This window comes from Acipenser ruthenus, chromosome 1 (genome assembly GCF_902713425.1).
Source record: "Acipenser ruthenus chromosome 1, fAciRut3.2 maternal haplotype, whole genome shotgun sequence".
NCBI lineage: Eukaryota > Metazoa > Chordata > Actinopteri > Acipenseriformes > Acipenseridae > Acipenser > Acipenser ruthenus.
This window is the reverse complement of record NC_081189.1, coordinates 89,569,573-89,683,953: the sequence shown is the minus strand read 5'-3', so window position 1 is coordinate 89,683,953 and position 114,381 is coordinate 89,569,573. Positions and strand designations below refer to the sequence as shown.

Genomic DNA, 114,381 nt, shown 5'->3' with positions numbered 1-114,381 from the left:
AAACGGTGGATGAACAGACAAACAAACACGGTGAGTCTAAACAACTTATATTTACTTAAATTTACTTTTTATTTTCTCTTTCCCCACACCCGTTCTCCACTCACCGAACACACAACCCCGAGTGAGTGCTTTGTGCATCTATATATACTGTTGTGCTGGGATTCAATTACTAATTAATTATTCACTTGAATCCCAGCACGTGAACTAATTCTGTGCAACCCCGTGCTCACATATTAAAAACTTTAAATGCACGTGAAGTGCAATCCCCGTGCCTAAATACAATTATACATTTTAAACACTCGTGCTCATTACCCACATTATATCCCTGTCACAAAGACGGCCGGAGTGGGTGGCGTCAGACCAGAAGCAGGAAATAAACAGACAGAGATTTGTGGTTTGGTGAAGCTGAGCGAATGCTTTCGCTCAGCATTTAATAAACAGAACAGAAAATAAAAGGTTGGAACACAAAACAGGACACGGCACTTGTAGCCAAAATAAACAGACAAACAAAACGAACTAACACTTAACAAACGGTGCACGGAGAGACAAACAAACAAACACGGTGAGTGAAAACAACTACTAATTCTTACTCTTTTCATTAACATTTACCTCCGCTCCAATCCCGTTCTCCACTCACCGAACACCTAACCCCGACTGCAAGAAACGTGCATCTATATATACTGTTGTGCTGGGATTCAATTACTAATTAATTATTCACTTGAATCCCAGCACGTGAATTAATTCTGTGCAACCCTGTGCTCACATATTACATTTAACCAGCACGTGAAGTGATTTGTGCCCTCCTCGTGCCTAAATACAAATCTACATTTTTAAATACACGTGAAACACAGACCCGTTTATATCCCGTGTACCAATGACTATACACCAACATTAACACACGCACACAACATACAACACATAATATGCACACAGGGGCGGGGCACATTGCCACAATCCCGTGTACCAACTACAATACACCAACATTAACACACGCAACATACAACATAAAACACAAAAATACACACAGGGGCGGGGTAAAATTGCCACAGTCAGGCATGGTGTAATCCAGCGTTCCCTCTAAGGCTAAAATGCGCACATTTTACGCAGTAACTGGCAACAACCTTCGCACTCAGTTTACTAACTTTCGCAAGTTATTATCATAAATATCAACCTCAATCGAGACTCCAGCCTCTCGATGTAAACCGAGAGGTAAATTATTTTGAGACCATTCTTACAAAGCACTAACATAAGCATATTTGTGTCTGTCTTGCAGCTGATTCTCTGATTTCCCTCTGTAAAGATACACGTCATATTAGTCAGAGCTCGCTCGGGCACCAGCAAATCTATTGGTACAGTGTGTGTGAAGCAGGTGTCTGGTGATTCTGCCTATATATAGAGTGCTGCTCGGTGCTGCTCATGAACTTTACAGTTTTTAACTCATTGTATAATTGAATGCTAAAATCAGTGAAGCACAATCTTCCTGCATTATTTAGAAGTAAAAATACTCTGGTATTTATACTTCTAAATAATGCCTTTGACAATAAAAGACTCGATAAGAAAATCTGCTTTCTTTTGGGTTAGATTTGTTGCAGTGAATAACTTTGTCTGTGGTAAATTAGCCTCGTTTTGTCTTGCTGTACCTTTTCTCTTTAAAACCATCCTGCTGGCTCCACTAGGCTTCACCCAGGCAGCCTGATACATTTCAAATTCTTTCAGGGTCTCAGGTTGAATGCGTTTTAAGTGAGTCTTGAAATTTGAAGTTGCTGAGAAAGATCCAGAAATGATGGGTTTCTTAATGCATAACTGTGACAGAGAACAAATTAATCCTTGTCAACAATCTCCCATAATGGATGTTTTGGCAGTTCATTCCAGGGTCAGTCGGAGGTTGGACATCCAGGAAGGGGGTGGTGGCCACGATACCAGAAGTCAGCACCTTAATGCGGTAGGCAATGTGTCAGTCACGGATTGGAGGAGACATGATTGGCTGTGCCACCGACAGAGGGCATGACATAGGGTATTTAGGGGAAGTGGCCCCAGTGATCTGTTCCTTGATTTTATGGTTAAACTACAAGGACCGTAAGCACAGAGAGAAATAAAAGTACCGTGAGTGTTTCGTATTTTGTTTGTTTGTCAGCTAATTCTCATTGTTTGTTTCGCTAGACAGCTATCACGAACCGGGAGCTGTCACTGCACACCAGCACCAAACCCTGGATTACACTGCACCACTTTTACATCTGTGTTTGTCTTGCACCACTCACCTGCACTAGAGCACCCACTGTCAGGAGACGTGTCTGTGTCGGTGTATTGTGTGATTAAAGTGTCTTATTCTTTCGGGACTGTAACCCTCTGTTGCGTGGAACCAGTATTGTGGGTGTTGTTTTTATAATTTTTTTGGACATTTTTTGTGAAGAAAAGAGAGAAAAAAGAAGTGTGTTGTGAAGAAAAAGAAAGAAAAAGTGGTTTTGTTGGATAAAATAAATTTAAAAAAAGAGAGAGAAAAGAGCAGCCTTCCCAGCAGCCAGAGCAAGTACTCTGGTTAGTATGACTGCGTCCCAGGGAATTCGGAACGAAGACCTGTATGCATTTATAGAAGTCTGGGAGAGTCAAGGGGGATGGTGTTTGCTGTACAGGGAGTATGGGCACGACGTGGCCAGCTGCCCACTCCCAGAAGAGAGGGAGCCTGTGAGTCCAGCGCCAGAGGGAGAAGCCCCGCTGCCAACTCCAGTGCAAGAAGGAGAGCTGCACCAGTTCCCCGCGACCAAGGGAGAACCACATCAGTCCCCGATGATGGAGGGAGACTACTTGCTGCTCTCGCCTCCACCACCAGCGGGAGACCACCTGCTGCTCCCATCTTCGTCGCCAGGAGACTACCTGCTGCTCCCACCTTCGCTGGAAGGGGGAGACTGCTTGCCACTCCCACTTCCACCGCCAGAAGGAAAGTGGCAGGAGCTGCCTGTCTCCACCACCCAGAGGAGAGGAGATGGAACTGTCTCTACCTCCACCACCCGAGGGAGACAGGCTACTGTTCCCGCCTCCACCACCATGGGAGGACTGCCTGTCGCTCCCTCCTCCACCGCTACAGGGAGACTGCATGCTGCTCCCACCTCCACCGCCCGAAGATGCCAGTCTTGCTCTGCCCAAGGATGCCTGCCTTGCTCCGCTCAGGGATGCCACGCCCACTCCACTCAAGGATGCCACACCTGCTCCACTCAGGAGGGGCTGCTCTGCATCGCCTGGGGTTGCCTGCTGCTCTACATCGCCTGGAGTTGCCTGCTGCTCTGCATCGCCTGGGGTTGCCTGCTGCTCTGCATCGCCTGGGGAGGCCAGCTCGCCATCACCTGGGGTCGCCTGCTCTGCCTCGCCTGGGGTCGCCAGCTCTGCCTCGCCTGGGGTCGCCAGCTCTGCCTCGCCTGGGATCTTCTGTTTGCCGTCACCTGGAGTTGCCTGTTTGTTGTCACCTGGGGTTGCCTGTTCACCGCTACCTGAGGAAGCAGCCTTTCTGCTGCGGGAGTGTACCAACATGCTGTCAGCTGTGCCACTGCCAGCAGAGACGCTGACAACATTGCCAGCCATGGGCCCAGTGAAGCCTCCCTTCCTGGCCCAAGACTTTGATCTGGACTGCTGGGTTTTTAAGGGGGAGGTGGTCTTTGAGGCCATGTGTGCTGCGCACAAGGGGGGGCATGTGTAGCAGCGAGCCCCGTCACTATGGATATTTGTGTGCTGTTTTGTTTGTTTTATTTTGTATTATCATTTATGTAAATATGACAGCGAAAAGACAATATTATTTGTATTGTATTATTATTATTATTATTATTATTATTATTATTATTATTATTATTATTATTATTATTATTATTATTAGTAGTAGTAGTAGTAGTAGTATAGATTGTGTTTGTGCGGACGGACGAATGCCATCCGTCATTGTTATTTACTATTTGAGAACGGCGAAAAAGCAGGTCTCATAAAGTGTAGCTGGTGTGGATGGGGTTGAATCCCGGTAAAGCTCATGGGAATGTGGCTGGAGCCTTAATAAGGTAATTGTTTAATCGGTCATTAAGTCTCCAGCCACAGATATAAAAGACCAACTCCAAGCTCATTATTCAGAGAGTGGTGAACTGAAGTAGAGAGGAGGTAACTTAAATCATAAAATATAAAACAATTACTACATATATAATTTAACAGCCTGTTGTGTCTGTTGCTCGCTTTGAGTTTCCTTGCATTCTCGAGGTCACCCGATCACATTACTGGATTTGCGCAGGGTCTGTGCCCCAAAATTCTACTGTGCAGTTCAAAGTATCGCATCTGTTAGTAGCTGCCACTATTCTAAAGTTAACAATTCCTTAACTTCTTCCGGTCTCAAATTACTATCTCGTTCTTGATCAGCCATTGCATTTGAAAAAAATGATGCGTGTAACACCGACGTCAAAAATAGCCAACACGTCCGGTATACAGTCACATGGGATGTTGACTTTCAATCCACGGCCACTATAGCGCTTCAGTGCCGACATAGCCTTTCACACAGAAGTCAAGACGCTTCAGTTCCGTCTTTGAACACCTCGCAAGGTGGTTAGGAGACGGCATAAAATATGACAGCTCTGTGACGGTATAGGCAATTCACCAAAATGCCACATCACTGCTAGTTCTGAGCCGTCATAACTCGTCTCAGTGTCATCCTGATTTAATCACATCAAACAACGTCTTTTTAGCGGTTTGCAAACTACAGCAAATCACAAAAAGACACTTCTCAACATGATCCACCCCTCCGACACAGACGTGCAGTACTACTATCTAGGGCGTCAAAAATCCAGTGCCGTTTTAACACCGCTGCCTGGTGGATCTTTTAAGCATTTCTTTCAACACTGTTCATTCAATGACAACATACAGTTCAACACATATCAACAGTAAATGGAACTGTTTTAAATTAAATATTTATTCGCTTTTACATGTTTCAATGAAATTCATGTACTTAGCTATACTTAGTTTGCAGTTTCTAAATGGGACTACTTTTTAGTTCCTTTATTGGTGTAAAGATATTTAATGAAAAATACTTATTTTTTGCTTAAAAAAATAATTTCTACCTGTTTTTGCAACAGAACTTCTTATTCACTGTGAGCTGTGATAACACTGAATCCCTGACTGAACATGTCAGCTTATTGTTGAACAATACTACAACTCAGTTTCTATTTTTTTTTTTTTTTACTAACTCTTCTACAAAGAACAAAGTGTTTTTTTTATTATTATTATTTATTAGCAGATGCCCTTATCCAGGGCGACTTAGAATTATTACAAGATATCACATTATTTTTACATACAATTACCCATTTATACAGTTGGGTTTTTACTGGAGCAATCTGGGTAAAGTGCCTTGCTCAAGGGTACAGCAGCAGTGTTCCCCACTTGGGACTGAACCCACGACCCTTTGGTCAAGAGTCCAGAGCCCTAACCACTACTCCACACTGCTCTTTCTCTCCACCTGAACTTGCTTCCGATGTGAACACAGCCTTGTGTCTGTGTAGACCCAGAGTACAGCATCTATTGCAGTCCTTCACCTCTTTTGATTACCTCATGACATTCTACACAGTAATTCATGTTTAACAAGCTAAATTTGACTGGATCTAATCGATGTTTTACAGTAACATGAGGACTGGTTCTGTAAACATATATCTGCACTTTAGTAACATAATACTAGTAACTTTATCCAGATTTATACAAAGAGAAATGTGTACTTTGCACTAGGCCCTAAGGTTGTAGCTAATCAGAAATAACCTGCTTGTGTAATACAATATATATATATATATATATATATATATATATATATATATATATATATATATATATATATATATTTGTACGTGCCAAAATAAAGGCCTGTGTTAAACTATAAAATGAAATTTCAAACATTTGTTAGCTCAGGGAACCGCAATGCCCGTCAATTAACTTGGAGAATGACGTCTGAGGTAACTCACTTCTTTTATGGGGCTTTTATGGGGGAGTTTTCAGTGTAAACGCAAGGTAAGAAGTAGAAGCAGCAGTGCAAACGCAAAATAAAGAGAGCAGCGATTAAGACCGATAACTCATTGCAGGATAAAAAAATATTGTTTCCATAATTCTGAACTGTAGGATAAATTGAGGTTAGTATGTCTAATTTTAAAAGTCACTTTTAATTAATATGTGTACTAGGTTTTAATTTAAATAGCACTGTAATTATACATTTCTTCCTTACGAGTTCAAGATGGTCCAGATTAACAACTGAGCAGTAAATCACACAACACCGTCATATCTTTTATGAATTTGTCTAAGAAAAAAATAAAATAGATATGGTACAAAAGTAGAAAAGAAGATTAATTTCAAAATAGCATAGTTTCAGCAATCAATAATATTCCGATAATATCATCAATTGTCTATAACTTGTCATTCCTTCTAGGAAATAATGATCTTACATCAGTAACCAAATAATGTAAACAGGCAAGCAGGTTAACTGTTTACATGTGTCAGTAAATATTATAATACAATGGTCACTAGGGTGTAACAGTGGTCTGCCATACACAAATGAGCAGTCTTGAAATAGAGGTGACATTTATTATACCAAACTGCGACACAAACAAACAAACACATCCGTATGTGGTAGCTTGGCCTTGTGCATCATGTCGGTCCTGAACCCTTGTATAACCCTAATGCACCTGAGAGTTAGTAAAGGGTGTCACCTTTACAGTGCCTCATTTACATCGGTACAGAAACGACTGTTAAACAATCACAAAAGCAGACGCAGTGGCTGAAACAGGTACATATTGAACAAAGAAATATAACTCATATAACAGAATAGTAAACAGGCAAGAAAGAATATATCACAAAAATGGAGAAACAAAATGAGAAACTAGTGAGTCATATTTTAGAAACATGAGCAGTTCTCAACCAATATTGATTTTCTCAAAAATCTAAAATGTTACCTGTTTTTTGAAATTGTGGGTGCATTTTTCACACATAATATATATATATATATATATATATATATATATATATATATATAAAGATAATTATATCCATAAAATCAACTGCATACTTCAGTTTTTCATCTTGAAGAGCTTGATTGTGGAATTTTCAGTCTCTCTCCTTGACACTTTTGTGTTTGTTTCACATGTGTTGATCAATTTATTTTGTAAATATGTGTCATTTTAAATATTATTTGTTTATCTAGGAGAAATGAGAAGAAAACATAATTCTCGAGTATTTCTCTGAGATGTGAAAGAGATTGATGAGCATTACATTTTCCCTAAGGGGAGTTTAATGATGTAGTTTAAATGTTTACACTACAATCTAAGGCATATACAGGAACATTCTTGTAGTCTGGTGTTTGTCAGACCAAGAACCTGTTAACTCCTCATACAATCACAGCCCATCAGAAAATCTGGACTTGTTTATCCGGCTTTCAAAAAAGTGGTTCGTTTCAAGAACTTGCACAAATAGCTTCAAATGTAAGCTGTTTTCGGGGCCTGATGTTGACCCAACTAAACAGTCAGATAAAGGTAGTTTGCAGACCAACTTATTTTTGCACAAGCTCTAACCACATTGCTTTGCAAAGGGTGGAGAGGATTAGTCTCTCATGGCACTGTACTGCACTGTATTTACAGCTGTATTTCCTTGTTTGTTCAGGGTTAGTGATTTCTTAAAGAGACTGCAGTATAAGCTGCTACCCAGCTGGCTGTAACTGAGCACACTCACATTACAATACTGTTGACATTGATGATGCAATGCTATAATAGTGAAGAAAACATTGAATGGTTCATGAAAAAGTGTGGCGGAGTGTCCCGCCCCTATGTATTATTATTTGTATTTTTGTTTACGGCGCGGGTAAAAGCGCCGCGTCTTTTATTATTTTATATTTAAAAACCCTGTGAGGATGCATGGCTGATCAGCTACTGATTACTTAACTAGCTGACAGTCATGCATCCTTACCAAACGCGAGTATATAAACCTGCAGCTCTCTGCACTTGAGGTTGGGTGTACAGAGGAGAGTACGGGGAGCGGAGAGAGCGAGCAACATTCGAAAAACAATTGCTAAAACGTGCTGGATTGTCCAGCACGACACTTACTTGTTTGTTTATTCTTTTGGCCCTCGTGCCCTTTTGTTTTGTGTTTTGTTGTTTTGTTTAAATCTTTTGTTTGGTTTGTTAATAAATACGCTGAGTGCCATTGCACTCAGCTTCACCCGCCCATCCACTGTTTTGGTTTCTACTTCCTGGTCCGTGACGTCACCACTGCGAACCAGACTGCCACAAAAAGGTATATATATATATATATATATATATATATATATATATATATATATATATATATAGATATATATATACATATATATATATATACAGTACTGTGCAAAAGTTTTAGGCAGGTGTGAAATCAATTAACTAAATACAAAGTGAGTGAACAGAAGAAAAATCTAAATCAAATCCATATTTGGTGTGACCACCCTTTGCCTTCAAAACAGCATCAATTCTTCTAGGTACACTTGCACAAAGTCAGGGATTTTGTAGGCATATAGTCAGGTGTATGATTAAACAATTATACCAAACAGGTGCTAATGATCATCAATTCAATATGTAGGTTGAAACACAATTATTAACTGAAACAGAAACAGCTGTGTAGGAAGAATAAAACTGGGTGAGGAACAGCCAAACTCAGCTAACAAGGTGAGGTTGCTGAAGACAGTTTACTGTCAAGAGTCATACAACATGGCAAGACTGAGCACAGCAACAAGACACAAGGTAGTTATACTGCATCCGCAAGGTCTCTCCCAGGCAGAAATTTCAAGGCAGACAGGGGTTTCCAGATGTGCTGTCCAAGCTCTTTTGAAGAAGCACAAAGAAACAGGCAACGTTGAGGACCGTAGACGCAGTGGTCAGCCAAGGAAACTTACTGCAGCAGATGAAAGACACATCATGCTTACTTCCCTTCGCAATCGGAAGATGTCCAGCAGTGCCATCAGCTCAGAATTGGCAGAAAACAGTGGGACCCTGGTACACCCATCTACTGTCCGGAGAAGTCTGGTCAGAAGTGGCCTTCATGGAAGACTTGCGGCCAAAAAGCCATACCTCCGACGTGGAAACAAGGCCAAGCGACTCAACTATGCACGAAAACACAGGAACTGGGGTGCAGAAAAATGGCAGCAGGTGCTCTGGACTGATGAGTCAAAATTTGAAATATTTGGCTGTAGCAGAAGGCAGTTTGTTCGCCAAAGGGCTGGAGAGCGGTACACGAATGAGTGTCTGCAGGCAACAGTGAAGCATGGTGGAGGTTCCTTGCAAATTTGGGGCTGCATTTCTGCAAATGGAGTTGGGGATTTGGTCAGAATTAATGGTCTCCTCAATGCTGAGAAGTACAGGCAGATACTTATCCATCATGCAATACCATCAGGGAGGCATCTGATTGGCCCCAAATTTATTCTGCAGCATGACAACGACCCCAAACATACAGCGAAAGTCATTAAGAACTATCTTCAGCGTAAAGAAGAACAAGGAGTCCTGGAAGTGATGGTATGGCCCCCACAGAGCCCTGATCTCAACATCATCGAGTCTGTCTGGGATTACATGAAGAGAGAGAAGCAACTGAGGCTGCCTAAATCCACAGAAGAACTGTGGTTAGTTCTCCAAGATGTTTGGGCCAACCTACCTGCCGAGTTCCTTCAAAAACTGTGTGCAAGTGTACCTAGAAGAATTGATGCTGTTTTGAAGGCAAAGGGTGGTCACACCAAATATTGATTTGATGTAGATTTTTCTTCTGTTCACTCACTTTGCATTTTGTTAATTGATAAATATAAACTAGTAACATGTCCATTTTTGAAAGCATTCTTACTTTACAGCATTTTCTCACACCTGCCTGAAACAGTACTGTATATATATATATATATATATATATATATATATATATATATATATATATATATATAATTTTGGAAAATGACACTCTTTCTGTAGGTCAGTGTCTAATAAAAGCCTAGAAGCTCAATCGTGTCCTGGTATGTCATTTTTGTGAGAAATAATACTGCTTCAGCTTACAAATAAAACACTTTCGGAAACTGTTTTGAATACACATTGATTGTGAGAACAGCAGCAATTTATCTGGCAAGCAAGAAAGGGTGGAGACTAGTACACAGTCTGGCCACTAGAAGAAGCCATGATGCCTGATGCTGGCATGCAACCATTCAGGAAAGCAAAGCACACTGACACCCTTACGTACTTGTGTGTATTTCAACGTACAATGATGGGAAATAAATAATATACTAAGGAAACTGAAGTCACATAGACAAACGTTCCAACTAACTAATTTCGATTTACCTCATAATTTGAGTCTTCTGGGGGAATAAAACATGCTCACAACTGTAAACAACAGGTATTAAACTTTTAGATTGAAACTTGCATCCCAATTGGCAAATGCAGGGTCACATGACCAAAACTAGTTTGTGCTATTGCACCAAAAAAAAAAAAAAAACGTCTATATCGAGTTCGCAATAGTGCCCTTTGACTCCCCACAATAGACAAAATCGTGGACCAGCCCCAACATCACAGATTTCTCTGGATTAATAACGAGTTTATTAAAACAGATGTTGACTGCTGTTTTCACTTTACAGTGGAAACCTGTTCTCCTTGCGTTGAAAATGTAAACTCCAGTAAGTACTACTGTCTTATCCATTTTTCAATCCCTGGAGTAACAGTTTTCCACTATAAGCCTACTCACAGCCTTGTTGATGGGATCCTAACAACATCACATAAACCTAGCTAATATGAGCTACTAAGGGTTAACAGAACCAAGGTTTGTACAAACACAATCTCGAGATAGAAGCACACAGGGTAAACACAATACTCTTCTTGCAAGCACAACTCAGATTTTCTTATTGTTTTTTATATGTTTCTTTTTGTTCTACAATTGTCCCAATTGTGCTTTATTTGACTTTGACTCTCACGTTTACTTCCTGTGCTACAGGTAATAGGACCCCTACACTAGCATTCCATACCGGACACAACACAGTGGAAACCAAATACTTCAATCAAATGTACTGTATTGTGCTGGCAGGATAAATGGGCTTCCCTTGAGCCAAAACAAAACAAAAAAATAATTGAAGAACAAATCTTGATCACTTTTGGGAAAAAATATCATAAATATGTTAAATATTGTAGGTTGTGTTTGTCTTAGATAAGGAAGCCCCTGCCAACCAAGAGTTTACTAACTGCTGATTTGCCTATCCTGACTGAAACTGGAGGTGTATCTTCACACTACAGGGTATTAAGCTACAGTATTTCTGTAACTAATTATACAGTGATGTGAGGGACAGCAAATTTGCACAAATTAGAAAGCTAAATATAGCAATTAGTTGTCCTGTATTTATGAACCCCCCCAAACCCCCTGCCAGTATGAACTGAGAGGAGACAGGAAACTATACATGCAGTGATGACAGCTTCTTCACCAATTTGCAGTAATAACTGATAGCACCAGAACAACCAATTTATTAATTCAATGTTATTATTCACTCAGCAACCCAAACAGAGAACACGTGGGAACGCCTCAAACGCGTGATAATTATACAGTAGCACTGACTTAGCAATGCTGTAGCTGTCTCACACACATAGGCCCTGAATATCAAAACTTTTCCGATCGTCGGGGAGGGCTTTTGTGGCGGGGTTTTAATTTTCCGACTGTTTTTCATGTTCCGAGCAAAAATCAAAAATGGCCAGTAAAGTTGAGAACTGTCGCAAAACCCCAATTCTGACAGTGAGTAATGTTACGCAAATTAAGTTAATATAACCCCCACCCCCGTGCAAAAATCTAAAGGGTTGATGTGGTCGGTATGAATATTTTCTGTCTAAAATGTTTCCACCTAAGTACTAATGGAGATGGGAACCTATTTCAAACAGGTTGCATCTAAAATAAATTACCTGTTTGGACCTAAAAGAAGAGTAAGTGCTACAAAGATATCGAATGCATAAGGCTACGATATTGTATTTATGTGATGAAGAAGAGGTTTTAGTCAAGCACCCTGAGGAGTCCTGCATTGTCAGTATCACGCACAGCAGTGTCATTCACGGTTGTTTGTAATATGACATCCTATTAAACTCACGTGCTATTAATGTTCATATGTACAACCGGGTATGGAGGATATTTTATGCCAACATGATAAATAAATTAATTAACTGTCAATATATTTATGTATTTGTTTATTTGTTCATTTATTTTTCATTTTCATATCTGCCAAAACCGGGTTAATGAAACTAGAATTTAATGAGGCTACAGTATACATTCAAAATTAGGCTACATTAAAATTCCCTCTCTTTACTTTTTTTTCCCTCTGTCCTGATGCACTTGCTTTATTGTTAGGTTCTATTGCATGTACCTTCTCTTGTCTTTCCATATCTCATGAAACACATGTCTGTTTTGTTTCTCTGCCTTTACTACCTTTCAATCCCACCTGTCTATTTGATCAAGTCCTGAAATTACGTAAAAACTGTCATTTGCGTCATTAACATATAGGTTTCCAATTTAAATACTGAATAGTTGTTCCGCCACCTTTATGTACATTGCACCCATTTCACCTGTCGGAAAACAGCAGAAAAGAGTTTCATTTTATGATAAACTACCCTCAGGATAACTCGGGTTAAAACAGACGGAGACAGATAGTTTCGAACTGTCAGAAGCCACCTTTGATATTCAGGGCCAGCCGCAGTGTCGGTTGTGACGCGTGCGCAGTGATATTATCTTGTGGGGCTTGAGAAGGCTGGTCGGTTCAGACAAGAGAGTTTGCTGTTGGAGACACAGACGCACAGAGTAGGGCGAGGGTGTGTGAAAGATATTATAGTGCTGCAAATAAGTATTAAGCACCGTTGTCCCGTCCACAGAAGGTAAGCTCTAGATATAAAATGGGAGTGTTTAAAAAATAACAGCAACTTATTTAGCATATATCTTCAGAATTAGGACGAAGGTTTTTTTTTTTTTTTTTTTTGGATAGGAACTGTTTATGTCATCACTATTACTATCCCTTTCAAATAACCACAATGTATGTGTATTAAATGCCTTTGACAGTTAATAAAACCGACGGTATCTTAAATGTAAAGCGTCTGGTGTGAATCAAATGTAAACTAGATCAGCAGCTTAGTTGTATAAACTTCGCAAATTAACCGGCAATTGGGTCGCTTTGTCACATACCAGCAACACACTGATATATTGATGTAGTCAATTTAGATAATTTAATTAGCAGTTATTTAATTGTGTAATTTTTTTTTTTTTTTTTTTTTTTTTTAATTAACGACTTGCTGCATTGCATCCGACACATTTTATAATTTCTAGGTGCAGAGAAAAGCTTGGGCCAGCGTTTGGACAAATGAAGTGCACACTGCTGCCTGATTAACATAGCTGGGTGGGTCACGGTGCCGTGTTATTATATACACAAATACAAATATCCAAACAGCTGTATATTTCGAATGCAAATGTAATTTGCAGTGCAACAGATTGTGTGTTATGGTAGTTGGTAGGTTAGCTTCTCCTGTTTTTATGATGATGCTGTAATTTTAAACTGGTCAGAAGAAACAAGTGCGCTAGCTAACTAATGAATTACACCCAAATGTTGTGTTTGTGATTTCAAGGTGGAGGTAATTTGAGATTGTAGGGATCTAACTTGAAGTACCGATAGTCATATTTGTTTTGGGCATTCATTTTATGCTACATTTCTGTGTGAAAGTATCATTGCGAATTTAAAAGTACAGGTTTACGGAATAGCAAACATTCGTTTTAAATGGCGGTTAATTTTGGCGCACAACAAAACGGTACTAACCACGGGTTTGCTAAATCCATGCAGTTAATGTTAGGCTTCATTTTACATAACGTAAAACATTAATTTTTTGTTCTGTGGGTATTGCAAACACATTTTAAAACAATAAAATAGTTGTCAGTTTAAATGGTATGCCTTTGAAGAATTAGCGGTATCACTAAACCACACGTTTGAAGTAGGTCGAGTGGGAGGCAGCCCGCTGGGTCAATTTTAGTGTACCACGTGAGGAGAAACGATCAAAATATTGTAGGAAACACACATCCAAGTGCATTAAGTAGTACATAACTGATATACGCTTTTGTGTCCATCTACTGTAGACTCGTGTGTAGTTGTGGTAATTGACTAAACAAGTTAACATCTGAATACTGTCATGTTAATTGCACAAGCAAATATGGTTTCCTACATTTTACTTGGCAAATATACTGTTAAAAAAAAGCAAGTGGGATTTAATTTTGCTGGATTACACAGGTATCATAAATGATCCGCTGTTGTGAAAATGGGTTTGTGCCATGTCACACAGCAAAGCCTTAAGTTTGAGAGCACCCGAAGGGAAATGTGCTTAAGCTACAGGATTCACAAAACACTTTGAATTTAGACTGATGTAGAATTGTTTTTTAAACAAAACTATTCACAAGATGTGTACATGTAGTAAACCTAAATATGACATAACAATAATGTCAGTAAACTTTACTGTTTTTAAAACCAGGGATCCAATATTTGCATAATATTAATACAGCATGATTATCATAAATTGTAAATACAGTACTTTGTTTTTGTCAAAACGTTCCCAAAGCTTTATGCTTCTTGTTTATATCTTTTGTATGCATCACATAGTTGAGGCTGCCGTAGTAATGGGTGGGGTCGGTTTCTACAGGATTAATGTGGCTACTGTTACAAATTCTGAAAGTATAAACTGATTGCTGGACACGTTTTTATGGAAATTGGTCGGAACAGTTGATTTGATGTTTTTGTAATGATCATTTGTCAGGTTGTGTTATTAAAAAAATATCTGCTCTTTTTTTCATATTAAATGGCTTGTCAAGCGTTTGCTTTGTGTACCACTTATTCTTTTGCTAATCTTGTGCAAATTGTAAACCATCCAGTGGTTGTGTGTGTCCCCCCCCCCCCCCCGTCCCCCCCCACCTGTCCCGATAGCAACTGATGGATGAAGGGAGCTGAGAATAATCACATTCTCAGCTTGTATTAAGTCAGTGTTTGAGGATTTTAGTGGAGTACTGTTGAGTTTGCAGGTTTTTTGCAGAGTATGGTAGTTCTCTCCTTTTGCTTATTTCCAGTCAGGCTTGTGTTTTTTTTTTTTTTTTCTTCTGCAACTCTTTTGATAATTGCAATGAAATAAATAAAAAAAATGTCAGTGGTAACATTACTCCCTTTTCCTAAATGGGGAGTTTCCCGCTGGGCGAGTCTCATCCTTTCACAAGTAGGGGTAACCATTTACCAAATATTTGGACTGGATGTCCGCTGCCAGCCAAAACTTGATCCTGAATTTGTCTGGTTTATTCGCCATCCGAGTCTAGCGAGACCTTACATTTGTTTGGAAAAGCTGCTCGTCCACTGAAATATTTTGTCCTGGTTTGTAGCAGAAAATGCTATTGTCAATGAAGTGGGTCCAAATTTATCATTTTGAAGTCAGGCACATCTGGTTTGCTTCAGCTCTAAATGCAGAAATCACAAAATTTCACAAAAGTGATTCCGTGGCATTGTCTCTGGGTGGGAGGGTGGAAGCAACTCCCCACTTACTGGAACACAAACTGTACAGTGATAGGCTTCTGGCACCAAATGCTCCATGGGCATATACTAGTGCAGTGAAAGCTTCTAATTCCTCCAAGGGCATTGACCAGGAATCATCTTGTAGTTATCGGTGGGCTTCTGCTTCAGTGCAACGTTGTATGTGGTGAAGCGTATGCATGTCAATCAATAGGCGAAAAGCACTCAATGCGCTCTCATTAATGTTGCGTTTTGCATATGCCATGAGCCCTGGAACTTCCCTCAAAATATTATGTTCACCCCTTCTACCGGCAGCTTCAACACCAGGATTTATAGTGTTCCAAACAGTGCCATGTGGTACTGGCGCTACCACTGGAGAAGTGTCTGCCTCAGGCGAAGTGGCTGGCATCCTTGCAGGGGCTGCCACATGATTGTTTCTTCTCCTGCGCCCTCTTTGCGCACTTGGTCCTGGCACTTCGCTGGCATCCTCCTCACTGTCACTGCTGCTGGAAGATTCATCTTGCAAACCCAGTCTGTTTCAGAGCCAGATTCATCATTGCCCGTCTCTGCTGTATCAGAATCGTTGTTTGGTAAAGTTTGCAGTAATTTCAAACACTGCTTTGCTATCATGCGTCTTCCGCTATCCATTTTCAATTGGGGTAAGAATGAATTTCTTAGAAAAACTAGATCAGAGGAGAATAGTGGCTCATACAGATGATAGACTATCACACAGACAGACAGCTGGGCTCTGTGAGCTGTCAAGGCTGATTGATGGGCTATCAGGAGGCTCATTGAAACAATTGAAATGTCAGAAGACCGCTCACTTGAGGAATGCAGACTGATATAATCAAACTTCAGTACATGGCGGCAAGTCCCAACTGATAAATACAAATAATACCACAACATTTCATTTTTATAATATGTTTTATATATAGCGGTCAGTTTGACCGCTCCTGGTTGGAATAGGTATGACGGTATTTAATTTTTGCAGCTATGCGATTCCTTCTTGGTCAGGTTAATTTGTACATGTATTTAGGAAAATGTCAGGAAAGCACAGCTCCGTATCTTACATGTACTGTAAAACAGGATTTTTTTGCGGCAACTTAATTTTGCAAATGGCCTTCAAGGTTAGTTTTTGCTGCAATAAATGTTTGTGCTTTTTCTTTTTAATGTATAGCACATGTATGAATAATATATTTCACGGCACATTAATTTTGCAGATTATGCGAAATTTTCTTGTTTTTACAATACCTCAATTTTAATTTTGAATTCCAAAAACTGTCAAAATGACCGCCTTAGTCGTTCTAGTGTTAAGCCATATTAGTTGCCTTTTAAACCAGCTTAAAAGTGCTAAATACGGTCAGCGTCTACACTACGGAGCGTTTAATACCGGACACGAGACCACCTTGGGGTAGTCGAGCCCAGTTCTAAATTAGATCGCATCAGGTAGCGCGGTTTGTCAGAAGTGTGCACGCTGTAATCCAAACTATATTTGTGTATCCTCCAATATTTTTTCTGATATGGTTTAGAACGTGAACATTACAAATACAGTACTCAGAACTGGCGCTTGAAGGAGTTGAGAATGACTATCAATACTGCTGTACCGTATACAATTTCTGAGGCTTGTTGTAAAATGGTGGATTATGGTGCGGCGTGATCAGGTGCTGAAATCAACTCTCATTGATATCTGGAGCGCTGAAATTGGTCAAGGAGAACTTACGAGTTAAAAACGAAATGCACACATTATGATAAAATGTATGTTGTGTTTTTAAGAAAAAGCCATAACGTTCAGGTGAAGAAGCACTATCTTCCGTGGGCACAGGCTCCATATTTGCTGGGTTGTAAACCATTAAAATACAGTGCATGGTGGGATAATGTCATATTAAGTCCCACAGTCCATTGCGCTGCTAGGAACTAACCAAACTATTTTAATAAGCCTGACTAAACATGAAACGTTACTTAGTGTGGACGTTTTGAGCTGGATTAATTAAAACGTTTGAGTACGGTTCTCGAGATCGGTGTACTGTGTTAATACATTTGCAAGTTTGTTGTATTTAACCCTTTGCGGTCCATTTATTCAGCGCCTGTCAGGCGCATCAGGTCAAATTTATTTTCACACAAGCTGTTTATTTTACACACGCTGTTTAAAAGTAATTTTATTCACAGTAAAACAGGTTTAAAAGGCACTGCATATCAACGTGACAACGTGCATCTCCAGCCCTGCCCCACCCCTTGTTCGCTGTATTTCACGTTTCTTCATAGTCATTCATACTGATAAATCATCTATTGTATTTAGGCACGAGGAGGGCACAAATCACTTCACGTGCTGGTTAAATGTAATATGTGAGCACGGGGTTGCACAGAATTAATTCACGTGCTGGGATTCAAGTGAATAATTAATTAGTAATTGAATCCCAGCACAACAGTATATATAGAGGCACATTTTCATTCAGTCGGGGTTGGGTGTTCGGTGAGTGGAGAACGAGTGTGGAGAAGGAGAAACTAAATAGTAAAGAAAGTAAAGTAATTAGAAGTGTTTTCACTCACCGTGTTTGTTCGTCTGTCTGTTTAAGTGTAGTACGTTTTGTTTGTCTTTTTATTTTGGCGTATAGTGCCGTGTCCCGTGTTTTGTGTTAAAACCTTTTATTTTCTGTGCTGTTTATTAAATGCTGAGCGAAACCATTCGCTCAGCTCCACCAAACCACACCTCTCTGTCTGTTTATTTCCTGCTTCTGGTCTGACGCCACCCACTCCGGCCGTCTTTGTGACACCAAGTCATTATTTTATTACTATAACATCTCAAAAAGCTTGGCAAATGTCCGCGATTTTCTTGAGTGTTGGATGTGGAAGCAGCTATCTTGTTTGTTTATGTCTGTGGTGAAGGGGCTATGATTAGGGACCTGTGATTGACGCATTTTTGATGATGATGGTTGGGGTGATGCCTAATTTTTCACTAATTTAAAACAATTATGCATATTAAATTGATTACATCAGTTTATGCATATGCATTCGTAATTAAATATATAAAATTATTTTTTTTTACCTTTTTATTTGTGTTGATTTGTACTAGTTGGGGGTCAAAGCAAACTGCAAAAAAAAAAAAAAAGTTGTTTAGATCCATAACCAGTCAGAGTAACAACCAATCAAGAGAAACAAAAAAAAACTAATTAAAAAAAAAAAAAAAAAAAAGTTTTTGCTGTCAACAGCAGTTTAGTAACAAGAGTGTTGTCCATTGCTTATATTTGAATTGTGTTAAGGAACATGATAGTGTCCACATTTTGTTTTAATTAAGCAATGAGTGGCACTTGCTTACAGTCTGCCCAACATTACTGAATATCTGGGGACTGACATTGGAGGGATGCATCTGACCAAAGATACAACTTTTGGAACGATCTTGGTTGTTTTTCTTAATATTTACTTGGGGTAGTTCAGATGAGTAAATGCAGATTTTGTTTGAAGTTTTGTAGGGTGCCATCTCCCGAGATCGGTTTTACGCAGAATTCTGTGTTGTATATGCAGGTTATTTTAATAAAACACAAAACAATAACAGCAGTGAATATCTAAAACGCAGATGTGAAAGACAACATTTCCCCTTTTCGTCCCTGTCGAATAATTTTGTTTATATTACTAAGTAGTTTTATGCAATGCAACGTGTGAAAATTGGTTCCACTGCTCCCTGCATCCTTGTTTATTAAAAAAAAACAAAAAAAACACCCTGTGGAGGTCTCAATATCCCATGTAGCACTGTGCACGCTCCTGGTATTCGAGCGACTCAGTAATCTGTATCTGTGCATCTTGCATGCTGACACTGTCAGGCAAGAATTTGGACAAGAAAAGCACATTCTCAGAAATCATGGATTAAAGACCATGGATGAGGCCTGCAGGGTTTTTATTGAGAACTATTCTGACATCTTTGCTGCTTTCGCAAAACTTGCAGCAATTACGATACCTGTATCTTGTGTACCAGCAGAACTGGATTTTAGGTGTCAGAACAGAGTGCAGAGCAGCAAACACGCTTGTTTACTTGAGGGTCATCTAAAACAGGGGCACTCGATAGGCGGACCGCGTTCCAAATGCGGACCGCAAGTACATTTTGACCGGATCGCCAGGTCACATGCCAATTTATGCTGTGTGGCTTCAACATATCCCTTATCTATGGCTAAGGATACGATTTTGCCACGGAGGTCACGGAAATCGTAAATCATGAATTTGAACAAAAGTCAGTGAAATCTTGGAAATGGATGTAAAAACACATTTGGTTAGGCACTTCCTTTGTTTCCTTTTAAAAATGCAGTATGTCATCCACTGAAAATGTAAATCTGCAAGTATCTGTAAATTTTGGTTGTGTATGCATGCAGCATTTACGTGTAGCTATGTAGGTCAGCGAATGAGATTTGTATTTTGTAGCAGAGTGAGCATGTAAAAATGAACACAGATCGTATGTTCCTGTAAACTCTTGGTTGTGGTCTTCACATTCATACAGCGCTTTTTAGTTTTATTTTAAAAAAAAATATGAATTGATCCATTTTTATAAACTCACTTTCTGTAAAACTAAACATTGCTAAACAAAATACATAAAACTGCCATTGAACATCCTTTTTTATTTTTTTATTTCCTGTTTTGTAGCCACTTTTTTTGTTTTCTCTTCTGATCTGTGATGCCCTGCTTCTTGGACACGGTGCCTATCTGTAATTAGACTTTTCAACTGTTTTTATTTTTAAAGGGACAGTGCTCTGTAGGCTACTCGTTTGTGGCCGGTGTGAAAGCCTGCATCATACAGTACTGTATTTAAAAAAAAAAAAAGTAAAAAAAGTTACGTTGGTGTGGAAGGACCTTTAACTAAGTTTTGTACTCAAGTAACATTTAAACTTGCCAGCAGTCAAAAGCAATAGTCTTTTTTTGTTAAGTAGCTTTTCCAAGCTGATTTAAAAAAATATTACTGGTGAAACATACAATATAATGCTCCTTTTAAACGCATACGAGTCGATGCGTATTTATGTTACTTTTGGCACTCCTGACTCAGGGAAAGCACACAATATGGTACCATACTGTACTACTCGTGTGTACGAAACTTTGCAAGCTTCTTAGCTACTTAGCGCACCGGACTGAACCCGGCCACGACAGAGATCTCATCATTCTACCATTGATCAAAATATGCTATATGTGCAAAACTTACCAATGAGTATGCTGATTGTATTGGCGATTGGATTGTCAAATTCTGCGATCCAAGTCAGGCTAGTAACAACACATGCAGAAGTGTTTCCTGTCTTAAGTATCTGCAGATCACACTGTGTGTGGATATTCGTTCTCCAAGACGAACATTATTAATATTACTATCAATGTTCTGTTTTGACTGATGCAAATATTTGCGTCTCTATATTGCTCTTTGAGTTCACCTGCAACTCAAGGCCCTTGAGTACCTGTGCTGGGAATAAGAGAGGCAGGGGTCCAGGGTGACTCCAAGGTTCTTAGCTGAGGAGGAGGGAGAGTGTGTGGTAGATTCCAGCGGAATGGAGATAGAGAGATCAGAGGAGGGGGAGGAGGGAAAGAACAGGAGGTCAGATTTAGAGAGTTTGAGGTGATGCGAGTGCATCCAGGAGGAGATAGCAGACAGACAGGTAGAGATATGGGAGGGGATGGTGGAGTCAGAGGTGGGGAAGGAGAGGAAAATCTCAGCATTATCAGCATAGAAATGGTATGAGAAACCATAGGATGCGATGAGAGGGCCCAGGGAGCGGGTGTAGAGATGTGATTTCATTATTTTTCATTTCATGTAGAAATAAAAAAAAAAACTATTAATTTTGTTTAGGAATAAAAACAAAACAATAATCGACTTGTATTTTAAATTATCTATAACATGTAATCATGATATGATTAAATTATTTCTTTACATTTAGAAACAAAGTGACTAAGCTTGTCTCAAATGCCTCTCGTTTAATTGGGACAGCCGCTTATTTGGGATATTTTTACTTCTCCAGAGGCATAAAGCAGTGCCGACTATTTCAAAACTCTAGATAGAATTCTTTACAATTTATTACCTACATTATTTTATTATGAGTTGCTGTGTGTGATTTGCTCTTTTTAAAAAAAAAAGAATTGATATATTTCTTTGGTTGTTAGTTACAAAATTAACTGATATTCTTCCGTAGCTTCCCAAATGAAGCCAATTTTTGCAGCAATTGCAACTGAAGAGGATCTAGGGCAAATTAATCCAGCTTCACAATGCAATGGCCAAAGTAATGTTTTTGTGTACCCAAAATAAAGTTGGAACCCCCCCGCCACCCAACTAAACCCAAATGTCAGATAAACTAGAGTGCTAATTTACAAAAATGTAATATATTTTAAATGTATTTGTCTGTTTAGCAGACTAGTACCTTTTGAAGCTTGCTAGTCCTGATGTGAAGTGCCTAAGTTAGAATCAACAACAACAGTTGGGGTCTCTAAAAATAGGATTAATTTTATTTACCTAAAAAATAAACACTTGTAAATGTAGTTTTTAAGGCACCTTGGCAAACGCTCCTACAGATCGATCAATCAGCTGTTTGCACCTTGTTACGGAGTGACTACTGTACTGTGTGCTGATAAACTGACACTGACCGCACCAGATGAGATGACAGAGGAAAAATTCTCTCCGCCGTGTCACCTTGCCGACCACGAAGCTCCGCCTGAAATTGACACTGACTTACACTCGCCCGAAAGACGGAGCACAAGGAGGTTAAGTGACGTGCTCAGGGTCACGCAGTGAGTCATTGAGTGAACCGGAATTTGAACCGGGGACCTCCTGGTTAGAAGCCCCTTTCTTTAACCACTGGACCACAATGGGAAATGATTGACCTTTGCATTGGCCTACATATTACCTTTTTATTAGCAATGCATTTGTGCAAGTATGTTTGTTTTTCACAGGTTGAGGATGCCGGAAACAGAGGTTGCGAACAAGATGCTGCGTGCGGTGCTGCAGTCCAACAAAAACGGGGTGTCCCTGTTGCGGCTGCAGTCAGAGTACAAGTCCCTCACTGGGGAGTTCATCCCGCACAAGCAGCTGGGATACCCAACGCTGGAGGCTTATCTCCGCAGTATCCCTGCCGTGGTCAAGCTGGAGATCACCAGAGCTGGTGAAGTAAGTAAATTACAAGATATGGTCTTATGCAGGGAGGCCTGACAAAGTCAAGGGCAAGTGTGTGTGTGTGTGTTTATATATCTATAGAGAGAGAGAGAGAGATAATAATAAAAAAAAAATTCTTGACATCGTATTCACCCATTGCATCAAGGTCTGCTGTATCCATTCTTCAAGTTTAAAAGTGGAGAGCGTTTAATTATTTTAAATTTGCTTATTTTGTGACGATTTTTATTTATTTTTTTAAATATTTCTGACGCTGTCCAACAAGTTTATGTGCTAGAAGCACATCTTGTGGTTTTTTCACACCGGCTCATTTTGGCAAGAGTAGCCTGATTCTCACTGTACCTGTATTGTGTTCAGTTGCATCATTCTGCTACATCAACTCAAGTTGACAAATGCTTCTTCTCCGTTATATAACTCAGTGGCATGACAAGGAGAAGATGACAAAGGTGGGAATTGCTGGTTTTCAAGTCTAAATGAAACACTTTGAGAACATCAATGGGTCCACAGATGGCCGCAGTAGGACGCTTTTATGAAGTTCCTACTACAGATAGAATTAGAACCTGTCATGTTTTTGCTTTTCAGGTGGTGTGCTTCGCAACGGTTTGTCATGAAACGGTCCACATTGCACAACTAGTGGCTCGTCAAAGAACCTCAAAGAAGAAAAGTGGTAGATCCTTGTTGGTTAATTGCCAGATGAGGGTGAAGCGGGCCACTCCTTTTATGCCAAATGGTAAGTGTACTGGTAGGTTTACTTGCCATTAGGGGCTGCACTAATAAGGCTGACAACTCTAATGGTGTAAACTCCTCCCTTAGTTTACTACTAAACTTTTAGAAAATCTGTAACCTATAAACTAACATTGAGCCACTGACAAGTCTGTATCATTTTATCTCGGGTAAATCTTTTATATTGTTTTGCAAACTCAATTACACAGGGCTTGAATTTCAGTGCAGGATTGCGGGGATCGCGCATTTTTCCAAGTTGCTCCCGCATATCTGCAACTTTCAGTACGGGAAAATCCCACAGAGATATTTTAAGACACCAAGCTACTGTATTTAGAATGCCTGAAATGCTACGACAATCTCTAAAGAAGTGGGTGTCCATGACAAAAGCAATATGAGCCGCATTCTGTGTAGTTCTGGTTAAAATAAATAAATAATAAAAAAATAAGTGCTGGATAGTTTAAGTGCCGCGATACTTTATTCTCTCGTACGTGATTTTCGGCCGCTATCTTTAAGCATTATAGAAACTCAGTACACTGCAGTATAAGTAAACAGTTTTGAAAAAAAAACAAAAAAAACGATACTACGTTTATCTATATCCACACCATACTTCATTGCGTTTGTAAAATGCAAGAGTCAGGCTTTCGTTTAGCATCAGTCCCGATGGTCACTGATTTGAGTTTAGAATAAGCACATTTTAATTTTTTTACACCTATACACAGTCAGGGTGGCACAGTCGTTTTGCCTGAGTAGTGTAGTGGAGTGCAGGGGTGCTCGCACGGCTTGAGCTGTTGGTGGTAACTCTTGTCTTGCTTTGTTCACAGTCCCTACCAAGGTGTGTTTTTTTTTCTTTCTTCAACTCACTGGCCAAATGGAGAGAAGTAAAAAAAATGTCAGTGGTGACATTTAGTCCTTTGCCCAAGTACGGCTCCATCAGCCTCAGCACAACACTGTCTCTCACCAGCAGGGCTAGTTTCGTCCTTTCCTAGGTAGGGGAAACCATTTACAAGGTATTTGGAATCCACGTCGGCTGCAAAACAGAATTTGATTCCAAACTTGTCTGGTTTGTTGGCCATGTACTGTGTCCAGCGACAGCTTGCCTTTGTTGGAAACAGCTGCTCATCCACGGTGATGTTAGATCCAGGCTTATAGGAGGCAATGCTATTTGTGATGAAGCTGTCCCAAACCTCTGATGCCATGGCAAATTTGTTTGTTATAAGTCGGGCTGCTCTTGTTCTCAAATCAAAACGTATGAATCTCAGGATTTTCCGAAAGCAATTCTGTGACATTGTTTCCTTGAAGGGAAGACCCCACTCTTGTGAACAGTAGCTCTCCACATAAATGCTTTTGCCTGCATATGCGCCAAGCACATACAGGATTGCAATGAAAGCTTGTAATTACTCCAAAGACAGTTCTCAGGGGTAAACATTCAGTACCTGTGCCTCTGCCACGGTGCAGCGCTGAATGTGAAGCAGCAGTTGAATAGAGATCAACAGAAATGCACTGAGTGGGCTATCTATGTTTCGTTTTGCGTGCGGCGTTGGGCCTGAAGCTTCAGACAACATTTTCTGATGTACGTTTTCTCAAAGCCTCATCACCAGAATTTATAATTTTCCAAACTGCCCTGTCTTTGCCCGTGTCCTGAATTACGCTTGGAGAAGCTGATGCAGCAGGTGTAGTTGTCCTTGGTGCTGGTGGTGCTGAAGCGGCAGATTCAGGAGGAGCCACAAGGACAGCAGCTGTTTCTCCAGTACTGGATCTGCCACGGCCACAGCCACGACCTCTCCCTCTCCCCCTTTGGTCAGCACTTGTTGTGTTTGACCTGCAGGTAAATCCGGCTCGGTGTCCTCACTTTTACTGTCCAGGATGCGTCGCTCTCGTTCACTCACCCCGTCGTCAGAATCTCATTCAGCCAAATCTTGTAACAGTTCAAGCACGTCTTCCGTATTCAGTACTCGTCTTTTTCAGCCATCTTTTCAGTCAGTATACGATAATGAATTGGAGTGCCCACAGCAGAGTCTAGTAAACGCTAACTCCAGCCAGCCTGTCGCCAGCCCTACACCTTAAAAAATAATTAGCATACATGATCAAGACATTGATCACAAGACCTGGGTTTGCAACGTTCTGAAGATTTAATTACAAAGGACAGTTACAAACTTTCTGAGCTGATTCAGAGGACAGGCAGACGAGAAAAAAGTAGCGTAGCTATTCACATATGCAGATATTTAAATTTGAATTGCAAAAGCCGTTCAAAAAGCGACTATGGGGGGCTCCCGAGTGGCGCATCCAGTAAAGGCGCTCCGCGCGGAGTGCAGGATGTGCCCTACAGCCTGGAGATTGCAGGTTCGAGTCCTAGGGAGCGCTGCCCGGATAGGGAGGGCTTAGGTCGGCAGGGGAATCCACGGCTCACCGCGCATCAGCGACCCCTGTGGCTGATAGGGCGCCTGTGGTTCTGCAGTGGAGCCACCAGATCTGTGTTGTCCTCCGGCACTATAGGTCTGGTGGCATTGCTGTGGATCTGCAGTGTGAAAAATGACGGCTTGGCAGGAGCACGTTTCGGAGGACGCGTGTTCCAGCCGCCGTTTCCCGAGTCGGCGGGGGGGTTGCGAGCAGTGAGCCGAGGATACAGATAATAATTGGGCATACTAAATTGGGGAGAAAATCGGGGTAAAAAATTGGCGACGACTAAATTAAAAAAAAAAAAAAAAAAAAAAAAAGCAGCGACTATGGCAGTGCTAGTGTTAAGAATGATTTCAAATAAGAGCAATTACAAAGAATGTGAATGGTTACCTTTAGGAGTAAAATCAAGTACAAGATACAGAAAATATAATTTGAATTGAGAGCAGTAGTAGAGTGCAGCAAGGTGTGGAGCAGTTAAGTGCAAGTACAAGATGATGAAAGTACTGATATAACTGGGTGCCATATAGTCGAGTTGTGAGGTTTATAGATGCTGTCTGAATAGGTGTGTCCATGTCCATTTGATCCTCATACTTGCAGTACAGCAAGTAAGATAAAAACCTGGCCTATTTCTGACAGCATCAAGGGTATGTAGTGTACAGGGAACAATGTATAAGACAGTTTGTTTTATTTATTTAAATTTGGAAGATGGTACTGCATTTAATTATTGGTCACACTACAGTCTTTGCAGGTTCTGAACAGAAGTGGAAAGTGCATTGCAATATCAATTCATGAAAATAACTAGGGCATGGAACAACTTACAAGTATCCAATGTCTGTCTTATACGATCAGTACCTCAAATAACATGCTCCCAAATAAATAAAACAAATTGCCTTACCTCTGGTGGGAACTACTTTTAGCATCTGGGACATTTTTCAGGTCAGTACTTTAGAAATATTTACAGTAAGTGGTTTTATTTCAGGTTTTAAAATTTTATATATATAATATATATATATATATATATATATATATATATATATATATATATATATATATATATATATATATAATATAAAATTACACAAACTAACGAATGTTTCAATTGCCGTTATCTTTTTTTTTTTATCAAAACGGTATGAAATAGTATTCTATATTGTATTAATGTTTATTATCATTATTTGTCCATCTTATAAGACACGTTTTTGTTTTTTTCTGTTCAGCATTTTGTATGTTACACGCGGGAACAAGATTTCTAAGTTTAGTTTGTTAAACTGATATGAGGACAGCTATTAAATTGTCCCTTGTGATCGTGGAAAAAAATGCGGAATTAGCCCCTACTTGCAGAATTTAAATGCATAGCAAACAACTGAAAAGTTGTGCATTTTTCTTAAGTGGTACCTGCTATTGCTGTTAAGTGTCACTAGAGTAGCGAATAAACAATATCTGTAGCATAGTGAGAAGTGTGACAGGATTCAGTGAAGCAATTTATATATGCAAATAAGTACAATTTATAAAATGGCTTGGATACATTAAACGCAGTGATTGGCTTCACATGACAGTGCAGTAATAACTGTGTGAAAAAAGCTAGGGGCGTATCACCTTCTGAAGATCAATCAATTTTGTGGATTTATCTACCCCGATTTTAGAATCTAAAATCTGGGTAGAGATCAGTTGCGTTGGATCTTACCAACGAAGCAACAAAGTATGACAAAAAAAAAAAAAAAGTGAAATATATTCTAGTAATTGAAGACACCCAAAGCTATTATAATGCAGTGAACAGCTTTGTTTAGGTTGGTTTAATGTGATGTTCTACATGACTGCCTCACTGTCTGGGAAGTTGTGGAGAAGACAGGGTTAGACTAGTATTGAGAAGACGTGTCAGTGCGTTTGGAGGAATTATAAATAAAGCTGCAGAGCATGATTTATTGTGACACAGTAACACACAGTGATTTTTTTTTTAAATGTCAACTTTACTTACCAGTGTATAAATCATGTAAATAAGCAGACATTTTTAGTTTTTCAAACGGCAAAAAAAAAAAAAAAAAATTCTTAACAGTAATACTTTTTTCCAGCAAATTTGTAGCTTCTAAAGACTATGTGTATGACCTGTTTTGCACTGGCTGAAATGATGCATTACATAAAGCTTAATTTAAAGTTCAAATGTTGTTTTTTATAAAAATGAAAATATAGTAATTAATATTTTACATGCGCAATAACCCACTCCAGGGTGTGCATTATGACTTATCTGATCGCACTTGTGGGTGGTTGAAGGCACGCGGCCCATGGCCTTGTGCCTCACAACATACCCAGGCATGCATAAGATAGACTGCTGGGAGCGAAGGATTAATCATACAGCTTGGACGTTGCTAGTTCGCGTCCAGGCTGTGCAAAGAGGCCGAACTTTGATGGGGACTCCGAAGGGGGCATCGCATTGGCTCTGATGCTCCCGGGGTGGGGGGTGGTAAATCGGCAGGGATTCTTTCTCCTCATCACACAACAGTGAACCCTACTGGCCAGACACCGAACACATTCATAGTGGATAAACGCAGGGCTGATCTCTGTTTTCTGGGATCAGTAGCCTGCCCACCTCTGCTCCTGGATTGCTTGGCGTAAAAGCGATTCTGGCTTTAGGCTTGTGAGATCGGAGGATGTCTGTGCTATGTGGGGAATCGCTGCGGTGAGAAGAAAAAAAATAATTGGACATTACAAATTGGGGGGGGAATATATAAAAATAATTGGTCACTGTAAATTTAAGTTTAGTGGCCTTCCATAAATGTATTGAACGGAAGGCCATTTGGCCTTGACCCTTTTGTTGCTAATTTGAAGCCCTGCAGTTGTCAGCCTGCATGGAGTGGCAATTTAGATAACAAATGCTTACAAATGACTATTGGTAAACGATGCCTGTCCCTGGATGGGGGCACTCTTGAGGATGTAATATTGAATTCCTGTTTGATTGAAAATCGGGTGTCGGTAACTGATTTTGTGCTTTAGAAGAATTATTCATTTAGACCCCAATGATTTATTGGGCTAAGCCATGCTTGTCTCTAGTGCTGGGACGAACATGGAATTTGTATGTTCAGATAATCATTAAAGATGTAGATATTTGTTTGGATATTCGTTTTCAAAATGTTATCAAAGCCATTATATGTAACACTGTATTAAAGTTGAAAAATATCCCAGAAGAAAGACCTTACTTTACCCTTGTGAATTAACTATAAAAAGAAAGCAATACAGTAGTTTAATCTTGTTTGTATTTGAAGTAAAAACAAAGTAGACAATAATTTTTTTTTAAATAATCCCTGCCGTTGTAAGGTATATAAATGATGGACATTGACAATATTTTTGGTTTCTTTTTAATCACTCGATCATTCATCCTTGACCATGACACGCTTGAATGACTATGACTGAAGCATATGTACTTAATTACCTAATTAGTGAGACAGTTGATTGGACACTGGATATGGTGTGAAAAAAATATGCCAAGAGAGCAGCGCCATGATGCAATCAGCATGTTGGAGGCTGGACTAGCAGTGTACTGTGGCTTGCCGTCTTGGGTGCTCAGCCAGTAATTTCAAACCTGGCGAGACGGTATAACCAGACACACTCTGTCAATGACAGGCCATGAACTGGGAGACCAAGAGTCACAACACCTGCCCAAGATCGACAGATCATTTTGCAGCATCTTCGTGATGTCAGTTGTTAATCAGCACAATAAAAAGTGACTGCACCTGCTGTCATTTTTCGATCACATCTAGTGAATTTATCTTTTGATGCTCAGTGTGTGTGTTTATAATTATATATACAGTACTGTGCAAAAGTTTTAGGCAGGTGTGAAAAAATGCTGTAAAGTAAGAATGCTTTCAAAAATAGATATGTTAACAGATTATATTTATCAATTAACTAAATGCAAAGTGAGTGAACAGAAGAAAAATCTAAATCAAATCCATATTTGGTGTGACCACCCTTTGCCTTCAAAACAGCATCATTTCTTCTAGGTACACTTGCACAAAGTCAGGGATTTTGTAGGCATATAGTCAGGTGTATGATTAAACAATTATACCAAACAGGTGCTAATGATCATCAATTCAATATGTAGGTTGAAACACAATCATTAACTGAAACAGAAACAGCTGTGTAGGAGGAATAAAACTGGATGAGGAACAGCCAAACTCAGCTAACAAGGTGAGGTTGCTGAAGAGAGTTTACTGTCAAAAGTCATACACCATGGCAAGACTGAGCACAGCAACAAGACACAAGGAAGTTATACTGCATCAGCAAGGTCTCTCCCAGGCAGAAATTTCAAGGCAGACAGGGGTTTCCAGATGTGCTGTCCAAGCTCTTTTGAAGAAGCACAAAGAAACGGGCAACGTTGAGGACCGTAGACGCAGTGGTCGGCCAAGGAAACTTACTGCAGCAGATGAAAGACACATCATGCTTACTTCCCTTCGCAATCGGAAGATGTCCAGCAGTGCCATCAGCTCAGAATTGGCAGAAAACAGTGGGACCCTGGTACACCCATCTACTGTCCGGAGAAGTCTGGTCAGAAGTGGCCTTCATGGAAGACTTGCAGCCAAAAAGCCATACCTCCGACGTGGAAACAAGGCCAAGCGACTCAACTATGCACGAAAACACAGGAACTGGGGTGCAGAAAAATGGCAGCAGGTGCTCTGGACTGATGAGTCAAAATTTGAAATATTTGGCTGTAGCAGAAGGCAGTTTGTTCGCCAAAGGGCTGGAGAGCGGTACACGAATGAGTGTCTGCAGGCAACAGTGAAGCATGGTGGAGGTTCCTTGCAAGTTTGGGGCTGCATTTCTGCAAATGGAGTTGGGGATTTGGTCAGAATTAATGGTCTTCTCAATGCTGAGAAGTACAGGCAGATACTTATCCATCATGCAATACCATCAGGGAGGCATCTGATTGGCCCCAAATTTATTCTGCAGCATGACAACGACCCCAAACATACAGCGAAAGTCATTAAGAACTATCTTCAGCGTAAAGAAGAACAAGGAGTCCTGGAAGTGATGGTATGGCCCCCACAGAGCCCTGATCTCAACATCATCGAGTCTGTCTGGGATTACATGAAGAGAGAGAAGCAACTGAGGCTGCCTAAATCCACAGAAGAACTGTGGTTAGTTCTCCAAGATGTTTGGGCCAACCTACCTGCCGAGTTCCTTCAAAGACTGTGTGCAAGTGTACCTAGAAGAATTGATGCTGTTTTGAAGGCAAAGGGTGGTCACACCAAAAATTGATTGGATGTAGATTTTTCTTCTGTTCACTCACTTTGCATTTTGTAAATTGATAAATATAAACTATTAACATGTCTATTTTTGAAAGCATTCTTACTTTACAGCATTTTTTCACACCAGCCTAAAACATTTGCACAGTACTGTGTGTGTGTGTGTGTGTGTGTGTGTAGGGTAGGGTAGGGTGGTAGGTAGGTAGGTAGGTAGGGTAGGTAGGTTTGTTTTAGAACACCCCCATTTTTCCAGTTTTTATTGAAATTTAAGCAGTTCAAGTCCAGTGAATAACTTGAAATGGTACAAAGGTAAGCGGTAAACTGCCAGAGGTTAAAAAAAAATGTTTAGGTTACCAAAAACTGACAAATAATGTACATTTCAGAGTTATACAAAAAGGCCTTTTTCAGGGAACAAGTAATGGGTTAACAACTTACAGCTGTTCTGCAGTAATGGAAGTAAATTAAGCCTTGAAAGTTGATGCTAACAATTTCTACAGGTGTCCCAACTTTTGTTGATTACTTACAAACCCTCTGTCTGTATAAAAGCAGTGTTGGAACAGACTGTGTTACTACACCCTCTTAAGCATTATTTGGACAGTATTGTACTGCAGGAAGTAGTATATTGCTCTCATAATGGCGAGAAAAAGGCAATTAACAAAGGAAGACAGACAGACCATTATAACCCTTAAAAGTGTAGGTCTTTCCTTTAGAGAAATTGCAAAGAAAGCCAAGGTGTCAGTGAGTACAGTTTCCTACACCATCAAAAGGCACTTGGAAACTGGAGGAAACTCTGACAGGAAGAGGTCTGGCAGACCCAAAGCCAAAACAGAATCAGAAGACAAGTTTCTGAGAGTCAACAGCTTGCGTGATAGGCGGCTCACAGGACAACAGCTTCAAGCACAGCTTAACACTGGTCGAAGTAAGCAAGTCTCAGTTTCAACTGTGAAGAGAAGACTTCGAGCTGCAGGTTTGACAGGTCGAGTGGCAGTAAGAAAGCCATTGCTAAGATGGCAAAATAAGAAAAAGAGGCTTGCCTGGGCCAGGAAGCACCGCCAGTGGACTACTGAAGACTGGAAGAAGGTCTTATGGACCGATGAATCAAAATTTGAAATCTTCGGTTCATCACGCAGGGTTTTTGTACGCCGTCGAGTAGGCGAAAGGATGGTTCCTCGGTGTGTGACACCAACTGTCAAACATGGAGGAGGAAGCGTGATGGTCTGGGGCTCTTTTGCTGGATCCAGAGTCGGCGACTTGCACAGAGTGAGTGGCACCCTGAACTAAAACTGCTACCACAGCATTTTGCAGCGCCATGCAATACCCTCTAGTATACGCCTAGTTGGTCAGGAGTTCATCCTACAGCAAGATAATGACCCAAAACATACCTCCAGGCTATGTCAGAACTATCTTAGAAGAAAAGAACAAGACGGTAGGCTTCAAATCATGGAATGGCCAGCACAGTCTCCAGACTTAAACCCCATCGAGCTGGTTTGGGATGAACTGGACAGAAGGGTGAAAGCAAAGCAACCTACAAGTGCAACACATTTGTGGGAACTTCTGCAACAGTGTTGGGAGAACGTTCCGAACAACATTTGATTTCCATTGTAGAAAGAATGCCACGAGTGTGTTCGGCTGTTAGATCTGCAAAAGGTGGCTACTTTGAGTCAAAAATTTAGATTAAATTTTATTAAACAAAACGATTCCATGATTTCTTTTTTATCTCCAATTGTTTATTTGTTCTATGCTTTAATTTCAGAGTACATTGAGACATTAAACTGTAAATTTCAATAAAAACTGGAAAAATGGAGGTGTTCTAAAACTTTTGACCGGTAGTGTGTGTGTGTGTGTGTGTGTGTGTGTATATGTGTATATATATATGTATATATATATATATATATATGTATGTACAGTGCCGTGAAAAAGTATTTGCTCCCTGTCTGATTTTCTGCATATTTTTGACACTGAATGTTATTAGATCTTCAACCAAAACCTAATATTCGATAAAAGGGACATTGAGTGAACAAATAGCACAAAAAATTTATACATATTTAATTTATTTATTAAAGAAAGTTATGCAACACCCAATGCCCCCGTTTGAAAAAGTAATCGCTCCCTTAGACTCAATAACTGGTTTCGCCACCTTTAAGCAGCAATAACTGCACCCAAACGCTTCCTGTAGTTATTGATTAGTCTCTCACAGTGCCGTGGAGGAATTTTGGCCCACTCCTCCATGCAGAACTGCTTCAACTCAGTGACATTTGAGGGTTTTCGAGCATGAACTGCTCGTTTTCAAGTCCTGCCACAACATCTCAATGGGGTTTAGGTCTGGACTTTGACTAGGCCATTCCAAAACTTTAAATTTCTTGTTCTTCAACCATTCTGATGTAGACTTGCTTGTGTGTTTCGGATCATTGTCTTGCTGCATGACCCAGCTGCGCTTCAGCTCACGGATGGATGGCCTGACATTCTCTGATACAGAGCAGAATTCATGGTTCCTTCAGTGATGGCAAGGTGTCCAGGTCCTGATGCAGCAAAGCATCCCCAAACCATGACACTACCACCACCATGCTTTACCGTTGGTATGAGGTTCTTACTGTGGAATGCAGTGTTTTGGTTTTGACCAGACATAACGGGTCCCATGCCGGCCAAAAAGTTCCATTTGACTCATCTGTCTATAGAACATTGTTCCAGAACTCTTGAGGATCATCCAGGTGCTTTTTGGCAAACTTGAGACGAGCATTCATGTTGTTCTTAGTGAGCAATGGTTTCTGCCTTGCTACTCTGCCATGAATCCCATTTTTGCCCAGTGTCTTTCTGATGGTGGAGTCATGAACACTGACCTTAGCCGAGGTGAGAGAGGCCTGCAGATCCCTGGATGTTGTTCTAGGGTTCTTTGTGACTTCCTGGACTATTTTACGCCTTGCTCTTGGAGAGATTTTGGCAGGACGGCAACTCCTGGGAAGATTCACTACTGCCCAAGCTTTCTCCATTTGGACAATATGACTCTGACTGTGGTTCGGTGGGGCCCCAGAGACTTAGAAATGGCTTTGTAACCCTTTCCAAACTGATAGGCACCAACAACTTTCTTCTGGAGGTCTTCAGGAATTTGTTTTGTTCATGGCATGATGTGCCTCTAGAACCTGTGTGCAGACAACTTCACTCTGATGGTAAGGGCCAAAGTTAGTCCGATTTATATTGGGCAGGGCTGGCCCAAATCAGGCCTGGTTGTTAACCAAAGTACTCAAACAGCTGACCCTAATTATCCGTTTAATTGGGTTGAGTTAACTAGGGGGGGCAGTAACTTTTTCACACCTGAAGATTGCATGTTGGATTACCTTGAACACCAAACAAATGAAAGAAGCACCAAAGTCATTTTTTCTGACTCCCTCTATATACTACTACAACCCACAAAAAAACTCTAACCAAATACAATGTGAAATGTGAAAAATGCAGGAAATCAGACGGTACAATACTTTTTCACTGGGGTGTGTGTGTGATAAAAAATTACTAGCGGCGGTAAGAATCCAAGCGTACAACTTTTATCTTCCAAAATAAATAGCGTAGTGCGTAGGGTTCATCTTGGCAGACAGTTGGAGTGCACCAGGAGTACGCCTCCTACTGCTCACGCCCCCGACTTGCAGCAGTGACAAGCAAGGGAAAGCCTGGGACAGACATGGGCGGCGTGGGGGAACAGTGAGGGGCCATACAGCAAAATTGGTGGACACACAACAGTATGCGGTGGTGTTTTCCAAAGTAAATCATGCCCCTACCAATACAGCCAGACTGGTCATGAATGATGGTCTGGAGTTCGTGGAGATTAGACGAAGGAGGAAGAATTTCAAACTAAATTGTATATGCCATGTTAACAGTAGAAGTTGAGTATAGGCAATTAATTTATTAAAGAAAATATTGTTATTTATGGACCAGGAAAGAAATGGGAGGAATTTTTCCCATTATCTCAACGCTATCTTGTCATTCATAAATAGTGAGCTTATTTAAATGATACAAAATTGAAATGTACATGTCTTGCTTCACTTTGTGTGTTGACATTTCTTAGTTACATTTTTAAATAAAAGGCAATGAAAGAGGTGTTAATTTAGTAGGGCAACCCTTCATTATGCTTTTTTAAAAAAATTGCCTTTTGTTTCTGAAAGCTTCTTTTTTCCCCCTTAACTTTCTGTTCTTACAGAATTAAATATCAAGAATTGTATTACCCCTAACAGGCACCAAATAGAACCAGGCCAACATGTTTGGAATGTAAATTGGGACTAACATGTCTTGTTACTTGTGTGTGAAGTATAAAATAAATAAAATGTCACATCATGTTGATGGATGTTCATCCAGATATGATGCATTATGCAAACCATACTAAACCATCCATCTGATTGGTTAGAGCTAGAGTTGCGGGAAAATGTCTCTGATGCAAAATATTGCTCGCCTGGCTTTTTTTAAATTTTATTTTGCCATTCTAAAATTCTGCAGCTGCGATTAATTTCACTGGTATTTTTTCGTCAATGTGAGTTCAGTCTCATAGAAATAGTGAGTGATATGCGCGTCAAAATGCTGCTTTTTCTGTGCTTCTCGTATGTGAATCCCACCAGTGGCCTCCGCGATAATATATAAAGTCTCGCACAGATAAAATAGTTTGATGGACACAGACATTTTTTTTGTGCCTTTGCGTACATGTTAAAATGTTTTGTTCGGATATTTGGCCCAGCACTATCTCAAGTTAAGTGATAGTAGTAGTTAAAAACAATAAATCTGCATTTTTTTCCAGTGTGAAGTTTTCTGGTATGTACTGCCTTACCCTGTGCCCAGAGAACATTGTCTTGTGAGAATAACCTACTTCCTTTTTAACAGATGTCCTCATTGTGTTGAAGCTATATACATAAGTGTGTGTTTGCACACATTTGTATCCAAATCATTGTTTTGACTCCATTGAGACCTGAGCAATTCACTAATTTTAAAGCTATTGGAACCTAGTTTGTACCTCAAACTGTGCAAAAGTTTGTACATATTGGCTCATATGTAAAACTTCCATTATAAGAATGTCTTAAGCAGAAGAATGTGCTGTCATTCCGTAAGCTTGATCTAGAGGTTCTATGGCATTTGGTTTATGGATGTGAGAATGACCTCCATGACATGGATGTGCAGAAAGCATAATTTTGGTGTATTGTACCTTGCCTGGCTGCACATAGTTGACAACAAACTTAAATGATCAGTCTTTTAAAAAAAAAATATATATATATTAGCTCAAAGAGCCAGCTGCCCATATATAATAATATATATATATAATATATATAATATAATTGTACATATAATTTAGGTGTGTTGGACATGAGTATATCTCCTTCCTTACATAGGGGTTGAACCAATGATTTGGATAATAAACAAATACAGGTACAGTTAAATTGGATAGTTAATCTATGCTGGAATTCCAGCTTTATTGTTCAGCACCAAGTTGGTAAGTTTAAGGAGGTTGGGGGCTGGGGTGACTTTTTCCCTGGGTTTCATAACAGAAATCTGATGCGATGCTGTTTTGTTTGCACATCAAAAATGTAGTAAAACCCAAGACGTCATTAAGACAGCCCGAAAACCTGGACCATGATATGAGGCGGCAAACTCCAATGACCACAGGAAACAGAGGAAGGTATGGAGCGTTTGGGCCAGCTCTAGGGAGAGAACAGACTGATACAAAAATAACCCCCTCGTCTCAAGGCAGAACCCCTAATGTGCTATTTCATAAACCCCTTGCCATGGGAGACAGGTGAGTGGGTTAATTGACTCGTCTAACTTGGGTCACATACATACATAAATTGACTTGACTTAGAAGTATGGTAATGGGTGTGGATGACAAGCTTAAATAACAGGTTAGAGTTCTTTGTTTGTTTGTTTTTTTAAGATGTACATGTACAAGGCGCAAAATAACCGACGGCAATTGCCCCAGTGCCCGAGCTGCTTGCCGTAATGCCTCCCAAATTTAAAAAAAACGGTAGAAGTGGTCTGTTCTGTCACAATTTTAATTGTCTAATCTTGTCCTGCGAGAGAGTCATGATCATAATGTATTATTGTATTTTACTGTGCGCCTCCTAGCACTAAAGCCATGAGAGACGTACTGTATCGTTGGTTAATGACGGGCAAACAGAGGGAGGGACGCTGTTAGATTGAGCTTAATATAATCGTGCTTCCAGAACTTTCAATCACACGTGTTCACTGGCAGTGTCGCTGTGATTTTTGCATCTGTGAGCCCTGTACCAATATTCAGGTAAGCAATGGGTCGGGGGACAACAATTTGTCCCCAACAACTGTAATAATAATGTGAACTTAGTTGTCAAGTACAGTGCTGCAGAAAGGACGAGATTAGACAATGAAATTGCATTGTGACAGAACAGACTTAATTGCAATACTTGAAAATGCAATGGTGCAATACACATTCTAACTCCTTTCCTAATTTTGTAATTCAAGCTGCTACATGAACATGGTTCAAGTAACAGCTCCCTGCGTTATGAAACGAGTAGGAGTGAACGTAATAGTGAACAAAACACAATCTTGAAGTGCATAGATTTCTGTTTTCATTTATTTTTGTGTAATACATTCTCACTACCTTACGTAGTTCTGCTTTTTAACTAGTAAAACGTGTGCTTTCACGAAAGGGGTTAGAATGTGTAGTATGCTTAAAAACCGCATACCGTTTTATTTATCCTCGAGTGTCCAGCAATGCACCATAACAAAACTGCAAATCCTTTGCAACTGTAAATTTTCAAGAACTGTGAAACCTATATAAAGTCTCAATTGTAAACATCTAACATTATGTACATCCAGCTGTTCATCACTGTGATCAGAGCACTCTCCATTGCCTGACAAAGTTTCTATCTCTTTTTTTTTTTTTTTTCAAAGCCACGTTGTTTATAACAGTGGTTAGCAAACTACAGTTCTGTAGCTGTGTTTTAAAATCAGTTTTTTAAGATTTAATCCCTATTTTAGGCGACTGCATCTTTTTGTATCCTCGGATTTACAGGTTTTGCCATTCATTTTCAAACCACAAAGATTTATTGATTTTTTTTTTTTTTTTTTAAACAAAGGGAAATGTGAAGAGTATTAGGAGTAGACATTTCATGAAGTGTTAAGTGTCTGTGTTGCAGAATATTTTACTGTTTGCCACTGGCTGTAACTAATACTCAAGATGACACAAGTCTTTTCACTGGTAATTAAAACCTGAACTAGATATGTGGAATTAATGTAACTAGATGTGTTCAAATACAATCTATATTACATAAAGGAGAACTACTTTACTCAAGGGGCTAATATTTAGTCAAACACTAAATCTGTGTTGTTTAATGCACTGTTTCCATGCAGCCAAACCAATGTAAATGTATTGTTTTCTTTATTAGACTATGCCCAGAAAGCAAATTGACAACGTAAATCAGAATTTATCAACTGTTTTGTTCTGAATAGGCATTGAGCATGTGGTTCAACTGTTCATTTGACAATTCAGCATGCTGTGCAAGCACACATTTCAAAAGTGTGCCTGAAAATCTGCCCTGGCCAGCAAAACAACTTGCATCATCTTGCTGTTTTGCGTAGTATTTGGGTACTGGGGAAGGTCACTCACAGACAATAGAGGAAATGTCCTTTACAGTTTCATAATTGAGAGACAGGCTCAATAGTATCTAAATAGCGTGATAATCCTCCCTTTTATTGGATGGATTATCTATTATGTGAGGGTATGAGTATAGAATGACTCAGCAGAGCTGCAGCAGAATGTGAACTATGCAGAGTTCTCCCGGATTAAATAGTTCAAAATGTGTCACAGTTAATCCATTCATTTAGCAGGGCTTGAAATGTACTTTTCCATCCATGAGTGCTCAGGGCTAATGGATGGAAAAATCCATCGGCCCCACACACGTTGCACTGACCAAGTATGTTTTATTGATAGATCACGAAAAATGCTGCAGTGTATGTTTAATGTATTCAATACGGGAACAAGCTGCAAAACAACCACTTTCTGGAACATGTAAAATTACATAAATTGTGACCATTGTACAGGTCATAAGTTAGTACTAATTGGTTGAACATCTACCATGCTCTTGTGTAAACTAAAGTTAACAAAGAAAACTTGTGATTGCGGCCGCATCTCCACTACCCCCACTTTCTGCGTCCTTGGGCACCATAAAAAGATAACTGCAATAAAAACTGATGCGCCACTGGGGCATGTTGGTATATGAAATTAACCTGCTTAGGACCAAATCAGTCCGTATTTGGCGGGTGCTCCAGTGAGCCTCCAGTAAATATAGCAGGTGGTGAAAGAAGTACTTGACCTGAAAGTGTGTGGTGGTGTTTTAAACAGTGCACTTATTGCAGTTACCTTGGTTCACATGGTTTTAAACACACTTCTTGGGTTTCATCATGGTGGAGATGATGCACTTTGCGATTCCTACAAGTATGGTTCTATTATGGGTGTTGTCCAATAAAAGTGAATAGTTTCACCTGACATTTTATTGGAGACCACACGCTCTGATTTAGTATGTTCACGTGATGTTATCTATCTTTATTTCCAAAAGATACATTTCACAGTCTGACATTTAGAACTGTGCAGGTTAATTGCAACTATCGCAAGCCCAGAAATTCAGACTTTATCCACCTAAGAATTAATCTCCTTGTATTGATGCACCCTGTAACTAAAGCGTATTTATAAAGCTTGTAACTGCAAAAAAACATGCATTGAAAAAATATTAATTTCAATATACTGAGATTAAATGTAAATGTAAACTCAGTCTTTCAGTGTCTCTTGGTAGTCCTGTTCTTCTGATGCAACTTTAACAAAGAATGTATTTTTGTTAAAGTTGCATCAGAAGAATAGTGTTTTGTTTGTATTTGTAGTTTACTGTAATGAGGCAAAGAACATAAGCAGAAACAACTTTGCTTGTATATGAAGTTGTTTTTATCATCTTTGAGTGTTCTGTCAGTTTTTTTTGTTGTTGTAGATCAGACAAGAGACTGATTCTCCATCCTAGATTTCAAAGGGAGGTCCAGGTTCACCTTTCCAGAAACCCCCAGCAGTCAAATGGTATGTGATTAGTGCTTCCATCATTATGTCATTGTATAGCATTCATCTGTTGGTTTGTCTTACATTAGGTGTCCTCCACATGGTGGGAGGAAATGTCTGTTAATTCTATGCTCCCTGGCAGTATTGACAATTATACAGAATTGTGTTATAAAATGCAGGGCTGTACAAATCCACTTGCCTAACACCAACCATTTATTTATTTATTTATTTATTTATTTATTTATTTATTTATTTATGGGTGTGTTTTTGTTTTGTTTTCTGCCACCATTGAAATATGTTGAAATATTTTTCATGGCTGTTAAGCAGATAAAGATGATTTTTAGACCATACCTGTACATGCTGAGTTTGTTACAAATACTACTGTAATGTTTCTTATTATACAATTTATTTTTATTGGTGTTGTTTTTAATAAACTAGTAACCTTATCGAAGGACACATTTCAATCTGGTTATTTTAAACATCTGTAACAATGCTGTGTATAGAGCAAGCCAAGATGGAATGAAGATGTTTCAGAAACAGTTGACCTGTTAATTTTGGGGTTGCTTTATATTAATACTGGTACAGATTTCCCATATTGATTATTTCATGTATCGACTCACTGTGAAGTTTGTGAGAAACTGAGAAACATTGGGGGGGGGGGGAATATATAAACATATATAAACCATGCTTTTTTTATTTTTATTTATTTTTTATTTTGAGGAGGTGTTTGTCTGCAGGGGTGATTTTTTTGTTTACACAACCTGGCTACTGTAAATGTTATCAGTGTAACTGATTTTAAACACAAACTGAATTTTTTAAAAATCTTTTCAAATAAACAAATCTTCCATAGTTGATAGATGAAATGGTAGCCGTATTAGCCCAGAGATGATAGGGATTGGACGAACTAAACAATAATTAATCTCAAGCTTTCTCTTTCCTACTTTCACCTGAAGAAGAGACCTTTGAGGTCTTGAAAGCTTGTGATTAAAGTTAGTCCAATAAAAGGTATTACATCTCCTTCTCTTTGTCTATCAGAATAAACAAACAGGCATGACAAAATCCTTGAATCCCTATCCACTACTCGTTGCTGTACTCATGCAAACTAGTGAGCCCATTCTAAAATTAATTGCTTCTGTGCACATATTAAACTGATTCATTTATTTCAGTCTACACTTCAGTTAACTTGACTGAAAGACGTAGTCCTGTGAGCCCCAGCACTCCTCCACCCAGCATCTATGATGTTCAGTTGGTACAGACTCATCTGAAAGAGATTCTGAGAAAATTCAGCAATGGGATTTGGGTTTCCAAGCTTCCACAACTTTACAGGAAGTTGTACAGTCAGGAGCTGCCTACTGATGCAATGAAAGAACTGGAACACTGGACCCAGATTTGTACAGTAAGTTAAAAAATTGCCTTCATGTATGCATACCCTGTGTAGTATGAACTGCCAGCGATACATTGCAGTATATACATTTACTTTTACACCTGTCTTACAAATTCATGGTTGAAAGTGTACCATCAAAATTGCCTCTCCCAGGTCCATTCCTATGATTTGTGTAGACATGCCAGAAAATGTGGCAGGGGGGTGTAATATTTATCGTGGAAAACTAAAATGTTTTGGCACGTACTTGATTTTTGTGACCTCTCTCTGTTCTCTCCCCCCACCTCCCCGTTGAACTGTAACTTCAGTTTAAGACCATAGGCACTTAACCCATAGTGCACAGGGGAGGCAAACTATACATTTTTTCCCGCTATTTTATTTATTTATTGTTTGCTCCGTGTATACACACTATTCTATATATATTTTTTAAAATGGTTTTGCCTTTTACACGGTTTAAAATGTGCCCCAACATTTTAAAGTAAATATAAATATTTCTAAAATAGCAAGAAATTACTTGGTTGCAGTAGCAGCAGTTTCGTTATTGTTTTAAGTAATTTTATTATGGGAAAACCTTTTCTAACTCATTGGACCATATTTAGAAGGAAGCACAAAGGCAAAGACATAATGTCTTAGAGGAATAAGACCATTTTAATGGTATAAAATAAGAAAAAAAGTGACTGGTTCTTTCTGCAACTGACTTTATACTGTTAAATATATACTGTTGAATTTGTTTTATACAGCAAAAAAGTCTTTTGAATTTGCTTCAGAAATTAAGTCTTTATATAGTAAACCAGTGCTTCTGACATGGCAAGTATTTTGAACTGCCTTACTTAGGGAATACTTACTTCCAAAGAACAATACTTGCTTTTCTTTGTTTAACACTCCTTTAATCAAGGTGTAGCACTGTGCAGAGATGCCAGTGGTACTGGTAGTGCCGTTTGGTCTACTTGCATGTATTTGTAATGAATGCGTGCACAGTAAGTACATATTTGACATTTTATGCTGAAACTCCTGCCCAACTTCAACAGCAAGGTTTGCTTGATTTCTTGGAGATTCTTAATTGTAAAAATAAATACATAAATGTGCCTCTCTAGCTTGGCAGTTTAGTCTTTCAGTTTGCCCCCCACTTTTTAACAAAGTTAAGCGCCTATGATGGAGACAAAATTCTTGGACTATTGCTTCTGGCATTAATTAAAACACCGAATTGTTGTCAGGATTGGCTGATTTAAATCACGGATTTGAATCACTTGATTTTTTTTTTTTTTTTTTAAATCATTGATTTTAAATTAATTTACCCATTTTATATAGTTTCTCAAGGAAGACCTGAAAAGTATGTTTTAAAAACATTTTATTAACACAAACATCTTAAACTCTTACAGTCTATAAACTAAAACTCTTAGGTCTGTATTCTGATCACAGCACAAATGCGCCAGATTCTGTGGCGCATAAATGGAGCGAAGACGTAAAAATACTGCACTGGAATGGTATTCTGAAGACATGTCTTGCCCCGTTTTATAAAGCGCCTGCCCCATCATTAACATATTCGCTGAAGCAATTCTGATGCAATGGGGTCTCAAATAGACAATTGAGCACAGTGTTGACCCGCTGAAACCAGGTTCTATTTTAGTGGTGCAATCGGGAATTAACAATTGAACACACTATAAAAAGCAAAGTAGTCCTAAGTAAAAACTGCGAGTGTTTGGACTGACAGAGAAAGGAAATCAAAGAAAGAAAAGTAAAAGAATGACTCGGATGAGAGAGGTATTTTTCTCTGGTGTACTCCATTGCTAAATTCTTGTAGTTCACATATTGTAGTCCACATTCAGAGGATGCCACAATGATAAAATAATTTGCTTTATTTATGTATTCATTTAAGATTGAGTAATTTGAGTCTGGTATTAAACTATTCACAAACCACCATTTCCAACATCCTTATATTAACTACAGTACTACAAAAAAATTACATAATTAAAAAAATCGATTTAAATCAAATTAGATTTAAAATAAATAAATAAATAAATAAAATACAAAATCATCAAACCTGATTGTTGTACTGCTTTTAGAATGAAGCACTCATCTATAGGTACCAAAACTGACTCTGTGATACTGAATAAGAAAGTTTACTGGTCCAGAGCTTATCTGTACTCAAACTGTTAATGCAAAAGCTTTATTTTTACAGTTGGTTATTAGTTATCAACATTGAAAATTGTCGAACTCCTTAAATTAGGTCTTGAAAATTGGTCAAAATGGTCCTTAATTTGTATTGTGGGGGGACGGGGATGACTGTATGAACCCTGTATTTACAACATTTGATTGAGTTAAGCAGAGATTGTATAGTTTTTTGCAACCTGAAGTTTTATAAAATTAATGTTAATTGGGCATATATGTAAAAGGTTTGAGTAACATTTCAAAAACTTGTTTAACTAACCTTTTGGTTGATCCATCTGGTACAAAGTCAAGTTCAAATTTGGTCCACAGTAGCTCAGAATGCATCCGAGAGCATGTACATCCCCATAAGTGGCCACCAGACCCAGGAGTTTGTCAAAATGATCATTGACCGTTTTCACCCATGCAAATTTATGGAAACAGAAATGCCTTTACATTCATCAAGTGGAAGTATAGACAATTCCTCCAGGAAATTAAATTAAACCGCACCAGAGTATGGGTTAGAACCCTGACAGTTTTCACTGATTTTGGACAGCTGGACAGAATAAGAAAGATTATGGCTAATCGGGGTTACCAGTGGACATCAGGGAAGCTAGCTGGAATAGGGGTATGATTTACTAGCCTACTTAAGTGCTGTAAATTAAACACTTTTTTTTACCTTCTAGGTGGAAAAGCTCTGTAGTAGTGGTTTTTCGGAGCTGCTTCTATACCCAGCCAAGACCAGCGCACAAACCAAAGCAGCGTTGAGCCAAGACAGAACATCGCCTGTTTTTGAGAAGCCTGCTTCTCCCACACATATGCTGCCTCCAGTAGCCAGCAAACCAAGAGTGCCTCCTGAAGTTAAACTAAAGGTGGCTGAGCTACTTGTAAAATACAGCAGTGGCCTTTGGGCCAGTGCACTACCTAAACTGTTTCAGGATGCTTACAAACTGAAGTTCCCAGAGTTTATTCTAGATGACCTGTCTCTGCTGAGTGATGTTTGCACAGCAGATTACCCTATGCCGGACAACACCAAAAAGGCCATCCTTTATGCCAAGGTGACTGAGGATGAGAACCACAATAAGGTGGAACTCAAGGTCACTAAAGCTGCAGTTCAGAGACTCTGCAATTTGACTGTGCCACCACTGGTCATCCCAAAGGAAGAATATCCATCTGTGCTGGTAATGGAATCCAGCAATACCAATGAAGTCATACTCAGGCAAGCAACTTTTTAATTGGTGTTTTTTTTTTTTTTCTTAGACTGAGAGGTGATTGGTGTTATTGATGCATATCTCGAAAGAGCTGCAAAAAGGGTACATTTCAGTGTTGCATTTCTGGCCAGACTTTGACGTCATATCGGGAACTGTTGGTTTTAATATAAAATGAACCACATACAGTATAGGGGGTTCTGTATGTTCACCCAGTCAAGTGTGCGTGGCGATTCATACTAAATTGACCTACACATCACATCAGTGATAAGATTGGCAATTTATCTAATTTACAGGATTCACCTGGCTGTAAAACCCAAGTGTAACTTTAAATTCAAAAGCTATTACACTGCTAGCTATTCAAATTTTATTTTACCTGCATTCTACTTTGAATCTGGTTGCGATACAAAATATATTCCCTGTATGTCATGCCCTTTTGGTCAAGATGAATTGCATTTAACTTTTTGTTCCAAAAAAGTTTGATTTGTTTAATTGAGAAATTTGCTCTACAACTGGGGGATATTTGGTAAGCAGCATTCACTTTTATTTTTTTTATTGCAGGTACATTGGGGAGGGTTACTCACAATCTCAAGAATCACTTGAGGATGTGATGAGAGAATTTTACAGCCAGCATAATGAAAAAATGGTCCTGCACACTCTGGCTCTTGGGCAGCTGGTAGCAGCTCAAGCAGAAGAGGAGGATGAATTTTTACGAGCCAAGATTTGTGAAGTAACGGGAGACAGGGTGAAGGTAAAGGCATGGTTTCTTAAACAATATCCCTTTATCTGAGAGTAAAGGAAGAATCTTTGAAAAGGGGAGTTATTATTATTATTATTATTATTATTATTATTATTATTATTATTATTATTTATTTCATAGCTGACGCCCTTATCCAGGGCGACTTACAATTGTTACAAGATATCACATTATTTTTACATACAATTCCCCATTTATACAGTTGGGTTTTTACTGGAGCAATCTAGGTAAAATACCTTGCTCAAGGGTACAGCAGCAGTGTCCCCACTGGGGATTGAACCCACAACCCTTCCGGTCAAGAGTCCAGAGCCCTAACCACTACTCCAAACTGCTGCCCCAGAGTTAAGAAGCTAATTGTATTTTTATAGGAAGCTTTCTTACTGAACGATTGAAACTACTTTGTTTGTCGATATTGGCAATCCCAATACATATATATATATATTTTTTTTTTTATCCATTTAAAAATCAAATAGTGTAATCATAAGCACACACTGCAGTGACAGTCTAATGTATAGTGCCTTAAACACCTTGCTGAGCTTAACCTACCAATTAACTGATATTTCCTAGATGGAAAACTGTACAATTTAGATAATCCTGTTATTTCTAAATGGGGACATAGTTGGGTGGTGTTCTTCTACAGTTCATTACAAATAAAAGAACACACGTGTTTGCTGGCTTGCTTGTAAAATTGTGAATGGAATGTTGCATGCAACTATTTTGTTGTGCTTCCATGTACCTTTTTCAAGTGCCTTATGACATACCTAGTGAGAATCTAGAGAATATTTATAGTGGATTACATTGCCTTTTTAAAAAAAAAAATGTTACTGAAATTAAGTGCATTTCTTTTATTTTAAGGTCTACTACGTGGATCACGGGTTTTTTGAGGTTATTGGCAAAAGCAAACTCCGTGCACTAGATAACCAGTTTTATATGCTGCCCTTTCAAGCTTCAAAATGCAAATTGGCAGGTAAGTTCGTTCGCATTGAGTCATCCAAATTGAAATGTACCACAAGCTATTGCGTTCTACACTTAAAAGTATTTTTTTTTGCATTGCATGCCATACCAAAAATATCCTGTTCTGATTTAAGTGGTGGTTTCACAGACCCCTTTCAACACTAATCTTGGACTAAGGTAACTATTGATGTGAATCTGGGACTGTAAAAACTTCAGTAGGTGTAATTCAGAACAAGGTGTTTGTTATAGCATCCTCTATGCAAAGTCATCAGAGTGGAAACCATTTGCAGTAGCAGCTCTGGGGCTGGAAAACATTAACTAGGCAGGTGTTTCTGTGTGGGGTGGGGTGGGGTGGGGTGGGGGGGGGGGGGGGGGGGTTGGTACGAAGAGGTGCCAAGACCACTGGATTTTACTTATTTATTTTTGTCTAACCCTTTTCAGTCCTGAATTCTTTGTCGAAACAACCAAGTTATGTAATTAAAGGAACTCATTTATTGAGTATACATAAGAACAGGACAAATTATTTTACATGTATTTTTGCATCACCTCAGACTGATCTAGGAGTCACATCAGATTCCAACGTGATCGACTACATATGTTCACATACGGCACTAAAATAAGGTCTCGCCAGAACTGAAAGGGTTAACAGAAATTCTTGTAAAAATGCCATTTATAGTCATAAAGAGTCATCACAATGCTTTTCTGTGATTGATTTCAAGGTTGTAACTTTGAATTTTGAACAATATTTTAGGGCTTGAACCATTCAGTGAGGAGCCTGCAGTAATGAAAGTCTTTGAGTCCCTAGCCTGTGGAAAGATATTATTGGCTGAAATTTTAGAGAGACATGAGGTGCCTCTTGTTGTCCTGTATGACACGTCCCAAGATGATGATGTCAACATTAATGCGGCCTGCATGAAGGCTTTGCAGGACAAAACTCTGGAAAACAGTCTGAAGGTATTTTGATGACCATTAATGTGATTGTGGCACATCAGTCAATTTAAACATCCTGTACCCAGGGTTTATGGAGTAGAGTAAGTTATGAATCTGATGCTATTTTCGCTCCACATTGTAAACTATTGGATAGCTACAGACAATATGGCATACACAGGGACACCCTTTCATAACCACCTCTACTCTATATAAGCATTGACTATACCCAAAATTATTCTGATTAGGCCTTCAGAATGAGAGATTAACCTGGTTTAATGTTACAAATGCCATTGATCCTGCAATAGAGTAATTTACTATTTAACCATTGTTATTCTTTGGCTATATCATGTTAAGCTGAGAGCAGTATTTTGTTATGATGACCACCCCCCAACCCTAGATTATGCTGATCATGCATATAATACTCTGTTTCCACTGCCACAAGCCCCAGGCCCCCTCTGGCTAGAGCATTTCCACTTTTTTCCAAGCCGTGAAACTTTGGCCACACAAGACATCTGAATCTGGCCCTGGGCCGAACAAGGCCATTGCAATCAACATTTGCAGTGATATGTAGTTCTTGATCTTGTTAAACCACAGTTAATTTTAAAAGCATTGTTTATCGCAGGAATTTATTTAAAGACAATACTAGTATATAAGTAGTGAGCGGTACAAAGAAGCAGTGAGCTAACTTTTTTTTTTTTTTTTGGGGGGTGGGTTTTGAAATAGAAATCCCTATCTATCTATCACCAATGCAATTACTATATTCTTTCAAACTCTAAGACACACTTTTTAAACCAGTTTCTTTTAAAAAATGGCCTGCATCTATAGGGATGCATGTATTAAGGTCGCCAACAAAAGACGCGACGCCTGAGTACACAAACAGGAATGTGACTGATTGCCCAAGAGAAGACTAACAAAAAAAACCTTATGCCCGATCTCGAATCATCCATGACATACAGGCAGCCATTTTCAAAGAAGCGGAAGTCATTATTTGGGAGATGTCAAATAATAGAGGACTCCAACTCCGAGGATGATGACTTGGAAAGATTTGTTGTTACAGGCATGTGAATTTACCAATATGCAATATGCCTATTTAGACACGTTTGTAGCATTTTATTGCAAAAAAAATAGTATTTCTTTGTATAAATGGCTCTTGTAGCATAATTAAGTTTCTATCCTTGTAGATGCATCTTTTTTATTTCTTTTTTTCCTCATGTTGAGGATGGGTAAATTCAACAGTTTCTTAAATTTTAAAGGATTACGGTAGTTAGTGTGCATTAAATAAACCCTATTCATACATGTTATTTCATTGTTAGTTTGTCATGTTTGCTTTCCAATAGTTATATACAGTACAACCCCATTTATCTGAACCCCAGAAAAGCAAAACCTTTAGTTAACTGAAAGTTTGTTTCCCCCCAAGCTGTCTGGTTAAGTAGCTTTTTGCCACGTGCGCTAGTGGCTTGTGTACATTGTAGTGCTGTGTCTTGTTGTGGACAATAAAACAGCATGACTACGCGAACTGTGCTAGATATATCGCAGAAACTTTGTGTTTTGGAGTCTCTGGATTCTGGAGAAAAAGTTGTGGATGTAGCCTGATGTTTTGGAATTGGCAGTGCCACAGTTTGTGATTATACGCCAGGCAAAAGAAAAAACAAGAGATTTTGCTGCATCAATGGAAAGCGGTGTGAAGGCATAGTCTCACAAAATAACGCATACATGCAGGGATATTATATATTTAATTTTACAGTCCTCTGTGATGGAATAAACACCCAGTAGGTCAGCCAGATTTCCAGGTTGACTGGAAAAAAAACCCTGCTTTAATACTGTATCTAGTCAGTGCATATATTAAGCTGTGGAAAGGAAAAGCATTCCACTGTTTGTTCGGGCCGGGTCTAATAAGAATTCTACATCGGATTGGGTCGGGTAAATAATTGTCGGTTCGTGGTTGGGTCGGGTTGATTAATTTGGAGCCATGCAGACCTCTACTCTGAGGACCCAGGAAACGAAGCAGAAGGGCATTAAAGATTACTTCAAAATAATGGACAAAAAATGAAAGCTAAGTAACATTTTTTTTTTCTTTTGTTCACAATTGTAATATAATATAGTACCTTTTTTTCCTAAAGTTTTTTTATTTCTTTGACAGTACAGTGTAGTTTACTGTTCAGTTTACAGCAGTGTATTGTTTGGAATGTTACAGTAATAGATTTACAACTATAATACTGTACTTTACATTACGTAACGTAAAAACTTCTTTGTACTGTACCTATTCTATTTACAGGATTGTTTGGAATTGTTAAAGATTCATACATTGCCTAGCTTTGCTTAACATTGTTCTGATGTACAATTGGTAGCTCATGCTAGATTCACTGACTTGTTTCCTCACGTAACCGAAAACCTGTTTTACACTGAAAGTTTTTCGTGTCCCCCTAGACTTTTGGATAAACGAGGTTGTACTGTAATAGTTTTAAAAAGTACCCTCTACACAAATATACAGGCAGCGTTTTATTTCCATTCCACAAATATGTTGGAATATAACACTTACTGGTGAGTTGAATTATTAGCTAAATAAACCTACAACTTTCCACCTCAAGCAATTCTCACTTAAATGTTTTCATTTAATTGAAAGAAAATGACAGCCACAAGAAAAGAATCACTAGTAAAAAAAAAAAAAAAAAAAAAAATTTAAAAGGAATGCTGCTTTGTTGGTCATTAGAAAGCAGAATTTATCAACGCCGATGTTTAAAGTGCTGCTTTATATATAGAATTGTTGTTGTTTTTTTTTTTGTCTATTTACTATATACACGGCGCTTTTTTTTTTTTTTTTAAATGGTTGTACTCCGCCCCTGCTCGGGCAGTGGAAACTCTACCAGGCCAGACCCGCTTGGCTCAGATGTGCATTTAGACACTAGCTAAAAAGTAATGCAGAAACAGTCATATTTGTGCTTATGAGAATCAAGTATACTAGCCTAAACTCGTAGAGGGATTGGGATCAATTAGTCCTGCAGCTGACACTAAAATTGTATCCAAGGCTTTAGCTCCTAAATAGACATTTGAAATCTGCAGAGCTTTACTGAGCACTTGCAGTACACACGTTTGGGGCATGGTGGATTTGCTTGTGCTTGTATGACCTTTTATTATTTATTTTTGCAGATCAATAGTGTATATACAAACGTCAGTGTGACAAATGTTTGTTCGGATGGAACCATATACTGCCAGTTGCTTTCAAGTGGTCAGGCAAGACTGAATGAAATCTTGGACAAAACAGAAAGCTACTTCCATTCCCGGGTAAGTGTGTGCTGTAGGGATTAAACTAGTCTGCTGGCTTGTGAATGATGATGAAGTAGATGGTACATAACAAGGTTACAGGAGATAATGTGGCATTATCCTGCAAGTGAAATTGAGCTTTAGACCCAATGACCGAGTAGCTAATAATAGTGTACAGTACTATCTTCTAATTGTATTAGTTCGAAGGTACAACACAACTGGGACAATTTTATGAATGGCAAATGGTGATTTCTGGAATGTCAATTAGTGTTGGGCGATGCCAAAAATTAATTGATACTATCAATTGTTGCTGTTTTTATTGTAGTGTTTTAATCAAAGACTGTGCATTGTACAGTACATGTAACACAAGTTATACAATTTAAATTAAAAGAAACACAGTGTATCCATCAGATTTTTTAGCAAAGTTAAGTTTTCTGTTCAGTCTTTATATTTACAGTATTCGGTACAAGGCTAATTGAAGAAGTAAACTGCAGTTTGCAGCTAGGTGATTTTATTCTTTATAACTTTTTTCAGAATGCCCATCTTGCATAAAACACTTTACAGACCTGTGCTATAACAGTACACACCATGGACACGTAATTAAATGTACATTATTACATCAATACTACTTGGTATTGCAATGGATATAATTACACAAGGGAGATAAAATATACAGAAATAAATGATAAAAAGGTCAGCGTCCAAATTGTGTTCCCTTATTGCAATAAAGAAATATATTAAAGAACATTCTCTACCCGTGAATTCTCACAATCTAGCACCCGCAAAACACAACCACTTAAGTTTTATTTTGCAAAGATTTACCAACTGTGGTTCTAGGTAGAAGTGCTTAACTTTTATTTTTGCGATTCAGACTTTCAAACGCTGTCAGGGTGTTTTAATACATATAGAAAAGGTCAAGAACAGACAACCGCGGATCTTTAACACACGCAGAGTAATTTAAATTTTAAAAGTGAAAACAGTCAATGACTGCATTGTCTGTTCTAGTGTTAAAGAGCAGGTACCACCAATATCCTGAACCACAGACCAATGTTTTTTTGGTGTTTTTTAGGTTTTCCTCTATTCAAATATTTAGACTTTGTTTTTTAGTTAACAAAGTACACTGGTTTCTAAGTTGTCTCTATAGTGCACCCTATTCTTATTATGACCACTAATCCATGCTGCCTTCCATGCTAGATCTCTGGAGCAATTAACTCCATAGTAACCCATGGAAAACACTGACTACGCCCCTGATGTTTTTTTTAAATGGTGCATGCTTGTCGCTAACCTCAGTAAACATACTCATTTAAAATGTTTAACCCTTTGCAGTCCATTTATTAAGTGCGCGTCAGGCACGTCAGGTCTAATTAATTTTCACACGCGCAGTTAATTTTAGACGCGCTGTTTAAAAGTATTTTTTTCCACAGTCAAACGGGTTTAAATGGCCCTGCATATCAACAAAGCACTCACTAGGCATCTCCAGCCCCGCCCCACCCTTTCGTTCGCTATCGCTTTCACCTATGTAAGAATTAAATAATAATAAAAATAGTCATACATACCGATCAATCATCTCCGGATCACTTGTTTTATCACCAAACTCCTCAATAATGCGATCAAAGTCATTATTTTATTACTATAACATCTGAAAAAAGATCTGCAATTGTCCATGATAGTCTCTGTGCGCTGACGCACTCAGCCAGCTTGTTTACTATGACCGCCCGGTTATCTGATACCAGGGCCATATGTATGACTATTCATGAGATATGCCTTATTTTTTTTTTTTTTTTCGACTTGTCTCGGCTCCTGTCGCTCCCACTCAGCAATTGAATGGTTTTCTCGGCTTTTTCCGGAAAAAAAAAAACGACTAGAAACCCGTTTTTTGCGTTGCTATAATAATGTCGGACCCAGTCCAACAAAGGACCTGAGAGGAATAATTGCAATGTCGGACCCAGTCCGACAATGGACCGCAAAGGGTTAAGTTGTCTCCTCAATTATCCTGGGTTTTCCGTTTAGGAATTTTACAATTTTGATACAAAAAATAACCTCATGATCATTCAACTGGCCAGATATCAAGCCCGCTAAGCAGACTTTTCTCGGTGCGTTTGTCAAAATAAGTTCAATTGTTGCTTTTTCAGGATCTTTAGAATTGCACCTGGTTGGGATGTTAATAGGTTCACTAAAATCATGTTCATCACAATTCTTTAAACTTTTTACTTTGGCTTCAACCCAAATCTAAATTAAAATTTCCAATAACGTATAGCTCTTGTTTACTCTTAAAGGGAAATTGCCTCCAATATCTGTGTTGTAGACTCATTATCAGCAGCGGGTCGGCGATAACAAGCTGAAATTGGAAAAGGTTTTGAATTTGGAAATAATACTTTTGTAATCAACAATTCACACTGCTTCAGGCAGGACAAAGCAACAAGTACTCTTAACATTAAATCTCTCCTTAAATGGCTACACCCCCACCTTTTGAAGAGCTATCCTTTCTTAGTACTGCATATTGATTGTATAAGAAGGAAAAATAAAATAGAAAAAGAATAATGATGATAGAGAGATTGCAGATGAAAAGACACAGCTGACATTAAAGCAAATGAAGAATTATAAACATTTAAAATACACAACTAATAAAAGAACATAACACATTAACACCCCAGCACAGCCCTAAAACAGCCCTTGTCCTTTCCCGATGTTCTTACGATTGTCGCACGCGCTGCCTCTCACACCGGCAGGGAAGATGAATCCGTAGCAATCCTTAATCGGATGCAGCAGAAACAGGTTTGGGCGATTTTTTTAGTATGCCCTAAGGCAATTGTTTGTACTTGAATGCATTGTGGTCGCCGAATCTCTCGGCAGAAAAATAAAAAACCTTGCTAAAAAATATCGTTGAATTACAGACCGATCTAACTGCTGTTTGGTTGATTGTCTGATATATATCATGTACCGGTATATCACCCAACACTAGTGCCAATTAACCTGAATTTGTTCACTTTAATAACTTAATACCATGTTCTGTATATAGGACATTTTTTATTTTAAAAATGGATATGTAACATCTAAAGAAATATCATCTTTGACAGGTTACCTCCGAATTTTTGGTCTCTCAGCCATTTTGTGGCAAATGTTGCGTGGCTCGCTATAAAGGAAAATGGTCTCGGGTGGAGGTGAGTTGTATGATATATTGTTGTATTTATGCCCTCTGTAAATAATGAATTCAGTTAGGCTGTGTTGACCACTTTAGATTTCAACAGGACCATCCATCATTTTAGAGAAGTAGTCCTAAAAAGAAACTTGGTTATACAATTAAGGCAGAAGCAAAACATTGAGCAGCTATCTGTGTTTCTATATTGCGATGCAATCAGATACTGGTTTATTGATATTCCGGTCTGTACTGGATACATTTCTTTACATGCTTGCTGTGCAAGTACTGGTATATCTATTTCTTCTGGAATTACAGTCTTCACAGTGCACAGGAGACACTGTAGAAAAAAGGTAAGCAAATTTGGAGTTTTATATCAAGACAATGTAACATACACCCATAATACAATGATGTACTATTAAAAAAGCCCATTGTTTGTTATTGACTAAGTCTTTTTTTAAAATGTCATGTTACTGTTAGTTAGCTTGAATTAGTTACCTGTACATTCCTTTAATGCCAGATAAGCATCATTCTGCAATATGGAAGAACTGAAATAAGTAGAGAACAGTTGGTGTGCTAAACATTGTGTTGTATTCGGATTAGCCACATGCTTTTCCAAATGCTTTTTACTGCACCACAGAACATATGCAAACAACTTTTAAGTTTAACCTGACTTGTGTATTGTGTGGTGGTTGGTTGGTTTGTTTGTTTGTTTGTTTGTTTGTTTCTGCTTTTAAAGTAAATGTTAAATACGTAATCTCTAATTGGGTACTGGTTGTTTTTTATTATTATTTTAATTGGTATTGCTCTTGTGGTACTGAAAATTTAAACTGGGCAGTTTTTATTGCTAAAATAGAAGTTGGTACTGTATGCAAACATGCAAGACATACAGTGGCTAAAAATCCTAACTGCAAAGCTAAAATCTTTTTTTGGGATTGTCTTAAGTGTTTTTAAATACAATTCTCAGGGAGACTTAATATACAACTTCTGATTGTTAATTTAAGATTACAAACCTGCATGGCAGTCGAGTGGTGGACATCCTGTTCATTGACATCGGTGTACCAGCATCTGTGGAGGTGGTAGAACTCCGAGAGATCCCTCCTCCATACCTTCAGGAGCTGCTCTCTATTCCACCACAGGTAATGGCACTTAATGTTGTTGGTCTAAGTGTGTGTGGTAAATGTGAACTGAAGATGAGGCTAATAGTGGGAAACTATGGCCTCCCGAGGGAAGAACTATAGTTGCCAACAGGCGACTGTAATGCCTGATGCTGTATTTTAACCCATCGCATGCCAGAATTTCTAAGGACTCGTACATACATACATACATACATACATACATACATACATACATACATACAAACAAACAAACAAACAAACAAACAAACAAACAAACAAACAAACAAACAAACAAACAAACAAACGAGAGGAGGCCATTCAGCCAATCTTGCTCGTTCTGGTTGTTAGTAGCTTATTGATCCCAGAATCTCATCAAGCAGCTTCTTGAAGGGTGTCGACAACATTACTGGGGAGTTGGTTCCAGACCCCCATAATTCTGTTGATTTTCTGTTCCGAATGGCCCTTTATCTAATCTCCATTTGTGACCCTTGGACATACACACAGGGTAATTAGAAAGTAAGTTAACCACATCAACGCATATATATATACGATTTTTATTTTTTTATTTATGTATTTTCTTTTTATATAACCATAATGACTGTAATGTGTGTGTGGTCTTCTCCCCCCACCCTCAGTCAATAAAGTGCTGCCTGGCAGATCTCCCAGTCAGTATTGGTTCATGGACCCCGGATGCAGTGCTCTGGTTGAGAGGTGCGGTGTTGAACTGTAGTGATTGCAGCATGAAGGTAAAATTAACATTTTCAATGTCAATAGTTTGTGACTTGGCATGTATAGTCAAAACCAACTTTCCATAAATGATGCAACTTTGAAAGAGATTTCAGCAAAGTAGCTTATTAACCAGAAGATGCAAAAATGGAAAGGCATTTGGAATCTTTAGGGTGGGGCTTTTGATTTGCTGTGGAAGCAGAGGAAACCAACAGGGATCAGCAGGAGTATGTATGAATGGCTCAACTTCCAGAGAATTGTTGTTGCCTAATTATGCATGCCAGGTGTTCTCAGACTTTTTTTTGCTGGGCCCCACTTTGGAATTGGGGGAGGGTCTGGTGGCCGACATGGAGCGAAATCCTCCTGTTGGTTTTTATTTGGGAAACTCGGTTGTTTTCAGTTATGTCCACATTAGGATTTGGGTACGTAGAACTGTGGATGCATTTTGTATCAGAAAATTGAGAATTTTACACCTATTACCACCCGCGTATCTATCACACTACAGTCCATGTTTTGTTTTTACTGCCCACTGTATCGTATGACTGTAGCGTACTGTAGTAATTAATCTCTGCATACAAGAAGTTACTTACATTTTTTCCTAAGATTAAACATTCATCATGGTACTCTGAATTTAAGGTTTGATATTTATGTAGCTATAATAATAACGAGGCAGATGTTGTACACAAGAAAAACGAATATGCATCAATAGAAGCACAACTCTACAGCAGTTTTCGGTTCATCACTGAATAAAACCATAACACTATGTTGCTGCTTTGTTTTGTGTTCATGGTCGTTAAGCCCGTTGCTAAGCAAATTGACGTATTGACGCGTATTACGTAGTGCACAAAATTGATGATTGGTCAGTTGCAATGTCTTTGCACACTGCCCACCCACCTTCTGAAAGCTGTTTTCTTTATGTAGAAAGAGAGTAGTGAATGATTGCCATTATTTAAAAAATGTTGTCAAAACCCACGTTTATCGGTTTATCTTGGTTTTTTTTTCGGTTCTTATCGGTTTAAACCAAAAACTTCAAGCCCTAATCATATTGCAGTGCTCTAAATTGGCAATAAAAAGGGCAAGGCCAAAAATGGTCATCAGTTCAATTTATTGGTTTTAGAAAATTCTGCTGGTTTTTATCAACCAGCAGCCTACAGCTATGGCCAAAAGTTTTGCATAGGATTTTAGAATAGAGACATTAATTTAAATATGTTAACATATGTAAAAATAATGTGATATCTTGTAACAATTGTCGCCCTGGATAAGAGCGTCTGCTAAGAAATAAATATTAATAATAATAAATAGGAGTAAATACAGCAGCACTAAAATTAAATTATATATATATATGTGTGTGTGTGTGTGTATATATATATATATATATATATATATATATATATTACAGTACTGTGCAAAAGTTTTAGGCAGGTGTGAAAAAATGCTGTAAAGTAAGAATGCTTTCAAAAATAGACATGTTAATTATATTTATATTTATCAATTAACAAAATGCAAAGTGAGTGAACAGAAGTAAAATCTACATCAAACCAATATTTGGTGTGACCACCCTTTGCCTTCAAAACAGCATCAATTCTTCTAGGTACACTTGCACACAGTTTTTGAAGGAACTCGGCAGGTAGGTTGGCCCAAACATCTTGGAGAACTAACCATAGTTCTTCTGTGGATTTAGGCAGCCTCAGTTGCTTCTCTCTCTTCATGTAATCCCAGACAGACTCGATGTTGAGATCAGGGCTCTGTGGGGGCCATACCATCACTTCCAGGACTCCTTGTTCTTCTTTATGCTGAAGATAGTTCTTAATGACTTTCGCTGTATGTTTGGGGTCGTTGTCATGCTGCAGAATAAATTTGGGGCCAATCAGATGCCTCCCTGATGGTATTGCTTGATGGATAAGTATCTGCCTGTACTTCTCAGCATTGAGGAGACCATTAATTCTGACCAAATCCCCAACTCCATTTGCAGAAATGCAGCCCCAAACTTGCAAGGAACCTCCACCATGCTTCACTGTTGCCTGCAGACACTCATTCGTGTACCGCTCTCCAGCCCTTTGGCGAACAAACTGCCTTCTGCTACAGCCAAATATTTCAAATTTTGACTCATCAGTCCAGAGCGCCTGCTGCCATTTTTCTGCACCCCAGTTCCTGTGTTTTCGTGCATAGTTGAGTCGCTAGGCCTTGTTTCCACGTCGGAGGTATGGCTTTTTGGCCGCAAGTCTTCCATGAAGGCCACTTCTGACCAGACTTCTCCGGACAGTAGATGGGTGTACCAGGGTCCCACTGTTTTCTGCCAATTCAGAGCTGATGGCACTGCTGGACATCTTCCGATTGCGAAGGGAAGTAAGCATGATGTGTCTTTCATCTGCTGCAGTAAGTTTCCTTGGCCGACCACTGCGTCTACGGTCCTCAACGTTGCCCGTTTCTTTGTGCTTCTTCAAAAGAGCTTGGACAGCACATCTGGAAACCCCTGTCTGCCTTGAAATTTCTGCCTGGGAGAGACCTTGCTGATGCAGTATAAATACCTTGTGTCTTGTTGCTGTGCTCAGTCTTGCCATGGTGTATGACTCTTGACAGTAAACTGTCTTCAGCAACCTCACCTTGTTAGCTGAGTTTGGCTGTTCCTCACCCAGTTTTATTCCTCCTACACAGCTGTTTCTGTTTCAGTTAATGATTATGTTTCAACCTACATATTGAATTGATGATCATTAGCACCTGTTTGGTATAATTGTTTAATCATACACCTGACTATATGTCTACAAAATCCCTGACTTTGTGCAAGTGTACCTAGAAGAATTGATGCTGTTTTGAAGGCAAAGGGTGGTCACACCAAATATGGATTTGATTTAGATTTTTCTTCTGTTCACTCACTTTGCATTTAGTTCATTGATAAATATAATCTATTAACATGTCTATTTTTGAAAGCATTCTTACTTTACAGCATTTTTTCACACCTGCCTAAAACTTTTGCACAGTACTGTGTGTGTATATATATATATATATATATATATATATATATATATATATATATATATATATATATATATATAGATACATACATTTATTATTATTAGCAAGAAAAGTAATACATTTTAGTTGTAATGCAAGAGCTGCATGATTTAAGTTTGTTAAATGCATTTCTGTTTTGGTTGTATGCACAGTATTTTGGCAAATGAGACTCTGGGGATAGCCATGGGATCAACTCCTCTTCCTCACCGAAGCCATGCCTGGATCAGGAGACTCTGTTTAGTTGTCTTGGTTAAAGAGCAAGAAATGCACCGTAGACTAATAGAGTTCAGCCCTGCGACTCTTAGAAACTGCTGTAAGAAACGAAAGGGAAAATAAACCAAAGGTGTTGAATTTACATTTCTTGTTATTGTTTCCGTCTCCACGTTACACTGGTATTTGACCTCACCTAGTCAAACACTGATCTGATCTGTGAGCTCAACAGCTTTCATTTTAAAGTTGTAGGACTTCTTCACCATTCTGATCAAGTTGTATCCACAGCAATAAACTTCAATATACTGTAAATAACACACAAAAAAAGCACAATACTTCTAATTACCGCTGCCCTTGAATACGCACCACATCTGTTTTTAGCAATTTAAATAAATACGGTAATAATATTTTGTGTGCGGAGCTTGTCTACACTGCCAGCTGGCTGCCAGGAAACAATGCGGGTTGGCGGGTCTTTTTTTTTTTTTTTTTTTTAAAGTTTTATAACAAGTGGAACTGCGCTGTGTGCTGAAGTCAACTAATATTTGTTGTTTTTCTATATGTTCTATATCTGAGCTCATATAAAATACATAATGAAAATAAAAATATTTAAGATGCATTTTCATAAGACTATTGTATCGTCATGCTGCCTCGCAGTAATTCAACAACAATATCAGTATCTTGAAGGTTTAACGGATTCATTTATTTCAGTTTAGGGGCAACTTTAAAAAAATGTTTTGCAGATTGAGCTAGCCTTTCAACTTTTTTTGGACTCTTCTGAAATGACGCTATTACGCTTGGTAGAAATCCATGTGCTTGAAAGGGTCGTGTCTTTGTTTTTGTTTTTTGTTTTTTTCCCCGCTGAAAACTTCACATTGTGCTAATAAGAGTAAACAATTAGTGAAATTTAAGCGCATTGGTTAGTGCACTATGTACAACATTTTTCACAGCTGTGATATTTACCGTTTTATGAGAATAAGACTTGAAAATTGATCAATTTTCATTTAATCCAAGATGGCTGCCACACCGTGTGACCAAAGGCTGCCATATTGACCATGGCACAACATCCCATAGTCCTCTACATCCGTGTCAAGTTTCGTGCACTTTGGTGCAGCCGATAAAAAGTTATAGGCAGTTTTATAGTCAGTTGCGTCTGTTGATGTCATGCATCACGTTTGACCTTTAGGAGAGGTCAGAGGTCACGGGTGATGACATTTTTTCATAGAGCACATATGACTTCCTATACGTGTTCCATTATAACTATGACCCTGTCGGCACGCCCTAGGAGTTAAAATTTCAACGTAAATTCCTATATGGCCGCCGCACCGTGTGAGCAATCTGTTTCACACTTCAGCAGTTTTTACTTTCCAATGGTCTGGGCAATTGTGTTGACATTGAAGAGCATAAGTGCTATGGTGTTCTTGTTATGGGTTGCAAAAGTTTTTTTTTTACAATTATCAATATGGCTGCCAAACCATGTGACCAAAATGTGTCATTTTCCTATCACCAGTACTTCACGTGAGTCTCTAGGTCATATAAAGTTTCATGACTGTAGTGTATTGCACCTTGGATTTATGCACGAATGTATGAAAATAGAGCCGTTGTGAAATGGTTATTTGCGTGCCGCGGCCATGTTTTTTAACGAAAAAGCGTGGATTTTACAAATGGTAGAAAGGACCTGGTTATGAACATGCATGCCAATTTAGGTGTTGAATGACGTTGCGGTTTAAGACGAGACGATTGTTGAATATTTGGCGCCAATCCAGCGTAGCGAGCAAAGTACTTGTTCAATCGACCTCGATTGAACATATGTTTTTTATAGGCCATTGCTGCACTGTCTGCTGCCATTGTCATAGTTCCACCTTAAGTTGTTTTTAACGGCAAGAGTTTTGAAAATTTCCACGAGATCCAATATGGCAGTCGAACCTTGTGACTTTTTCATTCGGGGACGCCAGTCTGGTTGTCCAGCCATAGGCGTCTACTTAAGTATGCTTTTTCATTACTCTGCAATGTTGTTTGTGTGGAATAATAATTAATAATAATAATAATAATAATAATAATAATAATAATACACAGCAATAACAACAGGCTTCCCAGCATCGGTTGGTCACTTTCTTTAAAAATAAATTTAACTGGATGCATGTGATACATTCAGGGGTATTGGGGAAGCACTTTGAGGAGGACGTACCTGGTACATGCAGTGGCACTGAAATAGGTTGAACCTCGATTTGAGGGAAATTTAATCTTTTAAATTTTATTTTTTCATTCCTCTCCAGATAGTCAAATGGGATGAAGCCAAGAGACAGGTGCACATTTACCTGTTTACGTCCAAGAATTTCTATGACCATGAACGCAGCATTAATTTCCAGATTACTGACTCTGACTTGTGGAAGCACCAGAAAGATGTCTTCTTGAGCAGCAGCTCTATGAGTCCGAAGAAAGAAAGCAGCCCAATCTCTCAGTCGAAGACAGCAGTGCCTGAAGCTGTCGATTGCCAAATTGCCGAAATTTCCCAGCTTCCCACGCTACTGGCTTTACCAAAGCCAGGTCAGAACATGGATATTTATGTTTCAGTTGCTTGCCATCCTGGATATTTCGTCTTGCAGCCCTGGCAGGATCTGTATAAACTGGAGGTTCTGATGGGAGAAATGATCCTGTATTACAATAAAATAGAAGAAAAGCCCATTCACATTGAAAAGAATCAAATATATGCTGCCAAAGTGGAAAACAAGTAGGTTGTCTAAAATGCAAAAGTACAGAATTGTATTATGTCTTTGGTGAAGCATCCAGAAAATGTATTCAATTGTACATCAAGGACCATTTAATTGTGTGGTGTTGTTTTTTTAAATCAATAGCCCTAACTTGAAAAAATATTACATTTTATTGGGAATCTGTAGTTCCATTACTGTTCAGCAGAGGGTGCTGTTTTGTAAAAATGATGGCACACAAACACATTGTCATGGACTCCACCAAACTGCTGTAAGGTATTTTTTTCTGTGCAAGTGTGTTCTGGCTTTTGAGTGTCATAAGACAAGCAAAAATGGGTTGTCACAGGGTTAACCAATCAAGAAGCCAGAAAAGACAAGGGTGTTGCAACTAAAGAAAACTAAATAGTGTCTTGCATTTGTAGTATATAGGTTTCTGATGGGCTCAGTCACAAGGTGTGTTTTCTGTTGGCCAATCATTAGCCTTTTCTTAAATAATTGTAGTACTGCTGGTAGCTATTTGATTTTTATTGGGTCATGTCAAAATTCAGAACAGTTGGACATCCATCTCTGACACTGGTGCACAACAGCAGCATGTGTGTCTGGTTGAGTTGCCACCAGCACTGATAGTAATTTTTAAACATTGCTTTTTAAACCATGGTACATACAGACAGTTAAGTTAATATGCCTGACAGGTGCAATGCTGATTTTGCTTTGCCTGTATTTTTCAGCTGGCATCGTGTACTTGTGAAAGGAAAACTAATTAATGGTCTGGTATCTGTATATGAGCTGGACTATGGCAGACATGAATTGGTGAACTGTATGAAGGTACAGCCACTGATTCAAGAGTTCAGGCAGTTGCCTTTCCAGGGAGTTACAGCTCAACTTGCTGGTAAGTGATGGCACATTCATTTTGTGTTTCCTGAGCTTGCTTCATATAATTCCTTAAATTAGATGTTGTTGTTCCGTTGTGTGTAGGTAGTCACTTTAAATGTTGAGATAGTCTTGTGCAGTTTGGGCAAGATCTAGATGCGCAAACTGTGAAATAGCATCTCCTTATAAAGATGGCATATACACAATGTCTTAACTTATTAATTGCAAAACAATGAAGATTGTGCAACTGCTGTTAATCATAATCAAAGGTTTGTGGTGGGGGGGTGTCGGCTAGCAAAGGTACATGTGGTGATAAAGTATACAGCTAAGATGTAGTAAACACTCGTACAAAGAAAAGGCATACTGATCATTGTTTAAAATTCAGTATGGGTTCAAATAAAACAATCATTGAGAATGCAGATCACAACGCAAAAAGTGACCTATGTAGAAGAATAATTACCAGTTTAAACTCAATTCACATGTGCTGTACTTTTAATCCTACCTTCAATACCAGTGAAAGAGCCATACTAAACAAAGTTAATAATAATAATCTTTATTTAATATAGTGCCTTTCACAATAAAAATTGTTGCAAAGTGCTTCAATAAAAACCATTTGACAAATATTAATGAAAGAAAGCAATAAAAACAAAAGGAAAAACACTAAGAACAGTGAAACAAGGCAGAGAATAAAAGGAACAGAATTAGCATGAACACTACATTATAAAAGTTAAAATTGTAATACAGCAAGCAACCTGACATTCTGTGATCTGAGTGGGCGTCTAGGAATATATGGTATTAAAAGATTCTATAAATACGATGGTGCAAGCAACACCTTAAACTCTCCTGAATTACCTTAAACTATCCTGAATCAGACCGGAAGCCACCTGCAGAGATGCTAGCACGGGAGTAATATGATCTTGTCCCGGTTAAAATTCTAGCGGCAGCATTTTGTATAAGTTGTAGTTGAGATAACATGGCTATAAATACCAGAGAATAGGGCATTACAATAATCAATTCAAATCTCTCAGTATCGGACTGGCAAACAATTTGGCGATTTTTTTATTTCTTAGATGATAAAAAATAAAAACAATACATTGCAGAAAAACTAGATCTAACTCCCCCAGGGGATATAATTAATTCTACCTAGAATTACAAATACATTTTGCCTGTGTTCATGCAAATGTCTTTGCTGCAGGCCAATCCGGGTAATTTACAATGACCAAGATGGCTGATAAGACTTTGTCTAATGTTCCCTAAAAATTGACGGTGAGACATCTACATAGAATAAGTAGAGGAAAAATATGGCAAATCCAGAATTCTGATTTCCCAATAATATACACCATATGTGCAAAAGAAGCATGTTTAGTTACAAAGCTAGAAATGAGGTTCCAAATTGTACTTGTAAACAGCTAAATAGTACAGAGTAGATATGTTTTAGTTAGTTGTTTCTACTCAAGCATACACTGTCTGTCTTGTGCTATACAGTTGGATAAAGATTTCCAGTTGTAAAAAAAAAAAAAAAAAAAATTAAATTATTTTCTTATAATGCCAGAGATGCAAAAGTATACACTATTACTGCTCTAGTAATTTGAACAATTTCATGTTTTAATCAAATAAACTACAGATTATTTAAGCTATTGTTTGTGGAATCAACAATGATGTTATAGCAGGCATTCATCTTCCTTTACTTGGACAAATATAGTGATTCCATGATTTAGTTATGCATACTTTACAAATGGATGGTTTTACTGCTTCAGTACATCTTAGTTTATACATTCCAAGAACAAATTAATCATTCCATTTTGCAGAATTAAAGCAATGATCTGGCACGTCTGACATACTGTAAAATGCAATTCTGTTGTGTTTTCCTGAGGATTCCATTTTGCTTTTCTTTTTTTAAAGGAGTGAAACAGAAGCAGTGGTCCGAAGAGGCCTCAATAGTCTTCCGTAACCATGTGGAGAAGAAGCCACTTGTGGCACAACTGGATACTGTGCATGAAAGCTCACACCCCTGGGAGAGGAAAGTGGTGGTATATTTGGTGGACACTTCACATGAAGAAGCTGACATTTGGATTCATGACATAATGTATGAGTTTATTGAGGAACTTTCCAAAGCCGCATAATACTGTGCAACAGTTGGTGCTGGTATGATGTGAACTGGAGTATTTGAACACTTAAGTTTGTTAAATTTATCTAGCACGTGTGTTAAAGAAATACATTTGTTTAGCCCAGAAATATACTTTGTTTTGGAGCACTGCTGTTGAAATGTTTAAAAATAGATACTAAAATAATAACTCAGAAGTTCAAAGACAGCAGATGCTGGAAATGGGTGGTAATTCACGTTATAAATATGGGAATTTTAAATGGTTCGTGAATTATTTGTATGGTGTGTAATTATCAATCCATTGCATACATACAATCCAATTTTTAGACACTAGTTTACTAATTGACTTCTATAAAGCATTTAACTGATTGTCATAAGCAATACAAATCTTTACAAGGTTGAGTATTTAAAAAAAGTGTAAGATTGAAAAGCACTGTTTTTTGTTTTGTTTACACAGTATTGTTTACTTAAGTTGGATGCACTGTTAAACGCTCTAATTATAAATACATAGTTTATTTAGAAATAAAGTTCATTAAATAAGCCGTATGTTGCATATTTCTTTAAAAAAAAAAAAAAGCCTATTTCCCCTCAGGCATCCCTATGAGAGTTTGGTTCTATAAGTTTGTGACATTTTTGTTCCCTTTCAAGTGCGAAATGTAACCATTACTTAATGGGTATTTACCTCCTAAAGACCCGAATCCTGAAATACTGTATACCAAAGCTGCTCTTTGAGCCTGTGACGCAGTCATGACCCCTCCCCCTAGGGATCAAAAGTACTGCAGTCACAGATCTTGTGTCATTTTTCCTTTCAAGACTGATTGTAGAGCCTTGTTCAGGTAAGTACATTGTTCCTTTATAGGTAGAGCCCTGTGAATTTTTTTTTTATTTATAATTTGTTTTTTTTCACAAATTGTTTACAGATACACATTAATGAAACAACTGAGATAGATTAGATTATCAATAATTGTATAGTATACATAATCTTTTAACTATATATATTTATTAAACATGTGATTTTTTTATTAACTTTTTGACAAACTGACCTCGCACAGAAATATAATTTAGTTACCATAATTTCTCATTGGTGGCAGTAACGGAAACATACAGTCCTCCACTCTAACTGCCTAGTTACAGTAAATACTTCCTATGCCCTCTTGTGACAGAAACAGAATGTTTCTCGGTGGTAAATCTCCCTCCCGACCTGTGAGGGCGCGAAGTACAGGGAACAGAGTACTCTGGACCGGGTGGCTTGACAATTCATTCCCAGGGTTAAAAGGAAGTCTGTCATCAAGAAAGGGGGCGGAGCTCCGGTGCAGTAACTCGACGACCAGGATGGGAAATGATGTGGCAGCCGGCTGCAATCGTTTACCAAGAGGTCATGAGTAAGGCTACGATTCTGTCACGGAAGTCATGGATTCTGTGATTTAAGAGATGTCAGTGACTTATTGAAAATTCCCATAAGCGTTAAATTTTACAAAAAAAAAAAAAATGCAATGTGCTAAAAATACAGCTGCATAGCATGGTGTTGCAGACAGCCACACATAGCAGGCACGTGTAGCGGTGTAGCTCAGCCAGTGAAATTTGTTGTAATTGAGCAGTTAAGCATGTGAAGGCTTAGATCGAAGAGAGAGTGAACTGTAAAATGGCGACGTCATGTGCATCAGCGAGTGAAGTGGCAAACATCACTGCTAAGCAGAGAACTGGTAAATACCCAAAGGGAACATTTTAATGAAAATGGTGGATTGATGTTTTGTACAGCATGTAATGTTCCTGTGGATTACAAGCGAAAAGCAAGCTGCAACAAGCATTGAAACTGCTTTACATAAACAGAAGGCACAAGGCCTTGAATCGACAGTAGACGAGACTGCTAAAATACAAAAAACAGTGAGCGAGCTGTTTAATGTAAAGATCGAAGAACAGCTGCAACGTCAGACAGAAGTTTACTGACTTAGAGGCTTTCTGCACCAGTAATTCCACTTCATGTCCTCGACAACCCTGCTATGAAAAGTTATCTGGAAAGTTTGCTAAAAAAACATTGGTGTTATACCTAGCTCGGATTAACTCCGAAAAATGTACTTGCCGAAGCTTTTTTGAAAGGCATGATCTGAAAAAAACGCTGAATGACTGTTTTGGAATTAGTCTTTTAGCAGACGAAACTACAGATGCTGAAAGGCGCTACGTACTAAATATCTTGGCAGTTCCAGCCATTTCAAGCCAACAAGGGGAAGGGAGTTTCGAATTTAAGTCTTTTTTAATAGTGTGTTTGTTTGGAGACGGTAAACTTTAAAACTGTGAGTCAAGCAGTGGTGGAAACAGTTTAGAAATCCGGAATTCCTTTTGATAAAATTACTGCTTTTGTTAGACAATGCTGCATATATGAACAAAACCTGGGAACAAAGTCTCAAAGCACCGTTTCTGAATGCAGTGCACGTAACATGCACTGCACATCTCCTCAACTTAGTGGGTGATACCTGGAGAAAAACATTTGTAAAAGTAAATGAACTTGTTATTGCTGTAAACGTGCTTTCACTGCCGGCCCTGCCTGCAAAGCACGGTTCCGTCAATCACTGCAGGAAAAGGGGAAAGTGCCTGCCATTCCACCTTCACCGGTAACCACTGCCATTCCACCTTCACCGGTAATCACACGGTGGAACAGCTGGTTTGAAGCTGTCCATTTTCATGCCAGCCACCTTAAGGATTATGTGGATTTCTTTGAGGAGTGTGAGCGAAGCAGTAGCTCTTCGGTTGAAGATGTGGTCACCTTAAGTAAATCAACAGAAATAAAAGCAGCTGTTGCAGCAATAGAAGTGTTTGCACCAAGAATAATGGCAACTCACTGCTTATGAAAAACCAGAAATCAGATCACATAAGGTGGCAAATGATTTGGCCGATCTTGCCTGTTGGGCAAAGTCTTGCTGTGACACGACTGACACTGTCCTAGCTTAGAAAGCCCTCCACGAAAACGGCAATAAAATCGAAACCTACATGACTGGACCTGCACGATTCTGTCAACCCACTGCCAATTTCTTCAAAGCCTGCTGACTGTTTGATCTCAATCAAGCCAAACATCTTGACCTTGTATAACTAGGTGTATTTGAGTCTATTCCCATGTTTGAGGACAACACATTAGCTAAAGCAGAGTTTAGTAGCTACAGCAGTGCAGTTTCTGAAATGAAATTCCTTAACATTGTGGAATTTTGGGTTGATTTAAAAGATCGCTTTCCAAATCTGGTAGTAATAGCTCTGAGGAGTTTATCTGTGCCAGCTAACAGTGCGGACTGTGAGATTGTTTTCGTCTTACAAAGATATCTCGCGAGATGACAGACGCGCAATCAAAAAAGACAACCTGGCGATGTACAACATTCTGTTTCAGAATCGAGGAAAGTTCTCGGTAAATTGCCATTTTACCTCCCGAGGCTCAGCTCCTGCCGTCGCCTTCCGAGGCTCAGCTCTTGACCTGTCCTGTAACGCCTAGGGATGCCAAACCTGCACTTCCTTGGGCTGCCAAGCCTGCAACACCTGGGATGCCGGTTCATCACCTGGTCTTTTCAGTGCTGTTGCCGCTGCCACTGCTGGAGTATCCTGTGCTGATGTCGGCATTTCTGCTGCAGCGCCATCACTGCTGGAGTACGCAGCGCCACCGTCCCTGCCGGAGTGTCACACCCTGAGGGCAGCTTTACCGCTGCCAACGCCACCACCACGTCCGGAAGAGTGGTGGTGGTATTGGGTTTATGTCTGATAGGCATGTCCTTGGTTTAACATCTCATTTGAAGGACAGCACTTTAAACCCTGATGGAGCATTGCTTAAGCTCTACCTCAGACAGTGTGTTGTGTTTTTGTATTAAAATAAAAAGCAGGGCTCAGAGTGCATCAGGATTCTAAATTATTCTTATTCAAGTATAAACCACGAACACATTTACTAGTAAAAAAAAAAAAATTGCAATGCAATATGCCTATGTTGAGTTGCTTTATTTATTTATTTATTTATTTATTTATTTATTTATTTATTTATTATTTTTGTTTTGTTATTTCTTCATCTTAAATCTTCGACAGTCTGCAGTGATCTATTGATACGCAAGTGTCTTATTAGTTGTATGACCGAAGGACCTCACATATACATATATATCTTATAATCTCTGTGCCCTTTTACATGTTATCCATAAATATTAAACACTCAATAGTGCTAAATTTAGAAATAAGAAACCTAATAAACGTTTGCACATGTCTAAAAAAATACTACATACCTATACAACCATTGAATGGTGGACATTTTAATTTGTATTAAAGCTATTTATGAACATTTACTGATTGCAGATAACTCAACGCTGTATTCCTGCCATGTCCCAGAATTGTACTCGAAGCAGTCACATGAAGAGTGCATTGATATTGAAACAATGTGATTCATTGGGAAAGCAGTGATTGGGTTACTCCTGGGAGTTTCACAAGAACTCAAGCTCACAGAAGCCTCATGTTTTGACTTCTCCATTAAATAACCAGTCGCAGCTTTCATTCTTTAATGCCAAGAAAGTCATTGGAAGTACTTGCCATTTATGCAACAAATTGTCGCAATAATTTTAGCTACAAACATTTAATGTCAAGAATGTTAAACTGATAAGTATAATATATTAATGTTTTTGAAAGAGTACCAGGTTTAAGGACACCTTATTTGAGTTATAGTTGGGTTTTCTTGTTTTTCACTTTATAAAGGGCACATTTCAGTATTGATCTGTATTTAATTCACCTGTGCTACACTTTAGTGACATGTTAATAGGCCAAATTGGTTAATTAATTAACATGAATCTGTTACAGCTGCACCAGTTCATGGAAGCTTCAGTTTAACAGGTGAGTATACTCGATTACAACTAAATATTTTCTTTTAATTGTATGAGGTGTGTAATCGCTTCATTTAGGAGATTCATCTGACACTCTGCTGTGCCTCAACCAACCGCATACCCCAATAGAAATTTATTATTTCTTAATTTCTCAAATTATAGGAGAAATCTTTTGTAGCAAAAGTTTTGCTTTTGTGGATGAGGAAAAAGTTACAAGAAATAGATGTTTACAATTATTTATTTCAGCATTTTTTTTGCAAAACTCAAAAAATGCTAATTAAAGTATTCATACCCTTTGATGCTATGATAGTATTGTCTACAAAAGGTGCTAGAAATTTCAATATGATAATGCAGAAGCTAATTCTAGAAAAGTCTAGGAAATGCTGGATTGTAGGTGAACATTCTTAAAGTATAAAGGGTTAGGCATAGGATGATTGCTACAAAAGATTTTTCTATAATTTGTTTTTGCAAAATTTCTAGAAATTATAAATTTCCATTGGGATATGTAAACTTTTGACTACAACTGCATATGAGGTAACCTCTTGAATTTCATAACTAGGTAAATATATACAACAGCATTTGTAGAATGTGCTATAGACATACATACACGTTTATGTAGATCTTTATTCCTCTACGGAGCAATAACCATAGGGCAGCTGCACGGTCCATATTGCCTTCAGATTATATCCAAATTTAGCAAGAGAGGGTGGTGATCGAGGGTGGTGATCGTTATGTTTTTCGTCCAAAAATCGATTTTTTTTTTTTTTTTTGCAGCGATTACTTTCAAATGTGAAATGTAGTATTTAATTCAATAGGTTTGAATTTGTTAACCTTGAAAACGCAGCGAATAAATGCTATAGTGTGAATAGCCCTTTACTCTATTTTAAAAAGCTTTTTATCATTATATTAGTTCATACTTCTTTATAGTTGTGTGGTATAATTAGACGTTTCTCCTGATTTAGTGCCCGTTAGGTCCGGACAGGTTTGTCTTTACCCAGGATGATGATGATGATGACTTTATTATTATTGATTAAAATATATGAAAAGGATCATTCTTTTTAATATATAGACTGTAGTGACGTGTGAAATAGTTTAAGACCCACAGTGTGAGCTATTATAATCTGCTCCTTCATAAATGTTGCCCTTTCTGTGCTTTTTAAACACTGAGCCATTGTCTCGCCTCGTACACAAATACAACTGCATCAGTAGTCTGATTTGTGATTTAATTTCCTGTTTAGATTAATATACATGTATTCATTTCCCCTGCAAAGCTTCCACAGATTTGCAAATATATGCAAGATATTTCCAATGCAAGCAGAGTTGTATAAAAGTTGCAGAATATCGCAAAATCTTTGAATATCAGGCCCATAGTTTTTATTTTTATTTTAACCAGGTCATATTCGTATTTGTTATTGTAATTACAGTATTGTCCATATAGAGCAATCTCTGTAGATGTATAGACTATTTAAAGTGGGTAAGTTTTCATGATGCAGTTCAAACATTTAGTTATTGGTTGAAAAAAACAGGACTTGTGGATGTACCCAAGAAAAGTTTGGAACAGTTCTAAGAAGTTTAAAAAAAATTATACTGTCCTTATTTTTGCTGTTTATCGTTTATGAATTTTGTATTGTACAGTAAACTGCAGGGAGAGCAGAAAAGCCCCAAGTCTGTGTACCACCTAGTGGATATCAGCCATTACTACACCTACAGAAAGTTGATTCAGAAGTTTTTTCTTGTTTGTACTTGTGTGCACAAACATGTGTCGCTCTGTATGAAGTCTTCAGTTGATACTGTCCTTCAAAATTCTAGATAAAGCTGCATGAAATGTCGAGTTGTACATTTTACACTGAAATAAATAATTAAGTTAGTCCAGTGATACTGCCTAAATGGTTTGTGATATTGTAATCTGTGCATTTCTGCTTGAACAATAAAATAAATTGTATTACATTTTTTGACTTTTTATTTATTTATCTTGTATTAGTTTTTTAATGGTTGTATATAACCATCTTCCTGGTGCCAGTGATGTCAGGTGACTGGGCAGTTCTTTAATGTATTGCAAGATAGTACACATATTAAACCCGTTAAGTAGAATCTATATACAACCACCATACTAGTTCTCTCATTTTTTTTAGATCCCATCTATCTTTTCATTATTATATCATCCAAACAATGATCAGCTGTGGGTCACAGTTTGTGGAAGTTGTAGACTGTTTCAGGCCTTACAGCTGGATGTACAGTAATCTATTTACACATCACTAGGAAAACAAAAGAAATGGATGTACTTCTTTTTCAGGAAGAATACTCCTGATATCATCCACATATATATATATATATAAGATGATGAGATGCAGGGAAAACGGAATCCGTTAATATGAGGTGCAACATGTACATATACAGGATTAAAAAATAAATCTATAAAAGAAAATCAGTAAAGATTTATTTAAGATTTTACATTTTAAAATCTGAAAAATTGTGTTTTAAAAAAAATGGTCAAATTAAAAGATTCTGGATATACGCTGTTATTTTTGTCGGTTACTATAGGTTATAAAGATTTAATCACAAACATTTAGCCAACAATAATGCAATGTCACAGTTGTGACCATTAATTAAAAAAAGGTTCAATATTGACTTATAACAAACTATTTGCTAAACAATAGCAGTTATTTAATAAGTTGGTTTGATGCTGGCATCAGCATTTAAATCACACTGTATCAAGGACTGGTCTAGTTTTAAAAAGTCCATACAAGCCTGTGTTGAACACGTGTTTGACAAACTGGGGAGCTGATGAAACTGCAGCACCATGACCTATGACCCCAAGCACCACCAGAAAGAGGGGTGTAGAACTAGTCTTGGGTTCCACTATAATCTCCAGAATGAAGAACGTGCAGGGCAGGTGTGTCAGAGGGTGTTGAGGGGCATGCGCAGCCTCGTGCCTGTGCAGGGCAGGTGTATCGGAGGGTGTCGATAGGCAGACGCAGCCTCGTGTCTGTGCAGGGCAGGTGTGTCAGAGGGTGTCGAGGGGCACGCCCAGCCTCGTGTCTGTGCAGGGTAGGTGTATCTGAGGGTGTCGAGGGGCACGCGCAGCCTTGTGTCTGTGCAGGGCAGGTGTATCAGAGGGTGTCGAGGGGCACGCGCAGCCTCGTGTCTGTGCAGGGCAGGTGTATCAGAGGGTGTCGAGGGGCACGCGCAGCCTCGTGTCTGTGCACTCGCACTCCTCCTTTCCCACGACAGGGGCTGGCACACCGTTATCGGTCAACCTTTGTCCTTTCTCCTGGCAGACGGTACAGCAAGCAGTGTGCCCTTTCTCTCGACACTGTGAACAAGACAGGACCAGCTGGCAACAGTTCTGAGTTGTACACAGTCTGTATTGGTCCCACGGTGTGCAACAGTACCTGCATTCTGAACAAAATAAATTACAAAAATAAATTAAAATGTTTAACCTGTAGTGCTGTTGAGCAAAGCTAATCACAGTTTCAGCTTTGGTTGCTGTTGACCCAGGGCTTATTTTGTCGCTTTTATGCTACTGATTTTTTTAAAGCTGAGATTTTTTAAATTATTTTGCTGATTTGTATGATCATTAATAACGTTTGCTTATTGATTTGATCAAACTAACTTCCTGCAGCTGGACTGCTGGGGGCTGATTCACCACCCATTAAACGCGCTTGTCAAACAGTGAAGCATCATTGATTGAGTGATAACAAATCTGCATCAAAAATGAACGGACAGATTGTGTCAATTTAGCATTATTGGGTGGGAGCAGATAAGTGAAGGCTATTGTTTTTTGGTGCTAAAATAAGCCCTGTGACCATACTGAATGCATAATCAGAGCTGTCAGTATTATCAGGCGCCCTATGGTACATCCACAATACGTACATGTAGAATGTAAGTGTGACATACGGAGAGACAGGCGCAAAAACAAATTCCTTATTAAGCAGTCTGTAGATATTCTATGTAAAAATGTTACATATTCACAGGGCAGTGAAGTAGTTACATTGGTTTTCACTTACCTGAGATGACATCGTTGTTAGAAGCAATGGTGTATCGTTCATCAAAGACAAACAGTTTTCCCCGATAGAACCCGTCTGGGAACTGCTCTAGGTATTTGTGAATTCCTCCTTTCAGCTGATACACTTCCTTACATATTTTCTGATTTTAAAAGCACATGGAAAAAGGAGAAAAATGAGTCTGTAGGTAGGTTCACAATTATTTGACAATAATCCCTCATCCCTCTAAAAATATAAATCACAGGTACCAGTACCACAAAACAATTGCTTACAGTGACCTACATGCATGGGATAAATTCTCATAAAAAATGACCATACAAAGTCAAATTCTGACACGTGGTTCCCAAGATACAGCCTTCAATACCTTTGATAGGAGGTATGCCGAGCCTCTCTCGCAGCGAATACCTCCAGTGCAGTACATCAAGACCTTCTTCCCCTTAAAAAGCTCTAGATTTGTATCCACGTAGTCTGGAAAGTAGCTGAACTTGCGAATGTCTGGAGCCAGGCAGTTTTTAAACTGACCCTAAAGAAATACAGGTGAGAAATGACAGAGAACAGCTTCTTTTTGTGTTTGTTTTTTAAATAAACTTTTTTATCCACCTATTTTTAATTGTTAGTGTTATATTCCAGCACATAGTTAAGCATTCACACACCTACTACTTAAATATCTCAAACCATTTAAGCTGGCAAATTTTCAGTTGTGAAAACTCTGCTTGCAAAATCTGATGGCAACCCTCACTATCACCTGTGAGCTCACATGTCTGCTGTATTGGGGTCATGTGACTTTCTGACCTATTAAAATTAATCTATTCACTGCTGCATTCCTTTAAAATCTGGCCATATCCATGATAAAGACCACATGCTTTGACATAGGGTCTGTATACAGTTAGTACACAGCTGTATTCTATGATTCTTTCAGTAAAGTTGAACTACAGGTGGAATCTGGTGAACATTTAAGCAATAACACAAAAATATAAAAATCTTTAACAATAAAGGAAGAAGAGAAGTTGTACAGAAACTGATAAACGTACAATAACGTCTAGCTTTTAATAGGAGATCAAGTGTTAGCTACAGTACCAACACTTGGTTAACACTTCTTTAACACAGGCTATAAAATAATACCAGCAGGCAGCAGCACTTCTCAGAGCTGTTAACATGCACATTGAAGCAATGTCTTTAGTGAACAGCAGGAGTTTTCTAACACTATAAATCAGGGGTCTCCAGTCCTGGTCCTGGAGGGCTGGTGTCCCTCCTGGTTTTTCTTCAAGCGGTACACTAAATTACTTAATTGGACCACTTAAGTGCTTATTAGAAGCTTAATTGTTCCAATTAATTAATTAGTGTACAGCTTGAACAAAAACTAGGAGGGACACCAGCCCACCAGGATTAGAGACCCCTGTTGTAAATGAATGAATGGAAAACACTCTTTGAACATGCCCCTAAGAGAAAATAAAATGTAAGCCCAAAGACAGCAGTGCTCACTATTTTGCTCTCATAGAAATTCCTGCAGTCCAGCAGGATAGTGTCTTTGAGGGCCAGACTGTCCTCAGATAAAAACTTTTCAACTTCTTTGTGAAAATCATCTGGCTCTAAGTGGATTCCTGGAGGGCAAACACAAAAAAAAAAAAAAGTATGTTAGTAACAAACAAAAAAAATCCTGCCACAGCTGTAAATTCAAGTTATCAGTACCATGAAAAGATGATCACCAGAACCTGCATCCTCTCAGGGAAGATCTACCTGAAAACCCAAAACCCAATCCACCAACCTGCCAGCTTGTAGGAGAGCTTGTCTGGGTCCACTCCCATGGGAACTATCTCTTTATAGACTCCAACCCGCAGCTCAGGAAAGCAGTAGGACCCTCCATCGCTGCTCTGCAAAACAGGAGTGTGTGCACAGCAGGAAACTGAAACAGCAAACATAACCTCTGAAAGGACTTTAATAATGGATAAAAAACAAAATGACCCAATTATAATTACTCACATATGGTTTTATATCCTTTTCATTTAGGTATCATCCCACAATACAGATCATTCTTACCTTAAAGTCCTCTTTGCACATGGCTTTAAACAACGGATGAGAAAGCATTGCCTCAATATAGAGCCCAGTCGCTGTTTTGCTGCCCCCTACTGTTCCATTTATCCCTTCATTGGAGATTCGCACCTGTGGGAAAGCACAGCCTGCTTAGATTAACCGTTGCTTCAGATTTAGGTTTCTACATGTCTTTCTACATCCCAGAACTTCACATGCTCAGTCCAAGAACAGCAGTAGTAAACACTGGCTTCAAGGTGTAATATCCAAGGCTTTACAAATATACAGGTAACCAGGGACAGAGGCAGATAGATAAGTTCCTGCTTTTAGTAATTGTAACCAAGTACATTTGGTGACATTGTAAGGTGGTGTTTGAATTGGCTGAGTTAGTGTGTGATTAGTACCAGGTGAGTGGCTAAATTGATTAGCATAAGAACATAAGAAGAACATAAGAAAGTTTACAGACGACAGGAGGCCATTCAGCCCATCTTGCTCGTTTGGTTGTTAGTAGCTTATTGATCCCAGAATCTCATCAGGCAGCTTCTTGAAGGATCCCAGGGTGTCAGCTTCAACAACATTACTGGGGAGTTGGTTCCAGACCCTCACAATTCTCTGTGTAAAAAAGTGCCTCCTATTTTCTGTTCTGAATGCCCCTTTATCTAATCTCCATTTATGACCCCTGGTCCTTTTTTCTTTTTTCAAGTCAAAGAAGTCCCCCGGGTTGACATTGTCTATACCTTTTAGGATTTTGAATGTTTGAATCAGATCGCCGCGTAGTCTTCTTTGTTCAAGACTGAATAGATTCAATTCTTTTAGCCTGTCTGCATACGACATGCCTTTTAAACCCGGGATAATTCTGGTTGCTCTTCTTTGCACTCTTTCTAGAGCAGCAATATCCTTTTTGTAACGAGGTGACCAGAACTGAACACAATATTCTAGGTGAGGTCTTACTAATGCATTGTAGAGTTTTAACATTACTTCCCTTGATTTAAATTCAACACTTCTCACAATATATCCAAGCATCTTGTTAGCCTTTTTTATAGCTTCCCCACATTGTCTAGATGAAGACATTTCTGAGTCAACATAAACTCCTAGGTCTTTTTCATAGTTCCCTTCTTCAATTTCACTATCTCCCATATGATATTTATAATGAACATTTTTATTGCCTGCATGCAATACTTTACACTTTTCTCTATTAAATTTCATTTGCCATGTGTCTGCCCAATTTTGAATGCGGTCTAGATCATTTTGAATGACCTTTGCTGCTTCAACAGTGTCTGCCACTCCTCCTATTTTTGTGTCGTCTGCAAATTTAACGAGTTTGCTTACTATATCAGAGTCTAAATCATTAATGTAGATTAGGAATAGCAGAGGACCTAATACTGATCCCTGTGGTACACCACTGGTTACCTCACTCCATTTCGAGGTTTCTCCTCTAATCAGTACTTTCTGTTTTCTACATGTTAACCACTCCCTAATCCATGTGCATGCATTTCCTTGAATCCCTACTGCGTTCAGTTTGAGAATTAATCTTTTATGCGGGACTTTGTCAAAAGCTTTCTGGAAATCTAAATAGACCATGTCGTATGCTTTGCAGTTGTCCATTTTCAATGTTGCATCCTCAAAAAAGTCAAGTAGGTTAGTTAGACATGATCTCCCTTTCCTAAAACCATGCTGGCTGTCTCCCAGGATATTGTTACCATATAGGTAATTTTCCATTTTGGATCTTATTATAGTTTCCATAAGTTTACATATAATAGAAGTCAGGCTTATTGGTCTGTAGTTACCTGGTTCAGTTTTGTCTCCCTTTTTGTGGATCGGTATTACGTTTGCTATTTTCCAGTCTGTTGGTACAACCCCTGTGTCAAGAGACTGTTGCATGATCTTGGTTAGCGGCTTGTAAATAACTTCTTTCATTTCTTTGAGTACTATTGGGAGGATCTCATCCGACCCAGGGGATTTGTTTATTTTAAGAGCTCCTAGTCCCTTTAACACTTCTGCCTCTGTTATGCTAAAGTTATTTAACCCTTTGCAGTCAATTTATTAAGTGCGCGTCAGGCGCGTCAGGTCCAATTTATTTTCACACGCGCAGTTAATTTTAGACGCACTGTTTAAAAGTATTTTTTTCCCACAGTCAAACGGGTTTAAAAGGCCCTGCATATCAACAAAGCACTCACTAGGCATCTCCAGCCTCGCCCCACCCTTTCGTTCGCTATAGCTTTCACATATGCTAAGAAATAAATAATAATAATAATAATAATAATAGTCGTACATACCGATCAATCATCTCCTGATCAGTCGTTTTATCACCAAACGCCTCAATAATGCGATCCAAGTCATTATTTTATTACTATAACATGAAAAAAGCTCTGCAAATGTCCGTGATATTCTCTGAGCGCTAATGCAGTCACAGCCAGCTTGTTTCCATATGGCCTCCATTATCAGATGCCAGGGGGACTATTCATGAGATACGTCCTTTTTTTTTTTTTTTTTTTTTTCGTCTTGTCTCGGCTCCTGTCGCTCCCACTCAGCCACTGAATGGTTTTCTCGGCTTTTTCCGGAGAAAAAAACGACTAAAAACCCGTTATTTGCATCTTTTTGATGATGTCGGACAGGGTCCGACATTGGACCTGATAGGAATAATTGCAATGTCGGACCAGGTCCGACAATGGACCGCAAAGGGTTAAAACTGGATAGGAAAGCAGTTGATTTTGCTATTTGATTGGTTTCCACACAGTTTAGTTTGTTCTTTTGCCAAGCAGGTGTAACATTTAATCAAGCAGCTTATCTCGGCGCCAGCAAACCGAAGAGCCTCAACAAAAGAGCCGGGAGTCTAGCTGTGGGAGTCTACAGGTAACCAGCGTCTGAAGCAAGATAGGTATTTGATCCTGCTCCTAGTAATTTTTCCATTAACTATTTAAGTATCATTATCTGGTGTTTCTAATTGGGGAGGAGTGTGTGATTTTATCCCAGGCAGTGTTCTTATTTTGAGTACTTAATTTGTAATTTGTAATTTGTATCAGGGAGTGTGGGTTAACTTGATTAGAGCAGTTTGCATTTGAATTGGTCTCCACACAGCTCCTGTAGTTGTGTGATCCCATTAAAGTGTGTGAAACTATTGTCTCCAGAGCAGTTAGCAGCTAGTTCCCTTGCTAAGGGAAGGGAGTTATTTAAGGGTGGGCATCTAGTAATTAGTTCAGTCTACAGGTAACCAGGGACAGAGGCAGATAGATAAGTTCCTGCTTTTAGTAATTGTAACTAAGTACATTTGGTGACGTTGTAAGGTGGTGTTTGAATTGGCTGAGTTAGTGTGTGATTAGTACCAGGTGAGTGGCTAAATTGATTAGCAGTTGATTTTGCTATTTGATTGGTTTCCACACAGTTTAGTTGGTTCTTTTGCCAAGCAGGTGTAACATTTAATCAAGCAGCTTATCTCGGTGCCAGCAAACCGAAGAGCCTCAACAAAAGAGCAGGGAGTCTAGCTGTGGGAGTCCAGCGAGGGGAGGCCTGACCGCGCTCTGGAAGAAGCCATCTACTAGTCAGGTCTGTATCCTCCACCCCACTGCTCCTACTGTGCCTTTTGTCTTGCTTGTCCTGCTATGACTGTCTCTCACATCCCTGTTCTGTCCCCCCGCCCTCGTCCTCTGCCCTCCCTCCGCTGCTGCTCCTCCAACCCCTCTAACCTCATTTCTCTGCCTCTCCCCCCCTCCCACACACTCTTCTGCTAACAAAGCTGATTTCATATCTGCCTTTGCCTCCCACCTCTCACTCGATTTCCTTGCATTTACTGAAACCTGGCTGTCCCCTGATAACACTGTTACTCCTGCTGCCCTGTCCTCTCTCTACGTCCTATCCCATACCCCGCGTCTCACTGGACGGGGATGTGGGACGGGTCTTCTCCTCTCTCCCTCCTTACTCTTTTCTGTCCCCTCCGATCTCACCTCCTTCTCTGTCAGTACCTTTGAATTTCATGCAGTCCAACTAACCTCTCCCTGTCAACTCCTGCTCATTGTTCTGTACCGCCCCCCTGGGCCTCTCACTCACTTTCTGGATGAACTCGACTATCTACTCTCCTCCCTCCCCTCTCTGTCTACCCCGACTGTCCTGTTGGGTGACTTCAACATCCATCTCTCCAACCCCAGCCACTCTGCTGGATTCCTCCCTCTCCTTCACTCCTTCGATTTCTGTCTCTCTCCGTCCCCTCCTACCCACAAAGCTGGCCGTCAACTGGACCTCACCTTCTCCAGGGCCTGCTGCCCCTCCACCCTCTCTGTCACCCCCCTGGACCTCTCCGATCACTATTTCATCTCTTTTTCTCTGTTTCTCCCCCCCTCTCCCTGCTCCTCCTACCCCCACTGTCACCTCTCGCCGTAACCTCCGCTCTCTCTCCCTCTGTCCTTGCCTCAACTGCTCTCTGTCACCTCCCTCCTATCGACTCCTTTTCACAACTCTCCGTAGACTCTGCTACCTCCACCCTCTTCTCCTCCCTCACCGACTCCCTCTGTCCCCTCACCTCCCGACCTGCTCGCCCCTCCCCTCCCCATCCCTGGCTCTTCTCTGTGCTCCGCTCGGCAAGAATCACACTGCGATCTGCTGAAAAGAAATGGAAGAGAACCAAACTCCCTGCTGCCCTAGACCTTTACAGCACTCTCCTCTCCTCCTTCTCCTCTACTCTCTCCTCTGCTAAATGTGCTTATTTCCAATCTGTAATCGAAGCCTCCACTAACAACCCACGTAAACTATTCTCTACCTTCTCCTCCCTCCTAAACCCTCTCCCCCCTCCTCCTCCCTCCTCTATCTCCCCTGATGACTTTGCCTCCTTCTTCTCTTCTAAAATCTCAGATATCCGCAAACTCTTTAACACCTCTCCCTCCCCCGCACCCCCTCCTGCTCCAACCCCTACACCCACTATATCCCCTACTAACTCGCCCTCCTTCTCCACCTTCTTGCCCCTCTCAGACTCTGACCTCTCCTCCCTGCTCCAGGGTCACAAACCCACCACGTGTACCTTGGACCCCCTCCCCACTCACCTCTTTCAAGCTGCTGCTCCTGCTCTACTCCCCTTCATCTCCTCCCTCCTCAACACCTCTCTACTTTCTGGTATCTTTCCCTCTGCCTTCAAAAAAGCCTCTATCACTCCCCTCCTCAAAAAACCTACCCTCGACCCCACCTCCCTCCAGAGCTACCGTCCTGTCTCCCTCCTACCCTTCCTCTCCAAAACCCTCGAGCGGACTGTACACCGCCAGCTCTCTGCTTTCCTGTCCAACCACTCTCTCCTTGACCCTCTCCAATCTGGCTTCCACTCTGCTCACTCCACTGAAACCGCCCTCCTGTCTGTCACCAACTCACTTAAGTGTGCCCGAGCTGCCTCTCTCTCCTCTGTCCTAATTCTCCTTGACCTCTCTGCTGCCTTTGACACTGTTGATCACTCTATTCTACTATCATCTCTTGCTGACCTGGGGATCTCTGGCACTGCTCTGGCCTGGTTCTCCTCCTACCTCTCCAACTGCACTTACCAGGTAACCTGGCGTGAAGCAACCTCCACACCTCACCCACTCTTAACTGGAGTCCCCCAAGGGTCAGTCTTGGGTCCTCTCCTGTTCTCTCTCTACACCCGCTCCCTGGGCCCCCTCATCGCATCCTATGGTTTCTCATACCATTTCTATGCTGATGATGCTCAGATTTTCCTCTCCTTCCCCACCTCTGACTCCACCATCTCCTCCCGTATCTCTACCTGTCTGTCTGCTATTTCCTCCTGGATGCACTCGCATCACCTCAAACTCAACCTCTCTAAATCTGACCTCCTTTTCTTTCCCTCCTCCTCCCCCTCCTCTGATCTCTCTATCTCTGTTCCTCTGGAATCTACCACACTCTCTCCCTCTTCCTCCGCTAAGAACCTTGGAGTCACCCTGGACCCCTGCCTCTCTTATTCCCAGCACATCTCCACTCTGGCACGCACTTGCCGATTTCTTCCTGAGCAACATCCGAAGAATCCGACCCTTCCTCACCAACTATGCTACCCAGCTCCTGGTCCAGGCCCTGGTACTCTCCCGCCTAGACTACTGCAACTCCCTCCTGGCTGGCCTCCCTGCGTCCGCCACCCGTCCGCTCCAGCTCATCCAGAACTCTGCTGCCCGCCTGGTGTTCTCTCTGCCTCGCTTCGCCCACGCTACTCCACTACTCCGCTCGCTCCACTGGCTCCCGATCACCGCTCGCATCCAGTTCAAGACTCTTGTACTAGCCTACAGATGCCTTGACCAGACTGCACCCAGCTACCTCCAGACCCTCATCTCTCCCTACACCCCCACCTCTCCGCTCCGCCTGCACTAGAAGACTGGCTCTACCTCCACTACGCTCCCCTGCCTCCAGAGCCCGCTCCTTCTCCACCCTTGCTCCGCAGTGGTGGAATGACCTTCCTACAGATGTCAGGACTGCCCAGTCCCTGACCACATTCCGGTGCCTCCTTAAGACTCACCTCTTCAAACAGCACCTGTAGAACTCCTCTGTTTGTATCCTGGGACACTATCACCCTTCATTTAAATGTGCTTTATTTTGCTCTTATCTGCCCCCTATTTTACTGCATTTAATCCTGTACTTCAGAATACTGTAATCTGCCAAGTGTTTAACCTGTAGTATTTTGTACTTAATCATATCCTGATGTAACTATCACTATTTAATCATATCCTGATGTAACTATCACTATTATCTGATGTATTATTGAATTGTGGTTTGTCACACTTGAACAAAAATTATTGTATTTCTTGCTCTTATTGTATTACTTGTATTGTAACACTTGAATGTATTTGCTTGCGATTGTAAGTCGCCCTGGATAAGAGCGTCTGCTAAGAAATAAATAATAATAATAATAATAATATCTCATTAGCATAACAATAATGAGTTCCTTTTTTTCAAATTTTTCACTTTGACCACAATACTAAGAGCTGCCCTACACACAGTGAGCCATAGGGGGAGGAGCCATTACTGCTGCCTCCAGGGCCAAAGGGTTGCACCTCCCTGAATTTTCTTGAGGGGGAGAAAGGCAGGAACCGGCAGCCTTTCCAGCACCGCTGCTGGAGGAACCGGCAGCCTTTCCACCACCGCTGCCGGAGAAGCCGACAGCACCACCCGCCCCACCACCGCTGCCGGAGGAGCCGACAGCAGCACCAGCCCCACCACCGCTGCCGGAGGAGCCGGCAGCACCACCCGCCCCACCACCGCTGCCGGAGGAGCCGACAGCAGCACCCGCCCCACCACCGCTGCCGGAGGAGCCGACAGCAGCACCCGCCCCACCACCGCTGCCGGAGGAGCCGACAGCAGCACCAGCCCCACCACCGCTGCCGGAGGAGCCGGCAGCACCACCCGCCCCACCACCGCTGCCGGAGGAGCCGACAGCAGCACCCGCCCCACCACCGCTGCCGGAGGAGCCGACAGCAGCACCCGCCCCACCACCGCTGCCGGAGGAGCCGACAGCAGCACCCGCCCCACCACCGCTGCCGGAGGAGCCGACAGCAGCACCCGCCCCACCACCGCTGCCGGAGAAGCCGACAGCAGCACCCGCCCCACCACCGCTGCCGGAGGAGCCGACAGCAGCACCAGCCCCACCACCGCTGCCGGAGGAGCCGACAGCAGCACCCGCCCCACCACCGCTGCCGGAGGAGCCGACAGCAGCACCCGCCCCACCACCGCTGCCGGAGGAGCCGACAGCAGCACCCGCCCCATCACCGCTGCCGGAGGAGCCGACAGCAGCACCCGCCCCATCATCGCTGCCGGAGGAGCCGACAGCAGCACCAGCCCCACCACCGCTGCCGGAGGAGCTGGCTGTGTGTGTGTGTGTGTTTGTTAATTGTTCATGTGTGGAATGTGGGGGTGTTTATTGATTAATTGTCACGTCACTAATATATAAGGAAGGAAGGTGCACTGTTTGAGGGGAGGGTGTTGGAGAGTGTTGTGAGCCGTGTTATTGTTTGTCACAATGCCCCATATAAAGCATTCCACTATAAATCAGGTTTTAACTTTAAATCTGTTTAGAACACAAACGTTTGGGTATATGGGATAGATTCTTAAATATGTTAACTCCAAATACACATTTGTGCAACATTTTTCTGGTGACTTTATTTGGTACATTTTCCTGTCTTAAAGAAATGCGCCAATGATGATTTGAAGTAAACAGCTTTTAGAATTTAGCCCAATGTGTTCTCCATTATTTTCATTGGTCTGTATGTCAATGGCAACAGTTAATGTTAATTTTGTTGAAATATACTAGTTTTACCTCAGTGAGGGTTTTTTTCTCCACAAGTGGGTAACACTTGACTGGTGTAACAGAACAGCAACACATACCTTGCCAGTGAGACGCAGCAGCTGACACAGAGCCCTCTGCCATGCACAGACGGAGTGAGTGTCCTCTATCTCACAGTAGCAGTAATACAGCAGCACTTCACCGGGCTCTCTGTTGAGAGAAGGGATCATGTCAAAGACGTGTAAGGTGTGCTTCAAGCCTTTTAAGCTGCTCTTGAGTTTGGCAATATAAGACATGACAAAATCACTGATACCACAATTCAGCATAACCAGTGCTCTGAATGGGTGTAAAGGTCAGGCTTGACATGTCTACTGGCTACATAATGGATTATAGCCTATGTATTACAGGTATTAGAGGTTGAAACAAACCCTGTTGAAGCTCTTACTTGTCTAACTGATCGAAGTTGATGTGGCTGGTGTCTGGCAACAAGTGTGAACCGTCATTCTCTTGGCCTGTTGTCCCTCCAGCTCCGTTCTGCTCTCCAGGTCTGCCTGTTGAAGCCTGCTGTTTTTCCTCCTTCTCTCTGCTCTCCAGAAACCTGAGAATGGCTTCAGTATGAGGAAGGATTTCCTTCTCGTGAGCCCTGGCGACATGCTTGTGTATATAAACGGGCTCCTGAAACGTCTGGCCACAGCACTCCCAATGTGTGCTCTTATTGTTCGTTGGGGTGACTTCCTTTGAGCTGACAAAGGTGGCAAAAGCCTGTAGAGAGATGCATCACACAGAACAAAGTACTTACCATTATTTAATAGTAGCAGTGTCAAAATACTCGTGATCTATGATCTCAATACTGATCAGGGTTATGTTGTAGTACTGTACATTTAAACCATGTTAAAGAGAGGGACTAAGCAAAGCCAATAAATTGATTATGAGGAGTTTACATTGTTATATATTCAAGCTGGGTCATTTCGATATGATAATACAAGATAATCAACAGGTTTGTGTGTAATTCGATCATGTCTTTTTTCCTAAAATATGGAATCAGAAATCGGATATTCTCTGCATAAATTACATCAGGATACATGCCTGTAAATACCGAGCTCAAGATACCCTTACAGGGTTGTTAAATTCAAATATTATCTAGAGAACTTAAAATGTATTAACATCAATTTGAAATGTATTTATTATTTCACTTCTTAAAATGAATATGGGCTGCCTCTAATGTAATTGTAGCTAACAAAACAATTCCATAAATCTCGGCCATTTTGCACCTACATAGCTACGTATGTCTCAAATGTGCAGTTTTAAAAGAAACACATGTTACAGCACACATGTATTTTCATTTTAAAGCATGATAACTGGTACTTCTGTAGGTTAAACACAACTCTCAGTTTCTATGCCTTATCTTGGGTTATCTGTTTGGAAGCTATGCTTTTTGACTCACTTGTACTGCCTGGGTCATTTCACCTCAGCAGTGTCTTCTGGATAAAAGCATTTCAGTCAATAGGGGAAGCAACCGATTGGTTATTGACAAGAAAGAACCCAGTGAAGGGGCTGGGACGATTTCACTCTCCAGGTGAAATTACCAAGGAAGTACAAAGGCAGTCAAAAAGCATGGCTTCCAAACAAAGTTTTCTTTTTAACCTAGTGTACCCGATATCATGTTTTGAAATGATAATACATGTTTGCTATAACATGTGTTTCTTTCAAAACTGCACATTTGAGAGCTATAGAATGAATAGCTGAGATGCTGTATACTGTAAGTACAGCTTACAGTGTTTACTTTCTTTCTCAAGGCATAATTTAAGTATCCATTTGGATAGCACTTTGCTATTCTGTACTTCTGTGTGGGTCTTAATTGTAAGATGCATGGCAATGGCTCAGACTATTATGTTAAATGACCCCGTTCTTGCCATATACTCCTCAGATGTGTTATGTACTATTGTCACTTGTTAAACTTTTGCCGTATACCTTCCTATAGAAACAAAATGAAAGTAAAGACTTTTTTGTCAGGACTTTTTCCAGTGCACCCATTCTACAGTTCGTGTAAAGATGAAAAAGAAAACATACCTTTTTCCTTGCAAAGGCGAACTTCTTCCGCAAGCTGAGTTCAAACTCTGCCTTTAGGAGCTTTGAACTGTTATGCAATTCTGAATTCTCAATGTTTAATTCTGGGAACACTAAGTTGACAGACCCGTCGGCTTCACCAGCAGCAGCTTCAGACATTTCTTTTTCATAAACGCCCAGGTTGCTTGTTTTTTCTGTTTGCTGCATGCCTGTTTGATCCTAAAACAGAAAGCAAGCAGAACATATTTTATTGTATTTAATGTAATATTTAATTAAAATGACTGATATGAATATAGTGTTTAGACTACTATGTGACAATATCAAACCCCTTTGCACAATTCTGTATTTGAAGCATACATAGATGTAATCTTGTAATGTCCTTGTTAACAGCTACAGTGAATTGGCTTTGCTGTGACTGAAATTTCACTAGTAAGCAAAATCCCAAAACAGCCTTTTCATAAAGTAACTGGCACAGCTAATATTTACGCTTAGCAACATTCTGGCATTCTTGCTCTCAAGTGTATGGTAGGCTCAGACTTTCAGATAGGTAAACAGTGGACAGTCCCAAATGAAATGAGAAAACAGCCAGGTATCGAAATATAAACCAACAACCAGCAGGACAAAATTTAGATTTATGCAATGTCTCCCATACTACAATTTATTTAATCGAGGAGTATTTCTTAAAAATTAATGTCATCCAAATGCTTTTTCTCATTATGTATGATTTGTCCAGTCAAAATCCAAAAAAAAATTCTCGACAGCATATGTTTTTAGTAAACCATTTAAAAAAATACACGTTAAATTAACTTAGGAGCAATTAACATACAATGTTTGAGAGGGCCAGTGTGCATTACAATTAATGTATAGCTATCGTACATATCAGAAAATAAACACAGTAATTACATTTTAACGTTTAATTCATCTATATTTCTATCTATCATTTTACAATATTTTTTAAAAAAAAAGTTAAACCAGTCAACCTCGCTCTGTGTAACAACAGCTCCGGGGGAACCTTACGTGTGTGACAAACTCTCTGTGACCACGGAAACACTTAGGACCGACCCGGAGGTGGTTATACTGAATCTCAGCGCCATATTGCGGTATTTGAGGTAGTTTGGACGAGCGGGGAGCTGCTGTTTTTAAAGTAGGACGGGCTTACAATACATACACCTTCTTATTTACATCTGCATCTAAAAGAAGAAAGAAAAAAAGTTTGCATTGCATATTTATCGGTTCGTAACTGTAGGAGCATATCAACTTAAAATGTCCAGACGGAGACACAGTGATGAGAATGATGGTAAGTACCGATTTCTGCTTTACTGAAGCGCTGTTCGTACAACCAGCTCTTAATATTAATTGTATTACTTTACGGGTCAGTTATGGTATCATATCACATCGTACCGTATTGAGGTTAATTGACAGTGGTAGACCACAAAAAGGATAGACCAACTCAAACAAAAAATACGTCAAACTAAAAAAATGTTTTTGTTTGAATGCTGGCATTCATTGTTGGGGTTTCAGGGGGCAAGTTGAACACGGGCTTGGCAATGTTTTGTTTTACTATAAATATATTTGCCTCGTCGCCATGCTGAGAATCACAAAGGTTTATTTATTTTAATATTTATAGGTAACTTTTTTTAAATTCTATGGACGTTTCTATTTACACAGAAAAGGCATAATATATGTGGGAGGTGTGACACAGTTGCTTAGCATAACCATAAGTCATAGAATAAACCAAGGTGAACTTCTTACTGGTTAATATAGGCACAAGTATCATACGGAGCACCGTAGGAGGTAAGGCAGTTTAATTTAAGTGCGATTGGATTTGTAATATACAACCTTCTATACTAACCTCGTAGAGGGAGCTCCTGGAAGAAGAGTTGTGTCCCAGAAGACTGAACTATGGACGAATATTGTACAGTGACACAAGTGATGAAATTTGTAACACAGCTGCAAAAATGCATTTGATCTAACCGTTTCAGGGATTGCAGTGAAATAATTTTGTGAGCTAGCCTTAACATTTTGTGTGAATGCAAGTGTGAATGTTGGTCTCATTTTGACAGAGTATGTGATTGACCTTTCCTAGAAGCTGTCCATTATGTTCTTGATTTACACAGATTGATTTGTCTTTGCCTCCTGTGACACGTTTGAATGTTACTGAACTTTTACTAACTGCTTTCCAATCTCAAGGAGGACAGCCTCACAAAAGGAGAAGAACATCAGAACCCATTGAAATTGAAGACCGATTGGAATCCTTGATTTGCAGAGTTGGGGAAAAGGTAATGTTGGTTTTAAAATGAATCTTTTAGTTGTATTAGTATGTTGCTGCTACAATTTAAAAACATCTAACACTGACTGTCCTTGTGAAATGTCCCGAAATATAGAATCTGTCTCCCTGCAAAGATATTTTATTATGGTTATTTAATCAATTAGCTAAGATCAACTAAATTAAAGTCATAACTCCTGTTACAAGCAAGGCAGTTGCACACTAGAAGCATTTGGAGAGAGGAAAGAAGTAATTTTTTATGTGTAGCTTTGTAACATTTTTTTTTTTCTAGGAAAAAGTGGTAATGCTTTCACAACAAAACCCCAAATGTGGTGATATGTATACCCTTTTGTTTGTCACCTAGCTTACCATGTACACACACATATTCTCCCTTTTTAGAGTACTTCGTCTTTGGAAAGCAATTTAGAAGGCCTGGCTGGGGTTCTGGAGGCTGACCTTCCGAATTACAAGAATAAAATCCTCCGGATCCTCTGTACTGTGTAAGTGCTGATAAAGGTGTAGACACATATTTAAAGCCTATTTTAAGACCCTTGTTTGGCTTATGTACCCACTGTTTAATTTGCACAATTTCCTTATCTAAAGTTACAACACTAAGCCCTCTTCTCTGTGTTGTATGTATTTTAGTCCCAGTGCATTCTGTGTCAGATTGTGCCCTTTTCAGTGGACGTTTCTAACTCCACACAGAAAACCAGGTACCTTTTAATAACTGAGCAAAAGCAGGATGTAAACCAGCTATTGGAAACAACTCTGTTTGCTGTTTCCACAGGGCCCGGCTATTACCAGAGAAGCTCACGGTCTATTCAACGTTGGTGGGGCTGCTGAATGCTAGGAACTATAACTTCGGAGGGGAGTTTGTGGAATCCATGATTCGACAGCTGAAAGAGACCTTGAAATTAAACTTGTATAATGAAGCTTTGTATCTTGTAAGTATTAGGGATGTGCTTTTGGTAAATTTTTATGAACTTTATATTACATGCTGATACTGACAGCCCTGGTTAGTATTTTCTAAGCAAATAAACCCTAAATAAGCAAATAACGTTTTAATGTCGCAAAGACTTAACTACAAAGTTTGAAAAAAACAAAACACATACACAAAGTATATATTGAAATGTTTATTTATGGTTGTAATTAAAGTTGCTAGTGAAGATATAACTATATACTATATAAATATTGAACACATTTTCGGATAGTATAATGTTTTTAGAATAGTGTGAACTATTCATTTAACAAAAAAAAACACAGGAACCTATTAGGTTTTTTGTAGTTTTTTTTTTTTTTTTGTTTTGTTTTACAATTGAGAAAGTTGGAAATACTTTCACACCTGTAAAAGGTAATTACCAGGGATAAAATAGCACAGTATTTTGGAATTTTAAAGAGCACTGTGACTGATATTAAAAAGTCTGCCTCAGAGATTTAAAAGTTTGTCGTCTTTTATAGTAGCTGTGGGATTTGAGATCTATTATTGCCCTAGATGAGTACTTGAGCATTACAATTTCCTAGTACTCGAATCAAACGCCACTCTCCTCTACATACTGTACTAGTACATAAATCTCCCAAACATTGCCACCAGTCCTATTTTAAATGTCAAAGTAACACACAATCAAGTAACTTATTAAGTAATTAATATAATGTTTGCCGCCTTGTGCAGTTAATTGTATATGGTCAAGTATTTCTAAATAACATAACGTATTCAAATTCATGTATCTACACAACTTTATGTTAAATTGTAAAAAGAGATGCCTGGCCTACCTGTTTGAACTGTGTCTCAGGAGTCATTTGCTTTAGTACAGTAGTTCCAACATACAAATAAGTTATACTAAACATAAACGGCCGTTCGGACCAAAAGCTTACCGATCAATTTAAAGTGAAAAAAGCCTTCCACCTATGGGAAGATTGGGGAATGGGGTCCACAAGTCTGTGGTAATTGCAACTTTTTCTCCCTTTGAAAGTCTTGTATGAACAGCTGCAGCATGATTTTTTTTAAGTTTTTCCAGCCTCGCTGTTATTGTTTTATGGGTCTGCACAATATTGGGATAATCTTACATCGATTTCAAAACTGCTGCATTCACGATTCACACGCACTGTCCTCATAGGGGATAATGTGATCGCGCCCTGTTCGGCCAAATCTATAGCAAATGTTGTTATGGATGTTTGTTTGCTTTTTTTGCCATCAGTAGCTCCATCCACAATAATTCTGAATGTTTTCATTTCAAACTGTGAAGCACTGAACATGTGTTTTCTCGTCCGGTTCCTCAAAATACTTCCAAACGTGCTTCCTTTGTTTAGAGATGCCATTTTAAATATAGAACCAACAGTGCACCAATGAAGCGCCAGATCGACCGAGAATAAAACCCGCCCCAGTGTTAAACTTTCTGTTGCACCAATTAGAAAAGCTACTTGGAGGCTATTGGCAAACCTTCCTTTTTATACTATTCGCCCTTACAGTGGCACTAGAGCAGTCTGATACGCGACGGACTACTGATGATAAAATACTAAAATTAATGCATTTAAAAAAAAAAAAAGTTTGGTGACATTTGTCATGTGACCGGTTATACGTCTAGCATATTAAATGTTTTACCACTTCTTTAGAGTTTATACGTTTAAAATTCCCATCTCTAGTAAGTATGAATGCTGGCAGAGACAAGCTGCCAAGGGCCCTGCGAGTTACAGACTTTTCTGTTAGAGTAGGCAGAACCTGAGTGTGGTCTGGGTGTGAGTAATGCTGTAAATAAGAAACCTATGTGCTTTCTAAGGGGGTATGGTGGTGACATGGTGCATTGGTCAATTTCTTCCTCCACGAAAATGTACTTTGGTTTTGCATGAGATGGATGCCAGGAATTTTGACTGTTTGCCAGTCTATATTAACAGTAACCCAGGCACTGAGTGAGTGCGGGCTGTAGAGCGGTGTGTAGTTTTCAGCAAGTACTGAGGGTGTAGCCAGTGCCACGCCACTTTATTTTAGTGTGTGGTAACTCCAAAATAAGAGAAGCCATGCCCTCCTGGGAATGTGATGTAAATTGGCTAGCATATTAAGATTAGGATAACTACTGGTTCAGTTATTTAAAAAAAAAAAAAAAAAGAAGTATAATGATTACTCTTTCTCCTTACAGGTTCGCTTCCTAAGTGATCTGGTTAATTGCCATGTGATTGCTGCTCCATCAATGGTGGCAATGTTTGAAAACTTTGTCAGTGTTGTTCAAGAGGAGGATGGGCCACAGGTAAGCTACATTGAGTTTGACCCTAAGTAGGTTACATTGAGTTTTCGATCACTCTGATTAATTTAAATCTGAGGGACTGCAGACTGAATTGGTTATGAGTTTCTAGGTTTGTATGTAGTATCCTAAATGTTTTTAGGGGGAGTGTTGGTGTTAATACTTGTATATTTTGTTCTATTTCAAGTAGCATTTATTTTTTTCATTATATAATTATTTGGTGGTGTCTTTAATATATCACTGGATCATTATCCTCCTTTTTGAGGCATTTCAAAAGGATTCCTATGTAACTTACTTAGCAACTGTGTCCAGGCAAGTGCCGCCAGTAAAGGTGTGCCCTTGTATGTCAGGTGCGCTGTGACTGGTATGTGTATGCAGTGCTGTCCTCTCTGCCCTGGGTGGGGAAGGAGCTCTACGAGAAGAAGGATGTAGAAATGGAACGGATTCTAAACCAGATCGAAAGTTATCTGAAGTAAGGCAACTTTCACTCAGTTTTGTTTCCTGTTATGACTGAATATGCACTTGAATGTTTACCAGTAGAAGCAACAAGCTAATTTCATGTCCCTTGGTGGACTTTATTGTCAAAACAGCTAAACCAATTTTTTTTTTGTAGTTTTACTTATGAATACCTAGGAAAAAAAACTCATTGTAGTTTTATTATTATCATGTTTGTATAGGGATCTAAAACTGTGGGCTTTATTCTTTTAAATATAATTTAAATATAATTTACTGGGCTATTACTCCAAGACTAGAAAATGTGTAACAAATATTGCCGTGTCATGATATACAAATGCAAGTGATTTTCAGAGTTGGATGATCAATCGCATCCCCGGTAGGCAAAGAATGTTATCATACTAGTGATCCATTTCAAAAGCTAAAAAATGACTTGAGTTCAGTTACAATATCGCAACCTCTGTGCCAGCTGCAAAAAACACACAGTTTGGGACATTTTTGCAGTCCTGAAAGAAGTTCTGCACTCTTCATATATTATAACATTGGAAGATGGTTTCAGGCAATATTTATAAATGCAGGCTTGTCACAACACGAATACTGTGAATTATTATTTTTCAGGAGGCGGCAAAAAATACATGTGCCAATGTTGCAGGTCTGGACTGCTGAAAAACCACATCCACAGGAGGAGGTAATAATTGCAACTGCTTGCCTATTATTATTATTATTATTATTATTATTATTATTATTATTATTATTATTATTATTATTATTATTATTATTTATGTATTTTTATTATTTTTTTTAATAAACATGGAAATTGTATTGGGTGTTCACTTAAAGTTTGCTAAGAAACTCAAGGCCATCTCACTTAGCTCTCAATCCATTGCAGAACTATTTTCAAACCATTTCCTTAATTATTTTTGACCCTGCTGATCAGCTGAATGATTTAATGGTTGGAAGTCTTGCAATTAAATGGGCCAAACTGGTTTCTGGAGAATATGTAGATCATGGTGATGTACTTTCATAGTACTGAAGCCCTGTAGTGTGGTAGCTATATCCTTGTTCCTGATTTCTCTTCCCCCCCCCTACCCCCCGTGCAGTACCTGGACTGCCTGTTTGCGCAGGTACAGAAGATGAAAAAGGATCGCTGGCAGGAGAGGCACATCCTTAGACCATACATCGCCTTCGACAGTGTTCTGTGTGAGGCGCTGCAGCACAACCTGCCCCCGTTTACTCCACCTCCCCACTCCGAGGACGCTGTTTATCCAATGCCCAAGGTCGTCTTCAGGATGTTTGACTATACAGATGCGCCAGAGGTGAGGTGAACTATGCATGCTTACAGGTGATCCATACCTTTTTATATGTGTTTGCAGCCGTTTATATGTATCTTAATGTAGTACTTGAAGCATTTTGTTGCTTAATTATCTTTAAGTGTTTGTTTTTTTACTGTCAACTTCAGTGTAATATAATCAACCTCTAGTTATACATTAACCTCTAGCTATACATTAACCTCTATCTATACAGCTGTACGTATCCTGATGGCTTATGCCTCATTTCCAGTGCATTCTGCATCTGGCCCTGGCCAAGAAATGTTTCAGTGCTTTTCAAACAAAAGTGTTTGTTCTGTGTCAAAAGGTTGGATTGTGGGGTAGTATTGTGCTGTGTTTTAAGGAACCCGTAGCAGTACTACGTTCAGAAAAAAAAGGAAAGAACGTATCACTATATTTATTTTTGCTGCAGTGGAAGATAGCAATGATGATAATGATTTCATTCCACACCGTAACGCACGTGTGGTAAGTTTGTTTGTTTTGGTTTGTGTGTTCGCATTAATATTTAAAAATATATATTTTTGGCCAAACTCTGATAGCCATTTCACGAATGAAAAAAGTTTGAAAAGTGTAGCACTGTTCCCCTGTTGGCTTCATATTTAGCATATGCCTCCCTGCTACGTGATGATGTAGTTCCTTTGTGGCCAGGTCTGGCCACATCGGGTACAATATAGCAAACCAGGGCTAATGTGGCCAGCGGTGGAAAGACCCTTTTTTAGGGCCGGGCTTGGGCTGGCATCAGCCAGCAGTGGAAACTGGGTAGTAGTCTCCCTTAATTGTTGGTCTTGAAGAGAACTATAGAGAGACCCAGTTTATTGTGCTTCAGATTACTTGCACCTGGTTGTTTTAGTGACATTTCAGCAGATCTAGATACAGGAAGACAAAAGGATTTCTCCACATTTGGGATATCAAGCTGAGCGCTGCCTGGACAGGTTTTGCATTCCCATAGTTGGCAGGATCAATTGTGGATATAAAAAGGAAGCACTGTTCAGACCTCTTTCTGAATTTGAGTTCAGTTTACAGGAACCTGCTCTTCTCACTTTCTTGTCCATGTTACAGTGGGACTTTTCCCTCTGCATTCGTTGTAGTGCAGCCACCTTGCAACCAACAATGACATTGGCAATAGGCAACATCCTTAGCCAGGGGTCTCCAATCCTGGTCTTTTACTTAATTAAACCAATTTTTGGCTTAATTAGCCAATATTAACATGTGTTCCAGATCTTTAGCCACTGATGTAAAGAAACCTATAAAACCTGCAGGATTGGAGCTCTCCAGGACCCCTGCTCTAGACTTTCTGCTTTGAAAGTGCGAGAAGTGAAGTCTATTCAAGTCTATTCTTGTAAATTAATCTGTCTTTCGTTGGTTGGATTCGTCGGATAATTAATTAACAAAGCATCACTCACAGCAAGTTTAACAATGTCTGTGTACAAAGGGTAATTTCTACTTCTGCTCTTTACAACATTTGTACCATTTCTTTTAAATACATTTTTTTCCTTTTTAAAGGAGTTTATATTGCATAGTTTCAAGTAAGCTTTTGCAAAAAAAAAAAAAAAAAATGGTGCAAAAGCTTAGTGAAATTCCCCTTAAAATAGAGCTTCAGAATATGTAAAAACTAAATGCTTGTGTTTTATATTTAAAAAAAATAAAATAAATCATATGTATCCTGGAGCAGTATTTGATGTGTGCACATTATTTTATTTGGTTTTTAATGAGCTAGTGCCTTGACTGAAGAAAGGCCTACAATGTACTAAATTAGAAAGTGCATACAGTCACAGTAATTATCTTGTGTGATATTAATTTAAATTTGTCAGACTGATCTTTGTTTCACTTCTAACTTATTAAAAACTACTGCAATGGTAACAATCCTCAAATTTAAATTATGCTAAAACAATTGAATTATTAGCTAGTTAACTTGCATAACATTAGTTGAGCCGCTCCACATTAGAACTTTTATTAATTACCTACATACAGGGCTTGAAATTGGCTGTTTTTTCTGCCTGACCACCGGTCTGATTACTTTGAAATCTTACCAGACCAAACATTGTTATTACTTTTTTCAGGCTTTTATACCACGTTACATGGTTAAAAGTTTACATGGGTGAAAGTTTTCTGCTTGTAGATGGAATTCCATCAAAATGGCCTCTCCCAGGTCCATTCATATGATTTGTGTAGAAATACCCCCCAAAAAATTGTATTTATCGTGGAAAACTGTAAAATGTTTTTGGGACGTACTTGATTTTTGTGACCATTTTAGAGTTGTGTGTTTTTTTTTCTCTGTTGCTGTAATTTGATTGAGACCCTAGGTGCCTAACCCATAGGCCACAGTGGAGGCATACTATATATTTTACCACTCTCCTTTTTTTGCACAGTGTATACACACTATTATTCTATGATTTTGTTGTGGTATTGCCTTTAAATGGTTTAAAATGTAATAAAAAAAAAACGGAAAGTCAACATAAGATGCAAGGCAGTTTGTGGAGATTACAAACAATGGGCCTGTTTCCATACGGGGCTATTTTCACGTGAAGTGGCAATGCGCGTGCACGTTTGGGAGAATTACTCCTGTGAATCAGGTTCGTGGCTTGAAAAAAACAGCCAAAGAGAGGGATAGGGTAAATCTTATTTAATAGTGTAAATGACGGAAAATCCAGAAAACCAGGCCCATTTTCACATGGAAACCTGCATTTCGCATGTAAATTTGAATGAGCTTGTTTGTCATTCTGTGACTTGGCTCTAAATATTGCAAGGGAACAGATCAGTTGTTACTACTTGTTGCTGATGCGCCAGGGAGGCAAAATAAGCTGATCCCTGGAGCCAGCATTACACTTCAGCCATTAACACCAGACAGAAGGATATCTACATCATCATATGGAAGGAAACGTAAATGGATGGAGACACATATGGATCACATTAGTTTACTGTAAAGCTACGTCTTAGTTGGTGCTTATCTTGGCGAGAGCCGAGTTCAAATCAGCATGAAGTTTTAACATCTACTCTCGTGTAATGGAAATCATGTGGGTTCCAAGACAGCAGAAAGTGAGCGATTTTATGGTTAGCAGTTGTGTATTTCACCTTAATGATAATGTGGACAGCTTTTTTTATTGTTTTTTTGCTGTATGTCTGTCCTGTCATGCTGTATATCTCAAGTGGGTTTACAGTTCAGTATAAAACCACTTACAAATACACCATGAACTGCGGTGTACACTTATTTAAAGTATTAAAGCAGCTGTTTGAGAATACCTTTGCTTTAAAAACTATGCTAAACACGAAGAGCAAGTGAGCTGCTAAATGTCTGTAACTGAATTAATTCCCATGATTTTTTTGATCCCAGTTGCATCCAAAGACAGTTGGTGAAATGGGTGTCATGACCCAGCTCAATCGCCCAAAACGGCGCAACAAACATATATACCAACAAGATGTTGATGTCCTCTCAGAACTGACCAAATAAGATTGCAAATGAACATATAAATTGTGTTATTTGTTTACATCATTAATATTTAACACAACGGTAAATCCAACACAATTTATTGAAACTGGTGGCTGAGGTAACCTTCCCCCTACCTGTCTCGCAGGCAGCCACTGATTCCTGAACACCTCATTTTGTTGTTGACAAAAGTTTGTGCAGGATACAGCAGGCAGTGGCAATTTTGGGAACAAACTCATGCTGCACTTCAGTCTCTTTCATCACTATTCACCACCTCCCTTTCAAGTGCCCACTACCCGTATTTGCCCAAGCGTGGTGTTGAATGCTTCCTCAGCAGCTGTCAGCCGTCCAGACGGGTAGGGTTTCTAAGCCAGGGTAGTATACGCAGCATCACCTGATCCCATATATGCTGTATTGCCTGAATGAAAGGTAAATATATATAACGTTTCTGCCGGTTTTCAGCTGTGGTGATTTGCAATATGTGTTGGTCATAAGCTACACATGTGTGTTGGTCATTAGCTAAAAAAAAAAAAAAAAAAACACACATGGAAACTCCATCAATGATTAATTAAATAGACAAGGTAGTTAGTTTAGTTTGTTCTATTCTCTATTAATTTTTTTTTTTTTTTTTTAATTTAGTCGTCGCCAATTTTTTACACCAGTTTTCTCCCCAATTTAGCATTCCCAATTATTATCTGTATCCTCAACTCACCGCTCGCAAACCCCCCGCCGACTCGGGGGGAAACGGCGGCTGGAACGTGCGTCCTCCGAAACGTGCTCCTGCCAAGCAGTCAGTTTTCGCACTACAGAACCACAGGCGCCCTATCGGCCACAGGGGTCGCTGATGCGCGGTGAGCCGTGGATTCCCCTGCCGACCTAAGCCCTCCCTACCCTGGCAGTGCTCAGCCAATTGTGCGCCGCCCCCTAGGAACTCCCGGTCGCGTTCGGCTGTGACATAGCCTGGATTGGAACCTGCGATCTCCAGGCTATAGGGCACATTCTGCACTCCGCGCGGAGTACCTTTACTGGATGCGCCACTCGGGAGCCCTATTCTCCTATTAATTAAATTTATATGCCTTGAAAAAAAGGCAAGAGAGAACTAGACGGTTATTTTTTTAAATAAGGAAGTTCGTAGGTTCATGATGCTAAATAAAATGTTGTTCCTGTTATTAAGCACTAGTTGATAATCTGAAGCAGTGGTATTTCAAAATAACAAGCCAATTTAATTCAGTGTAGTAGGCTAGAATGTTGGTTTTTTTTCATTAAAAACTTGTTCTTTTATTCAAATTAATTTTCAGCTTTTATGTTGAAGTATTACTCATTCAATCAAACCAAGTAATAATGTGCTTGCAGCATTTAAGATGTTTTTCAAGTCAAGTAAGCTTATTTGTGTATAAAAAACTAAACAAAACACAGTAGTCTTTTAAAAGCCAGATTACTGACATCAGTGAAGTTTAGACCTGTGTGACCCGTCCATTATTTATTTATTTTTGTTTTAATTTTTAAAAAAAAAATTTTAATCCCAGATAAGGTCATCTGATTTATTTTACAGGACATCGGGACCTTCTGTAAAATTTCAAACTCGGGCGTCCTGTGTCTTTACTCCAGTGCGAATCGACCATATCAGAGTTATGTTGGAATTGATATAACATTTGTGGGGTATTTGTCTCAAAGCAACGCCAGCCTTTGCTTTTAACGGTGCATTTGAAGATATGTATGGAAATACATAACTCAAAGGATGAAATGGTTATTCTAGCCTTTGAAAAAGAAAGTACAAAGCAATTACTGTAGTTATTTAAACATTGTTTACAAATCATGCACAAAAGTGCCTCCTCTGGCCACAACATCGCATTTCATTTTTAATTTACTGACTTCTATTGATGAAAACTAATCCACTTCTGGGAGGTTACTAGATGTCCTCTGCTTTTGACTAACTCTGAGGACACCTGGTTTTTAGTCTCGTGCGACTCATGCTAAAGGCACGTACCTGAAATCGTAAGGTAATTACAATATTTGATTTATTACTCTACCCGTTCTGCGCACTTTTAGCCCTTGTTAAAGATCTAAAAAGGGCAGCAGTGTGGAGTAGTTGTTAGGGCTCTGGACTCTTGACCGGAGGGTCGTGGGTTCAATCCCAGGTGGGGGACACTGCTGCTGTACTCGTGATCAAGGTACTTTACCTAGATTGTTCCAGTAAAAAAAGAAAAAAAAAAAACTGTATAAATGGGTAATTGTATGTAAAAATAATGTGTAAAAAATAATGTGATATTTTGTAACAATTGTAAGTCGCTATGGATAAGGGCGTCTGCTAAGAAATAAAAATAATGTATCTGATCTGAAGCAAGTGAAAAACTAATATTTAAAGTAAAAAATAAATATTTTAAAACTGGCAAGAAATTACTTGGTTGCAGTAGCAGCAGTTAAATTTATTGTTTTAAGGTATTGTATAATGGGCACACTTCAACTTGGTAGACTATATTTAGAAGCAAGCACAATGGCAGTTTTTTTTGAGGAGTAAGATATGTTTATAAAACAAGAAACAACTCTTGACTGGTCCTTCCTGCAACTAAGTTTATACTGTTAAATATATACTGTTTTATTCAGTAAAATGTTTGACATCAGATTGAGTTAAGCAGATTGTATATGATTTTTATAAAATTAATATGTGAATTGGGCATACATGTAAAAGGTTTGAGTAACATTTAAAACTAGCCTTGTGATTTATCAGATTGATCCATCTGGTAAAATGAGCAGTTGTAAGTGAAGTAATTTCTGGATTTCTTTTTCTACAGTCGAGTTCAAATATTCTTCTGAAAGTGGTCCAAATGGCTCAGACTGCGCATGTACGACCCCAGACCACTTGCACCCATGACTTTACAATAATACAAGATGTTTAGTAAAAACTAAAGGAAACAAACAACTCGCCTTTCTTATTGGTTTCTGTAAATTTTTACATTAGATTGGACTAAAAGCTGCGGTTCAATGCAAAATAACAGGTACATTCACATTATAGCAAGTGCAAGCAATGCTTTGTAAAAGTAATGCATGTCTCCCTTACCTTGCATTGTCTTTAAGTACTGGTACTTGTATTCTCAACAGTCCTGTGTCATTAGGAAATACATATGTGTTACTGTGTTTGAAGAGTGATTTTTGCCATAAGGTAGTGATACAACACTGCGATCGATGCTACTTCAAAGGTCTCGTCCAGCTTCATTGTTGGTACTGGGAATGGGAGTGGCAGTATTTTGAAGTACCACCAGCCATTGCGGGCATACTTTTCTCTGCCTTTTTTCTGTCTCGTAATTTGTTTTATATTTTGACTTTTGTTGCATTTTGGTTCCTGAACGTTGGGCAGATATCACTACATTGATTTATAGTCACATTTACTGACAGCTGCTCATAATAATAATTTAAGAAAGAGAACCAGACTGTTGTCTGTTGTCTGTTTCACTTGAATGTTGGTGGGTGTGTGTTGTTTTTTACTGTTTGTTTTTTTTTGTTTTGTTTTAATTCACCGCTGCACTGTCTAATTAGATGATAAATATATTCAAATGATTCTAGTAATTGTTGCACTATTGGCCAATGAGCTCCAGTAGTGATGGATATAAACCTGTATTTCTCCAGGGCCCTGTCATGCCTGGCAGCCACTCAGTCGAGAGGTTTGTAATAGAGGAGAACCTTCATTACATCATCAAGTCTCACTGGAGGGAAAGGAAAACCTGGTAAGCAAATTCATTGTACTAGGGTTAATTATGGGAATAATGGGTATGTGTGTTACTCAAATTGCATTAGAAGGCTGCTAGATTAGTTGGTGTGTGTCATCCTTTTGCATGACACTAAGCAAGACGGACTCTGTTATAAAAACAGAGTACTCCACTTGCTGTTTCACGTAGAGATATGGGGAAGCATTGTACTTAACCTGCTGCTTTCTGGCATGGAGTCTAGACATCATGGAATGACATCCTACTAAGACAGGGCAACTCAACTTTGAAGGTATTGTGGGCCATTTCAAACTCTGTTTTAATTATGTGTAGTTGGATCCGAATTGCCCATATTATGTACGACATGCTTATAATACTATTCAATGTAAAGTAGAGTAAGGCATTGACAAACACATTTGAACTTGCATTTGCTTAACAAGCACAATATTCCTACAAATTAACTTCAAATCTTAACAATGTCACCCCTCTCTTGGAGCATCTGATTGCTCAATGTTGCGGCAACAAGCAGTGACTGTAGAAGCTAAGCTCCAATTCCTGTCCACTTAAATTTATTTAACCAAACTGTACTGGTTTTACAAACGCTCCAATGCAAACCTTTTTAACATTGATTAAATAACGTTCGCATATTAAAAGAAATGAAAAAGCAACATGACAATGTCTCAATGATTTTTCGATCAGAAAACAATAACAGTGACGGCAGACTTATTTACCAAGTCCGCAAACACCTTCAGATTACCCGCTTAAGCAGCATTGTAAAAATAGTAAATATACTCTTGCCTAATGCGATGACTGTTTGCATTCTCTTCACTGTCTCTCTTACATCTGGGCAATACTGTTATAGCTGCATGAAGACAGTCATTCAGATGTCTATCACATTGGTGTTTAACCTTCAGAATGTTGTGTTGTAGTTCTAGCTGTTCTTTTGGGTGATATCATGAGCGTTTCATCGTTCTGGGGTGGCAGTAGATCAATTCGACTCTTCCCTTCCAAAAATTCTTAGTCAGGAAGCAGATCCCTAAAACGAGCCAACACCTGACCATCAAATCGTCGTAATGAATTTCATATTCATCGACTACAAGTTTGAACTGTTTGTGCTTGAGTGTGTGCGACGATGAAGTTCGCTACATTAACTACAGCCTCCATCATGGTTTTCAGAGATTGTTTCCTTAACTTGCATCACAGGTTTTCTTGGTGTATTATGTAGTGACATGAAAAGAAATGTGGAGTCTCGCTATTAGTTTTAAGCACGGCAATCGATCCTTTTTCTTTACCAACCGTGGATGGTGTGCCTTCAGTAGTTACAGTAACAATCGTCTTCAAGTCAATATTTTTACCTGTTGCTTCAAAACAACTTCATCAGTCGCTTGTAAAAATTCTCTCGCCACTTTTGACCAGTAAGGGGTAGTAATGTAAGCATTTCTTCCAGAAATTTTTCCCCCAATGTAAAAACATACTCAAACAATTAACTGTGCAGTGTCTGAACGATCTGTGGACTTGTCTTAATATTCTGCATTTTCAAGACCATGGCATCACTGATAGTTTCCACATGTCTTGTAACTGTTGAGTCTGACACTTGTGACTTGGAGATCCTGTTTCATTTATTTTAAAAGGAGTCTAGGAAACACTGCTTCATTAGTTCTCTGTCCATAAAAGTTTATTTTTTTTTAATCTTTTGCTAGTTGGTAACTTTTTTTTATCACTCTTACATGAGCACGAAACACATTTTGTTCATGAAAACTTCCAAAAAGTTTCATGCACCTTGTCTGTCTTCCTGCTCAATTCCAAGTGGGTATGAATCACCAAAGTTGAGGTTTCATAATGGCATTGCAAGTTAATCGCCTTTTAACACAGCAGTAGTCTTCTGGGACAGTAGACATTTGGTTTTCCATTAACCTCACTAAAAACAAATTTCAATTCCCAGATAGGATTGAATACGTGTGTGCACCCTGATTTTTAGTGTTTTGGTTGCCATTTCTTTTCTTCTTTTTTATCAGTTGCATTTCAGCATTTACCATTAGCCTTTGACTATTTTGCACTCCCAATAACATTACTTCATCCCATCCATAAAGTCGAAGCGCATATACTGGTTGAGGCTGCCAGTCACTGGCCTGTCTTTCCAAGAGCTAGTCTCTTCATTGGTAAGAGAATAGTAGGTTTTAACATAACAGTATTTATGAATAACATAGTTTAATGATACAACAAAAACATCTTTACTGCACAGGAAAGACTTGTGTGCCACAGACAGACATTAAGGGGGCTGCATGTTGAGTAGCCTGACTCCTAAGAACTGCAAAATCTCAATATACAAAAGTGTTTTGTTTTTTTACTAGTACATTGGATGGACAGGATCCTTTCATTGGCATTAAACTTATGTTGCCCTTGATCTTTAATATGTATCTTAACTATGACTATTTGATATAATTGTGGTTTTCACTGCATTATGTAAAAAAGGAATGATGAACCTTTTGTTTTAATTTAGTGCCGCTCAGCTTCTTAGCTACCCTGGGAAAAACAAGATTCCGCTCAACTACCACATCGTGGAGGTATGGAAATTAGAAATTAATTTATAGAATGTCACCCATACACAGGTGCTTGTTGCCTTCAAATTGTATACTCTTAAATATCAGATGTGCTGTAAATATCAGATGGGCCTTTTTTATAAGCGAACAGGATTGTTGCAAAAGTACTGAATATTTTTGTATAAATGCATCCTCTACTTAGTGACATGATTTTTATATGAGCAGTTTATTTTTGTAGTGGTAGCAGAAATAGAAAGTCTAATTCCTGGGCCTACACTTTATTCCTGCAGGAATTGCATGTTCCTTAAGTTTAAGATTTATATTTTGATCACTGTGGTCCTTTTTTTAATAGCTTGATTTTGTAGGACTAAATTGACCTAACACTGATCATCAAAATTAAGTTCTGCATTGTAAAGCACATTTATAAGTGGGCAGTTTAATTGTTCCACAGGTGATTTTTGGAGAACTGTTCCAGCTGCCACAGCCTCCGCACATCGATGTCATGTACACCACTCTGCTGATTGAGCTCTGCAAACTGCAGCCTGGCTCTTTGCCACAAGTCGTATCCTTTTTGTTTGTCCTCTTGTATTGTACTGTAAATGACTGCATTGCTATGGTATCCTCCTGTTTTGTAAGCATCATATACTTCAAAATGACCCTTGATTTGAAACTGCCAGCTCGCACAAGCTACAGAGATGATGTACACACGCCTGGATACAATGAACACCACTTGTATAGACAGGTATGTTTTCTTATCTTGTACACCATTTTTAAATTCAATCTCAAAAGTTAGTTGCCAGCATTGTCCCACAAATCTGTTATACAGGAATTAACTCTGTTTCAGGCCACACACCATCTTATTTTTTTATTTATTTATTTTTTTACAGTAATATGCTGTAAACACTCATTTAACTCCAGCAACAATAGGGAACAGTAAGATAAACACAATGGTGGTGCTGGAACATTTGGCAATTGGGATTAAAACTGACAGTATGTGTTTCGAATGAAAGTTTATATTAATCCACAGAGGAAGTACTGTATGTCCTGTAGAGGATGCCTTTAGCCCCTGGAAGTGCGATTATTCCAGCACAACCAACACCCTGTCATGTCTTATTGTGCTTATAAAATGGGTTACTAGTTTTTATAAATAAAGATAGACACATTTTCATTAAATTAATATAGGTTTATTTTGTCCTAAATATATTGCTACACTAGGAAAAATGAATTTAATAGATACATACATTATTTTTAATAAAAAATTAAATTCAAATAAATTATCAGAATATTTTCAATATTACATATTTTCACTGTACCAGGGAATATAATTTTCTAAATTAAATAGCTGGTTACACAGTTGGACGGATTGTGCAGTAGGGGAGTTTGTTTCTGCTTTTTGTTTACGAGTTGACGATTATCACTTTTTTTTACGTCACTACTGTGGTATTATACCTTTTGTTTTCGAATGGCTCAGGATGCAAATATAGCCTTCATCCGTGTGTGTGTGTGTGTGTGTGTGTGTGTATATATATATATATATATATATATATATATATATATATATATATATATATATATATATATATATGAGTACTGTGCAAAAGTTTTAGGCAGGTGTGAAAAAATGCTGTAAAGTAAGAATGCTTTCAAAAATAGACATGTTAATAGATTATATTTATCAATTAACTAAATGCAAAGTGAGTGAACAGATGAAAAATCTAAATCAAATCCATATTTGGTGTGACCACCCTTTGCCTTCAAAACAGCATAAATTCTTCTAGGTACACTTGCACAAAGTCAGGGATTTTGTAGGCATATAGTCAGGTGTATGATTAAACAATTATACCAAACAGGTGCTAATGATCATCAATTCAATATGTAGGTTGAAACACAATCATTAACTGAAACAGAAACAGCTGTGTAGGAGGAATAAAACTGGGTGAGGAACAGCCAAACTCAGCTAACAAGGTGAGGTTGCTGAAGACAGTTTACTGTCAAAAGTCATACACCATGGCAAGACTGAGCACAGCAACAAGACACAAGGTATTTATACTGCATCAGCAAGGTCTCTCCCAGGCAGAAATTTCAAGGCAGACAGGAGTTTCCAGATGTGCTGTCCAAGCTCTTTTGAAGAAGCACAAAGAAACAGGCAATGTTGAGGACCGTAGACGCAGTGGTCGGCCAAGGAAACTTACTGCAGCAGATGAAAGACACATCATGCTTACTTTCCTTCGCAATCGGAAGATGTCCAGCAGTGCCATCAGCTCAGAATTGGCAGAAAACAGTGGGACCCTGGTACACCCATCTACTGTCCGGAGAAGTCTGGTCAGAAGTGGCCTTCATGGAAGACTTGCGGCCAAAAAGCCATACCTCTGACGTGAAAACAAGGCCAAGCGACTCAACTATGCACAAAAACACAGGAACTGGGGTGCAGAAAAATGGCAGCAGGTGCTCTGGACTGAGGAGTCAAAATTTGAAATATTTGGCTGTAGCAGAAGGCAGTTTGTTCGCCGAAGGGCTGGAGAGCGGTACACAAATGAGTGTCTGCAGGCAACAGTGAAGCATGGTGGAGGTTCCTTGCAAGTTTGGGGCTGCATTTCTGCAAATGGAGTTGGGGATTTGGTCAGAATTAATGGTCTCCTCAATGCTGAGAAGTACAGGCAGATACTTATCCATCATGCAATACCATCAGGGAGGCATCTGATTGGCCCCAAATTTATTCTGCAGCATGACAACGACCCCAAACATACAGTGAAAGTCATTTGAGAACTATCTTCAGCGTAAAGAAGAACAAGGAGTCCTGGAAGTGATGGTATGGCCCCCACAGAGCCCTGATCTCAACATCATCGAGTCTGTCTGGGATTACATGAAGAGAGAGAAGCAACTGAGGCTGCCTAAATCCACAGAAGAACTGTGGTTAGTTCTCCAAGATGTTTGGGCCAACCTACCTGCCGAGTTCCTTCAAAAACTGTGTGCAAGCGTACCTAGAAGAATTGATGCTGTTTTGAAGGCAAAGGGTGGTCACACCAAATATTGATTGGATGTAGAGTTTTCTTCTGTTCACTCATTTTGCATTTTGTTAATTGATAAATATAAACTATTAACATGTCCATTTTTGAAAGCATTCTTACTTTACAGCATTTTTTCACACCTGCCTAAAACTTTTGCACAGTACTGTGTGTGTGTGTGTGTGTGTGTGTGTATATATATATATATATATATATATATATATATATATATATATATATATATATATATAATGGTACTCCAAGTGTGCTTTAAGGGTTCCCTGTCTAATTTAATATAACTTCTCCCCCCCCCCCCCCCCCCCCCCCATAGGTTTCTCAACTGGTTTTCCCATCATTTAAGCAACTTCCAGTTTCGATGGAGTTGGGATGACTGGTAAGAGCTTGCATAGCCATTTTATTGCTGCTTGGTTTATGGTCATAAATTACTTTGAACACTAGGTTAAACCTCTTCACATTTACATCCAAACACTACAAGTCTTTTATCATTGATTTAAAAATCCTAACCATGCCCAATTTCTTTGACTGGTATTTGTGTGGAGAAAATAGGGAAACGTGAGCTATATACTCTGCATAAATGTAACAGCTTTTTAAATGTTGCTGTGTTCTGATGTGTCTAGGTCTGACTGCTTGACTCAGGACCTTGATAAACCCAAACCAAAGTTTGTAAGAGAGGTGTTGGAGAAATCCATGAGGTAATTGATCAAGTACAGTTTTTCTTTTTTTTTTTATTCTGGTGCTAAAATACACTTTGCAAGCTTGTGGCCCCCATCTCCCTTTGGGCAAAAACTCATCCAGTGTGCTGTTTCAAAGTGCAGTCCATTGCATGAAGTTTAACCAGGTATATCGGACACTAAATTACATTTTCATTTGTCATTTGGGGATTTTGTATTGCATTTGTACATTTAGTCCTTGACAATTCATTCAAAAAGTCTGAAATAAAAGCTGTTCTTTGGTATCTGCATTAAACATGGTACTATGGGAAGAGCTGAATTAAGTAAAATTATTGTAACATTTTTTACAGGCTTTCTTATCATCAAAGGATTGTGGACATTGTACCAGCTAACTTTTCGGCGTTGATACCAACAAACCCCATTTTCATATATAAATATATGGATGAAAGTAGTAGTAAGTATGATCCTAGTTTTTATTCAATGTGCCTCAAAATCCAACACATACGCCACACTGTGTGTTGGGGGACAGATAAACAAAGTACATGGAACAAGGTCTAATTACATAAATATAGTAGGTTTTTCTGATTTACTTAACACTTTCCCACGTTTGCCTTAGGTTCCCTGCCTGGCTATGCTGTGACGATCGCCATCAGCAATGCAATTATAAACCGATCCTCGAACGACGAGATCCTGACGATCCTGAAAGATGTTCCCAACCCCAACCAGGAGGATGATGACGGTCCGTCTGATTTGGATTATTTGTGATTCATTTAATTATTTTGCCAGGGCTTATTTGCAAGCACTGGAGACTAAAGTAAACGCCTTCCACATTGAAGGGAAAGTACAAACAATATTTATCAAATCTGGAGTGATCACACTTTTGTGGAGTGATGCAGAAAAGTTTAGTCTCCATTCTCATCCAGTCCTTGGCCTCTTGAGAGTGCCTGCAGTTGTACTAGTATCTAGTGTGCTGGAATGGGTTTATAATTCAAATTAACAACGGCCCGTGTTCCCTGTGATAGATGAAGGCGACAGTTTCAATCCTCTGAAGATTGATGTGTTCCTGCAGACGCTGCTTCACATGGCTGCAAAGTCTTTTAGCCACTCCTTCAGTGCTCTGGCCAAGTAAGTGTTTATTTAATGTAATACAAAGGCGTGGCTGTAGAATTTGCTTTTTTGTGCATTACTTGCAGGTATAACTTTATTTATTTTTTTACAAACATCCCTCCCCCCCCCACAGATTTCACGAGGTGTTGAAAATCTTGACTGACAGCGATGAAGGGAAGCTGCACATCCTTAGGGTGGTGTATGAAGCCTGGAGAAATCATCCGCAGGTAACCAAGTTGGGTGTTTTAAACATTTTGTTGAAATATAATTACATGTGAAGTCAAAAGTTGCATCTAAGTGTAGCCTACAAGAAATGAGTTATGATCTCATCTAAGATTGCAACACCATTGAATGTTTAGCTTTTTCTCTTCATCAGATGATATCTGTGTTGATTGACAAGATGATTAGAACTCAGATTGTTGACTGTGCAGCGGTGGCAAACTGGATCTTCTCTCCAGACATGGCCCACGATTTCACCAGGTAACAAAGTGTAGTAGGGCAATGTATGTTCACATTGCTGCCTGATCAAATAACATGTGCACTGGTCAAGTAGGCTGTGCACTTTTTATTTGTTAAAAATAAATAATATCCTTGAATCAACTTGGTGGTTGATTCACTGAACTTTTTCCTCTTGGTGCAGGATGGTGTGTCAGTCTTTTTTTTTTTTTGGTCTTGAAAAAATGACATTTCTGAAACTTGGTCAAATATTTGTCAACTGATAGTTTGATATACCCTTACTATATAATCATTAGGTTCTTCTCTACAGATCTTTTTATACTTTATACTTAGCCAGTCAATGTTTCTCTAACATTGGGGGAAAAAGTCTAAGATTTTAAATTTACCTCCATAAGCAGTCATTTTTCTCTTTGTATCCAATTGTGTGTGTTGCAAGAAACTGAGCCTTTTTGTCTAACTTTACAAAACAGCTGCCATCCGTGTCAAAGCCTCCTATCTGAGACCTCATATTGTGTGATCCCTCAAAGAGAACGTATGTGTTACCTATAATGTGTTCTGGTATGGAATGTATTATATACAGTAGTCCCTCGCTAAACCAGGTTGTCCAGAGTATTAAGGTGTCCGGTTTACTAAATATTTAATTAAACACACACAATTGTACAGCTCAGTTTATTTTAAATGTATAAATCATTGAGCTGAAAAGTGTACTCCATATACATTAAATTATATAAATCTCTACAGTAGGCATATACAGTACAGTAGTATCTAGTGCACATTTTACATTAGCCTATAGGCTACCAGTACCACAATAAATCCTGCTGCTGCTGCATTGTGCACATTACTGTACAATGCGGACATAAGTCCATCAGTATTTCTGAAATCTTCTCTCCCTTTATCAACTGTTCGATTGCAGTTAGTTTAAACTTTGTAGAGTGAGTTTATATACCCTCAACTGTTCTTAATTTTAGCGGTTTAGTAGGATACTTGTATCTTCCATTTTTTTTCGTCCTGTCAAATGTCAGTATAACAAATGTGTTCTTTGTTTTGTTTTTTGTTTCTCCCCAATTCAGTTGTTATTGGGTGACATGGCACAATCAAATGTACAGCATAATGGTGTCTCTTAGTGAGGGGCTACTGTATTGGTAAAAACTGCCAAAAAAATAGGTTCAGCTTCCCCATGCTAGTTGATTTGAGCACAAACTTTAAACAAGGTGTTGTGCTATTTTAATAGCTACTAGCCATTGACCTCCTAATCTGTTTTTCATGCAGGTTTTATGTTTGGGAAATCCTGCACTCCACTGTTCGTAAAATGAACAAACATGTGCAGAAGATACAGAAAGAGCTGGAGACTGCCAAGGAGAAACTGGAAAAACAACACAGCAGAAGGGTAAAAGACAAAAGCCTTATTTTCGTGCGGTTTGCCAAGCGTTTTTTAGTAGTTGTGTTTGGTAGTTTCTGTCTTTCAGGTGGTTGGTCTTGTGTAGATCACTCTTGAATTACAGGTCATAGGGCAGCAGTGTGGAGTAGTGCTTAGGGCTCTAGACTCTTGACCGGAGGGTCGTGGGTTCAATCGTAGGTGGGGGGACACTGCTGCTGTACCCTTGAGCACTTTACCTAGATTGCTCCAGTAAAAACCCAACTGTATAAATGGGTAATTGTATGTAAAAAATGATGATGATGATGATGATAATGTGACATCTTGTAACAATTGTAAGTTGCCCTGGATAAGGGTGTCTGCTAAGAAATAAATAATAATAATAATAATCTTGTATCTTGTTCCTTTCAGAAGGACAGTGGTGACGAGGAGGAGGACAAGAACAGTGATGAAGAGGATGGGCCGTTGGAAGAACAAATTGAACGTCTGCAGGAGAAAGTGGAGTCTGCTCAGAGTGAACAGAAAAACCTTTTCCTGGTCATCTTCCAGGTAGGATGTTTGTTTTTCTTGGTGAGGGGGTGGTTAATTGTCAGTTTTTTACTGCCAGCTTGTTTTGTTTGTATTAAAGCACAGACAAACACAACGTTGGATGTATTGTAGAGGTGCTATCGGCACTCTAATTTCGAATCCGATTATCGTATAGATATTTATCAACGATAATCGATGCATTGATGTTTTATTTTTCAAAATAAACAAATGTTAGTTTTTTTTAACAGATCTAAGAACTAAATACCGTTGTGCATCATAGTTCAACAAAAAGGCACGACTTGCATTCAAATTAGATCACTTTCGATTATAAAAAAAGAAATACAAAGGACTTCCGTTTAACAACTGAAAAGAATGCGTCCACATCAGATTAACATTGTAATAATAATAAATACTATGTTTTAACAGAAGTAGTTTCTGAACTATGGTTGTTCAATACTGTTTACATTTTATGATCAAAAGCAAAGCATTTGAATTACCTGACTAATGTAACTGTCATACTAATTTCAGCTACGTTTTGAAACAAAAGGTATTCGGTAGATTTAATAGATAAAAAAGTGTTGCCTTTAATTTTTAAATAAAAAAACATGAATATTTGGCCTACTTCTGATTTGTCTTTTCCAACGCGTAATGTAGGCTTGAAGTGTGTATCCTAGCAACGCGCTAATCTACCGTACTAGCACTAGAAGCAGCGCATGCACACTCAAGGTTTTAATGCAAACCGGCAACAGGAGACTTAAAACTGGATACTAATTCGATGCATCGATTCACCAAAATGTAATCGAAGCTCAGGGAATTCAAGGACAGATGATCAGTAATCGATGCATTGATTAATTGTTGCACATGTGTTGTGTTGAAGGAATGTCTTTTTTTTTTAATTGGCATCTTGTCACAAACCTATTGTTTTATTTGTATTATATTCAATAATATTAGAGACAAGTTAGTTAGCACCAAGTACGTAATGTGTATGGATCTTTTCTCCTCGGATAAACCTTTTTCAAGTTAAGAACCAATTAATTACCCATCACATGTGGATCATTTGCTGAAACTTCAGTGGCACTTAAATGGGTGCCAAGATGACAAGTTTGTTTTTTATTATTCCTTTGCTAAAGTCGTGTTGTTTTTTGTTGTTGTTTTGTTCCTTTCACAGCGCTTTATCATGATGCTCACAGAGCACTTGGTGCGTTGTGAAACCGGAGGGGTTGACTTCAACACACCCTGGTACAAGAACTGCATTGAGAGGCTGCAGCAGATCTTCCTAATGGTACTTCAGCCATCCTATTCTATTTGTAATCCAGGGCTTCAAAGCTTGCTTCATTTTTATTTTGTATGCATGTAGTGAACAAAATTAACCCTTTAAACTTATAATTTAATTGTGTTTTTTTTTATTTTTATTTTTTTATATAAACTATTCTGTGTTGCTAAGACATTGCTCCCCATTTAGTAAGCAATATACTTAACCCCAGTAACAAAGCTAACAAGTAACCTATCCTATGAATCCAGAGACCGCCTGAGTTTGATTAGGGAATGTAAAGCTGAAACGTGTGTGGTTAAATATGCCTTATTCTATAGACTTCTGGTTACCCTCCAGACAAAGTTAATGTACAGTATGCTTAGATTTCTGTGTTCATTGTTTATCTGGATGTATATCTTTGATGGATGTTAACTGTCACAGTATAGAAAAATAAGACTTTCTTCCTAAAACACTAAAATGAAACCCTGATGAATTGCTTCGAGTTCTTGATGGAATCCTTGTTTTACCTACAGCATCACCAGACTATCCAGCAGTACATGGTCACATTGGAGAACCTGCTCTTCACAGCTGAGCTTGACCACCACATCCTAACCGTCTACCGGCAGTTCTGCGCTCTGCAGATGTAAAGAGCATTTTCACGATGACAGGAGCCTGGAGATTGAAGGGTGTCTTGTGTGAACAGAGACTTGGCATTTCTTGCATCAAGATTCCCATTTGAGAGGAGCCTTTTTATAATGTTTTTATTTTTCATTCAGGGTCATATGTCATTTGCAGACCCTTTCTAATTGTGTTTGGTTTTAAATAAGAAAACGAATGGGCGGCATTAAATATTAAATGAGCAAGGCTGTAGTTGAAAGGAACAATGTGGACATTTTCATATTTTTGGGGGATGGATGGGGAGGGGAGGCTGTGTTGATTCTCTACAATGTTTTTTGGTGTTTTACTTTATTTTGATGGTGGAGAACTTCCAAGAACTGATCTATTAATGTTTGCTAGACTCCATAGTTTTAACTTTTGAACTTATTCAACTACAAGTAGCTAATTATTGTCTTTTGCGTGCATTCAAAAATATGTACTTGCTCTGATGTTGGATACGATATTGATGCTAAAACAATCTGGCCAACCTGGAAGGAATCTAGAACAACCAACTATTATTTTACTACATAATATACTGTACAATCTGCGGAATGCCTGAATATGAGAGTGTATAACAGTAGCATTATACAGAGTGCAGGAAGCATGGCATATATAGTTTTATTCTTAGTTTACATAAACCTGAAAAGTGATTCTGTAAGGAGTGAACAATTGGATGAAATACACTGGAATCTGTTGCCTTTTTTTACAATTGTGTGTCTTTCTATTATTTATTTTTTTTTAGTTCAGGGTGGGTTGGGGGATTTGCATAATTGAACTTTGCCTTTTTAAAGCAACATTGTTATTACTGCTACACTATACTGTTTCACTGCAAGCCATTACAAAAAAAGGTAAATGGAAGCGCTCAGTAATGTTCATTCAGCCATTTGTTTGCTTCTTTTCCAGACACTTGATGAAGATGTTTTACAGCATGTCTCCATGGTTGTGTAGTGTTATGACTAACAATGTTGTGTGTACTTCATTGCCTTTCACATATTGTGTATCCTGTATGGCTCCTACGTCAGTCATTTCTTCCCCAGCACACCACCTCTACTTTCAACCAAACTCATTACAGAGTTAGTGGCATATATCTTGCCAAATGATTATTCAAAAAAGCACCTGTTTAAAGCCTGATACAATACAGACTTTGATATTTGTTAAGTATTTGTTAAGGGGCAAATATGGTTTTGATATTGCTGTCACATTTAATGTTGTGACTTTTGAAGATAAGATGACACCACCCATCTTGAAAAGATTGCTTTCAGATATAGTTATGCTCAATGAAGTTATTTATTTATTGTGTAAGCTGAGGGAAATCAGCCAGAAGCAAATGACCATTTTGAGGGAGATTTATTTTTGTGCCTAGTTGCATCATTCAGATGTGTATATGATTTTCTCTCATTGTATTATACACCACATTTCTTATACTATATGCTCTAGTCATATTTAAAAGAATGAATATATACTTCTCATATGCTGATTTTAGATACTTCACTTTTTATACTACTTGTTTTCCAAAAGTACATTTCTTGGTTTACAAACCATTCGATCTGTGGTCTTCATTCCCCTTTACAATGCACAAAACACCAGCGTGTTGTCTGGAAAACCACATATTCAATTGTTATGAAACTTGGTACTGTATTCACATTATTATTATTATTAATTTCTTAGCAGACGCCCTTACCCAGGGCGACTTACAATTGTTACAAGATGTCACATTATTTTTACATACAAGTACCCATTTATACAGCTGGGTTTTTACTGGAGCAATCTATGTAAAGTACCTTGCTCAAGGCTACAGCAGCAGTGGTCCCCCCCGACCCTCTGGTCAAGAGTCCAGAGCCCTAACCACTACTCCACACTGCTGAGAGATTCTGAGTATATGTGGAGCTATGGAGAGGGATGTGTGTTCCTGAACTTTCAAAATCCTAGTTTAAAGCAAGAAACAATATTACATTCCACTTACTATTTATAGGTTTAATGATATTTTAAATGAGCAATCAAGACTTTCTCTGTTACATGGCATTTTTTGACAATTACATTTAGTAAGGAAATTGCTTACTCGTACAGTACATCATATTCAGGTGCAGAAGGCAATATGGCTTTACTTCATAAAAGCCCAGTACATCCTCAAAATGTTAAACTATAGTGGTACTCATTGATTTAAAATGATTACACAGTAATTAAGCTGCCATATAAAATCAATAGCCAGAAAAAAATAGGTCATTATTTCCATCTGTTGAAGAATTCATGTTTGAGAAAAACACTCATAGGAAATGGCAACAGCAGGATCAAAAAATATGGTATACTAACATCCACAATTAGAGAAATAATCAGGAAGTACCACAGAACAAATGAAGCTAAAACGTGGACGTCCGAAAAAAATTACGGGTACAGCAGGTAGGAGAATTATCCGACCACCTAAACAAACAAACCAAAAAAAATAGCCAAGGACTTGAAGGAAGTTTTAGAAGCATCAAGCATATAGTGCACGAAAGGACTGTATAAAGACACCTGAACACAAGACTTGTATGCACATAGACCACGCTGCATGAAGAAACCTTGTACCTACAGTTACATGGAGGTGGGCCAACCATGATACAGAGGTGTTTTAGCAGTTCAGGGACT

The 114,381-nt window shown here is 39.0% G+C and overlaps 3 protein-coding genes across 5 annotated transcripts; 2 read left to right on the top strand and 1 right to left on the bottom strand.

The window, feature by feature from the left end:
- Positions 1-12,655: 12,655 nt before the first annotated feature.
- Positions 12,656-65,080, top strand: LOC117421021 (tudor domain-containing protein 7B-like). 3 transcript variants are annotated; one of them, XM_059031853.1, is made up of 17 exons: positions 12,656-12,887; positions 22,442-22,655; positions 23,241-23,388; positions 36,572-36,776; positions 39,994-40,076; positions 41,222-41,451; positions 44,268-44,800; positions 45,351-45,540; positions 46,402-46,513; positions 47,252-47,454; positions 50,578-50,712; positions 53,769-53,852; positions 54,832-54,966; positions 55,581-55,691; positions 61,167-61,621; positions 62,327-62,487; positions 64,371-65,080. In XM_059031853.1, the coding sequence occupies exons 2-17, from the start codon at positions 22,449-22,451 to the stop codon at positions 64,589-64,591; spliced, it is 3,213 nt and encodes a 1,070-aa protein (XP_058887836.1). In that variant the 5' UTR covers positions 12,656-12,887; positions 22,442-22,448; the 3' UTR covers positions 64,592-65,080. The 3 variants fall into 3 exon arrangements, with proteins under 3 accessions (XP_058887836.1, XP_033890759.3, XP_058887828.1); XM_034034868.3 differs by lacking the exon at positions 12,656-12,887 and having other exon boundaries at positions 22,425-22,655; positions 36,572-36,659; XM_059031845.1 differs by lacking the exon at positions 12,656-12,887 and having other exon boundaries at positions 22,425-22,655.
- Positions 65,081-71,824: 6,744 nt separating this feature from the next.
- On the bottom strand, positions 71,825-86,788 carry LOC117420932 (thiosulfate sulfurtransferase/rhodanese-like domain-containing protein 2). The gene is made up of 10 exons (XM_034034707.3): positions 86,720-86,788; positions 85,743-85,958; positions 84,118-84,434; positions 83,774-83,882; positions 75,446-75,568; positions 75,174-75,279; positions 74,891-75,009; positions 73,773-73,931; positions 73,412-73,550; positions 71,825-72,803 (listed from the first exon to the last, which is right to left on the bottom strand). Exons 2-10 carry the CDS (start codon positions 85,944-85,946, stop codon positions 72,568-72,570), a joined length of 1,512 nt encoding a protein of 503 aa, XP_033890598.2. The 5' UTR covers positions 85,947-85,958; positions 86,720-86,788; the 3' UTR covers positions 71,825-72,567.
- LOC117964769 (nuclear cap-binding protein subunit 1-like) lies at positions 86,785-112,896 on the top strand. The gene is made up of 23 exons (XM_059031834.1): positions 86,785-87,036; positions 87,930-88,018; positions 88,405-88,505; positions 88,793-88,949; positions 91,137-91,244; positions 91,589-91,710; positions 92,310-92,379; positions 92,792-93,007; positions 100,068-100,165; positions 102,645-102,708; positions 103,136-103,246; positions 103,362-103,426; positions 106,021-106,083; positions 106,328-106,402; positions 106,732-106,835; positions 106,998-107,120; positions 107,404-107,506; positions 107,622-107,715; positions 107,865-107,968; positions 109,214-109,331; positions 109,731-109,868; positions 111,016-111,129; positions 111,633-112,896. Exons 1-23 carry the CDS (start codon positions 87,003-87,005, stop codon positions 111,744-111,746), a joined length of 2,385 nt encoding a protein of 794 aa, XP_058887817.1. The 5' UTR covers positions 86,785-87,002; the 3' UTR covers positions 111,747-112,896.
- The last annotated feature ends 1,485 nt before the right edge of the window (positions 112,897-114,381 follow it).

Coding starts and splice junctions, on each gene's coding strand:
- LOC117421021 (XM_059031845.1), top strand. CDS start 22,425: ATGTTTGTTTTTCACAGGTTGAGGATGCCGGAAACAGAGGTTGCGAAC. Junction 54,967..55,580: donor TGCTCTCTATTCCACCACAG/GTAATGGCACTT, acceptor CCCCACCCTCAG/TCAATAAAGTGCTGCCTGGC. Junction 62,488..64,370: donor AGTTACAGCTCAACTTGCTG/GTAAGTGATGGC, acceptor CTTTTTTTAAAG/GAGTGAAACAGAAGCAGTGG.
- LOC117420932 (XM_034034707.3), bottom strand. CDS start 85,946: ATGCAGCAAACAGAAAAAACAAGCAACCTGGGCGTTTATGAAAAAGAA. Junction 75,280..75,445: donor TGTGCAAAGAGGACTTTAAG/GTAAGAATGATC, acceptor CCTGTTTTGCAG/AGCAGCGATGGAGGGTCCTA. Junction 73,932..74,890: donor ATTTCTATGAGAGCAAAATA/GTGAGCACTGCT, acceptor GTATTTCTTTAG/GGTCAGTTTAAAAACTGCCT.
- LOC117964769 (XM_059031834.1), top strand. CDS start 87,003: ATGTCCAGACGGAGACACAGTGATGAGAATGATG. Junction 91,245..91,588: donor AAGAGGAGGATGGGCCACAG/GTAAGCTACATT, acceptor CTTGTATGTCAG/GTGCGCTGTGACTGGTATGT. Junction 100,166..102,644: donor TGGAGGGAAAGGAAAACCTG/GTAAGCAAATTC, acceptor GTTTTAATTTAG/TGCCGCTCAGCTTCTTAGCT.